At 38.9% G+C, this 122011-nt stretch overlaps 1 protein-coding gene across 2 annotated transcripts; it reads left to right on the top strand.

Annotated features, from left to right (window-relative positions):
* Nucleotides 1-18489: 18489 nt before the first annotated feature.
* REEP3 (receptor accessory protein 3) lies at nucleotides 18490-103163 on the top strand. 2 transcript variants are annotated; one of them, XM_049855069.1, is made up of 8 exons: nucleotides 18490-18608; nucleotides 56572-56644; nucleotides 79943-80019; nucleotides 82975-83095; nucleotides 83266-83379; nucleotides 92031-92178; nucleotides 98167-98312; nucleotides 99992-103163. In XM_049855069.1, exons 1-8 carry the CDS (start codon nucleotides 18577-18579, stop codon nucleotides 100064-100066), a joined length of 786 nt encoding a protein of 261 aa, XP_049711026.1. In that variant the 5' UTR covers nucleotides 18490-18576; the 3' UTR covers nucleotides 100067-103163. The 2 variants fall into 2 exon arrangements, with proteins under 2 accessions (XP_049711026.1, XP_049711027.1); XM_049855070.1 differs by having other exon boundaries at nucleotides 99426-100084.
* The last annotated feature ends 18848 nt before the right edge of the window (nucleotides 103164-122011 follow it).

Raw genomic sequence — 122011 nt, 5'->3', positions numbered from 1 at the left:
CTATTGTGGGCATAAAGAAATAGGCACTAGCCCGTTGTTATGAAAGCTGTAAATTGATACAATTTTTTCCGATGGCGACTTGGAGGCAACTAACAACAACATAAAATTTCCACCACCAGTGTGATGTACTGACTTGCATGTTTCTGTGATGTTGGAAGATATGCCACAGATATTACAAATTATCACTAAGGTCAAGCACGGTGGGAAGGTTTCAGTGGAGAATCCAGACTAGGACAGATTAGGAAGAAAGGTCTAGTGATCTACTTCCAAAAATCACCCAACACAAACATTATGGATCACAACAGAACACTTGCTTTGGACGTATCATCAGAAGAGATCAATACTGGAGAAGAACATCATGTTTGGTCAAGTAGAGGGCCAGGGATGGAGACCCTCAGTGAGATGGACTGGCGTGACAGCCACAGGCCACGATGGATCTGAACATGCTAGCAATCACGAGGATGTCACAGGACCAGGCAATGTTTCATTCTGTTGTACCTAAGATTGTCATGACTTGGAGTTGATTCAACTACCTATCTATTTATCTACTGCAAAATTTAAAAGGCACATACCCTTTAACTCAGCAGTTGCCCTTCTATGAATCTGTTGTTGTTAGATGCTGTCGAGTTGATTCCGACTCATCAAAACCCTATGCACAACAGAACAAAACACTGTGCAGTCCTGTGCCACCCTCACAATTGTTGCTATGTTTGACCTATGAATCTAGTCCTATCGAAATACATGGGTAAATACACAAGGATATATATACAGCGATATTTCTTACAATATTATTATCAATAGAAAACCTGAAGGCAAGTAAAATGTATGCTGATAAACGTCATAAATTTATAGACAAAGAAACAGAGGCTCATACTGGCCAGGTCAGCAGTGCAAAGACAAAGACATGGCCTAAATACCCTCCTCTCAAAAGTACTTTCACTTTATTCCTCAAAATTAAGCTCAGTTGCCATCACCTTCAGGAAGCCTTCCCTGATGTCCCTTTTTCCTCTCTATTTGAGGAGACCCTCCTATGAGTGCCCATATCAAAAGCCAAAAGTTTTCATTTACAAATTAGTTCAGGAAACCAGGTAATCAAGTAATGGTATAAAATTATCACTGAGTTTGGCAGTAATTAAAAACAATAACCATTTTTGTGCCAGGTCCTATAGCGAGCACATTACGAACACTGGCTAATTTAATTCTGATAACAAGCCCATAAGAGAGGTCTTATAACCCCTAGATTATACAGTACCTGCCCAAAGGCCACAGAGTCAAAAAGTCATGGGCAGAATTCAAACTGTATCTCTCACTTCAAAACCCTCACTCTTAATCATTAAGTTGCACTGTTTAATGACCTTTAATAAAATGCATTACCAATATTGGGATTAGAAGGCAGACTATAAGAAAATAATGAAATTGATAAGAAAGGATGAGATCGTCTCTAAGGTAACAATATCACAAGCATGTACTATAAGAAGCTGTGTAATTCAGAAAAGTCAGAAACTGACAGTTATTCCTCAAGTAAGTAAATAAAATTACTCTGAAAATATTGCAAGGCACCTATCTAATAAAAACAGAGAACAGAGACCAAGGACAGCAGGTTTGAGGATGGGAACGAACCATGTCGTCTATGAAAAAGATGGCTCATCAATGTCTTGTACCATCACAATATTGACCCTTGCTCTGTCTTTAATACCTCATCCTCAAAAAACAAAAGGCTTCAGATGAGCTTCAAATATTTGGAAAAATTCTTTTATCTGATCAGCATTGAAACTAGTTTTATTTTAAATTTTTCAAAATATGTAGCTTTTTTTTAACTTTTCTAAAGAATGTAAATTACATTTAATTTTGCCTTTCCTTAATTAACCACAGTCATCACCATAAACATCAATGAGTATACAGCAATACAGGGTTTTTTGGGGTTTTTTTATGAGTCGGAACTGACTCGAGGGCAACGGGTTTGGTTTGGTTTTCTTAACGCTCTCTCTTACCTACTATCATGGATTGAATTGTGTTGCCCAAAAATATGTGTATCAATTTGGCTAGGCCATGATTTCCAGTACTGTGTGATTGTCCGCCATTTTGTCACCCGATGTGATTTTTCTATGTATTCTAAATCTTATTTCTATGATGTTAATGAAATGGGACTAGTGGCAGTTACGGCAAAGAGGCAGGACTACCCTGTCTATAGGGTCACTCTGAGTCAGAATCAACTCAACTGCAATGGGTTTGGTTTGTTTTTTTGTTTTTGGTTTGCCTACTCCTTACAATTTCTACTATCCTTCCTGGGTACCTGCCTGCCTGCCTGCCTGTCTGCTGCCGTCAACTCAATTCCGACTCATGGCAACCCTACAGGATAGGGTAGAACTGCCCCATAAGGTTTCCAAGGAGCGACAGGTAGATTCGAACTGCTGACCTTTTGGTTAGCAGCCATGGTTCTTAATCACTACACCACCAGGGTTTCCATCCTTCCTTGCTAAAAACTGTAAATTAATATAAACAAGTAAGCTTCTATTCTGTTTGATTAATTAATAATGCCTTATAAACAAAATATGTATTCTCCTATTTTGAAAAAACAGTGAGACATTGGCCCTTATTGAAATAAACACTAAAGAGTATCAAAAGGCATCCTTAGTTAACAATTTAGAACTAAGGTGGCTTTAAATCATTTGTTAGAGACTTTAATGAACTAGGAATTTATCATATATGGACATTAATTCAAAACCCATCATTTTTTGCTATCAGCTGAATAGTCAAGAGATTTCTAGTCTAATAATAAATTAGCACAGTATGCTTTATTACTCTGATTCATATTATTTTAAAGTGTTAAGCCCAGATAAATACAAAAGTGATATATACAAAAAAAACTGGAAAAACTAGTGCTGATACCCGAATAAAGATATCTGTTTAAATACCTACTTAAAACAGATAAAAACAGAGATGTAGTATTATTCAAATTCTCTAAGTTTTAAGCTATTAATTTTTAATTTAGGTCTGGCCCTGTCTTTGTATCAAAAAATAAAGACAGTAGAACTTCTAAACTTGCATAAATTTATAGGCAAGACTGATTAAAGACAGAGGTACTAATGTAGTTCAAGGATCTTAATTGAAAAGAACTTACATTCAGAATATTCTCAAAGGCAAAGATAAAACGGAAAAAGCGTAGTTGAGAAAATACTGAAAGGTGTCCTTTTAGGCATGGCCCAAAGACTAAAAAAAAAAACCCTGAAACATCAAATCAATTAACAACAAATTCAGAGCAGAATCTCAGTACCTCAAGCCACATTTATAGGGATATGTAAACTTAAACTTCTGAACTCCATTTTACAATAAGAAAATTTATAGATGTACACAAGATTGAAGCGGGTATATTAAAATACTTCAGAAAACAAGCTATTATTAAAGACTCCCATTTTAGAAGAAGCTATGTAATTAAAAATGCTTCACATATTTACAATTTTTTTTTACCTTTTATAATAGGGTTGCTACGAGTCAGAATCGACTCAACAGCAACCAGTTTGGTTTTCATCTATTTTAATACTACGATCCCAATGAACTCTACTACCTAATATTTAGTAGTCTAGTTTGTACCTAGATACATTAAATGCATTCCTATTAAGTAGATCAGCCTTTAATGTGTCATATTTCAAGGTTTTACTAGGGGGTAAATATAAATAACCCACTCAGAGTTAACTACAGGCCGTGTGTTTATATAATTAATATATAATTCACGTGTTATTCAGAACCGTCCATAACAAATGAATATTTAGTTGCCACAAAGGTAGTTGGTAAAGAATCACCAAACCTAGCTAAGATCATGTATTTTTAAATTTTATTTGCAGAATTATTTATTGTAAAATAAATAATACCGTTTCCCTCTGTATGGCACATTAGAATTACAGCACATATGAACTAGTGCGTTGTATGGATGAGGATGCAAAGACTCAGAAACTGAGAAACATGCCCAAGATTCCCAGTCAGTAAGAGCAAGAGTCAGAACATGAAGGCAGATCTTCCGGCTTCTTTTCCTGCTGGACACTGTCACTTAATCAGGACACGTGAATGCCCACATTCTCAGTTCACTGCAATGCCAACTGATTGGATGCTATGAATAGAGTTTGACAATATTTTAGTTACAAAAATTAGAGAGGCATGAAATTTAATTGCAATTATATAAGTTTTAGAAACCCTGGTGGCGCAGTGGTTAAGTGCTACGGCTGCTAACCAAAGGGTCGGCAGTTCAAATCCGCCAGGCACTCCTTGGAAACTCTATGGGGCAGTTCTACTCTGTCCTATAGGGTCGCTATGAGTCGGAATCGACTCGATGGCACTGGCTTTGGTTTTGTTGGTTTTATATAAGTTTTATACTAGCTACAAAAGTATTGCGGGAGACAAAGACTGACTCAAAGGTATTGATGTAAATTGTACTTTTATTTTACAGTTAAAAAAACGGTATTACTCTGTCACATTTTTCAGCCCTTTCTGCCTATATTTGTCTCTAAAAGCTACTAAATCTAAGGTCCTGTCCAATTAGAAAAAATCATTTAATAAGTATAGTACCATTATATTTCTGCCAGGTGATTGCTTTTTATTAATTCTCCAGCAAAATCATTACCTGAGAATAAACTGGTGGTGATGTGAGCGGAAGTGAGACAGGGAGAGAGGAAGAGGAAGGAGAAAGACTTCATTTTAGTATTTGAAATCTAGCTAAATTCACCATTTAATAATCGCTTTTTCCAAAATTGGTATGACTGAACTACTACTTTTTCTAAGAGAAATATTTTTCCCATGTTGAAATAACATGCCAATGGCTAACCAAGGAAATTTACTTTATTCATTCACATACAGTCATTTTTATATTGATTCCCATTGTGAAATTTGTACAGTAAAGGAGAATGCATGAAAAACACCTCCAATCAGAATCATTTTTTACAGATTTTGCTAATTTGCAAATTTTATCCCTTTCATCTCTTTACATGCCTTCTATTTCACACAAGGTGACCCCTAGAACATCCCCAGCAGCTCATTACTGCACATCAGTAGCCCACTTTCTATTGAAATTGAAGCCTGTTTCCTCTCACCCTGTACTCAGTGGATGGAGAACAGCTGTTTTTTGTATAGGAAGGAGGCTTTTAAAAACCTGCCAGCTCTTCAAGTCCCCCTCCACCCACAACTGTCAATATAATGTATTCTTCGCTCAACTGCATCTTCCTTGGAGCTGAAAAAGAGAGCATCAATTCTTGGAGAATAAAAAGATAAAACTCTGAATCCAAAACCTACAATATAATCCTAGGCACAAGAGCTGAACAGCAATATAATCAAAACAAAATAATGGCTAACAATTACTGAGCTCTTACTACATATCAAGCAACATGCCAAGTGCTTGAAGGCATTAACTCTGTGAGCCTTAAATTAACTCCCTAAAGTAGATACTATTAGACCCATTTTGCAGATGGGGAGAATGATGCTTAGAGCTAAGCAACCTTGGCAAAACTACACAGCTCCTAAGGGACAGAGAAGGAAAGATGTGAAGCCTAGGGGGCTGAGAATTGATAAGCCTTGAATGGACGAGCTCCAAAGCTCTCAGCCAGAAGATGACAAGCCATTTTTATATTTCAAAAATCTAAAAGAAACAACCATTTAATTGCAAAATGCCAACTGAAATTATAGGGGTTTTGTTTTGCCTTTTGGTTGAACTTATGTCAGTTCAGTATGGACTGCATATGCTACTCTAATTACAGTCTTTGGTTAGTTAAAAATGAAGACGCAAGTTACTTACACATAAAGGTTTTGAGGAAAAACATTTTCGTAATGTGGGATTCATACTGGAAAACCAATTTAAGAGATCCTTTGTGTGAACAGTTTGGGAGATTGGGCTAAAAGACCTCAATGATCTGTTGTGGATCTAACATCTGAGTCCATGCCAAACATTTCCACCCCAGAAATATTTCGGCTCCACCCTCCAGCTTGTCCCTCCCTCCAAATCCCACACTTATAACCAATCCACCAGCTGCTTTTTATTATTATTGCCAGGACTGGGAAACACTGAGATTAGCTCTCATAAAATAAACTGAATAAAGGCAGCTGAAGTTGACTCAATATTTACTCTTTGCTGTGAATACTGGGTAACTCCTTCTCACCTTTACCTGGTTTTTACTGGGTTGTTTTGTTGTTTTCTGATGGTTCTGACTTCTTTGCTGACTGATCTGCTGTCTGACACTTGCTTAGTTCTGCTCCTTCCATTCCTCAACACCCTGAGTCTCCACTCTAGCCCTCCCGTCTGGGATCAAGATTATTCTGATTTATTAAGAAACATCCACATGTTCTCATAAGCCCTCTGTCTTCCCGATTCTACTTCCTTGCTAGTTCCACTTGATCTGCTACAAGCCATACTCTGCTGTGACACTCTAAAACGATAATTTTAAGTGTGGCCGATTTTCGTTGGGCATGTTCCATAAAATTATATGTGCATCCCGCAGATAAAAATATCACACCCAGTGTATGAACTCAGTACTTGCTTTTTGTGCAGAAAGAATCACTCAAAATCCTGTTGTTACTTGACGTGGAATCATTTCCAACTCACGGCAACCCCACATGTGCAGAGAAGAACTGCTCCATAGGGTTTTCAAGGCTGTGACCTTTTGGAAGAAGGCTGCCAGGCCTGTCTTCTGAGGTGCCACTGGGTGGATTAGAACTGCCAACCTTTTGGCTAGTAGTCGAGCGCTTAACCGTTTGTGCCACCCAGGAAATCCTCAAAATCCTAAAGAACGCTATCCCCAACTCCCTGAATGAACCAATTTATGATTCGATTCCTTCAAATCTTCAGAGCTATTTTTATTCACAGATATGATGACATTATAAAGCCATCAACAACTCTTAACTGTTTCTCAGTTCCCATTTTACTTGTTTTGGGGGCCTTTTTCTCCCTCTTCAAGGTGTAACTGGCCCTCTGAGTTTTGAAATCCTGACTAGTCTGAATGTACTTAGTGCAGTCCTAAATACTCATTCATTAAGACTTAATGTAGTCCTAAATATTTCAATAAATATTTATTCTAGATACTGGGAATATAACAGTGAAACAGGACAGACAACGTTCCTGCTCTTATAGATCTTACATTCTAATGGGAGGAGGCAGAAAACAAATAAGAGCAGCAGCCAGTGTTAAGTACCACACAGAGAGAAGAAACAGGATGATCCAAGACTGATAAGGCGGCTAGGATAAACTGAGTAACAAACAGCCAAGGAGGCATCTGGAATCTAAATGGCATTAAGAAGCCAACCCAGGGAAGATAACTGCTTATTCTGAAGCAGGGAACAGTAAACGCAAAGACTCTAAAGAAGACAGTAGGATGACATGTTTACACAGAAAGAAAAAAGGTCAGTGTTGCTAAAGTTCAGTGGGCCAGGAAGAGAGTGATATAAAATGAAGTGACAAAGGCAAGCAGGGGCCAGCTCACACAGGGCTTTGAGGGCCAGGCCAGAGTTTAAGCCAAGTGCAAAGTCATTAGAGGAGGTTTTAAGTAGTAAACAAAGTTCTCTCATTTGTGTACGAACAGGTCACTCTGGTTGCTATGCAGATGAGAGGCTTTAACAGATCAAAAATAGTAACAGGGAGATCCATCAGAAGACTTGCAACAATCCAGCTGAGAGATGACTGTCACCTGGACTAGGGAGGTGGCAGTGATGGAGAGGTGCAGATTCAGGTCAGGAGGCAGATCTGACAGGACTTGATGATATACTGCATGATATATTGCATGACGGGGAAAAAAAGAGGAGTCAAGGACAACTAGATTTTTGACTCAAGGAGCTGGGTGGAGAGCGACGTCATTTGGTGAAATGGAGAAGGCTGGGAAAGATGTTGGTTGGAAGGAGGAAAAATCAAGAGTAGAAATTTAGAGTTGGAAGAGCTCTTATAGAACGTTTGCTTCAACAACTTTAGAGAGAGGTCAACAGTGGTTCAACTGGTTAATTTGACTTGCCGAAAACAACAAGGTCACAGTATATTCTAGAACAGCCGCTGTCTCACTTTATCAAGGGTTCTTAACCTTTTTTGTGCCATGGACCCCTTTAACAGTATGGTAAACCTGGGCTCAAAATGATGTTTTAATGAAAAAAAAAAAAAAAGCACAGGGCTACACAGAAAACAATTTCATTGAATTACAGTTTTCAAAATAGTAAAAAAAAAAAAATGTGCTTTGGTAGCATTACATGTGCTTCTTTATCAACTCATTAAATAATAAGCTCTCAGAGTAGATCTAAAAACCACCATAATTTCAAAGTAGGGATAAGTGGAAACAATACATTTCAAAATACGTACAACAACTAATGTGATACAAAGATATCTGTGATTTCTATTGGTCAAAAAGTTAAAAGTACTACTAGTATTACTGCGGTTTGTTGCCTACATTCATTATTGAAGGACATGCAAAATTTCCCGTTAAGGCGGAGGTGGTGGTTGCTAGTGGCCCTAGGGCCAATTCCAACTCTTCTCTTAGTAAAAAAAAAAAAATTAATTTTTCACTCTCTAAGTTCATAGACCCTCTTGAATTCTATCCAGGGACCCCTAATTGGGGACCCCAGGTTAAGAGCTCCTGGTTAAAGCCCTGATTGTTTCCCACCCAGGTTAATACAATAATAGCCTTTGGAATGGCGACCCTACCTCTGACATTTCCTCAAATCCATCATCCAGTCCGTCCTATGATAAATGATCACAAAGTTCAACCTAACAGCTACGCTCCCCTGTTTTAAGTCCTCCCCTGCTTAAAGTCCTCATAAGGGTTCCCTGTAACCTAGGGAATAAAGTCCAAAAGCCTTAGTATGGCACTGAATGACACACTTTCCAGACGGGATGAATAGAAAGCATGAGAGGTAGCCCTTCCTTCAAGCTTTTCAACATATTACCAATATGCCTCTATCATCAACAGGCTTTTTATTATGACAGCACAAGTCCTATAATAAAACTGCATCATAAAGCTAAATATTCTTTAATGCTTAAAAACATAACTGACCTTCTCTATTTCTGCTGGAATTTTTAATTACATTATTCCCATTACTCTAAACCACTGAAAGTTTCTTGTAACCACTAGACAAATATTACACAGCTTACTACAGAGGTTATTATTTCCACCTGCAGAAAGACACAAAAGTCATGCTTAATATTTAAAAAGACTTCTCAAGGATATACCAACTTAAAATTGTCAAATAAGAACTGAATTTTTGATATTTGTTGTGTTGCTAATTCAGTTATATTGATCAAGATGTTGAGACGATTTTTATGCACTTTTCATGTGTTACATTCTAGCTATGTACTTACCTTATCAAGTGTTATCTTTTGTAAGATAAAAGGTTTGTAGAAAACTAAGTTTTCAGGGGATGTTGCATAAACTTACAGTAAAGAACAAAATTCAGTTCAATGAAACAAATACCTACTATATGTAAGGTTGGGCAATGCAGGATAGGGTGTTTAAGATACCACCCCTGCTTTCAGGAAGCTTAAAACCTAGTGGGATAGATGGCAATCATAAAAAGATCCACAATTTTTAAAATATGATACTTTAAACATCACATAGCCTAGATTAACCTTCATACATCAGTTGGAACAAAAAAAAAAAGCTTCAAACATCCAAAATATCTTTAAGTGAAATTTAAAAATATATTATTGTATACACATGTAAAGACATATTTCACAGCAGTGGACATCAATGAATCACAGTCACGAATAATAGGATAAATCTCAAAAACACAGTATTAAGTAAAAGTAGGAGAACAACGGGAGGAAGAGCCCTTGGAAGAGCAAGAGAAGGTCTGAAAGCCATGTGAGAGAGATCAAGATAGTCCTTGACAGACTGAGTGATCTTTAGCAAGGGATACGTGTTCTTCCTAGCAGATGTGGTATCAAAAAGGGGAAGGTGATAAATGATAATAAAGGAACTTTATTCAAGATAAGGAGAATGGAAATTCAAGGAATTAGGTAGAGTTGGACAGGTTAAATATTCTGGTCAAATCCTTTCAAGGTTTCCTCAGAATTTCAGCTTTGTGAGACTGCGAGCTTCATCAGAGGAGAAGTTCCCCAACTTTAGTCTGTAATGATGGTTCTGACTATTTAACCATACAGCCAATTACACATCTAATTATGACTCTGAGTCATTATACCAAAAAGAATTAGTAGATGTTCAACCATTTCAAGAGGCAGCACATGCTCATGAACCGATGGTACTGAAGGAAGAAGTCCAAACTGCTCTGAAGGCACTGGCGAAAAACAAGGCTCCAGGAATTGACCGAATATCAACTGAGATGTTTCAGCAAACGAATGCAGCACTGGAGGTGCTCACTCGTCTATGCCAAGAAATATGGAAGACAGCTTCCTGGCCAACTGACTGGAAGAGATCCATATTTAGGCCTATTCCCATGAACGGTGATCCAAACGAATGTGGAAATTATAGGACGATACCATTAGTATAACACACGCAAAATTTTGGTGAAGATCATTCAAAAACGGCTGCAGCAGTATATTGACAGGGAACTGCCAGAAATTCAGGCCAGTTTCACAAGAGGATGTGGAACCAGGGATATCATTGCTGATGTCAGATGGATCCTGGCTGAAAGCAGAGAATACCCGAAGGATGTTTACCTGTGTTTTACTGACTATGCAAAGGCATTCAACTGTGTGGATCATAACAAATTATGGATAACATTGAGAAGAATGGGAATTCCGGAACACTTAATTGTGCTCATGAGGAACCTTTACTTAGATCAAAGAGGCGGTTATTCGGACAGAACAAGGGGATACTGATTGGTTTAAGGTCAGGAAAGGTGTGTGTCAGGGTTGTATTCTTTCACCATACCTATTCAATCTGTATGCTGAGCAAATAATATGAGAAGCTGGACTATATGAAGAAGAACAGGGCATCAGGATTGGAGGAAGACTCATTAACAACCTGCATTATACAGTTGACACAACCTTGCTTGCTGAAACTGAAGAGGACTTGAAGCACTTACTAATGAAGATCAAAGACCACAGCCTTCAGTATGGATTGCACTTCAACATAAAGAAAACAAAAATCCTCACAACTGGACCAATGAGCAACATCATGATAAACGGAGAAAAGACTGAAGTTGTCAAGGATTTCATTTTATTTGGATCCACAATCGACACTCATGGAAGCAGCAGTCAAGAAATCAAAAGAGGCATTGCACTCGGCAAATCTGCTGCAAAAGACCTCTTCAAAGCGTTGAAGAGCAAAGATGTCACCTTGAATACTAAGGTGCACCTGATCCAAGCCATGGTATTTTCAATCACATCATATGCATGTGAAAGCTGGACAATGAATAAGACCGAAGAAGAACTGACACCTTTGAATTGTGCTGGCGAAGAGTATTGAATATACCATGGACTGCCAAAAGAATGAACAAATCTGTCTTAGAAGAAGTACAACCAGAATGCTCCTTAGAAGCAAGGATGGTGAGACTGTGTCTTACATACTTTGGACATGTTGTCATGAGGGATCAGTCTTTGGACAAGAACATCATGCTTGACAAAGTACGGGGTCAGCGGAAAAGAGGAAGACCGTCAACGAAGTGGATTGACACGGTGGCTGCAACAATGAGCTCGAGCATAACAACGACTGTGAGAATGGTGCAGGACCGGGCGGTGTTTTGTTCTGTTATGCATAGGGTCACTATGAGTCAGAACCGACTCGATGGCACCTAACAACAACGACACATCTAATTATGGTGAACCTGTTAAAAAAGATCCCTGGGCCCTACATCCAGAGATTCTGATTTAGTTGGTCTAAGGTAGGAAGAGCGAATCTGTTTAGCAACCCAGATGATTCCAATACAGGTGGTACATTTTGCAATATCCAGAGCGGAATCACTTTTGAATGAAACAGAAACAAAGATGAACACGGAGCTTTTAAAACACATACATGGTGGGCCCACGTTAACAGTCTGAGTCAGCAGGTTAAATTCTTAGAAGTGGGATGCAGAATCAAAGGCCTGGCATCTATGAAAAAGTAACAATGGGTACAATGGAGTACCTACACACCCTCACCATTGAGTAATATCACTCTATTTAATACTTGAAAAAAAAAATTTTTTTTTTATTTTTTTTAATTTGGCAGGCAAGAAGGAACTTTTTATCTGGACTTCCTTAATTTTTAGTGAAACTGAAAATATTTTCTTAATGGGGCATGGCAAAATTTACAAACGTGTGAGCGTACGCAGCCTCCCTCCCTCCTCCTCCACCAAAATAAAATTTTTGAAAATCCTGTATTTGTCCACTCATTTTTTCCCTTCTGAAAGTAGAAGAACTTGCTGTGACTAAATTGATCAACATATTAAAAGGAATAAAGTAAGAAATGGGGGCGAGGAGCAACTTTGTGGGCTGGGATTGGGGGAGTTTGACCTGTAAGAAGCCTGGGGACAGCAAGAGAAATGGGAGAAGAAAAGGTACCTGTAAGAAATATTAATATGGTTATGAATTAAATTCACTTTAATACTCCTTCAGGACAAATGGAATTCCTTTTTAATAACTTTTGGTGTTGCACTATGCTTCTTGAGCAAGCCCCAGCTCTGAACTTGGACCATGTGTGTTTCTGGATTAGTTCAGATTATAGTATGTTCTGAACATTTATACTTCTTTTTAAGTGTCCTACTGATATTCTTTGCACATTTTCCAACCGAGCTTTATTTTTAATTAATTATTTTTTAAATATGCATTGTAGAGTAAGATCATTAACCCTTTGTCAGGTTTTGCAAATATTTTTTTTCCCCAGTTTGTCATTTGGCTTTTGATCTTGTTTAAATTGTTCTGGGAGACACAGAAGTTTTAAATTCTTAAGTAATCAAATCTGTGACATCTGCTTCATGGTTTTTAATTTTATGGCATGCTTAGAACAACTTTTCTGCTATCAAGATTATAATACCTTCACATATGTTTTCTTTTAGTACTTTTTTAGTACTTCTACATTTCCTCAGTTTTTATCAAATTGCTGGCTGGTTGTCACAAAATCATTTACTGAATAAATCCATCAGGTTTCAACTGATGTGAAATTTCATCTTTATCTTAGCTTAAGTACATATATATAAATTGCACCTTTGTGGACTTTTTGTTGTTGTTAGCCACCTTCAAGTCAGTCCAGGTTCATGGTGACCCCGACCCCATGCACAACAAAACTAAATGCTGCCTGATCCTGCAGCATCCCTATGAGAGATTGTGGATCGGGCTGTTGTAATCCACAGGGTTTTCTTTGACTGATTTTCAAAAGCAGATCACTAGATCTTTCTCCTAGTCCACCTTAGTGCAGAAGCGCCACTGACACCCGTTCAGTATCATACCAACACCCATGCCTCCACTGACAGATGGGTGGTAGCTGTACACGTGGTGCACTGGCTAGAAATCGAACCTGGTTATCTCACATGAAAGGTGAGAATTCTACCACTGGGCCACCAATGCCCCCTTCTGGAATTTACTCTGGGGGGCTGGCGGGGGGAGGCTGGAAAAGAGGTTGCCTCTCAAAACAACCAGGCAGCTGGGGGGTAGGGGTGCAAAAGACTAACTTTCATTGTTAACCCTTTTGAACTTCGTTCCATATGCATGAATTATTATTTTTTTTAAGTTGCACTTACTAGACATGATAAAACCAAACCAAACCCAGTGCCGCTGAGTCGATCCTGATTCATAGCAACCCTATAGGACAGAGTAGAACTTCCCCATAAAGTTTCCAAGGAGCGCCTGGCGGATTCCAACTGCCGACCCTTTGGTTAGCACCCGCAGTACTTAACCACTACGCCACCAGGGTTTCCACCAGACGTGATAGAACTATCAAATATTTCAGCTTTCTGCAAATTATACAATATACCTCATACCTACCTGAACATACTTGAAATCATAGATCTTTCCTGAGTTTAAAACCGGCAACTATAATATATTCTATTTTAAATGAATAGTGACAATGGCTCAAATATGTTGTGAACTAATGTTTCTCTGCCATTTAACATTTAACTTAATCAAGCAAAAAAACATTTTTTCCCTTGAAGGAAAAATAAAACTCTTATCTACATCCTTAATTGTTACAGGTGAAGCTACTATCTCAAATGTGTAAGAACCTCAGAATGGTCAAGTCCTTTCTTACTGAGTGTGTTTCCCATATCCAGCCATCACAGCCTTATTTCATCTTCATTCACTGCTAACTAATAACCATCTTTTTCTAAGGACACCTAGAGTCAAATACGCAAGTCAGGTCTAATCTTTCTAAACCACTACAATCTGATCATTGTTATCTTCAGTATCATTTCTTTATAATTCCATTTCAGTGTCGGATGCCAAACCCGACCTCTGCTGTAACCATAATACCATAAGTGGGCAGGATGAGAGAACAGAGGTATTCACCTAGTAGCAGACGAAAAAGAACAGGATTCTTTTTTAAGCTAGTCCTTTTAAGATCCTCTCCCTCTCACTACTTTCTTAACAATTCTTAAAGGTACACTAATTTAGTAAATTTTGGCCTTTCTCCAAATGAAAAGGTTTTCAAGCACTAGAAAATGCTAGAAATGGGGGTGTGACCTAGTACTCAGTCTCATCAGCATCCTCATTAATAATTACATAGATTAGATCCTATCTCTGCACTCTGTAATTCTCCTCTCATTACCTGCTCTCCTAGGTACTTTCCTCCTTTATTCATCTTTTTTTTTTTTTTTAATAAATGAACTCCCTTAAACATGTAGAAGATGGACATTCTACACGTCTCCTAAGAAAACTAAGTGAAGATGCAAAAGAGAAAGCAATTCTTTTAAGAGAATCTAATTACCCTTATGTTTGATCTTATACTTGATCTTCATAACGTTATCAACCCCATTTAACAGGAACATACGGAGTTACTTGCCAAACATCCCATTACTGGTAGTAGAAATAGGTCTCCTGATAGAATGTCCTTTCCCCTCAACATGCTGCCTCTCACAATGATTAAAAATCCAACACCCAGAGAAGAGAAAAGTGTTCTTTACAGAACCCAGTGAAGAGTAGCGGGGCTAACACATGAATACTAGTAATACATGTAAGAAAACAAAGCAAGTAAGTGCAACATTTAAAGAGATAATTTTCTATCTTCTACACAAGAAACGATCTCTACCATGCCAAATGAGATCACACTTTCAAAGATCCTGGGCAGTAGGAATTGCCTTTTCTCCCCTTACCCCTAGAGCTTTGCCTTACACTATGAAGCGTTATCTAACGGCGACCTATCGGGAGATTTCAATTACCCAGGCACAGCTCAATACACAGAAATCTACCTACTACTAATATCTGGCACTTTTCATGAGAGGTTGCTCCGCAGATGAAGTTACTCTTACTTTAGACCAATAGTTCTCAACCGTATCAGACTCAATGTCCCCCTTCCCATAAAAAATTTTTCAACTCATGCTTCACCATCCTGAAATGAAATAGCAATCTTCCTTCAATTTCAAACAAATTCATATACCCGAAATAAAATGTAAATGGAAAATAAAAATAATTTATAATAAGATAATAAGCATTTCAGAGTGTGAATTCTGGGGCAAAACTCTACTAGCAGACCTACAGCAAAGCCATCTGTGATAACAACTCTTAGTCAAGTTGTGAACAAAACAAATCTTCCTTCAATTTACCCAACAGGTGAATGTTGAAATAGAAACTGGAGTCTCTGTTAAAATGGAAGTTCTAGGCTAAGGTAACTAGAAATATTACGAGAATGTCAGGCAGGATCTTCCTAAATTATACAGAACATTCTTTGTTCAACATCGTCCCACACACTGCAAAAAGTCTAGCAGCATTGGCCCCCACCCATCAAATGTTAGTGGTTAGCCGCAACCATTGTGACAACCAAAAAATCCCCCCCAAATTCCCTCTAGCGGGCGATCCCCATCTGGACCCACTGCTTTAGACACTAGTCTTCTGAGTACAACAATCTAATGTAAAGAACACTTGAGAAGCATGAATCAGACTTCCAGTTCTGTCACCTATGAGCTACGTGACCACTGACCAATGAGTTAACCTCCCTGAACTCCAGTTTCCAATGTATCAAAAAGCAATAAATACTAAAGGGTTTTCTGAGTTGTCAGGATGAGTCAACAATGTGTATGCAGCACAGGGTAAGCTACATTTCCAACCCAAGGCTCACTGAGATGTGAAGAACAGGGGCTGTTCCAGTTAAGCAGAGTGACAGACAGCAGCAAAAAGTAACATGAAAATGTGGAGAAGGTGGAAAATATAATAAGCATCTGAAATGAAATTTAACACATAGCAGTCTAGGGACAGACTAGAAGGGCAGCAAGAAGTTCTACATATCTCAGCCACCCCTGAAGGAAGGAACACATTACAACATAGTGAGATAATTAATATTCTGAATAATGACTCCCAAATTAAGAAAAACATGTATCTTTAAAACACTTCCACTATACATGGATAAAATTTTAAAATGTTTTGATACTTAAAGGGGTGACCATACCTAGCAAACATCATTCAAACTTTGATTAAGAAATTACTCTATCGCTAGGCACTGGAAAAACACAAAGATATCTAATACACCATATCCATCTTCAAATATTTTACTATCCAGTAGAATACACATGGGTAAAACATAACATAGAGCAGAATGACCTAGGCACTAAATAGAAATACAAGTAATAACTTATGAGGGCCCTGAGAAAATTATGAATAATTTCCACTGAGGAAAAGTAAGGACATCTTCATGGTAAAGGATGCTAAAAAACGAAGGCTCTGATAGGTAGAAAATGGGAGCAGTGCATTAAAGGAAAAATGAAGTCTAAGCAAAGGCACCGAAGCAGGAAAACACAGGTTGGTTCAGAGAAGAGAGATACGGGAAGAATACTTAGGATGGAAGCAGTAATAATTAAGGCTGTGAATATCATCTCAGGGCCTGATCACGGAGGCACATAAATGCCACTCAAATGAGTTTGAGTTTTATTGAGCAAAAGAAGTTTCCAGAAAACTGGTACATATGTGGCACACGTGATCCCCAAATAATGCTGAATAATGCCCAAAAGTAAGATTCTGGACAAATGCATTTTATTATTGAGCTTCCTGAAATAAAAACATACATATAAGCAAGCCAAAAGAACCTAACCCAAGAGTAGAAAGTAGCTTCTGAGCTCATTTCTTAAATAATCAAAACAATACGGAATTTATGTACCCCTGGAACTGAAAATAAATCAGAATAATCTAGACAGTACAAAGACCCCTTGATCTTCTTCCAAACAAGTCAGGGCACTTCCTAAACATGTTATTTAGCAGAGTTTCATGTCACCCCTGGAAGGCAAAGAGTGTTGGCTAAGGTATCATTAGCCTCTTTTTACTACAGGGAAACTGAGGAACCAAAAGAATTACAGCATGGACACAAAATAAGCCATCATATTTTCTAGGACTTTAATTAAAGGCTCCAAGCCTACATTTCATCCTCTATTTCTTGCACCATCTCAATACTAGAATTACTTTTTACTATCATCTTAACTGAAGAAAAAAATTTTTTAAAGCCCTAGACTAAACTTATAGATGATTTTCTCAATGTGGTACTGTCACCAAAAAATTAAGCGTTTTAAAATTCTACCTTACATTTGCAAGAACTGTAAGCAATAATCCAATCTCCAAAAAAAACAGACAGTTGTAAATAGCAGGAAAGGTCATGAACCGTAGGCCCAGCTTTTACTTGGACTATCTGGCAGGCTCTGGGAAACACAGAATTGTCAGTAAAACAGGCTTTGCAGATGCTCGGATGGAAAGGTGCCCTAAAAGGCCCGGAACAGTGGTGTCAGTACACCCACTGCTGCAAACATGAAATCCAACGCTCTCCTGCTGCCCCTCCCTGCATTGCACCACGCACCACACGACTCAAGGCGCATACTGAGGCCTGTGTAAGGAACCTTTAAAGTGCAGAATTTCGAAAATGCCCTTGGCGCTGGGCCTCGGTAAACAATGAGGGGACAGGGTGCACACAAAAATCTTGGCTTTCCAAAATCTAGGGCCTGGTCCAGAGGATTCCATCGGACACTGAGTTCCTGCTAATACTTTATTTTTCACACACGCACTAACACTCCCCACTCCTAAATTCCCTTTCTCAGACTTCCCCCCACCCCAGGTCGCCCCACCCTAGACTCCCCCCCCCCCACCCAAAGACGTAGGGAGAAGGGGAAGGGAGAAATAGGGTTTGGAGCAGAGGGGCAGGCTGCCGCAGGCCGAGGTCCCGCCGGCCCCCACGCACGCCCGCGCAGCCCCCGGAGCTCGGCCACCCCGGCCTTCGCCCCGGCCAACGCGCCGCGCCACCGCCGCCGCCTATCAGCTGAGCGCAGGGGCGGGGCCGGCCGGCTCGGCGGTGGCTCGGCCCGCGAGCGGGGTAGGGCGGGGGGACCGACCGCAGCTCAGCTCCGGCCGCCGCGCGCAGACACCGGGCCCGGCTCCCGAGGGCGCCAGCGCGGCCCCGGGGAGCGCGAGGAGCCGGCGAGCGCGCGGCCTGCCGTTGGCGGCCTGGTTCGCCGCGCTTGGCGTCCACCCGCCCCACAGGTGGGGCCCAAGCCCCCGGGAAGATGGTGTCCTGGATCATCTCCAGAGCCGTGGTGTAAGTGCTGCTCACGGCGCCCAGCAGCCTGCGCGAGGCCCGGGGGAGGTGTGGGGAGAGGCAGGGGCCAGGAGAAGGGAAGGCCCAGGCCTGGGCGGCGGTGGGGTGGCCCGGCCTCGGGCCTGCCCAGGGGCTGGGGGCCCTCGGCCTCCTCACCCTGGTCCTCGTCGCTGCGGGGCTCCCAGCGGCGGGCGAGAGCCCGGCGGCTCTGGCGGCTGTGGCTGCGGCTGTGGCTGCGGCTGCGGCACGGCCCGGCTGCGTGCGGCTCGGCGCCCCTGCTCCCGCGGCGCTGGGTGGGCAGGCGCACAGAGCAGGCGGCGCGCGCTCCCCGCTCTCGCTCCCCGCGCTGCGCGGCACCGCCCTGCAGGCCCGGGAGCGGCGCGCCTCGCGGCGGCGCCCTACGCAGGCTCCGCAGACGCCGAGCACAGGAGGCTCCGCCGTCCTTCCGAGGATGCGGCGGCGGCGCCCAGTCTTTGTATCCCGCGGCAGATGTGTTGCTGTGTCTCTCTTGGCGGCTGATTGCCATTCGGTCACGTGTGGTAGGAGGAGAGATTTGTCTGAAAACCTGAGGCCGCTCCCAACTCAGGATCCCAGGGAAGGGTCCCAGTTACCCCAAGATTTACAGCTTACTGAGAAAGGAGCCCGATATTGAAAGGCGACACCCGCCTACTCGCCCAGATCCCCAAGTTTGGCCGTGTCTTGGTGGAAATATTTGCTAAGTGATTGAGAGGCTGCAGGTGTCTGTTGCCTTTGTTTATATTATCTGTTCATGTCATTGTGTTCTCATCAACAAGTGTTACAAGTCTTTCAGAAAAAGAAAAAAAAAATTAGTTGAGTTGTGGTGTTTACTCCAAAAAAGTATTTGTTCGAATAGTTCATACCGGTTTTCTACCATCCTGCCTACGTGGCCCCTCTCCCCATAAAAAGGAAAAAAACAAAAGTCGACAAGTAACAACAATGACGGTAGGCCTATAACTGTAATTAGGAGCCCGTGGATTTATTATTCATGATCTCTGTAGTAGGGATATTATTTCAGCATCCTTATAAAATGTTTAGGCTTCTCTGATGAGCTTTAGAATTTGGAAAAAATAACATTATCAGATTTTTTTATTTCATTTTTTACTTAAGACAAGGAACTGAATTTTCTCAGATTGGGTTTTATTTTGTTTAGGGCTGAATCTCTTGTAGCTCTATTCCACATGATTTGCAAAGGCATTTACAATGTCATTTGATTGTCTTAATGCAGTTGTTCTTCCTCAGAACTGCCTGTATTCACCTATACAAAACTAAAAATCAAGAAATAAATACATACCACAGTTGCCTTCTGGTGTTTTTAAGCCTTTTCAAGCATCTCTTTGAGTGTATCATTTACATAATAGAGGCATTCCTTCTTTGACCTAGGAGATGTCTATCAAGAGTTAAGTCTGCACCAAGAAAATCAAGTGCCCCATTGGGATCACTACCCATAATGATTACAGCCTAGGAAACCCTGTGGGGGCAGTCCTACTCTGTCCTATAGTTGGAATAAACTCCAGGGCACAGAACAATTTGGAAAAAAAAATTTTAAACCATCTGGGTTCCCTTGACCAGTTCTTCAACCGATAGAAAATTATGAAACACCTTGATTTAGTTCGAGTTACTCAAATCAGTAGATTTTTTGTTTTGATCATTGCCGATGAATATGAATGTCTGTTCTAGGCATTACCTGTAACACAAAGGTCAGTAACATAGTTGATCTTAGTGGAACTGACAGTTCAGGTACACAAACAATACGAGTTAGAATGTCAAGTCTTATAAAAGTTACACCCAGTGCTATGAGAGTTAGACAAGGAGAGGATCCTATCTGGTTGGAAGTTCAGAAAAGAAAAAGGAAATTACATTTGAGATGAACAGTAAGGAATGGACTGAAGTTAGGCAGACGAAGTAGAAAAAGCAAAGGATTTCAGGCACGGGAGGAAAAGCCCAGATTAGTTACAGTGCCAATGAGGGAGTGGGGAGAGGAAGAGCAGAAAGGGTAGCCTGAGGCTTGTTTTTGAGGAATTTCAGGAGGAAGTGATAGATTTTAAGCAGTGACAGATTTGCTTTGGACACTTCTCTGCCATTGTGTGAAATGGGGGGCAGTGGAGAAAGACAGGAGACAGGGACACCATTTAGGAGGATCCCTAACTGGAGACAAAAAAGCAAAAGCAAACCTGTTGCCATAGAGTCATTTCTAACTCATGGCAACCTCATATGTTATAGAGTAGTACAGCTCCATAGGATTTTCTTGGCTGTAATCATTACGGAAGCAGATCGCCGGCCTTTCTGCCATGGTGCCACTGAGCGGGTTCAAACTGCTAACCTTTCTATTAGTAGCTGGGCGCAAACCTTTTGCACCACCCAGGGACCTCCCTAACTGGGGAGAGGGGACTAATAATAATGTCTGTGATACTAGAACCTCCAGGTTTAAGTCCTGGAGATGTGAGGCAAAAGGAAAGGAGCAAACATGAGGGGGGTGGGGGAAGGTCATAGAAAGATGTGTACTTATCAAGTGTCAAGAAATGTATTTCATCAGCCATTAAGCCAGAGCATATTAGAAGCACGCTTGTCAGGACATCATTGTATTTCGGCCCCACGCTCCTCAGTTTCTCTATCTCTGAAGAGAAGATCTTGTCTGCTCCCTTGATTCTGGGATTGATCATGGAAGATCAATCCCAGAATCTACACAAATTTGGAACCCTTTTTTTACACTGGAAGGTAGCGTTTTAACCTACTTGAGCAGCCAGCTCATCCTAAGCCTGAAGAAAGATCAAGTAGCTCTCACCACATGAACCTCTGGTGGGATGAGAAAGGAATCTCCATAGCCAAAGCTCCCTTGTATGCCTGATAATACTGGGGGAAGAGCAGTGGCTATAGAATCAGACATGGATGCCGGTTGATAGCTGTGTGGTCTTGGGCAACATCCTAAACCATTCTGAGCATCGGACTCATCTTAAAATGTTTATAATATTTTACTTCCTAAGGCTGTTGTGAAAAATTAGCTTAACTAAAACATGCCGAGGGTGATGGCTGGCAGTTTGTATGCATTTAAAATACAATAGATTTTTTTATAGGAAAGGGATACAAGATATTGTAGGGATAGAGAGGTCATTGGATTCTCTTTAGGAAACCTGGGATTTAGAACTGACTTGGAATACACAGGGTAGCCATGAATTGGAATCTTCTCTACGGCAAGTGGTTTGGGTTTTTTGGTTTCAGGTTATATTAACTGAGTAATGACCTTGAGTCAGCACCTTACTGATTACAACCCTCAGTTTCCTTCTGTGTAAAAGTAAAGGGGTCTCTAAGCTCTTTTGTCCAGCTCTAGCGTTCTGTGACATATGAAAGTATTTTTCATAATTTCCAGTCCATTTAAAATCAACTTACTTTAACCTTTTTTATAGGCAAGATTGAACGGTTAGTTCGCAATTATTAAAGGATAGTAACCGAGATTACCAACTGATATTATTGTCATGTGTGATACCCATACCTCACCTTTTGAAACATGACCCTCACAAGTCTGTGGGAAGTCCCATTTTTTCTAACTTTTCTTTGTTTTTATTATATAATACTGTGGGTAAGATCAAGACTAAAGCTAGATTCCCTGTATTCAAGGAACAGCTCTGGCATTTACTGGCTGTAACCTACCCCATAGGGTTAAATGGGTTCATATACATGAAGTGCTTAGTCTATAGCATCTGACACATAGTAAGTGTTCAGGTAAGTGGCCATAGTTATTATCAGAATGAGGAATAACGTATAAACCTACAATCCTACCACACTGAACATTTAAACTGTTTTCAATTTACATTTTCTCTGTGTGTGTATGTGTATGACATGCTTGTAATTAGAATATAGTAAAAACTTTACACTATTCTTTATTATAGCGTAAGCATTTTCTACTTTGCCCTGAAGTCTTGCTTAATATCTAATATTTGATCAGGCCAATACTCATAATTGTTATAGCCATTAATCTATTTTTTATATTGCATTTAGATCATTTCTGATATTATTATAAGTAATGCTACAGTGGATATGAGTTACATATACTTTTCAAGTATTTCCTTAGGAATAATGGGAAACCCTGGTGGCGTAGTGGCTAAGTGCTACAGCTACTAACCAACAGGTCGGCAGCTTGAATCCACTAGATGCGCCTTGGAAACTCTCTGGGGGCGGTTCTGCTCTGTCCTGTAGGGTCACTATGAGTCAGAATCAACTGCATGGCAACAAGTTTGGTTTTTTTTTTTTTTAGGAATAATGGAGTCCTAGTAGAGCAGTGGAAACCCTTGTGGCATAGTGGTTAAATGCTACGGCTGCTAACCAAAGGGTCGGCAGTTCAAATCCACCAGGCGCTCTTTGGAAACTCTGCGGGCAGTTCTACTCTGTCCTATGGGGTTGCTATGAGTCAGAATAGACTCGACGGCCCTAGGTTTGGGGGTTTTTTTGTTTGTTTTTTTAGTAGAGCAGTGGTCAAGAGCTTGACTGCTAACCAAAAATATCAGCAATTTGAATCCTCTAGCTGCTCCTTGGAAACCCTATGAGGCAGTTCTACTCTGTTCTGTAGGGTTGTTATGAGTTGGAATCAACTTAACAGCAATGGGTTTTGGTTAGATAAATATCCAGAAGGAATATTTCTGAATCAAAGGCTATGTATATTTTTATCACTGTTGAAATGAATTGCCAAATTGCTTTCCAAAAGGATTTGAGTATTTTACCTTGCCACCAGCAATGTATGAATACTATATTACAACGTAGTCAGCATCATTGTTGTTTGTTGCTGTCAAGTCAATTCCGACTCATAGGGACCCTATAGGACAGAGGAGAACTGCCCCATTGGCTTTCCAAGGAGCTGCTGGTAGATTCAAACTGCAGACCTTTTGGTTAGCCAAGCTCTTAACCACTGCACCACCAAGGCTCTGGTCAGCATTGAGGTTTTAATTTTTTAATTTTTTTGTACTTTTCTAATAGGTATAACAGATCTCATTGTTTACTTTTTCATTTTATTTCCTATTAGCAAGGTTGAATATTTGTCCTAATAAAAAAAAAATAATACTTGTTTGTTAATTATATCTCCTGTTGCACAAATAATCTGTACATACTTTGTCCGTTATCTCCTACGGACTTGATAGTTTTACTAGTTTTGTCTGAGCTCTTTGCATAATAAAGAAATTAACCATTTGTCATATTTGATGCAAATATATTTCTCAATGTAATTCTTTTTTAAGGTATTTTATTTTTTGTTGTATAGAGAGTGTATACTTTTAATGCAGTTCAACTTGTTCATCTTTTACTTCACGATTTATCAGTTTGAAATATAAAATATTCAAATACCTGATAAGTAGCGTTTCTCATGGAAACCCTGGTGGCATAGTGGTTAAGAGCTATGGCTGCTAACCAAAAGTTCAGCAGTTCGAATCTACCAGGTGCTCCTTGGAAACTCTATAGGGCAGTTCTTCTCTGACCTGTAGGGTCAAGATGAGTCAGAATCGACTGGACAGCAAGGGGTTTTTTTTAATGGGTATTTTCTCGTGTAGAATTGCATTAATTTGGGGACTTCCTCTTTAGTTCCATATTTGCATTAGTAATACATTTTAATTTTTGTTTTACCACAATTTTATTGTCTGGCAGTACTAGTAAAAACCTCAGTCTTCTTTAATAACTCCTCTTTAGTTATAGTTAATGGGCATCTTTAAAATCTAAATAAAAAAACCAAACTCGTTGCCATCAAGTCAATTCTGGTTCATAGCAACCCTATAGGACAAAGTAGAACTGCCCCATTGGGTTTCCAAGGAGTGACTGGTGGATTCAAACTGCCGACCTTTGGTTAACAGCCAAACGTGTACCCGCTGTGCCACGAGGGACATGCCTTAAAAATGTACAGCAATTTCTTCCCCTTCTTCCCAGCATCATCTCTTTCTCTCTCTGGCAGATCTTACTCACCAGCATAGAAACATGCTATTATTTCTTCCATCTTTAAAGAAAACTCTTTCAATGTATTATTATTCTTATCACCCCATTTCTCTCTTTCTCTTTAAAGCAGAAACTCAAAAGGGTATTGTCTGCATTCGCCTACTGCACTTTTCTCCCAGTCACTCTCAAACCAATACCATTTAAGTTTTGCCACCATCGACTCCACTGAAATCGCCCTCATTGAGGTCAGTAGTGACTTCCACTTAGCCAAGTTGTTTGGTCCTCATCTAACTTATTAGTAGCTTTTGATACAGTTGCTCACCCTCTCCTTGAAATACTTTCTTTACTGGTTTTTTGAGGAAACCTTGCTTCTTTTGTGTCTCTAGTAATTTACCTACTCTGTTCTCAGTTTCCCCTGCAGATTCCTCCACATTCCCTGACCTCTTAAGGCTGACATGTCCAGAGGCTCAGTCTCTAAGACCTTTCCCTTTTCCATCTACACTCCTTTGCAGACTCTCATTAATTTACATCCTCAACTTGGACCTTTATCCTGGACTCCATCTTCATATTTTCAACTGTCTACTTAACAACTACATTTGGAAATATCTGAAACTTAAATGATATCCAAAACTGAGCTTCTGAATTTCTTTCCTGATCCAGCTCTTCGGCAGCCTTCCCCAGCTCAATTAATGGCAGCTGCATCCTTCTAGCCACCCATGCCAAGAACATTGAGGTCACCCTGATTCCTCTCTTTCTCTCATTCCCTGTATTGAATCCTACAGCATTGACTCTCCATTCAAAATATATCCAGAATCCACGCACTTCTCACCACTTATGTTTACATTACCACTCCTATCCAAGCCCTGGTGGTGCAGTGGTTAAGCATTTGGCTGCTAACCAAAAGGTTGGCAGTTCGAGTCCACCAGCTTCTCCTTGGAAACCTTATTGGACAGTTCTACCCTGTTCTGTAGGCCCGCTATGAGTTGGAATCGACTCAGCGGCAATGGGTTTGGTTTGGGGTTTTAGTCCAATCCAGGAAAGGAGCCCTGGTGGTGCAGCAGCTAAGTGCTCGGCTATTAACGAAAAGGTCGACCATTCGAATCCACTAGCCACAGATGGGAGAAAGATGTGACAGTCTGCTTCCATAAAAATTTACAACCTTGAACGTTTAGTTATCTAGTGCTACTGTAGCGGGAATACCACAAATGGGTGGCTTTAACAAACAGAAATTTATTTTCTCACAGTTTAGGAGTCCAGAAGTCCGAATTCAGGGTGCCAGCTCTAGGGGAAGGCTTTCTTTCTCTGTTGGCTTTGGAGGAAGGTCCTTGTCTCTTGAGCTTCTGTTCCTGAGCAGTCTTGATGTGGCTTGGCATCTCTCTTCCCCCATCTCTACTCTTCCCTTGCTTCTTTAATCTTTTATATTGCAAAAGAAATTGATTCGACACACCCTTCACTAATCCTGTCTTATTAACATAACAAAGACAACCCATTCCCAAATGGAATTACAACCACAGGCATAGAGGTTAGGATTTACAACACATATTTTGGTGGGGGGGGGGCATAATTCAATCCATTACATTCTCTTTGGCCCCCTGAAATTCATGGCCTTTGGTTTTTCGTTTTTGTTTTTATTAGCAGAAATACCACAAATGGATGGCTTTAACAAACAGAAATTTATTTTCTTTTAGTTTAGGAGGCTAGAAGTCCAAATTCTGTGTGCCATATCTAGGGGGAAGCTTCCTCTCTGTCAGCACTGGAGGAGCATCCTTGTCTCTTGAACTTCTGCTTCTGAGCGATCTTCATGTGGCGGAGCATCCTTGTCCCTTGAACTTCTGCTTCTGAGCGATCTTCATGTGGCTTGGCATCTCTCTTCCCCATCTCTACTCTTTCCTTACTTGTTTAATCTCTTTTATATCTTAAAAAGAATTGACTCAAGATATACCCTCCACTAATTCTGTTTTATTAACATAACAAAGACAACACATTCCCAAATGAGATTATAAACACAGGCCGGTATTAAAAAAAAAAAAAAACTATCCTTTGCTGTCAAGTTGATTCTGACTCAGAGTGACCCTATAGGACAGAATGGAACTGTCCCATAGAATTTCCAAGGAGCAGCTGGTGGATTCAAACTGCCGACCTTTTGGTTAGCAGCCATAGCTGGCTGTAGCTCTTGACAACTGTGCCACCAGGGCTCCTATAGGCAGGCATAGACGTTATGATTTAAAACAAACATATTTTGTGGGGGACATAATTCAGCCCATAACAGAAACCCATAGGGCAGTTCTACTCTGTCCTGTAGGGTCGCTATGATTCGGAATTGACTCAAAGGTAGTAAGTTTGGTTATTTTGTTTTGGGTAGTCCAGGCTAGGTGCCCTGGAGGCACAGTGGTTAAGTGCTCAGCTGCTAACTGAACCCACCAGCCAGTCTATGGGAGAAAGATGTGGCAGTCTACTTCCGTAAAGATTACAGCCTTGGAAATTCTATGCGGCAGTTCTACTCTGTCCTATACGGTTGCTATGAGTCGGAATCGACTCGACAGCAATGGGTATGTGGTATAGTTAAGGCCAAAGGAATCCCTGGGTGGTGCAGACAGTTCAGTGCTTGACTACAAGTTGACAGGTTGGTGGCTTGAACCCAAATAAGAGGCGTCTTGGAAGACTGGCCTGGTGATCTGCTTCTGAAAGGTCTCAGCCTTGAAAATCCTATGGAGCAGTTCTACTCTGCACACATGGCATCACCATAAGTCAGAACCATTCCGCAGCAACTAACAAAAACAACAGCAGTCTAAGCCAATAAAAAAAAAAAAAAAAGCCAATATCATCCCTTAAATGTGTCATTTAATAGCATCCTCCTCCTACCCTTGTCACCCTTACAGTTTATTCTTAACAGAGCAGCTTAAACTATCCTGTTGAAACCCAAGTCAAATCATGTTGCTGATCTGCTCAGAACCCTTGGATGACTAATTTGCATCCTCAGTTCTGCTTACCTCGCTCAGAGGAAAGCCAAGTCCTTCACTTAGCCTACAAGGATCTGGACTCCATCTCTCAGATTTCATCTCCCACTGTCATCTGCCTTTCTGTCTTCACTCTAACCATGCTGTCCTCCCTGCTGTTCCTCCAACATGCCATGCACATTCCTGCTTGAGAGCCTGGGCACTGTTGATCCCCTGCCTCAGTGCCTTTCCAAAAGATATTCGCATGGCTCATTCCCTTCCTCCCTTCAGGTGCCAATTTCTCAGTGATGTCTTCCTTGACCACCCCAACACTCCTGCTTCCCTTCCCTGTCTGTTCTCCATACTATTTGGTATTTTTAAGCATACTGTATACTTCTTCATTCTATTTATTGTCTGTCACCTCCAACTAGATAATAATCTCCATGAGGGCAGGACCTTTTCTCTGATTTGTTTGTTGCACACAGAAGTAGCTCAGTGAATATTTGTTGATTCTATTAAAAAAAAAATGCGAACTATAAATTACAGAACTATTAGCAGTAAATGTTACGCTCCATGAATTGAGGAATTGCCTTATTTTTTCCTTCCTCCAAAACTGATTTTGACAGTTTTTTTTTTCCTTATGAAAACTACAGTGAGTCAATTATTCACAAAGAGAGACTAGAAGAATCAGCCTTGAAGAATGTTGTTCCCTAAAAGTTCTTTTCACTCATGAGCCTTTTTCCAGACATACTTAGTCCAGATAACAGTAGAAAAAAGGCTCTACAGTTGTGCTATTAAACTTGGTAACTTAGCTAAACTTGTTTTGGGGGAATAAAGGGGAGTAGGATTGTATTCTTACTTAACAAATATAGGAAAGAAACTAAAATAATAGCTGAAAATAAATTTCATTCTTATTTTCATCTTTGGTATATAGCAAGAGAAGGTGGCATTTGTGTGTGTCGGTTAAAACTATAACAGGATTAATGAAAAGCATCATGAATAATTTTTAAGTCCTTGGAAAGATAAAATAAATTATGGAAGTTCGAAGGAAGTCATATTTTACAAATATCTTTCTTCCTTTATATGTACTTTAAATATTTTTAAATACTTGTAAAACTCAATGATGGCTAGAATATTTTCTTTCAATTATGTAAAGCTAGATTTTATCTTTATTTACCAGTTTTAATGAGATCCATCATGTGAATAACTTAAATGTTCATGAATTGTGTCTAAGTATGACCCACTTACTGGAATGACTGTTAGATAATGAGAAATAATAGGATCAATGGTATTTTCAAGGAAGTTGAAAAGTTAAAATCTTAAAAGTATAATGCCTGGAATGTCCTACTAGAAGTCATATTTTCTGTCTTCCTTCCCTGAGACAGAAAGCGCATCCTAGATTATTAGTTCTTGTTTTTACTGCATAGGCCAAGAACTTCCACAGATTTCATTCATTAGCCTTCACTTCAGAAACTATTTGCTTTTATCCACTGTTGCTGCTATGTATTTGCTATTTCTTTTTCTGCTGAATTTGTATACCCTTTTAGGACAAAATCGTTTCTTTCCTATGTTTATTATTATTTTTGTTGTGCCTTAGGTGAAAGTTTACAGCTCAAGTTAATTTGTCATACAGAAATGGATACATATTGTTATGTGACACTAGCTGCACATATTGCAACATGACAGCACACTCCCCCTTTTCCACCTCGGATTTCCCATGTCCATCCAACCAGCTCCTGTCCCTTCCTGCCTTCTCATTCTGCCTCTGGACAGGAGCCACCCACTTGGTCTCATGTATCTGCTTGAACTAAGAAGCAAACTCTTCATAAGTATTATTGTATGGTTTATAATCCAGTGTAATCTTTGTCAGAAGAGTGAGCTTCAGGAGTAGTTTTAGTTCCAGGTTAACAGAGCATCTGGGGGGCCTTTGTGGCTTCAGGGCTCCTCAAGTCTCAGTCATACCATTAAGTCTGGTCTTTTTATGTGAAATTTGAGTTCTGCTTCACACTTTTCTCCTGCTCTGTCAGGAATTCTCTGTTGTGTTCCCTGTCAGAGCGATCATTGGTGGTAACTGGGCACCATCTAGTTCTTCTGGTCTCAGGCTGATGGAGTCCCTGGTTTATGTGGCCCTTTCTGTCTCTTGTGCTAATATTTTCCTTGTATCTTTGTTGTTCTTCTTTCTCCTTTGCTCCAGGTGGGTTGGGACCAAATGATGCATCTTAGATGGCTGCTCACAAGCTTTTAAGACCCCAAACACCACTCACCAAAGTGGGATGCAGAACATTTTCTTAATATACTTTGTTATGCCAGTTGACTTAGCTGTCCCCTGAAACCATGGTCCCCAGACCCCTGCCCTAGCTACTCAAGGACAGAGATTTTTATATTCTCTACTTTCAGCATAGAATTAAAATGTTATATTAAGTTTCATCCCATGTACAAAATCCCTCCCCACCCCCCCGCCCCTTACAAATAGTTTTTTGTGTTGGGAGGTGTAAAGGAGAGCAGAATGTTTTATCATGATTTTTGCTTCAGCAACTTTGGGACAAATGAAAAAGTCCTAAATTCTAAAAAATAAATAAATAAAATGTTCAAATAAATAGTATATTTTAATGATAACGGCAAAATGGGTAGTTTAAATATCTTAAAATGTATTATTATCACTTTAATTGCCGCATGGAAAAAGATTACTGCAAATTCTGTTAGTATAACTTACACTTATTTTTACACCATTGATTATGCATTTGCACTAAGCTACCCCTCTCATAAGTTTTTTTTTAGATTATAGGTAATAATTGTTGAGTTATAAATGTTTTTGTGTTTACAGAACTAACTGGCTGCTAAGAGTTTATTCATGCTTATCCCTGGAGTAAGTTGACCAGATTCAGTCATGTTGCTGTAATATTTACAAAGACCACTATGACTGAAAATCTGGAGAGATGCCATACTCATTAACATACATACAGTGGACAGAGAAAATAGTAGCAGCTGGGTTAGACTTATAGAAAAAAAAAAAAGATTTATAGAAGAGTGGTTAAAGATTATTTTAAGTAATGAACAGACTACTAAAGTTAAAATATTATACAACTGTTCACAATATTTTTAATTTCATTTTAAGATCCTTTGAATATGTTTGGGTTTCTCAACCTCAACATCATTGGCACTTTGGGCTGGATACTTCTTTGTTTGGGGGGACGGTCCTATACATTGTGGGATATTTAGCAGCATGCAAAAGACTCCACCAATGTGACATTTTTTCATCATCAAACTTTAATTACCATTCTTTAGGGCACCCAAAATTTGGAATGCACTTTCACCGAAAATGAAAAGTGGATAAATTGACATCTCTTCTTGTTTAACCTTGGGGAGAGGCCCACAGAAGCAACTAAAAAACAAATTTGGAGATATCTACCTAATGTGCCTCATTATTGCCGTATCATTTCTTCACTGCTTTGTGCCTGTGGTCTTTGTGTTTTCTGCTGGGGCACTGACCAACTTCAGTGTTGTTGAACAAACTTCCCAGCTGTTCTTTCGATGTTTGTTTATTTGCATTGTATGTTTTTAATCATTAATTTTCATCAACCTTAGATTTTATTGCTGTTTTCTGAAATGTGAGTCCTTTAAATTTTCACTTTGCAAACCCTGGTGGCGTAGTGGTTAAGTGCTACAGCTGCTAACCAAGCGGTCAGCAGTTCGAATCCGCCAGGTGCTCCTTGGAAACTCTATCAGGCAGTTCTACCCTGTCCTATAGGGTCACTATGAGTCGGAATCGACTTGACGGCAGTGGGTTTGTTTTTTTTTTTTAATACCTACATCAGTTTTACAAAGAGAAGTGATAATGGTTTTAAGTATTCTTCCCAAATAAATCTGTAAATTCAGTGGAATACCAACAGGATTTTTGTTGTTTTTGTTTTCATGGAATTTGATACACTGGTTATCTAAAGTTCATAAGAAAGAGTAAAATCCCAGGAATCAGTCAGACAGCTGTGAGAACAAGGAGCAAGGATTTGCCCTATTACGTATCAGGACCAACTATAATGTTATAGTAATAAAAACTATGTAATATTGGTACAGTGACCAACATAGGCTAACTAGACACAATAAAGAACCCAGATACTAACCCAGGTGTGTGTGGAAACCTGATATGGCAGAGGTAGCATTCAGAATCAGTGGGAAAGGATGAGTAATTTAATAATTAGCATTTCGACAGTTTGGTTATCTCTATGGACAAAGGGAGCCCTGCGGGTTAAGAGCTTGGCTTCTAATCAAAAAGTAAGTAGTTCGAATCTACCAGCTGCTCCTTGGAAACCATATGAGGCAGCTCTGCTCTGTGCCACAGGGTCACTCTAAGTCAGAATTGACTCAGTGGCAACAGGTTTGATTTTTGGTTTTATGGACAAAGAATTAAATTAGATGCTAATTAAATCTCAAAAGTAAATTTTAAGTGGATTATCTGCCTAAATATGAAAACAAAAATACTTACATATTTAGGAAAAAATACGAGAATATCATTATGATCCAATAGGGAAGAAATTCTTCAGACCTTACAACAAATCACAGAGGAAACAATTGATAAATTGGAGTATATTTTTTATAAAAAAAAAAAGCCTAACATATATCTGATGCTGATTCCGTGTCAAGCATTGTTCTAAGCGCTTTCAAACTAATTTGTTTGTATCTCACAATAGCCCTAATGGTATAAGTGCTGCTGTTATCCCTATTTTACCATGAAGAAACCTGAGATGCAAAATAACTTGCCCAAGGTGGTCACACAGCTACTAAGTGGCAGAGCTAAGTGGCAGTCTAGCTCCAGAGCCAGATCTTAACCAATTTGCTATACTGCCTTTCTGTGTTAGTCAGCTTTATTGAAGTATAATTTATATACAGTAATTTCATTGAGTTTTGACAAATGTTCAAGGTTTGAAGCATATCTCATGGCAGTAGTCTTGGGGAGTCCTCCAGTCTCAACCAGTCTTTTTTTTTTAAGCAATTTGAGGTTCTGTTCTACATTTTTCTCCTGTTTTATCAGGGTCCCTCTATTGTGACCTTGATTAGAACAGCCTTGGTAATGGTAGATGGGCACCATCTAGTTCTTCTGGTTTAAGGGTAGATGTGGCCATGATTCATGTAAGGATAAGGAATTTTCAAGACTCCTTCTAGAAACTCGTATTGTTATTTTCTCAATTCCTATCTCGCCTGATGGTAGAGGGAGAGAGTGTGACAAAGAAAGCCAGCACCAGTGTTGTAGGCCAATTCAAGTTAAAAATGCAGATAGTTTTGCAGCATATTTAACAAAGTGTCATAGGCAGAATATATAAATAATTCTTTAAAATCAACAAAAAAAAAGAAAAGAAAACTGGGCAAATGAATAAGCATCTCCTAGAAGGGAAAACCAATGGCAACTAGACATATAAAAAGATGATAAAAACTCATTAGCTTTCAGAAAAATGTAAATTAAGACTGCATTGAAATTCTATTTCACACCTCCTAGATGGCAAAAATTGGGAAGTCTGAAAATACCAGATGATGGCAAGGATGTATGGAGCAAGAGGATCCTTTTTATGATGCCAATAGGAGTATAAGTTGATGCCTGTGGGAGTAGGCTTAGGAAGACAATTTGGCTCCAGTATATGTGTTATTCATTCATATAACCTATAACCCAGCGATTCTACAACTAGGTACGTGTACCAGGAGACATTTGCAAGGATATTTAAAGGAAAATTCTTAAAGCAGAATCTACAAAGAACACTGATGATTTACCTGGTCAGGAGAACAAATAAATATTGGTATATTTATGTAGCAGAATATCATATAGCAGTAAAAGTGGACAAAATACCCTTGTAAGTACCAACATGGATGAATGAGTGTGTTTTCAAAAAGCAAGCCAGGTATGATTGCATATAGTATGATAACATTTTAAAAGCTCTAGCTTAGGCAAGACTGAACAACATATAGTTTAGGCGTATTTGGCAAATGTATTTTTAAAGAGGAAAGAAAACGAAAAACAAAATTTGGGATAGAGATTAGCTCTGAGGGGTGGCAGGAGAAAGGGTCTGGAACAATAATAGTATTGGTGGCATTCTACTTCTTAAATTGAGTAATGGTTCACGGGGTTCATTTTATTTGCTTCATAACTTAGAAGCATGTGTCATATATTCTTTATATCAACTTACATAAAAAAATTTTTTAACACTTGGCAGCGAGTCAGGACCAAGATATGTATAATTACTAAAGGGACAAGCCAAGACAAGCAGGGAGCAAATACCAACAGAAAGGAGATGCTGATCTTGTCCCAGCCCATATGCTTCTTGCTGGTGTAGGGGCCAGTTTTAGGGCTTAGCCAGGCTACAGATGGAGGCCGGGAAGGGGTTGCACCTGTCATGATGAGTATGTGAACATAAGGCCGCAACCTCTGTGAAATCACCAGGCAGGGTGTCACTTATCCCCTCTTTTTCCCAAAGCTGATATGAGCCCACTGAAAAGTATCCAATTTCTTATTTATCCAAATACCCAATGGATTTTTTAAGTTCTGTAAGTAGGTATATAGATAGCTACTTAAAGGCTTTCTTTTTCTTCTACTTATTTTCAGATGATTATTTTCTTGTCTGACTGCCTGATATATGGGATATTACTATAAAAAGTATTTAAGTGTCTGAAAGATGTATAAATTAAAATGCCTTCACTCTAGCTAATTCCAGATTAAGACAGACCTAAGAGATAACACAGTATACAGGAGCCCTGGTGGTTCAGTGGTTAAACCATGGACTGCTAACCAAAACATCAAAGGTCAGCAGCTTCAAACCACCAGCCGCTCCTGGGAGAAAGGTACAGCAGTCTGCTCCCATAAAGATTACAGCTTTAGAAACCCTTTGGGGTTATTACTCTATCCCGTAGAGTCACTATGAGTTGGAATCGACTCCAATGCGACAGATAAGACATTGTATTGATACTGAAATGTAGAATAATTCTGTCCTGTAGGGTCGCTGTGAGTCGGAATGGAGTCAATGGCAACAGGTTTACTTAACAGTTTCTGCTTTGCATTCTTTAATAGTGTTGCTTGTCCATTTTGATAGTTTGGCTGGTCAAAATGGTACATCGCTTGAACTGTGTAATACCTCCATAAAAATGATCTAAATTGTTAAAGTTTCTGTGGTAAAATATATATAACAAAATTCACCCATGTAAAAATTTTTATTGTGATGAAATATACATATACATACCAAGTTAATTCCGGCTCATAGCCACCATGTAGGACAGACGTGTAGGACAGACGTGTAGGACAGAGTAGAACTGCCGTCTATGGTTTCCAAGGAGCAGCTGGTGGATTCAAGCTGCCAACCTTTTGGTTAACAGTCAAGCTCTTAACCATGACATCACCAGGGCTTCACACACACACACATGCACACACACACGAACACACGATTTGCCATTTTAACCATTTTAAATATACAATTCAGTGATATTATATTCACCATGTTGGGCTATCATCACCCCGTCCATTTCCAGAAGTTTTATATCACTCCAAACAGAAATTTACTAGATTTAACTTTAAAAACTGCTCAAACCCCTGTCCCCAGTAGTTGTCCAGAAATACAAACAGGATTGCAAATTTTAGTTTAACACTTTTTTTTTTAACGTGAGCAGTGTTCGTCTACAAAGGATAATGGGCTCAGAAATCAGTGATTCTTGTTCTACCATACCTTTATCAGTCGGAGTCGTATGTTTTGTTAACATTTTATCACACCAGCCTATCCTAATACATCCCAATAAACAAACAAGATTTTTAAAACTCATTTCTCTAATAAAGAATTTTGTATGAATGGTAAACTTAAAATTACAGCTTTGGAGATAAGGAATTTTGTAACTTTACTAATGTTGAAAATTGATGCTGCCATTTTAATTCAAGAAATATGGTTGATAGAGTGATAACTTTCACCTCTTAAAAATTTTCATAAGATTATTTTTGCTGTTACTTAAAGACACATGATAAATTAAGAGTATCCATTTTCATAGAAAAGGAGCCCTGGTGGTACAGTGGTTAATCCTCGACTGCTAACCTAATGGTTGGTGGTTTGAACCCACCAGCCATTCCAAGGGAAAAAGATGTGGCAATCTGCTTCCGTAAAGATTTACAGCCTTGGAAACCCTGTGGGGCAGTTCTGTTTTGTCCTATAGGGTCGCTATGAGTCGGAATAGACTCAACAGCAACGGGTTTGTTTTCATAGACATGCTTGGGACTCTTCATCTAGAATTAGAGCTAACAAAGCGCCATACTATATTTCAAAGCTTTTAAAAACCACCTTTTCTGGGCCTCGTTTCCAAACATTCTGATTTAACTGATCTGGGATGGACCTAAACATCCTTATTTTTAAGAGCCCCAGGTGATTGGAATGTGCAACCAGGGTTGAAAACCATTACATTAGAAGATATAAGGCGGAAAACCTAGTAATGATATTTGTGGGGGCACAGAATAAGTAGGGGATTGTAGCATTGCGAAGCTATCACAGATTGAGCTGCCGAGTACTGTTCCTGTTTTAAAACAAGGAAACAGAAATTGTGAATTATCCTCATTTTGGTTTTCAGTGATTTGGTGATATTAAAACCAAGAAATCTGAGTACCTAGAAAATATCTGAAGCTTAGCAACAAGCAGGATAAGTGGTCTATAAAGAAATAAACTTTCCAGGGAAACTTGATGGGTCTTTTTGGATTGAATTATAGAAGTATTGGAGGAAAGGAATGTAGTGGATGGAACGTCTGGATTTTATTACAACATTCTCTACAGTACCTCATGAAATTCAGCTTGGAAATGCATTTCATATCCTCAGCTAGCATGTGAAAAACCAAAAAATACCAAACCCATTGCCGTCAATTCTGACTCATAGAGACCCTGTGTGAACAAAGTCTAAAAACAACAAAATATCGCATTTGTGAAATGGCTGAATAGTGCATTCGCAGCAGCACACATTTTTGCTGCCTTTAAAAGGATCATTTGTAAAATTTGTCTGTGTGGGGTTTTCTGTGTATTTATTTTTGTTAAATTCATCAAAATCATTCCATGCCTTTAAAAGCAGCCACTGTGTTAAGGTTGTAGACTAGCATGTGTTATAAGTCTCAGTTAAAAAATAATATGTAATAAAAATCTGGAGAGGAGGTGGGAGAAGAGATGAGAGGAAGCTTAGGGGCAAATTTCCTCATTTTTCATAGCAGAAAGACAGATGCTGGTTAGAGTTAAAACACCAGCCTTTTTTCTTACCTTCCTAAAATCAAAGGATTACTTTCAACACTGATCTTTTCTACTGTTTATGTAAACTTTTGTTTATTCCTTCAGTTTTACTTATCATCTATTAAATTTAAACAAAATGCAATTTAAGGGTTTTTAAAATTTTAAATGCATGTATTTTAAGATGTCAGTTTTACACAATCTTTTCTATCCATCTTTCTGTCTCTAATAATAGTACACAGAGAGATGTCTGAATCATCAAATGTTAACATTGATTATTTCAAGTGATGGATCCGGGTGTGAGTTTCAGATTTCTCCTTTATTCTTCTTGGTAGTGTTTCTATAATATGAATTATTCCTACTAAAGTTCAGCCAGTAGCATTTTACATGAGGGTTAAGGTCTTAAAGATCTCATAATATAGATCTCAGCAAAGGATAAAAGATGTTTTTCTCAACTAAAGTGGCATTACCCTGTGACAGTAGCATAAAAACTGTATTCCATTCCTTCTTCTAGCCAGCTTTGAAATTATGCAATTCCTGACAAATTTTTATAAGTTTCAGGATTCATATCATTTCAGTTTATGTGCATAAGGTAAAAACTTAATTTTTTGTATCATTTCTAATTATCAAAATTTAGAGTTTCATAAAATGCAACCACACATCATCATTGTTCTTTGATTCCAGTCAGTACAAGTGACATCACTGCTTCTCAATAGCTTTGTGACCTTTCTGCATTGTGTGAAATGAGGACAGTTCTGTTCTTGATTAATTCATGGAGGTTGCTGAAAGGCAGATGTGATATTCTGTGTGAATGTCATTCACATTACAGCAAAGCTCTAATGAGTATTTCAGACTCGCAGCCCTTTTATCAAAACTTTATTAGAATTGTAAGAAATGGAAAATGGGAAAAATAGACTTCTGGAAGTCTATTTATATTAGTTCTGGTTTTGTTATATATCTTAATATCCTCTAGACACCAACTTGTGGGCCTTAAGTAAGGTCACTTTAACAATTTGTCCAAGTCTAATAATAGATTAATAACTCTAACCTGTCTCACTTAGGTAAGGCCTGAGCCCTTTACTTCTGTCTCTCTGGGTGCATCTCTGGTATAGATGTCACACATATAATCAAAGTTGCCACCTGCAGCACTGGGTTTTCTGGCTATAGCTGTTCCCTTGTGCTCCTAGCTGTCATTGATGCCACCTTCCTCTGCACTTTATTACAACTACCTGTGCTCCTCCCCAGCCATCCGTCAGGCCCCTGGCTTCCAGTGCTCTCAGCAGTCTGTACTCATTGCCACCGTGGCCACCTGGAGCTCCTTGCTGCTTCCAGTTATCTATTACTATGTTAAAAAAAAAAAAAAAAAAAACCTTGAGACAACCGTTAATTATTAAGTCTCACAATTCTGTTCTATGTAGAAAAGGAAAATGGCTTCCTTTAATCTTCCTAATACCATCATCGCATATCAGACTCCTGTTAGGAATTATTTTTTAAAGCTGTTTCATGCGGTAGAAGAATTCTGGTGCATTAAACTTTTTTCAGCACTGTTGTTAGGTGCCATCAAGTCAGTTCTGACTCATAACAATCCCTGTGACAGAGTAAAGCTGCCCCATAGGGCTTTTCTTTCTTGGCTGTAATCTTTGCAGCCAGCAGCAGATCACCAATCTTTCTCCCGTGGAACTGCTAGGTGGGTTTGAACTGCCGGTGTTTCAGTTAGCAGTAGAGAGCATAACCATTTACACCACCAGGGCTCTTTGTACATCTGAAGTCTTAAATTTAATGGTATAATAACAGCGTTGGTAGGCGTCATCTTGAAGTATTTAAGTAAAAACTTTTCCCCCCGTATATAAACCCTGCTTTTTTCCCCCCTCTGACTCAAATTCTAGGATGATTTGAAAAGTTGTCTGTATTTTGTCAATAAGAAAGTACAACTGACTCTAAGCGAAAAAGCAAATAGGTAATTCGTTGGTCCTTAGATGATCATGACTCATACTGCTAAAGGTAGGTGACTTTTAGCTTACTAAAAATGTTGCTTTGATTGTTAAAGAATAAATCTTTTAGGGAACAATAGGTTTAAACATTTGGGTGGAGGAGAGAGTATATTTTTAAGACATGAGTTTTTCTGAATGACCAGTATGAGCATGCATGATTTATTATGTTACTGTTTCTAGCAAACAGTAGTTGGGGGAAGGTGTTCATTTTGTGAACCCCGTTTCTATGTAGCTGATATGTACGTGCAGGAATTTGTTGGAATTTGTCCACCTTCTTTTCTATGTCCCTTCTGTAATCTCTGAGAAGAAGCTGTATGGTATTTAAAGTATGATTCAGTATTTTGCTCTGGAAACAAAAAAAAATAAGGGAAATAAATAAAAGGTAAATCTTTGGTCATCAAACAATAACAAAAACATTCTTCAAAAAGAAATTTTATTAATGAAGCAAATATGTTTTAGACAAGGACAGATGCTCTTTATAAAATAACCGTGCATCAGAGATGAGGAAAATTGACTGTCAATCCAAGTGAATCTAACATCAGGAAATATGAACATTTTTGTGTGTATGTTGACATTGAGTGTTCTATTACAGAAGGAAGTTAAACTTGTTACCACTTTTTTGACCTTGTAGTTTAATAAATTATGATAAAAGATATCATTGTGTGTCATATTGAGAATTAAAATTGCTGGTATATAGACTTAACTGATAATTCTACTTAACCCCCCACAAGTAAATGCTACTGGTGTGATAATTTTCTAATCCTAAATGGCCATTGCATTTTTTAAACTCTAAAAGAAAGAGAACCGTCAGTTTAGGAATTTAGCACTCTTGTCAATTTCTTTTGTCACTTTTTCATTTTCTGGCCTCGGTTTAGGCTATAATTGTATATTAGGATTATGTATACAGAAGATTCCACTCTCTTTCTAGTCATACAGAGTAGAGGAAATATTTTTGTTTTGTTTTATTCTGTTTATTGTTTATTGAGTATCTACTATATATCAGAGAGTCTTCTAGGCCTTGGGGACACAGAGCTAAACATGGCACAGTTCTGTCCAGAAGGAACACCCAACACACAGGCAACAGATGGGAAAGTCAGTTAACATATATTTGTGTGATGATGATAATAACAAAAACCAAACCAAACCCGTTGCCATCGAGTCAGTTCCGACTCATAGCAACCCTGTAGGACAGAGTAGAACTGCTTCATAGGGTTTCTAATGAGCAGCTGGTAGATTTGAACTGCCTATGTTTTGGTTTGCAGCCAAGCACTTAAGCCCTGCACCAACAGAGCTCTGATGATGATAATACTAGGTAACAGTTACAGAGTGTGTACCATGTACCTGGCACTGTTACACGGTTTAACTCATTTAATGCTCACAGTAAGGTTGTCACTATTATTACTGCATTTAAGGGAAGGAAATAGAGAAAGGTTAATGACTCGCCCAGAGTCACTTTTCTTGCTGGTAGTATGGTGTCAAGTATGTACAAGATGCTACAAGAATTCAAAGAAGGGGTTCCTCACTTAGGGAGCCAAGGAAATCCCCTAAAAGAAAAATTACCTTTCAACTGTCTTTGAAGTTATCCCCCTTGAGAAGAGGCTTCAGGCAGAGGGAACAAAATATGCAAAGTCATAGAAACATAAAATAGCATGTCTCTCTTGGGAAAGAGCAAGTAGTTCAATGTCATTGAAGCACAGTACTGCAAAAAATGAGATTATAGAAGCCAGAAGAGTTAGCTAAATTAGGTCTAACCTTGCATAGCCTGCTGAGGAGTTTTTTTCTTTATGGAGAAAGCAGTTCAAAGATTTTAAGTAATGATATTAACAGGGTGAGTGGGGGAAATGAATGAGGGCAGATAGTCCCCATGAAAAATAAGGGTCAGAATTAAGGTTCTGGTGTTTGGGACTTGAGGACAGATTTGAGATTTAGGGGATAAATTTGACAAAACTTGGTGATTGGATGTGAGGTGATGGTGGTGGTAGTGGTTGTTATTTGCTGTTGAATTGACTCCAACTCATGGTGACCCCGTGTACAACAGAATGAAATGTTGCAGAGACTTGCAACCGTGGTCTGCTTGAGTCCATTGTTGTAGTTTGAGTACCTTTCAATCTAGGGCACTTGTCTTCCAACACTCCATCATCCAGTATTCTGTTACAATCCATAGGGTTTTCATCGGCTAATTTTCAGAAGTAGATATGTAGTCCTTTCTTCAAAGGCTGTCTTAGTCTGGAAGATGTGCTGAAACCTGTCCACCATGAGTGACCCTGATGATATTTGAAATACCGGTGGCATAGCGTCCAACATCACAGCAACACACAAGCCACCACAGTAAGACAAACTGACAGATGGGTGGTAGGGAGGAGGAAGGAATTTTAGATTTCTGGCTTGGGTTATTTGAGTGGGAGGTGTCACCATTTCATGAGACAGAATACATGAGAGGAAGAACAGGTTAAAAGAGGTAAAGGAAGTTTAAACCACAATAACAGCAACTTTAAGGTGTTGAATTAATAGAGAAGGGCAATTGGAGCACTTTGGTAGATAGGGAAGAAGCACACAGTAGATGGAATGTTATTGGTAATGTTCTCATCTTAATTTGGGTATTGGGTTCGCAGTGTTCATTTTGTTGTTAGATTTCATAACTTGCGTATATACTACATACATTCTCTAATATAGATAAAATATTACATATTAATTTTCTAGAATAACTGCTATAGTACAAAATACCCATATCCTCATAGTCTTAGGATTTTGAGAAAATTTCCCCATTGGAAATTTCCCAGTTCTCCATGTATATATATATGTATACATACACGTACGTACGTTAAAACAAAACCATAGCCGTTGTCGTCAAGTCGATTCTGACTCAGTGCTACGGCTAGTAACCAAAATGTCGGTTCAGATCCACCAGGCACTCCTTGGAAACTCTATGGGGCAGTTCCACTGTGTCCTGTAGGATTGCTGGGAGTTGGAGTATGAGTATACATACATTAGAGTTTAGTTAAGCATTTGATTTACATGGTCTTTCTCCACACATTAAAAAAATAAAAACCAAAAAACTGGGATCAACGGCCAGCAGAAGGGGATATCAGCTGCTGCTTTGTGGTATTTATCTTGGGTTTGGTTACTCTCTGTGGCTGTCTTAATATTTTTAACAAATACAAGAAAGACAGAATTGTTTATTTGAAAAAAAATGAAATATCTTTTAAAATTGATTATCTTGGGCAATACTTTGTCATGTTATGCTTCTGTTAAAAGATAGAATATTTTCTTCGGAATAGAGCTTTCATTTAGTTTCAAGGAGTAAATTGCAATTTTAAATAGGGTAGTTAAAGAAGGCATCTGTGAGAAGTGACATTTGAGCAAAGACTTGAAGGAGGTAAGGGAATTACCCATGCAGATATCTGGGGGAAGAGTGTTGTAGGACAGGAGGGGACCAAGTTCAAGCCCTAAGGGGGGCTGTGCTCAGAACGAGGAAGTCATTGTGACTGGAGTACACTAGCAGTGAGACCAGGAATGTAGGCCATTGTTGGCAACATTAGGGTTTGCTCTGAGTGAAGTGGAAAGCCGGTGGAGGGTTTTGAACAGAGGAGTGACACTGTAAGATCTGTGTTTTTAAAGAATCTCTCTACAGTGGAGAATAGACTGTAAAGGGACAAGGACAGAGCTCCGAGACAAGTTGGAAAGGAGGCTTTCTGTGTGTGTGTGTGTGTGTGTGTGTGCGTGTGTGTGTGCTTTAAGTAAAAGTCTACAAATCAAGTCAGCCTCTCATGCAAAAACTTATATACGCCTTACTGTGTAACCCTAGCTGCTCTCCCCTAACGAAACAGCACGTTCCTCCTCTCCACCCTGTATTCCCCATGACCATTCAACCAGCACCTGTCTCCCTCTTCTGGAAGGAGGCTATTTTTAAAAACCAGTGAGAGGCGGCTGGTGATTTGGACCAGGTTGGCACCATGGTCAGATTCTAAACTGGCTTTAAAGATAGAACGAAGAGGATTGTTTGACAGATTGACTATGGATATTCAAAGCAATGACACTAGATAAGCTCACTTTGGAAATGAGTATACCTAGAGAAGAGAAGAAAATTGACAAGTTATTTCTAAAATGTGTATGGAAAGGCAAAGGGCAAAGAACAGCCGAGTGTAAAAGGCTAAGACAGTCATTAAGTAGAAGAACAAAGAAGAAAAATAGTGGAATGACTTGATCAGATATCAATAGTAGGATGAGTTACTTAATCAGATATTCAGATATATTGTAAAACTACATTAATTAAGACAATGTGGTATTGGGGCAAGATGGACAAATAGGCCAATAGGATAGCATAGAGGCTAGAAGGAGACCTACACATACATAAATACTTGTTTCATGACAAAGATGGCACTACAAAGCAGTGGAGAACGGTTCTTCACAAGAATGGTCCTGTGTCAGTTGGCTATCCGTATACAGTATTTGTGGTCACTACACCAGACCATACACAAAAAATCAGTTCCAGACTGATTGTAGATGAAAATAAAACAATGTCTAGAAGATAATGTAGAAAAATACCTTTATGACTTTTAATTAAAGGAAAAAAATATTAAACAGGACACAAAAAGCATTAGTCATAAAGGCAAAGACTGATCCACTGAACTAGACTAGAATTAAGCTCTTTTCATTACTTAAAGGACACTAGTAAGAGAGTGAAAAGAGATGTGAGGAAATATTTGTAACCTATAAACCTGACAAAGGGCTCATATTTAGAATGCATAAAGAAAAGTGGACCAAAACTTGGACAAGATACTCAACACCCCCAAGAAGGAGGAGGCAAACATCCAGTAAACATATGAAAGAAAAAAAAAAAAAAAGTGGCTTTCACTTGTTTCTGGTGTGGTTAGGATGGGGGATAGAGTCAGGAAAGTACCACCAAGAAAACTGGCATTTCATACTCTAAAAGAAATAGATGGTCGCTGGGGAACAAGAATGTGTAGAGATTGTTCTGTACACACAGAATGCATGTTTTCTTCCAATGCTTCAAAATTTATTTTGCCTTTTTTTCAAGAATGTAACCTAAAAATAGAGGCTGCCCTGAGTGTCCGTTATTGATTGTCATAGAAGGAAGGTTTTCATGAGATGGCACTGGGATCCAAGGTAACCAGCGTGTGTGTAGAAGGGGGACTGGAAGTGATAAGGATAGAAAAGCATCTGCGTTTCCAATGCTCCAATGAGCAATCCGCACTCTCCTGAGATGACCTTTTACTGTTGCTAGGCGCTCGTTTCTGTTTCTGGAGTGGGTTGCAGCATTATGTAACACTGAACCACATTTCCACCCTCTTTATATATCTTTGGGGAAAGAATTAGGGCTTCCTGGGATTTTATTTTGTACTACTAAATCTTTAGGATTGAATAAGAATTGATATTGTACAAATTTGGCCTAAAAAATGAATGGCTGTGTATTTAAAGCAGAAAGAAATCTGTTTTGAGCAGGAGATTACTGTCTTAAGAAAAGCACTTTGACCAGAAGCATCGAATAGTGTGAAGCACTGCCACACATAAGCAATAGTTTAGGTGATGAATTTGTGTAATTCACATCAGGTAGAGGGAACTCCCACACTATTTCCTCCAGCCCCAGAGGTTCCTCATGAGAAACTGATTCCATTTCTCCTTCAGGGTTTTTCTGATTATCTTTTTTAAAACAAAGCCTCTGAAAATTTAAATATAAAGAGCAGCTTGGAGTTTCATTTTCAGCAATCTGGTGGACAAAAATATAACGCCCATTGAAAACAAGAAAAAAAAGTTAGATAAAGTCTGTTTTTAAAAATGCACAGTGATCTGACTAGAAGGTGCAGATTGCTCAGAGGCTAAAAACCCAGCAAGGTAAAAAACCAGTTTCCACAGAGTCCATTCCTACTCATGGTGACCTTATGTGTGTCAGAGTAGAACTGCTCCATGGGGTTTTCACTGGCCAAGTTTTTGGAAGTAGATCCTTTGGCCTTTGTTTTGAGATACCTCTGGGTAGACTTGAACCTCCAACCTTTCGTTTAGCAGCCAAACATTTTAACTGTTTGTGCCACCCAAGGATTCCTGAATAAAGTATGGGTTTGAGGGACTTTAGTTAACAATGATGTGTCAATATTGGTTTGTTAATTGTAGTAAGTGTACTGTACTAATTTAAGATTTTGGTAATAGGGGAAGTTGGGTGTGGATTATGTGAGAACTATCACCTCTATCTTTGCAATTTTTCTGTGTATCTAAAGCTATTCTCAAATAAAAGGTTTATTTTAAAAAGTAAGTTGCAAGCATCATAACATTTTAGTCCTAGTTCCTTGAGTAATTATTACCCAAGGACAAGGGCATTCTCTTATATATCCACAAGGTTAGTATCATCTAAGAAATATAACTGATAAAATATTAATATCTAAAGTACAGTCCATATTCAAATTGACAGGTTACCCCAATAATGCCCTGTTGTTTTATTAAGAATCATAATGCCAAAAACAGCTATTATTGTTTTTAATACAGAATCCAGTTAAGGATCACACGTTGCATTTAGTTGTCATTTTTCTTTAGTCTTTCACATAGAACAGTCTTTGCATGGTGAGAAATTTTAACACACCTCTCTTTTCAATTGATAGATCAGTGCCCTTCGTTTAATCATTTTTATATGTTTTTCTAGGGGGAATAAAAAGTAGAAAAAGTCAGGATTGGTGGAGATTATACCATTTCTCAAGAGTGGGAGTAGAGTCATCCAAAACTGCCTTTCGTGAAACAATGAGCAACGTTTCATAAAAAGTCAGAGGGCTTGATGGTGCCAGCCAGCCAGCCAGCTTGCTGGTTTTGTGCTATAATTACTGATGTCTGATTAAATTAGGCAGTATTATAGTAGGATCTCTAGTGGTGCAAAGGTCACGCAATCGGCTGCTAGTCGAAAGGTTGGCGGTTCAAACCTATCAGCTTCTCCACAGGAGAAAGATACGGCAGTCAGCTTCCATAAAGATTACAGCCTTGGAAAACCCATGGGACAGTTCTACTCTGTGCTGTAGGGTCGCTGTGAGTCTGATTGGCTCCACGGCAGTGGGTTATAGTTCTTGGGGCACATTTTTGCTTTCTTTTTCTGTTAAGTTGACCACGCTAGAAATAAATGATCCACCTCTCTGATTTTCTTGACAAAGAAAGTACTTAGACATTCTCTCCCTCAGTTGTCCATCTCAAGAGAACACAGAGTGTTTTAAAATGCTTTTACAATGTTTAATTTTTATGTTCTGGTTGTTAATTTTGTAGTTTAATTTCTGTTATTGTTCGTTTGCTCTACAGAATAAAGAGACCAAACCTTTCAACCTCATTAATATAAAATAGTAACATGTAGAGTGTCATTGAGAGGAGGGACAGTTCCCTCCATAAAGGGGAAGATTGTTCTGGCTATAGGGAGTGGCGTGGGAAGAAAATTACTGAGTTGGAGATACTGGCGGTACTAGAAAGATATGAGTAAACGAAACGAAGGAAGTGGTGTAAGAAATATGGCATTAGTATGTTTTGATTCTGAAATCAACATCACAAATTTAGATGTAATTAAGAAGCATTGGTGAATTCACTATTGTATCCATAGTGCTAGAAGAAACAGCACCTGGCATGTAGAATGCCATAAGTGCTATTTGCGTTTGTTTAGTGGAGAGGAATTAAAAAGATTATTTGAAAGCAAAATATTAAATTCACTTCAGATTGTGTGGAGCCTCATAAAGAGTTGTAGTGCTCATTTGTGAGTTGGCTGTAGCTTGGATTGCACAGTAGGGATGAATGTCCTATGGCAGGACTTGGCAGCAATTTTAGATCTGAGTTCAATTCAGGGATGTTCACTTTGTAGTCATGTAATGAGTCGGAATCGACTCGACAGCGCTGGGTTTTAATACCAACTGAATTGCATAGAACAGAGTAGAATCCATGTTGATGGCTTTTCTTACTCATCCTCCTTTTAATTGTATAAAGAAATGTATTTTAGGAGAGAAAATTTTCTTCACCAAATTTGGTGATTTTTCTTCAGCAAAAGCTTTATTTTTTTTTTTAACCGTTAGATTACAAGTGAACTCTCAAGTTATCTTTAATGTTGATAGGCCTAATAGGTAAATTCGGGTTTTAACAGATTCTGTTCTTACTGGGCTAAATAAAGCAAACAGTTCTGCTGGATTTAGAGTTACTAAGGAGTCAGGGGTTGGTTGGATGATGTGAGTAATTCTTAACCTCCTTCAGGTTTTTTGTTTTTTGTTTTTTCAGGTATAGCCACCTAACCTGTTTGATAGGAATTAAAGAGAGTGAGACGAATATTAATTGAAGATTTTTTTTTTTATGTATGGCAGAAGTATATTGGAGGGTCACAATTATAATTACTTAGCGAACTTCTGACTATTGACTTCATTCAACTGCTAATATTTATTGGAGGTCCGCTATAAGCTATGTATTGTAGGAAGTACATAGTTTTTTGGTATGAAAGAAAGAGCACAAGTTTTGAAATTAGAAGTTCATCGTATTATGTTTTTGCTTTCTTGCTGGATGCTTGATTCATAAGATCCTTAACCTTTCTGAGCCTTAGGTTTATCATCTATAGAAATAGAACACTACCGCCCAGCCCATCTATGAATTTCTTGTTGACAGTGCTTTTGGCAATTGGAATGGAAAAATTGCACCTGATAAACTGGAATGCTGTAGATATGGGGCCATCACCTTCTTTCAGCTCTGTGAACTGTTCTGCGGAACCCTGCTCACAGGACACTGGGTTACTGCTTGAGTGCGTCAGGGGTTTGTAATCCTTGGTTCTATAGTGTATTCTGTACTGAGTTCAGCATTCTTTTCAAACATTATTTGTTTTATTTTTGGGCTTGCCACAGAGTAGGCCCTTGTGGTTGTAGTGGGGGGGGGGGGGAGGGGCAGTGGCCAGCAGGAGTGAGAGAATGATAAAGTGTGAGTCTGATTGGCCATAGATTGATTTTTTTTTTTCCCCCTTTGATTGATCTTTAGATTTACTTTTAGAGTAGAAATCAGAAGCTCTGGAGTAAAATTAGACGTTGAACATGAGCAACATGAAAATTCCAAGCTTCAGAGCTCTTGATACTGTAATTCAAAAATGTATGAAGTCTTTCAAGGGAATTATTATTGTATTCTTTCCTTGCCAGTTCTAAACTTGCACTTTTGGTTATAGAATTCAAGATCTGGGTTTATTTCCTATGAGTTTGACTTTTTCATTCTGTGTGTAGTTTTCATCTTTGGAAAATGTGTTTTTCTTTAGGGTTATAGCTACCTGATGGCCAGTTTACTGTTATTTTACTATGTGGGAATTTTCTTCTAAGAGGCATTTTTGGCAGCTTATCTCTTTTTCTTGAAATTTGTACAAGACAGAATTTCATATTTTTTTGGCCATGATTATTGCAGAAACTTTTGCTACGTGATGGTTGCTTAATGAGCGGCAGAACGACTTATACAGGAAGTGTAACATAGGAAGAATGCACACCGGTACAGTGGTTGTCACTGGAACTTGCACCATGTCACCAGATTCCCTGGGTAATCTTACACATTTGGTCTTAAGCAAACACAAATTCTTTATTTGCAAAGATTTGCTAAATTGTTGTTACTTTAGCTTACTCTGTGTAACTTTTTCTCTTTTTCCTCATCATGATTGCTTAGTTCTTTGTTTTTTGTTCTTTTTAGCGTTCAGCAAAAGTCAAGATCACCTATAGTCACTTTCGTATTACTTTAAAAAACCCTGTTAGACTGAAACCGGTTTACCATACTGACAGCATATTGCTCAATCCTAATCAGTTTCAACCTAGAACCAAAGTAAGCATAATACTCTCACACCTTAGTTTGGTGCCAATACAGAATTTAGAAATTCAGATTCTTGGGCCCCGCTTCTAAAAGTTCTCATTACTATGTTATTCTTATACACAGACAGGTTTGTGAACCAGGTGACCAGTTACAGGAGATAATTTTAAAATAGTTCTCAAGGGTCTAGGACCCCCTTGGAGGATTCTACAATTGATGAAATTAAATTATCTCAGAAACCTGCTGATCCCATTTATTTATTTAATGAGGTTCCTAAGAAAGATTCCCTCTAGAGGAAAAACACTGATGTCAAAAATCATCCTAATATACTAGTACCTGTGTTTTCATTCTGGTATTTGGTCTATAGTTTATTTTGCTTATTTACTAGTAGATATTTTTTATTCCATTTTAGTTCATCTCTAGTCTCACTGAGTTGTTTTTGTGCTTTAGTCTAATAGAACGCCATAATCATAAATTTTTTAAAAATCTAATCATGGTTCTGAAAGCAGTAGAATAAGAAGAATTTGCCAAGTAATTCATATGTGAGCATGCAGTATTGTTATACTCAGGAAGTGTGCTGATTTAAATTATTTTTTTAATTTAAAAATAGTTATCTGATTGTATTGTTTATGTGCCAACATCAGTTCTGATTGGTTGGCACATGTGTCTGTGTTTTCAGTATTAGTAACATGTAAATTATTATCAGCAATAAACTATTTATTATATTTACTTTTTAAAAAGTATTATTCAAACACCTTTACAAAACTAGAGAAAAAATTTATAATGTAAAGATAATTTTAGGGAAAATTAAAAGTAGTTCAGAATTTTGATCAAAGACTCTATAGAAGAATCCTGATCAAAAGGGGGAAAATGCAGAATAGAATTTCAGATTCTCATGGATGCCAGACCTTCTGGAGCCATGGAGACTGAATGAAACCCTGAAATTAGTGCCCTAAAATAATCTTTAAACCTTAAACCAAAAATATCCCCTCAAGTCTTCTTGAAACCAAACAGTAGTTTAGTTTAAGGAGTAAAAACTGTCTGCCTTGAGCATTATACTCTTTTGAGAACTATCTACTGAGTTCAGACTAACAACAGCAACTCAAAAGATTAGATAGGAACCTTAGGAGGCAATGAATTTACGTCAATGGGGAAGGAACAAATCAGAAAAGAAGGGTGCGAATGGTTATACAGCTTGAGGAATGTAATTAATATCAGTGGATTGTACATGTAGAAACTGTTGAATTGGTGTGTGCTTTGCTGCATATATTAACAGCAACAACAAAATAATTTTTTAAAAACTGAAAGAAAAAGTATTTCAGAAATTAAAGGTTAGCATCACTAACTGTATTATTTGGATTTTTTTTTTTTTTTGTCCTTTTAGGAACAATTTATACACTGTGTGGTATCTTATTGTCTTAGAAAAACAGTTCAACTGTTGGAAAAAAATGCTTTTTCAATGGATTTTTGATGCTTAGGATGCTTTCTCCCTAGGGGAAATCTTTCTCAGGAACCTCAGTACATACAACAGATAAGTGTGATTAGCTGGTTCCTGACAGGGCTCTTGACCCTCCTGCCTTATGTAATTGATCTGTTAAAGAGCAATATGACACTGTATAGCAAAGGCCTTCAAAAGTTCAGACCTCTTGACTCAGTTATCCCACTTCTAGGAAAATGTCATCAGGAAATAAGCAGCAATTTTAAGTGTGGATTCTGAAGTGAGGGTGCCTGGCTTTGAACCCAGCCTCCCAACTTCTGTGTAATTTGTTGTATACAAACTTGCAAATGTTTCTTAACTTCTTTAAATTTCAGCCTTCGCATCCATAAAATAGGAGTAAAAATTGCACCCATCTCGTGGTATTATTCTGAGAATGAAATGAATGATATACATAAAGTGTTTAACATTGCCCCTAATGTAAAGTGGCCTGTAAATAATTGCGGTTATTCTAGTCATGGCATGATGGTCTGTCATAGCATAAACTAAACACACAGGAAAGAATTTGAATGATTATCATTTACATAAAATCAAAAAAACCAAACCCACTGCCGTCAAGTCGATTCCGACTCATAGCGACCCCGTAGGACAGAGTAGAACTGCCCCCTAGGGTTTCCAAGGAGCGCCTGGTGGATTTGCACTGCTGACCTTTGGGTTAGCAGCCAAGGTCTTAACCACTATGCCACCAGGGTTTCCATCATTTCTATGAAAGAATAGTATACCATGTAGTTGTTAAATGATGCTCTTAAAAAAGTATTTCCAGATACAAGAAAATGCTCATAGTGTATCGCTGAGTAAAAAGGGCAAGGTAGAAATCTCTATATGCTCTAAGCTGTTTACTGTTTTTTTAAAAACTGGGAAAGATTATACCAAAATGTTAAGAGTACATGACTCTTAATAATTTTTAAAATTAGGTGATAGGTATGTTTCTGTTAGTTGCTGTCGAGTTGGCCCCAGCTCGTGGGAGCCCCATGTACAACGAACGTTGCCCAGTTCTGTGCCATTTTCACCATCGTTGGTATGCTCCAGCCCTTCGTTGCAGCCACTGTGTATTTTGAGTACCTTCTAACCTATGGGGCTCATCTTCCAGCACTATATCAAACAATATCATGTTGTAATCCATAGGATTTCATTGGCTAATTTTCAGAACTAGATCACCAGGTCTTTCTTCATAGTCTGTCTTAGCCTGGAAGCTTTACTGAAACCTGTCCACCGTGAATGACCCTGCTGATATTTGAAATACCGGTGGCATAGCTTCCAGCATCATAGCAACATGCAAGCCACCACAGTACAACAAACTGACAGGTGGTGGGGTGATAGGTATATGGGGATTAATTATATTAATACCGTTCTATTTTTATATATTTCCATTTTTGTAATAAGTCTTTTAAAAGTCTGACAGTAAGAATAACATTTAAAAAGTTTAAATCCTTGGTAGTAGAGCTTTGTAACCTGTTTAAATGTGAATTAACTTTTTTTTTTTAAAGGATTTGAGGGAATATGCTATATCAGACTTTAGAAAAGGTTGATTAAAATTAAAATAAAAGCATTGAAATGTTTGAAAAAAGCATTAACAGAAAGAGAGTTCACTCAGTAATGAAATACTGGTGACTTAGTTTCTTTCTTATTCTTTTCTGCGTTTTGCAAAAATTCTACAGTTAGCTGTTGTTAGGATCTTAATCAGAAATAGCACTTTTAATCTGTTTTTTATGAAATTATATGAATAAATTTTATGTTTTAATGACATTACTACTCCCAACATGCTACTTCAAAAATGCTATAATGCTTTGAAGAAATGTTGAGGAAGGATGGATTATATCTGAACATTTGTCCAGGAAATAGCTAAAGATACAAGGACCATCTCCACTGTTGCATCCTCATAAGTGATTTTTTTTTTCTGTTTTCAAATAGCATAAATTATTCAAAATAGCCAACATTTGTACATTTCAATAGGCAACTTCACCTTATTTTGAGAAAGGGGTGTCATGAATATTTTGGCAGTTTTCCCTCTTTAGGCAGAAATAAGACTAAGAGGAAATGAATAAGGGTTTCTTTCTGCCTCTGTAACTGAAACAATATTCAAATTTATAGGTGAGTTTTATTTGTAGCAAGTAGTCCCTTTATAAACCATGAGTTTATCTTGTAGATGGCCTTCTAAAATAAACTTTATTTGGTTTTGTACACTATGCTCATGATTTGGCCTTACGCCTAGCCTCCCAAGTTGGAAACATCTACAGTAGACCCCAGTGTTAAAATAAAATAAACCAAGAAATCTAAAAAAATATTACAGATGTGAGTAATAAATTACTAAATAATGTTCACATTGGAGCAGTAATAAAGTATATTATAGTGGCCATCCTTAAAAATTGTCCCACTATTCATTAAAACATTTAATCTTTCCCATGTTCCAAGTGAAATATGTTATTGTTTTCTCCTCTTGCAAGAAAGTTGGTTAGGTGTTAGGGATATTGCATTTATTTGCTCGACTTATTCTGTTCAATACAAAGGTTAAAAAATAAAGGCAGAGCATCTGGGCATTGTATCAACTAGCACTGAGCTTTTACTGAAAGTCAGTTATATACATTAAAAATACATCAAACAATTTGAGATAGAATATGCAAAATTCAAAATGACTAATCCTGACAAATTCTTCTAAAAGTCAAAATGAAATTAATTTAAGTCTATGGAGGAGGGCTGGATCTTGAAGAAAAGATGTGATTTAATTAAACACGGGGCGAGGGGAAAAGTAGAAAAGTAAGGATGGGAAGAGAGGGAGGCATTCCGAGCAAGAAGTGTACATTTCAGAAGTGAAACAGAAATACAAGAGGCATATTGAGGAAGCCATGTTGGAACAGATGGTTTGTATAAGGCAGTGGTTTTCAAATTATGTTCTGATGAGCCCCTGCAGGGGCTGGTTGGCATGGAGGTGAGGAGGCCAGCTATTGGAGTCTTTAAGCAAGGGGTGTTGCAGGTATATTAAAAAGATTAGTCTGACAGTGGAGCCAGAGGAATGTGTTGGGAAACTATTCAATAAGTCAGATGAGATGGCATGAGCCCAAATGTATCATTGGCCACAGGTTTGAAAACAAAAGAGGGAGATGAATGCCTGTCCTCTCACCAAGGAAGAACCAGCAGGAGTGGATTACAAATTGGATGGATGTAGTATCAGAAGAGGCAGAGTCAAAGATCCATCTAGAGATAGAAATAAAGACTCTCATGTTGAATTTAAATCTGTGGTACCAGATTGTGTGTGAATATGGAAGATAATACATCAATTGTGTCCAAAGCCTAAAGAAAAATGCAAAGTAGATTAAAACTGTTAACTTGCATATATAAAATATAATTGTATTGGCAAACTAGGGGATCATACATACCTAGTGTCTACAGGGAGGATGAACATATAGCAGACATGGGAATTGGGCTCTTGTCTCTACCTCACTTCTTAAGGATAGATGCTTATTTGAGTAGAGAGATCGCTTCCCTAGCAGTCTGTAAGCTGGACTGCCTACGCACTTTGTAGAAAGCCCCTGTTAACGTGAAAAGCTCTGTGGCACAGCTATCTAAAATCTGGGGCTGGCTCTGGATGAAGCACCATTCACAGAGTAGTATTGTTAGGTAAAGCAGAGATTGCTAATGTTGTGGCTTCCAGCTGGTAAGGGATAATATAATGGCTACTAACCAAAAGGTTGGTAGTTCAAATCCACCAGGCGCTCCTTAGAAACCCTGTCAGGTAGTTCTACTCTGTCCTGTAGGGTTGCTGTGAGTCAGGATTGACCTGACGGCAATGGGTTTGGGTTTTTTATTTTTTTTATTTATTTTTTTTTTTTTAGAGAAGACTTGGTATTCCTATGACCAGTGACCGAAGTCCCAAACCCAGTTCTCAACTTTGTGAGGGATAAGAAAGGCACCAGGTGTTTACTGCCCCTCCCCCAAATTAAAACTGTAAATGAACTAGATAGATATATAGATAGAGATAGATAGCTAGAGATGTGTATTTACTTGCTCTCAGGATTAGAAAAGCTTAGTTAACAATTGCAAATACAAAATAAAGATTTACAAATACACAATATATGCATTTCAGCAAAATTCACAAATAAAATCAAACAGTAAAAATTACGTAAAAAATATTAGTTAAACTTAGCAGATAGAAAAGCAGGGCCTAGAATCAATAATACTCCAGTAGCAAAAAGTACATGTAGCACCCAGAGTTTGGTTTCTGATACTATTCTCCAATAGAAAGACTAGGGTTCCTTAGAGAAATGGCCAGTTCTAGGACTGGGTCTGGAAATAGCAAGATGAGCCTAGAGCATCTTCTTGTGCATAAAAGTAAGGAAGTGTTCCCAAAGCTTACAATGATAGTATAGTCTAAAGGGGGATACAGGAGCTAACTGGAAGCTCTCTAATGGCCAAAGCTTTGAGCAACAAATAAAGTAGAACTGGACTGTAACCCAAAGTGTAAAATAAAAATATGCATGAGTCCATACTGATATAAATGGTTGAATAAATAAACAGCTGGGAAAGAATAGACAAATCTCCTATGCACAAGAATCCCAAGTAATTTGTGTAGATATTATCCGCTCTGGTCGACAGTTCAGATCCACCAACTGCTCCTTCGAAACTCTATGGTGCAGTTCGTCTCTGTCCTATAGGGTCGCTATGAGTCAGAATCAACTGGAAGGCAATGGGTTTGTTTTCTGTTTTGCTTTTGGTTTTGGTATTCCTCCCTCAAAGAGGTAGAGCATAACTCCCCACTCCTTAAGAGTTGGCTGCACATAGTGACCCGCTTCCAAAGCACTACCGCAGCCTGGTGATCAAGGTTAACGTAAGAATAAGTCATGTTGATAAGTATGTGCCCCTGATATATCATGTGATGAGCATGGTACTTTACCTCCATGATCTTCCTTCCAAAACCTAAAACCCCAGTCTAATCGTGAGGAAAACATCAGACAGATTTCAGTAGAGGGGCATCCTACAATATACTTGAATAAAGTATGGACTTTAGTTAATAAATAATGTATCAATATTGGTTCATCAAGTCTAAAAGCAAACCCATTGCTGTGGAGTCAATTCCATTTCATAGGGACCCTATAGGACAGAGTAGAACTGCTCCATAGGTTTCCAGGGCTATAAATCTTTATGGAAGCAGACTGCCACATCTTTCTTCCGAGGAGAGGCTGGTGGATTGTAAACACCAGCCTTTCGGTTAGTAGACGAGTGCTTAACCACTGCACCACCACGGCTCCTTATTGGTTCATTAATTGTGACAAATGTATCGTACTAATGTAAGATATTAATAATAGGGTAAACTGGGTGTGGGGTATATGGGAACTATCTGTACTATCTTTGTAACTTTTCTATTGGCAGTGTATAGGAAGGTAAATTGAAACAACTTCACTGGAGGGCATTTTTATAATAGATAAAAATAACCTGTATCCTTTGAAGCAGCAACTTCACAGGCAGGACGTGACCATCAATGTACACAAAAAATGTTTTTTACGGTGTTATGTACAATAGCAAAACCTCAGAAATTAACCAGAAGCCTATAAATTCAGGATCATTTAAATAAACTGTTGGAAGCCCTGGTGGTGTAGTGGTTAAGTGCTACAGCTGCTAACCAAAAGGCTGGCAGTTCGAATCCACCAGGCCCTTCTTGGAAACTCTGTAGGGCAGTTCTACGCTTGTCCTGTAGGGTCGCTATAAGTCGGAGTCGACTCAACCAGCAACAGATTTGGTTTGGTTTTTATAGAAATCTCAGTGTGGAATGCAATGCAGACATTAAGACTAATACTGTAGAACAATATTTAGGATGCATGAAAATGCCAATCGTAAAACCTATATACTGTGTCATGCATTTCCACGATCATCATTTCATTATATGTGCATATCTCCTGGATCTGGTAAAATTATCTTTAGAGATGATATTAAGTTCTTTTAGTGATTTAAAGTCACTTTATAAATGACTTGAAGAGTTATTTTAGTACATATTTTTTTATTATAATAAGTATATCAAACATTGTTCCACAGCCCTGTCATTATGTTTAGAAGCCAGTGCTTTTTCAACTAATGGCAGTGAAGGAGCACTTTTTCATTACCACAAATTTATGCATGTGTGTTTTAGGTATATTACACAATAGATTAAAAAAAAAAAGTGGAATACACAGTCAATAAAATGTTCCCTGTGGTTGTCTCTGACTGGTAGGATAAAGATAATTTTTATTTTACTTTTGGTGACTTTCTACATTTACCAAACGTTCTTGGAGAAATCACAGAATATTTTTTGTGATCAGGAAAAAAAAAGGCTTTAAATGTTAATATTTTTTCAAAAATACATATTTCATTCATATGAAGCCATCTAAAGCATTGAAATTGACATCATCTTTTTGTAAAAAAAAGATTGATTTTTACCTTGCTTTTCTGAGTGAAAAAATAATAAAACCAAAAAATTTTTTATTTTTTTTTTCTGAGTGGGTCTAGTTTATACACAAAGTATCAGTCACAGAAATTGATACTATCGTGGGTGTACTTTCTACTTTTCTATTAGGTAAATTTTCATGAGCTGTTACAATCACTGCTGTGTTTGATTTGTCTTCTCATACTTTTTCCTTTTAGGTTGGTGTTTGGAATGCTTTATCCTGCGTATTATTCCTACAAAGCTGTGAAAACAAAAAACGTGAAAGAATATGTAAGTATAGTTTCCTGAGTGCTTAATCCAGGCTGACTGTGTAATGATGTACAAGGTTAGAGAAACCCATTATTCTTTTAGAAACAGCTGTAATATTTTGGGTTAAAATAACGGTTTAAATGCGAAGTAATGAAATCAGTCTTTTTTTAAGAAACTAATTTTGAAGACAATTCTAAAGTGGACTTCGAAAAATCATTCACTGTCATTGGCATTTAAGTAAATGTATGGTTCCCAGGATAGTCATCAGAGATAGCTCTTAATTTAGTCTGTAAATTCCAGTATATTAAGGGGTTGGTTTGGGGGAGCGTTTGTTGTTTGTTTGTTTTTAGCCTTACAAATTCATTGGTACATTGAGAATATATCTCTCTGGGCCCAAAGCCTTTTTCTTGTGTCATCGGGGTTTTATTGCTTTCTGATCGATTCAGATATGCAGATACTTTATCACTACTGACAGATGTAATCTTTTTTCCTTCATGAAACAAGCTGGATTTGTAGTGATTTCCTTTTGACTACTCAACATTTTTTCTTCTCTCTTTCAGTTTCTTCTTCCCTGTTCTCTAGTATTGTGGCTCCTCCTCCCCCCGCGCCGCTTCTCCTTATTGTGTTTATTTTTTCTCATTTCTATAAGTTCTCTTCTTTCCCAATTTTATCCATACTGTTTCATGTAACGAGCCTTTTCCACCTATAAATCTTGGCATAGTTTACCATCTATGATGGAATGAATTTTCAGAGAATAGCAGAGGAGATCTTATTGGTGGATAGTCAGCAGGGGTCAGGAGTCGGTAGGGAGGTAAGTAGTCGGTACATCAGTAGCCGTGGCTTCCCTCCCCAGCCCGCACCCCGCCACGCCTACTGAAATTCACACAGCATAAAATGAGTCCTTTTAAAGGGAGTAATTCCGTGGCATTTAGTTTCGCAATATTGTGCAACTACCATCTCTATCTTATTCCAAAACATTTTATCACTACAGTATAAAGCCCTGTGCCCATTAAGCAGTCACTTCTTATTCACTCTCTCTAGACCCTAGCAACCACCAGTCTGCTTCCTGTTCATGGATTTACCTATCCTGAATACTTCATAGAAATGGAATCATACAATATGTGACCTTTGCTTCCGGCTTCTTTTACGTAACGGAATATTTTTGAGATTCATCTACATTGTAGTTTGTATCAGTACTTCATTCCTGTTTCTGACTCACATTTCATCGGAGCCTTGGTGGCGCAGTGTTTAAGAGCTCAGCTGCTAACCACAAAAGTCGGCAGTTTGAATCCACCAGCCGCTCCTAGAAACCGTATGGGGCGGTTCTACTCAGTTCTATACGGTGGCCGTGAGTTGGAATTTACTCGAAGGCAGTGGGTTTGGTATTGTATGTATATACCACATTTTGTTTATCCATTCATCCACTGATGGACATTTGGGTTATTTCCACCTCTGAACATTCATGTGCAAGGATTTGTTTGAGTACCTGTTTTCAGTGCTTTGGGCTATATAGCCATGGTTCATTTTAAGGAAGCTTGGATGGTAGTCTTCGCATCCAGCTCATCAAATGATCAGAGATCCAATCATAGTTCTTAATTCTCTTTGTTTATTGTTTTATCCTGGGAAAACTGAAACCTTTTTAACTAACCTATTCTGTTGGAACTTTTTTGGTCACTTTTTCTCTTTTATATAAAACTATTTTGAAGTGAAGTATATACAAGTCAATGAGAACGGTGGAATATATCTATCTAGCAGAGTTAAAGAAGTTACTTGGTGAAGCTCTGAAAGTTTTCTATCCTGTTGTCCTAGTTTCCTAGTGCTGCTGTAATAAAAATAACACACATGGGTGGTCTGAATGAATGGGAATTTATTGTCCCACAGTTTGGGAGAGTAAAAGTCCAAATTCAGGTCATCAGTAGGGCCGTGCTATCTCTGTGTTGGCTCTAGGGGAAGGTCTTTCATTGTCCCATTCAGCTTCTGTAACCCTGAGCATTCCACCCTACTCCAGTGTGACCTCATTAACATAACAAAAGAACGCCTATTTCCAAACATTCTTACAAGCACTGGTACAGGGGTTAGGACTTCATTATATCTTTTGGGGGGACACAGTTGAATCCATAACACCTTTTATCTAGAAGCGGTGAAATAGTCTCAAGCCATAGAGACAAGTTTAAGTCCTATTAGTAATTTAAAGTAATTTTATGGATGCTTTTAAGAGGCCTATTTTAATATATGTTGTAATAAATACCTAAGTAGTGTTTCGCAGTACTATCATACGTTACGTAAGTAGCTTTTAGAAGCCAGTGCTTATCTTCTAAAAAAGTGATTTTTAAGAAACCTGTGGAAAGAAATTAAAGACCAGTTTCTTTAATTTCCAGTAAGTCATACACTAATACTTCTATAAAATAAAATAAAAAATTATTTACTAGAAGAATGGAATGGAAAAAAAAATACAGAAAATACGGTCCAACTTTTTTTATTACTATATTCAATAGACATGAAATTACTCTGTGCATTTTTGTGATTATAACAACACAATAACACTTCAGAACTTTGCACTTGTCCATAGACAACACCTGACTGTAATAATGTAATCAGAATTATCTTGTGAAAGATAAAAAGTTGGTTTTCATTTTCAGACACCATGAAAATTTGAACTGGGGAATATACTACTGGCCAGTGTTTAATAAATGTGACCCTTCTCCCTGTTTGGGATGTTTGTGGTACTGTTGTTAAATGAGATCTTTTTCTGAATCTAATAACTGTACAGTTGAAGTACAGGGTGATTTGTCTCACTTATAAAGCATTATAGATAGCCAGAATACCAAATAACTGGTGTGTCTGTGTGTCTTTGTGTATGTATTTGTGCTTAAAATATTTTCCCATCTCCCTTCCTAAACCTGCTTGCATTTGGGGGGGTGGGGGCAGGGGGGAAGTAAAGTACGAATTGAAAACGTTTAGCTGAGAAGCCCTAATATTATGAGGATATTATCAGCAGGCATAGAAATACCATCCCCTAAAAAAAAAAAAAAAAAATATGTAAGAGGATAGTAATAAATATAAAGCCAAAACCAAACCAAACCCATTGCTGTCAAGTCAATTCCGACCCATAGCGACCCTATAGGACAGAGTAGAACTGCCACATAGAGTTTCCAGGGAGCACCTGGTGGATTCGAACTGCTGACCTTTTGGTTAGCGGCTGTAGCACTTAACCACTATGCCACCAGGGTTTCCAATAAATATAAAGTTATTAAATAAATAATAATAAAAAGAAATATATTTGCCATGTGTAAATGAATGCTAAAAGAAGAGAAAAAGGTGGTGTTGTTTAGGGATTAGCCTAAGAACCATTGTAGAAAGATTTGTCCATTTATCACTGTGTATCAATTTAGCTTTGTTAATTTTTAAAGACTTATTACATGGATTTGTGTGTTTTATACAATAACTCGAATTTTTATCACTGGACTATTTTTTAAATTTGGAATTAATGAGGATGATCCTACCCTGGAACCAAGGACCCCTTAGTGGCACAGTGGTTAAGCGTTTGGCTGCTAACTGGAAGGCCAGTGGTTGGAACCCACCAGCAGCCCCTTGGGGGAAAGATTTGGCAGTCATCCTTCTGTAAAGATTTCATTCTTGAAAACCTAATGGAGCAGTTCTAATCAGTCCTATAGGGTCGCTATGAATAGGAATCAACTCAATGGCATACAACAGCAGCAGCCCTGGAACCTTAATTCAGCTTTGTAAGTTCATTTAACCTACATAAGAGAATCCATTAGCACTCCTACTTGAACCGATGAGAAAACTATACAACTTGGTATGTGTTTATATGTATGGATAGGTAGATACTTAGCATATTACCTTGCACAGTTCTTTTTATACAGTGACTCATTATTAACAAAGAAAGTAAGAGTTATCCATACATAATGTTGCCGTAAGGAGCCATGGTGGTACAACGGGTTAAGCACTTGGCTCCTAACCGAAAGGTCAAGTCAGAGGTTCAAACCCACCATCGGCTCCTTGGGAGAAAAAACCTGATGATCTACTTCTATACAGATTACAGCCTAGGAAACCCCATGGGGCAGTTCTATGGTGTCGTATAGGGTCAATATGAGTTGGAATTGGCTCAGTGGCATACAACACCAATATTGCTGTAGTATTGTGAGTCTGAAACAAATTTTTTAATCATCCCTCTTTGAAGACCAGAATAATTAATGAGTAATTGAAGCAAAACTGGGGAAGTACGGAATTTTTATGCAAATAACCCAGCCTACTGTGTTTCTGTGCTGGCCAACGCCCCCTCTGAGGCACCTTCACAACCACTGCCGTGCCAATCCTCTTCCACATGTTGCTGTAAAAAAAAAAAAAAATTTAGTATGCCACACTTATGAAAATACCTCACAGGGGAGGGCAAGCCTGGCAAACAAACGCGGAAGGCACACGTTATTTGCGTAAAAATATGATAGACAAGCAGGTAGCCAGAGCCAGTTTGATAATTACATGGTTATCAACTCTACTTCACAAATAAAAAAAGAGCTAAAAGCAAAAATGGCCACATATTTGAACAGGAAGGGCAAAGCATCTGCTTTTGACAAGGAAATGTGATACAGCTCTGAAGACCTCCCAGTAACCAAGTTGCCTGCCATCAAGGCTGCTAAACTAAATTGAGATGTCGTCTTGGAGTAATAACAACCCTTGTGTTTGTGTAATTTCCTACCAACTTCAAAATATGTCTGTATATTATTGTTAGTTTCCTATTGTTTCTTTAACAAATTACCACATCCTTAGTGGCTTAAAAACAACACAGATTTATCCTCTTACAGCTCTAGAGGTCAGAAGTGTGAAATGGGCCTACAAGGCTGTGTTCCCTCTGGAGGCTCTAGGGGAGAATCTGTTTCCTTGTCTTTTCCAGCTTCTAGGGGCCGCCTGCATTCCTTGGCTCACGGCTCCATTCCTTGATCTTCAGAGCCAGCAATGTCAGGCTGAGTCTTTCTCACACTGCCATTTCAGGTTCTCTCTCTTCTGCCTTTCTTGTGACCCACCTGAATAACCCAGGATAATCTCCCCATCTCAAGGTTAGCTAATTAAAAATGCATTGCCACCGAGTCTGTTCCAACTCATAGCAACCCTATAGGACAGAGCAGAACTGCCCCATATGGTCTCCAAGGAGCGCCTGGTGGATTTGAACTGCTGACCTCTTGGTTAGCAGCTGTAGCTCTTAATCACAACCACACCAGGGTTTCCAAAGCAACTTTAATTCCATCCACAACCTGATTTTTCCTTTATTGTGTAACCTAACATATTTATAAGTTCTGGAGGTTAGGAGGTAGAATTGTGATGGAGGGGCAGCAGGGGGGTATTGTTTTGCCTACACAATAATACCTCACTGGTCCTTATTACAACCCGATAAAGTATACATGGAAGGCATTCCAGTATTACAAGCTCAGAGAAGTTAATTTATCTAGGGTCTCATGGATTGTAAAGACAGGATTGGTACCAGATCAGAGTTCTTCTGTTTCTAATATTTCATTCATTCTTCTCTACCATGCTGCCTTTAAAAAGGTAGGTTAGGATCCAAGCTTCACAAAAGGAGTTAAAACAGCTCTCACAACCAGCCAGTGAATATGCTTCAGATTAGTTCCAAAGGCAGACCTTCACGCATCACAACCATATGGACACTTCCAGGAGGGGCAACGAGGCAGCTTAACCAGAACTAGGACCAGACTCATAAGCATCTCAGTCACCTGTGAACAAAGAGTTTGAAGAAGAAATGAGACATTTTTGAAAGTCCTGTAAAGTCTTGGCAATCCTTTAAGTGCTTCCAACCTAAATTTACCTCTGTCAGAAAATTTGAGTATCACTTCCTGGCACCCACCTCTCAAAGGAGGCTGTCTTACCTCAACTTAGCCATCAAGTTTAACCTCTGACTGTAATTAACAGTTTTATCAGGACTCTGACCTCATAAAGTTTTCCTGTATGGTCATTACGTCCAAATTTGCTTTATTTTTTCATACGGTAGTTTTTTAGTAAAAATAATCTTAAAACTGCTGCTATATTTTTAATAGCCCTATAACTACCTGCTATTATATTGTTATTTGAACATGTGTTTGTTGTTCTCCACCAGAATGTAAACTCCATAAGGGAGGAGTTTGGTTGCTTTGTTAATTGTTACATTCTCATAGCTAGAACAGTATATGGTATATAGTAGGTACTCAGTATTTTTTGAGTGAATGAATGAGAAAAGGAAGAAGAGTTGACTTTTAAGTCTATATCAGATATTACATTATGTTTACAAGAGCTTGTATATTTCTTAATTGGATTGGACTAGTTTCTCATCTGGAAACCCTGATGGCATAGTGGTTAAGAGTTCGGCTGCTAACCAAAAGGTCAGCAGTTCGAATCCACCAGCCGCTCCTTGGAAACCCTATGGGACAGTTCTATTCTGTCCTGTAGGGTTGCTATGAATCGGAATCGACTCAATGGCAACGAGTATACAGGTAGTTTCTCATCTTTGATTCTATAGGTCGGTGAGTATACAGTTCAGTCTGAACATTTATCCCAAAGCTCCCCGCCCCCCCGCTTTTTCTTTTTTTTTTGGTATTTGGTTCTGACCTAAATTTCACCGTTACCTACTTCAAAATTATTTTCAGGAAGCAAACATTTTCAGTTTATTTACTTCTTCCCACCCTAACTACTACCATTCCCCTTAAGCCTGCAAATAGTAGATTGCACCTGATAAAACAGATGCTGTGTTCAAATCAAAACAAATGGGAAGTGCTGTATATTTTGGCAGCCCTCCTTTCTTCCTTCACCTATTTTTAAAACAGAGCTTTCCTAGGGTATAATTTCCTGTATCGTGCGGCTGACATGGCCTCCTTAAAGTCTTTCAGTCTTGCAGTAATTGAAATGTAAACTTACTGAAGAGTTAGTACGGTTTTGCAAATTTTTTCAGGCTCTTAACCGTCTCAGGACTTGAAAATAGAGTGTTTACTTCCAAGTCCATGTGTAATTGCTCTAGCTTTTCTAGGAAGCCAGTGTTCTAAGAATGCTGAGGAAAGTGGCAGTGAGAAGATTAACAAACAGCCCCTAAAAATCAAAATCAGACATTTGGTCCTGAGATTTACTGTGAGCAGGAACAAAGAGCAGAGAAAACTCTAGGAGAGTGCTCTTTAAAAGGCATAGAAATGGCACTCTAAAACCCCAGTGACTTTGTTTTTGAAAGTGACCTAATATTTGGCTGAATATTTGGGGGAATTGAAAGTGAAAAAATTTATACCACATGCCAGTTCTACAGTTTTTGCTGATTAGTCAACTCTGAAGTTGTTTTAGGGTACAGAAAAGGGGAAAATGTATCAAATAATCTTTCTTTACTGTTAAGAAGTGTTCCCCAGGCATCTTTTGAAATTTTGGGTTAAAAGTATTAATTTGATACAAGGATTTGAATAATTAGGAAAGTATAAAGATTAACCCACTGATAAAGGTGGGATTTTTACTGAATTAGTTTTGTCAGGCCAAGTGCTTGTCTGGGTCTTCCCCCCCCCCCCGCCCCACCCCCGTTCTGTCTGCTTTTGATTTAGGCTTTCTTTTTTATCAAAGCTGTATTAATAAAACAGTTTCCCACCCTACCCGTTCCCTATTTTTCATTCTCTAAAAGTAATCACTTTCATCTCTTTTATCTTAATCTTTTAGTATTATGGATTGAATTGTATTCCCCCAAAATTTATGTTGATATCCTAATCCCTGGTACCTGCGAACATAACTTCGTCTGGAAATAGGGTCTTTGAAGATGTTATCAGTTAACATGAGGTCATCCTGGAGCAGCCTGGGTCCTAATACAACCTTAGTGATGCCCTATGAAAAAGGAGAAGAGACACAGCGAGACAAAGGGAAGAGGACCATGTCACGAATGAGTTAGGCTGTGGCTGCCAGCCAGTGAACACCTGAGGCTACCTGATGCTGGAAGGGACCAGAAAGGATCTTTTCCTGGAGCCTTATTAGAAAACGTGGCCCTTTGGACACCCTGAATTCCAACCATAGCCTCTAGAACTGTGAGGCAATATCTATTCATATAAACCACTATGTGGTATTTTGTGATACAAATACAGAATTCACTTCTCTATTTCTAAAATAACATGCTTATATTGTTATTTCTTAATCTTTCAGGTGTGCATCATCAATTGACTTCCTCCTGTGAAAGATGATTTATGTAGTTACCCAAGGCTATGTACACATGAGTATTTCCCTATAGCCTCCCAGCATCATTATACTGTAATTTGGGTTCGATCAGTGTTCAGTATTTGCATCCTTCAGATCAAGTTAGAAAGAACCAGTAGCATATAAAGATTAAGAACACAGCATTGGGAACAAGCCTGCCTGGGTTATCCTCCCAGCCATACTCGTTACTAGCTATACTTTTGAGCAAACTGTTTGACCTTTTTGTGCCTCAATTTCCTGATCTGTAAAATGAGTACAGTAGTAGGACTTATAAAGATTATATGAGTTAACATACATAAAGCATTTAAACCAGTACCTGACTTGTAGCTGATCTCTACTGTATCTTACCATTACTGTTCCTTTCCTGTATAATAGTTTGTTTTCCCTGGTGTTATTTGTTGTCTTTTTTTCTTTTTCATTTGTTTGGTATTCTATGCTTCTTGCAAGTGCAAACCCAAACTCTGCCCGATAATGTAAATTTCTTCTCGGTGCATTCACATCTGCTAGGTACTCTGGACTGGGTCTTCTCTGGGCCAGCAGCACAGCTCTCATCAGTCATACAACTTCCTCCACCAGCATGCTGGGGAGTCCCTTTACCTCACACTTGTTTTGGACTCTGTTTTCTTTCTTTTTTTTTTTTTTTTTTTGGGTCCAATGAGGCATTTTGTTTGTATGTATGTATTACACCCTTAGAAAAAGAATCACAGGATTTTCCCTCCTATGTGTTTTTGTCTTGCTTCCTCATGGTCTCTGATACCAGCTGAGGTCGTCAGTACAATGAAACCACACTGATGGGCTGGGAGCAGATTAAAACAAGCGAAAACAAACCCGTTGCCAATGAATTGATTCTGACTCATAGCAACCCCATAGGAGGAAGTAGAACTGCCCCGTAGGGTTTCCAAGGAGGGCTGTTGGATTCGAACTGGCAGCCTTTTGGTTAGCAGCCAAATGTTTAACCATTACACCACCAGGGTACTTTTCTAGATCTTTGAGTTGCACATCAAATCTGAGGCTGATCACTGCACACTTGTTTAACCTGCCTGTGTGGTTCAGAACAATTTTCCCAGCTCTGTGATCATCAGTAATTTCAAATTCACCGCTGTAACCATGCTTCCTCATCACAGTTAGAAACCAAACGATGACTTTGGAGCATGGCTTGATAAGAACCTGGCATTTGCCTCTCTTCTGGTGTTACTGATGCTCTTAAGAGCATTGGCCAGGACATTCTTGCTCACCATTATGGTGGCATGGAAAGATGGTGGAAAGACGGATTCTCTGATTTTCCTTTTTCTTTCTTATTTTGATTATTGAAGGAAACCCATTTACTTCAAGTAAATTAGATGTATCAGTACATAACTTCATTGCTGAAGTATCTGATACTGTTACAGTCCTCAAGTGACTTACAATTCTTCCTTATGAATTCTAAATACAATTACCTCATGATCGTCTTAGAATCATTATAACCCACCCACTTTAGGAAGACCAAAAAACCAAACCCAGTGCTGTCGAGTCAATTCCGACTCATAGCGACCCTATAGGACAGAGTAGAACTGCCCCATAGGGTTTCCAAGGAGCCCCTGGTGGATTCGAACTGCCAACCCTTTGGTTAGCAGCTGTAGGATTTAACCACTACGCCACCAGGGTTTCCCACTTTAGGAAAAAGGAAGCAAGAGTTAAATTTGAATGGGATTATGTAATTGGAGAGTTTAAAAGGAACGCTTAACGTAGTTGTTCCTACAGCTTTAGGATGTGAGTTAGAATTACCCTTGACCTCTATGAAGTAAATTGAAAACATTGCCACAATTGTCACACTAAGATGTAGCTAGCCATCCTCAGCTGACTTGTCCTTTTATAGCTTTCAATGCCCATGCTTTGAAAAACATACACAAATAAAAAATTTTTTAAATCTCACAACAGCACTTAAACCTACAAGGCTAAATCAGGCTTTTGTTAATATCTGGGAAGAATTTTACTAACTGTAGTGCCAGTGGATATAGATTTTGAAAGCAGTGACAGAAATAGTTGTTACCATTAAAGGAAAATGTTGCTAAGAAGTAATTTGGAGGGAGGCCTAGCCACCTCCACCCTAGTCCCTAGTGACAGAATAGCTTCAAATCTTAAAAGCTGCCAATAACCGAAAAACTTAACAGCCACCACCCTCACGATGGGGACAACTGCGTTCAGAGGCAGTTCCGCCTTCCCCTTAGTGCTATGCCTCTTTCTTATCTGTTTAGAAACCATAACCTGACTACTTGAGAAAACCCCCAGTAAGTTCTGAAAGGGAGAGATAATAATTGACTATTGGAGAAAATCGAAAGTGTAGTAACAGATGGATTCAAAAATAAAAATGAAGTAATGCATACCACAGTTTATATTCTTGGGTATAACAGCTTTCAAAGCTTTTATTTTGAAAAGGACGGGGGAAAAGAAAAAAAATAACGTTCAACTCACAAAGCAAGAAAAATGTCAAAACCAAAAGAAAAGTAAGGTTGTAAACTAAATAAGGAAGGAAAGGAGAATGAATAAAGCAACATAAAGGCAGAAATGAATTACCAAAAAAAATCAAGGGAATTAATGTACCTCAGAGTTTTTCCCCGAGTAAGCCTAATAAAATAAATAGCTCAGGTGAGGGGAAGGATAGAAAAAGCATGGACAAAATGGGAAACAAGAAAAGAGCTTAGACAAGCAATACTAAATTTAAGTCACAAGGAAAATATTAAACTACCTGATTTTTTCTTTTTTTTAATATCAGCTAAAGATTACCTTACTTACGCAATGAAATTTCCCACTCTTACAGAATACCAGACTCTGCTTTGGAATGCCCGGCTCTGGACATCATTTTCCCATTATGTAATTTCGGAAATGCTCTGCTTTACCACCTACAGCTGTAATAATCTGATCGTCAGCCAGATTGCCATCACACTTTGAAAGGTCCTCCTAAAAATATCAAAACTAGAGCTGTTTCTGAAAATTTTAGCTAAGTAAGAGAAATAAAATCTTTCCCCAAAACCTCAAAAGTGCATGAGAAAGATATTACTTAAGAAATGGAAATGTGAAGAGATACTCTTTTGAAAACCTATAAAAAAATATATTAAGATATATTGTATAGACAAATATATATCTTAAATTTTATCTGTCTCTTGGCTGTCAAAATAAATGTAGACCAATTCCATTTTTTTTAATCACAGATCCAAACCCTGAAAGTATAATGGAAAAATGCTTCAAAGTGTCTTGAAAAGTCACAGAAATAGATTGAATAATTTACATTTTAAAAAAATTATGGTAACTTCCAGAGGGTCCCAACAAGTAGCTTTTAAATGAAGATCTAACACTTTGGTTTTCTGTGTTCCACAGATCCTGGTTAATAGGAGTGTCAGAATAAATTGCTGGAGCACATTGGTGAAGTTTTTGCCATTGGCGTTATATTTGAATATAATTTCAGCCTAGTAATCAAGGTTCTTAAGGAGCTCTGGTGGTGCAAAGTTACGTGCTAACAGAAAGGACAGGTTGGCAGTTCAAACCCACCAGTGGCTCCATGGGAGAAAAGACAAGGTGATCTGTTTCCTTAAAGATTATAGCAGAGGAAACCCTATGGGGCAGTTCTTTTTCATATAGGGTCACTATGAGTTGGAATCAACTGGGTGGCACATAACAACAATCCTCGTTCTTGCCTTTTCTCTATGGGAATAGGTTTACTCTTAGGAGAATCTAAGGGTGCTTTTTTCTTGGGAAGGGAGAAAGCCTCCAGGGAATGGTAATTGCCAGATAGTTCTGGGCTCTTGGATGAATAGATAACAGGCACATTTCCTCATGGGTAAAAAAGCCTGTTGGACTGCCCTTCCCTGCGTAGTTTGCTCAAGTATCTTCCATCGATAGCCAGGAACAGTGCCTCTGGGAGGTGGACTCACACCCCAGCTTCTTCCACTTTGTGAGGTTTTTCGTATTTTTAAAAAAAATGACGATATGCCTAAGCAGTGTTACGAAAATAAGGGCACACTTTAAATGTTTAAATTGGACAAGTTATCACAGAAAACTGAACTCATCTCTTCTCTAAGCCCTCAGCTCTCACATTCTCTGTCTTAGGGAAGCATTCACAGAGCAGCCTCCCACTGCAGTGCTTCTCCCACTTTAAGAACTGTATGAATCCCCTGGGGATCTTGTTAAAGTGCAAATTCTGACTTGGTGGGCCTGGGATGGACCCGATGCTGTCTTGTTTCAAACCGACTTCCAAGCGATACCAGTACTGCTCAGCTATAGACCGCATTTCAAGTAGAAAAGGATTTTGTGCATATCAAAATACTAGTTATGTATCAAAACTACTCATGGGACATGCTTTTTAAACACCTGGCTGCCCTCCCTCTGCAGATTGTGATGATGGGGGCCTAGGAATCTATGTTTTTTGGGTTTTTTTCTTCTTAATTCTCCAAGTGATTCTTATCCACAGCCAAGTTAAAAAAAAAAAAAAAAAAAACACTGATTACAAGGCATCTTATTTTATTTTAAAAGTGGATAATCATTACCCTGTGCTTTTTTTTTTTAATAATTTTTATTGAGCTTTAAGTGAATGCTTACAGATCAAGTCAGTCTGTCACATATAAGCTTATATACACCTTACTCCATACTCCCACTTACTCTCCCCCAATGAGTCAGCCCTTCCAGTCTCTCCTTTCGTGACAATTTTGCCAGTTTCTAACCCTCTCTACCCTTCCATCTCCCCTCCAGACAGGAGGTGCCAACACAGTCTCAAGTGTCCACCTGCTATAAGTAGCTCACTCTTCATCTGCATCTCTCTCCTACCCATTGTCCACTCCCTTCCATGTCTGATGAGTTGTCTTTGGGAATGGTTCCTGTCCTGGGCCAACAGAAGGTTTGGGGACCGTGACCACCGGGATTCCTCTAGTCTCAGTCAGACCATTAAGTCTGGTCTTTTTATGTGAATTTGGGGTCTGCATCCCACTGATCTCCTGCTCCCTCAGGGGTTCTCCATTGTGCTCCCTGTCAGGGCAGTCATCGGTTGTAGCCGGGCACCACCTAGTTCTTCTGGTCTCAGGATGATGTAAGTCTCTGGTTCCTGTGGCCCTTTCTGTCACTTGGGCTCATAGTTATCGTGTGACCTTGGTGTTCTTCATTCTCCTTTGATCCAGGTGGGTTGAGACCAATTGATGCATCTTAGATGGCCGCTTGTTAGCATTTAAGACCCCAAATGCCACATTTCAAAGTGGGATGCAGAACGTTTTCATAATAGAATTATTTTGCCAATTGACTTAGAAGTCCCCTTAAGCCATAGTCCCCAAACCCCCACCCTTGCTCCGCTGACCTTTGAAGCATTCAGTTTATCCCAGAAACTTCTTTGCTTTTTGGTCCAGTCCAATTGAGCTGACCTTCTGTGTATTGAGTATTATCCTTCCCTTCACCTAAAGTAGTTCTTACCTACTAACTAATCAGTAAATAACCCTCTCCCACCCTTCTTCCCTCCCCCTCTCATAATCACAAAAGTATGTGTTCTTCTCAGTTTATACTATTTCTCAAGATCTTATAATAGTGGTCTTGTACAATATTTGTCCTTTTGCCTCTGACTAATTTCGCTCAGCATAATGCCTTCCAGGTTCCTCCATGTTATGAAATGTTTCACAGATTCGTCACTGTTCTTTATCGATGCGTAGTATTCCATTGTGTGAATATACCACAATTTATTTACCCATTCATCCGTTGATGGACACCTTGGTTGCTTCCAGCTTTTTGCTATTGTAAACAGAGCTGCAATAAACATGGGTGTGCATGTATCTGTTTGTGTGAAGGCTCTTATTTCTCTAGGGTATATTCCGAGGAGTGGGATTTCTGGGTTGTATGGTAGTTCTATTTCTAACTTTTTAAGAAAACACCAGATAGATTTCCAAAGTGGTTGTACCATTTTACATTCCCACCAGCAGTGTATAAGAGTTCCCATCTCTCCGCAGCCTCTCCAACATTTATTATTTTGTGTTTTTTGGATTAATGCCAGCCTTGTTGGAGTGAGATGGAATCTCATCGTAGTTTTAATTTGCATTTCTCTAATGGCTAATGATCGAGAGCATTTTCTCACGTATCTGTTAGCTGCCTGAATATCTTCTTTAGTGAAGTGCGTGTTCTTATCCTTTGCCCACTTCTTGATTGGGTTTGTCTTTTTGTCATTGAGTTTTGACAGAGTCATATAGGTTTTAGAGATCAGGCGCTGGTCGGAGATGTCATAGCTGAAAATTCTTTCCCAGTCTGTAGGTGGTCTTTTTACTCTTTTGGTGAAGTCTTTAGATGAGCGTAGGTGTTTGATTTTTAGGAGCGCCCAGTTATCTGGTTTCTCTTCATCATTTTTGGTAATGTTTTGTATTCTATTTATGCCTTGTATTAGGGCTCCTAATGTTGTCCCTATTTTTTCTTCCATGATCTTTATCGTTTTAGTCTTTATGTTTAGGTCTTTGATCCACTTGGAGTTAGTTTTTGTGCATGGTGTGAGGTATGGGTCCTGTTTCATTTTTTTGCAAATGGATATCCAGTTATGCCAGCACCATTTGTTAAAAAGACTATCTTTTCCCCAATTAACTGACACTGGGCCTTTGTCAAATATCTACGTTGTACTTTTTTAAGTAAATTTATTTATGCAGACAGGCACAAAATAACAAATTATTTGTTTTACAGACATTTGTATGTAAATTGATTGGTTAACAACCAGAGATATGTTACAGAAAAATAATATGTTGAGAAAATTGAGTATATGATTAGGGGAATAAGGATAATAAGTTAAACTTTCTCCTAGTGTCCATGTTTTGGTGAAGTTTCCCTTTAGAATCATCCACCTCTGTCTCTGTACCTGTCTCCAGCCTCTTTGCTCCTTTCCCTCTGTTTACCCGCTGCCCTCTTGGTGGCCTGTACAGTGGTGTTCAGCCAACCCTGCCTTACCCCGAGAGTCTTGAGCTCTGTTACTTGCCTCTTTCTCCACTCATCCGAACCTGAACTTCACTTCTCCTGGTGAGACTGATTGCACATGCTTTTGAAGTAAAGTAGTTACTATAGTAACACAGGGTCATTCGCAGTAATGACAGAGGCTTATTCTTCCCAGAGTGTTTTCTGTGGCTCTTTGCTTTCTTGGAAAGACCACGTGGTCCTAGTATTATAAAAGCTGGCTCTTGTTATTTGAATGCTTATTGTATGTCTGAAGCATGCTGGTCAAGCCTATGGAATAAAGCTGTAAGTCTTACATAAAGAATGAAATTTTTTAATCACTTTCAGCCCTAGTCACCTGGAAAAAGAAGATATGTCTTTGAAACTACACAGAGGTGGTAGGATATTTTTTTTGCTTTTAGTGGCTAGGTTAGTTCCCTTGTGGAATTGACTGTGAACATAGATGAGGAACTGAGGAACCCAGGGGCCTAAGAAGTGATGCCAACCCTTTGGAGTACCTCACGTAGGAAACGTAACGGGCCAAGACTTGGAGAACACTAAGGGAAAGAAAAAAGTAAGGTGAAAATTCAGGATGGAAATTAGGATGGTCAAGAAGAGGACCTGGCTGCTCCTCCTACCTGGTATCCTCTTTCCCATGCTAAAACTCTCGAAAATTCTGTATGGTGCTATGAAAAGAGAACTGTGTCTCTTACGTGTGTTTATTACCCCAAATAAACCAATAGGACATTAAATGATATAAAAAGTGAAGTGTGAATTCTCATCCTGTGTGGATGGAGAGAATTATTTTGGGCCTGAGAAGCCATTGCTTCCTAAATTCTGCTCCATGGAATAATTCCCGTAAGTAGTTCCTGCTCTTTACAACTTCTTTTCAGTTTTCCTTTTTAATTAATTATGGTCTAGTTTTTAAACATTTTTGCACAGTTTCTTCTCTCCAGTTCCTCAAATTCTACTGAGGTCAGGGATGAAATACTTGAGGGTTCCATGACTCAAAAGCCCTGGGGAAGGCCAAGGCAGGATTGTGGCAGAGTTACCTGAATCTAGTTAGAGGCTCTTTGTTAATTACGATCTGCCTGGTTTTAATTTACTTAACATGAGATGTTGTTGATTCAGCCCCCAAATCATGGCAACCCTGCGCACAACAGAACAAACCACTGCCTGGCCTGGTGCTGTTCCTATGATTGGTTGGTTGCAGATCAAACCATCGTCATCCATGGAATTTTCATTGGCTGATTTTTGGAAATAAGACTTCCAGCCCTTTCCTCCTAGTCTGTCTTCATCTGGAAGATCTGCTGAAACCTGCTCAACATCATAGCAACATACAAGCCTCCACTGACAAATGGGTGGTGGCTGCACATGAGTTGTATTGTCTGGGAATCGAATCTGGCTCTCCCCTCATGCACGGCGAGAATTCTGCCACTAAGCCACCAATGCCTTTTTAACATGAGATACATCTATATAATAGTAGACTTTCTCCTTCAAAGCTACAGGATATTCTGTGAAGACTTTGGCAGTGATAACTAGAAACTGCAGGTAAAGGATTTTGCAAGGTCAGCATCTGAAAGTCTAACTCCCAAACATCTGAGGACTGGGTGCTGCAGAAAGTTAAAACGAAGGCAGACAGAGGCAGTGGGAGGAAAGTACCTCAAAGTTGAGGAAGCCGAAATCATTCCTAGCTTAGTATATTCACCCCCCACATATACCCAGTCTTATTTAAAAAATTATATTTGAGTCATGGTCTGTATTACTCGGTTTGGATTCAACTTAAACTAGTTTATTTTCAAGCATGCTTCTAACTTGGCAGGGCTCTGGGAAAAATCCCATAACTGAGCCATCTGGGTTGGATAAAAGAGGGAGTTTTTCTATTTGATTTCTCACATTTTGTTCTCCTTTGCTTTTAATGGGGAAAAAATCATTCTGAAGTAACCAAATTATTGCATAAAGTTAATGAAACGGAGAAATGTTCTCAACTCCATACTGTTTCTAAAGAACTCTATATTAGGTCTTTCTGTTGTCTCTGAAATGTGGCGTAGAATGAATGCTTGGGCAAATTGACTTGAGTGAATAATGAATAATGGTCAGAAAATAAAGTTCTCTTTGGGTGGTCTGAAATTCAGCAGTGTTTATTTCTCTTCAGACTCAGCAAAGATTTTTTTTTTTTTTTTTCAGTGAAGCATGTTTTAGTATTTTATGCTCAGGCTTTACTTAGTGTGGTTACAATTTAAATCATTAGACACATGTAATTTTTCACTTTAACTGAAAGACCAATTTTGTGATTCTAAGAATCTAAAATTAAGATAAATTGAAAAGTTGTTTAATCTCTGATAATTTTGAAAACAACTTTGACAAAATAGGCTATTTTGTATGTCATAAGCTGCTGTTTGCAATTCAGAGTTAATTGTTTGAATCTTATATCAATTCAGACATTATAACTTAAGAAATAGTTCATAGACGCCTTCCCCTGAGCTTGCTTTACCAAACATAGTGTGTGCTCAGTGCTGGGAATATGATGATGAATAAGACAGTTTTGGTCTGTACTGGTTGTAACAGAAAAACAGGGGAGGCAGGTTTTGAAGAAACAATTACACAGATATGCTACAAAGGAAGACTCTGTAATACTTAGATATTATATATTACCTTCAAGGGGGTGAGCATAGTTGAGTAGGCTTTCCTTAGGAAGCAAAGAGATTTCACTCATACAAGGCAGTGATAATATATAATATGTGATAAAATAGTAGTAGAATCAAACATTGTGCTGGCAATCACCCATTCTTATCCTTTTATATATCTTCTTTTATAAGTCCTTTCCATAAAAGCTTCTTGGGGATAGGAACTGCTTGACATCAGTGTTTATGTATTTCATGTCAAAGGCTTTGTTCATAATAGGCCTTAAGTAATACTTATTGAACTGATACAACACATTCATTTCTCTTCTTATCGTGTAAGTATAAGTTAGTACAGTTCTATTATTTAACATATATTACTGTTGATTTCATTGCTGTTATCATATCACACTGGCCATAGCGAGAATAGTTATATAAAGATATGATTTCAGACAAGTACTTTTTCATTAATAGGCGGTTGTAACTGCAATTCCAGACTTAGGCCTCGACAGCAACATGCCCGCCACCAGAACACGACAATATTCTGTACACTTGGAGACTTTGCAGTGCTCTCAGTTTCTGTGGTAGAAATCATAAGGATCATTTTACAGTTGTTACTCACTTTTTGTTCATTTGTCCTGGGATCTAAATCAATTTTATAAAAGTTTTATCTAAGAATGTAAATTGTAAAAACTTCTTTTGTTGAAAATTGTTAAAAGATCGTGAAATGAGTTTTACTTTTCCTTCTGCATCAGGGGTTGGTGAACGTATCTGTATTAAATGGAGCGTGGTCTTTGGATAGTAAATCTAGTCTGTGGGCAGGTCCATTTTAAAATATCCTCTAATTCCGTTGGGAGAGTAAAACTAAAAACACCATCACATGACAGTCTGGGTTTCTGAAATGCTAAGGCTTTATAAAAGCCTTATGGATTTTGAGCAATAATAAAGCAAGCGCTGGCTTGATAATTTGATCTGTGCACTCTACAAACCAGAATGTAATTTTAGGTACCATGATTTTGTGTCACAGATGACTCCATGATCTTCGGGGGAACTTACCTAATTATAAGAGTATATCCTCTTAGAAAATAAATTCATTTTGATATTTAACTGATTTTAAGATGCCATTTGAAAAATCTTTCATTTATAAATATTTTATCTTAAACTATTTCTCATATTTCTATAGTCCCAAAAAATGTCATGGGTAAAGTACTTCATAATTGAAAAATGATTGCTGTTTCGTTGTGACCACTTTCAAGAGACGTTCATTGCAAAATAGGGAAAATGATAATATCTTGCACATACATTAGCCCAGTTTATTAGTTTATTCAATAAATCTTTCTGAGTACCTACCTATTTCGTGTCAGGCATGAGATATATTTTTGGGAAAGAAAATATTCAAGGCCAAGTAAGCAAAACAGGCCACTGGGCCACTAAAATATTTTTCATGTAGTCTTCCCATTGACTTCTATGTACTTTATTATTTGTCTATCTCCTTGGCCTTTCACTCAGAATCTATTTGCTTTAAAATTGGTATATATTTCTAATGAGATTATTTATCTAATATCTTGGATTATTGAAAAGAAGATGGGATTGCTGCTGAAGTCATATACACGGACAATGCAGATGATAACAAGGCCACACAACTAGAAGCTGCACTTGCTGTGAGATCACAATAATATTTAAAATAGTATTTCTCTAAGGGTGCATGGAAAAATTAAGAAACACATAGTGGTGCTGGACACACAGCATGATGAATGTAATTAATTTCACTGAGCTCTACATGTAAAAAATATTAAAATGGCAAATGTTTGTTATATGTACATACATAAATATATATATTTACTTACCATAATTAAAAAAAAAAAAAGTAATTCTCTGGCTCTGCCCCAGTCTGCTATATGAGAACTTCAACACTTCTTACCTACCAACTTCTTCCCAAATACTTCTGAAAGTTCCCTGAGAATATCTCAAACAGACTTTCTTAAAATGATTAGAGCTCTCTCCTCCATTTCCTGATTATCGTAGTAATAGTACCCATCACTGCCAACCAGGGCCATAGCTGTACCACAGATAGCAACACCTGCCCAAGCCTAGAACCAGTGCCGTTGTGGCCTTGCACTCTTGATCTCCCACAGAAATTTTAGTGTATGAGAGCAGGAAAGACGAATCACTAGAAAAGGACATTATGCTTGTTAAAGTAGAGGGTCAGCAAAAATAAGGGAACCCTCAATGATGACTGACATAATAGCTTCAACAATGGACTCAGACATACCAACAATCATGATGATCGTTGGCACAGGACCAAGCAATGTTTCTTTTTGTTTTACAAAAGGTCATCATGAGTTGAAACCAATTCGACAGCAACTAACAACAAAATAACAAGCTGCTGTAATAAGAATATACAGCAATGATGCAATGGCTGAAGGAATACAGAAATTTATTTCTCTCTCATCTAACAGTCCAGGCTAGGTGTCCATTTTGGCAAGGAGTTCTCATGCAGCCATTTAAGGACTGAGGCTCTTCTCATGTTCAACATGTAGCGTGCAAGGTTGCCCTTTCCCTGCCATGCCAGCTCTAGCAGGAAGGAGGGAAGAGTGTGTGGAGGAGACACACCTACTTCTCAAAGGCTTTCTCAGTTCATCTTCTATTGGCGAGAACTAGACACGTGGCCCCACCTACCTCCAAAGTGGGGCTGAGAAGTACTGGCCCTGCCTGGGCAACCACTTCCCAGCCACAACTCTGTATTATGGCTTCTGATGGACAGGAAGTTGTCACCTCCACACCTCTCTTGTTTCATTGTCCCAAACCTTTCATCGAAACCACCTGCTCTAACACCCAGATCAGCTGAGTGCATCATTGGTCATATATTCTGTTCCATCTCTTTCCTAGGCAGCTCCCTTTCCCATTCTTAAAAACAGCTTTTCTAAGTCTTTACTGATTTTCTCAAATCCACTCGCCTTCCTACCTATCCTCAGCTTTAACGATGACCAGCCCCCCACTGCAGAATAAAAATAGAGGTTCTCAACTGTAAACCGCCTCAACTCTCTTCCCAACACAGCCACTGTTCCTTTCTTTCTATCTCAGAGGAAGATGCACCTGCTTCTTTCGCGAGCCCATGCTTCTTTCCATCAATGTTCCTCACCTTATTCTTGTCTGTGACATCCAGGATCTTGTTCGTTAAATATCCCTGCTTTCTCATAACTCGAATCTCATTATCTGCCTGCTAAAATTCACCAGCAATTCACCAACATATATTTATTGAGCACTTCTGTGCCAGGCACGGGGCATTCAACAGTGAATAAAAGAAAAGCCTTTGTCCTCTTAGAGTTTACGTTTGAATAAGGGAAGGCAGAAAATTAAATATTTGTTAGATGTGTGCTATGACATGTGCTGAAGAGAAAAGTAAAGCAGGATAAAGGAGTGAGGACGATATTGAAAGGCCTCTCTGATGGGTAACATCAGAGCAGAGACCTAAAGCAAACGAGAAAGCTGTCCACATGGATAACTGGGAGACGAGCATTTCAGGCAGTGAAACAGCATGTGCAGAAGCCCTGAGGTGGGAACATACTAGCACATACAAGGAACAGTCAAAGGGCTGGTGTAGCTGAGGCAGAACGAGGGAAGGAGGCGTACTAGCAGGTAAGAATTTTGATGGGAAGCCATCAGAGGAGTTTTGAGCGGAGGCATGACATGATTTGACTTATGTTTTAGAGAGGTCATTCTGACTGCTGTATGGGAAATAGGCTAAAAAAAACAGAATGATCAGTTAGGATACTATTGGCATAATCCAGGCAAGAGATGATGGTCATCTGGACTAGAGAGGTATCTGTGGAAGTGGTGAGAAATGGCTCCCATACTGGGTATGTTTCAAAGAGACAGGATGGGTGGATGTCAGCCAAGCAGACGAGGGGAGTATGCTAGTATTTTCCATTTGCCCCTCCAGTGCCCATCTCCACACCTCTCCACCTTGTTCCGTGGCCCAGGAAGCTGATTCTTATAGACACAGTCATCTCTGACTTGCCTTTGAGTTTGGCCAGTGAGAGGGTCCTGCAGAAGATCAGAAGGCAGGAGGAGCATACCAGTCAGAGTATTTGTTCACTCTTATCCCTCCCTGCCCTTCCCCCTTCTCACCTAAGGGTAATATCAGTTCCTGCTTTTGCTAGCTCGGGGTGCACCACTATATCCCTTATTAATTTCCCTGAACCTCACCCACAACTTTATAAATAGTTCCTTCATTAAGCTTTCCTGAAATTGTTGGGATCTTGGCTCATATTGGGAGGTAAGGCATCCGGTGCTGTAAAGGCAGCAGAACTTTTTCTCCTTGGTAAAATCTTTGAAGACAGAAGCTGTCACCTTCATGTTTCTGTTCCTGTGGCCATGAAGTAGGTAGGAATTTGCTACCGTTGTATTGATGAGCGTTATTTGTAATGTTGACACCTGAGTCGTCAAGATTTGACTAAATTATGTTTGTTATGAAAGATTGATCAAAAGCAGAGGTGTGTGTGTATATCCTTTTTAGTGCTTGTAGATAGAAACTTCACTTTGTTGGATAATTCAATTGCCTTAAAGTCAAAAAGACAGCAGTTTATTGATCTTACTAATTGTTTTTCAATTGGAAAGAAATACGTATTTGTTCCCACTTTCCCGAGAACATAAATTTGTACCAATAAAGATGGTGCTAGTAACCCTTTTTCTAGTAAATTAAAAGGTGATTGTGATGTATCAAAGTCATCTGTTAAATTACTGAGTCATTTGCATAACACATTTTAATAGAAATTATTTCTATTATATTTGGTTATGTACATCCGTAAGGTTAGTAATTTGATTATTTTCCACCAGTTTTTTGGTATTAATAATGCATTTTGTTTTTGGTGTTTTCTGTTGATCTCAAGATTTTTTTTTTTTCCTCTTCACGTATGCTTACTTATAGGTTTAATCTTTTGTGACTTGCTTTTTTTTTTTTTTTTGGACGTTTACTTCTTTCTGTTATTTCCTTTGGGCAAAACCTTAAACAGTAGACTGAGTGGACTTGAGGTGTAGTTTTAATAAAGCTTCACTGAGTAATCATTTGGTAGAAAATCCTAACCAAATCCATTAATGGGAAAAAAGAAAGCAATGTGTTATCAAGGTTAACTTTCTTTGTGGTTGTTCCCATGAATAACACATACACATTGAATTTATTTAATTATTGCTTCCATTCAACTATATTCGAAGGTCCATGTTTCTGATAAATAGATGGAAAAATCCATAAGTTTCAGAGAGCAGATTGTTAGAGAGTTTATTCATCAAAGAAAGATTTAGACCATGAGGTTTTGCTTATATAAAATTGTAGTCAATACCCCAGGAGAATATTGAGGAATACCTTATTGATTTGACAGTTTGTTGTTGTCATTGTTTTAACTAAAAAGGCATAGGGCCTTCTTCTTTTCCTTTTTTTTTTTAATTTTTGACATCATTAAATATGTATCTAGTATATGAAAAAATGCAAATATATAGTATGTATGTATGTAAATATAATTATTCGGACTGGCAAATAATGTTAGTTCATGAATATTTTTATTATTTCCAGGTTCGATGGATGATGTATTGGATTGTTTTTGCTCTCTATACTGTGATTGAAACAGTGGCAGATCAAACAGTTGCTTGGTAAGTTCGAATACCAAGCAAGAGGCAGTCTACAGACTACTTATCAGGTCCTCCTCTTGCTGTTAACTAAGTGAACTTGATCAAGTTACCTATTTGTCCAGTGTCTCCTTTTCTTCACCTGGTTTCCCTATAAGAACATTACTTTTCTTACACCCCACCTCAAACAGAGGTAGCCCATTCCTCTGCCCATGTGGCAATCTCTCTTCTCACCTCCCACATACCTTCCCTGGTATTTTAGGGTTGAGAAACTTGGTTGTTGTTTTCCTTTTTCCATACTGATGATTTCAGACTATTTATCTTTCCCTAAACAATTCCTCTTTTGAAGCCCATACCATCTGGCTTTACCACTGCCTCCCCTTCCTTAAAGCTCTCATCTGCAAACACTGAAACTGGACAACATCACCATCCATGTGGACAGCCCCCTCAACACCAGTTCATGGCTGTTGTATTCCAACAAAACCTGTGCTGTCTGTCAGTGGTGCAGTTCCATGTAATCCTAGCCATCACGTGGAGGGAGAAGTCCTACCTTCAAAATCTTCAGACTTCTGACTGGTCATAACCTGGTATTCTAACAATGCCCTTAGCTCCTTTTTCCCCATAGTATACCTCACTGAGACCTTTCATCCCTTGATTATGGCATTATCCCCTAGTCTGTTGCCTCCACTTAGTTTTACCTTTTTTCCTACCCAGCCTGGTCCTGTATATTCATCTACTTCATTTACCGCCTTGCCAGTATCTTTAACCGCTCTTGTTGCACAAACCTAAATTAGTCCAGCAATCACTTGTCTTTACTTCTTTAACTGAGCTGCTAACTGTAGCCAAAAAAAACCCAGCTTCTCACATAGGTGTCAGTTCAAACCTCAGCATTCCCTTTACTTGCTTTGGTCAGCTACTACTTCCATTCCTTCCTCTGTCTGTTTCAAACCTTTACTGTTCTCCTTAAGCTGTCTTTCCCACTTGGCTATTCTCATTCATAGCACATTAGGTCACATTGGATTTACTAGAAAAAAATTATCAGACCTGAATGTTCTTAACAGCCTGCCCTTATTTATGAGCTGCTCTGTGTCTGCATCCATCCTTCTGATTTGAAATAGGTTTTCCTTCTCCTATTTCACAGATCATTCTTTCACCTGTTATGTTTTGGGTGTGGGGGTTTTGGTGAGGTTCCCCCCCCCCATTTGTTCACTTGTTTTATGTTTTGTTTATTTTTTATTGTAGTAAATACATATGTGATAAGTTACTCAAATTATTTCCCATATCTAAATTATTCACATGTACAATGTAGTGACATTAGTTATGTTTATCATGTTATTCAATCATTACCGTTATCTATTTCCAAATTTTCCTGTCACCCTTAATAGAAGTTTAATATCCCCTAAGCAATGAGTCCCCCCTTTTCTCTCCCTCCAGCTTGCCCCTGATAACCAGTAATAAATTTTGGTCTATACACACCTGCCTGTCCTAGATATTTTATATAAGTGAGATCATACAGTATTTGCCCCTTTTATGACTAACTTATTTCGTTCAGCATAATGTCTTCAGGTTTCATCCATGTTACAGCATGTGTCAGGATTTCATTTATCTTTATGGCTGGTTAATATTTCATTATATGTATATACCACATTTTATTTATTTGCTTGTATTTTAGAGGCAGAGCAGAGATTCTAAACCATGTTAGGTCTCTTAAGCTTCAAAGCTCATTTTTTAAAAACTTGGTTTTTTTCTGAGTGCAGATGTAGCGTATCTACATTATTTTAAATGTGAACGATGGTGAAAAGATTTAACATGAAGAACGAAAGTTCAGAAACCCTTTTGTAATTGCACTGTGGCAGAGGCTCTTTGTTGACTGCACAATAGTCATTTCTCACCCCCCTTACCCGACTGCGTTGCCAGAAGCGCCCAGATTTGTTCAGTTATCATAGGTCTTAGTGCATCATGGACCAGAAGATAGTGGTCCCCTCATTAGATTTTACTTTGGCAACAAACAACCCCAAAAGCACAGTTGAGTTGGAAAAACAAACATTTATTTCTTGCCCAAGTTACATGGGGACAAATGGTTGACTGCAGCTTTGCTGGGCTCAGCTCAGTTTTAAGTGTCTTCTTGCTTTGTGACCAAGGCTGAAGAAGCAGCTACTCTCATGACAGAAGGCAAAAGCCGTAGGCAAGAAATCGGTGTGGGGGTGGAGGCAAGTAGAAGGAGGTGAGGGAGCCAAACCACACGAGGGCATTTAAAGCTTCTGCTTACATGTGATACATGTCAGACTCACATTCTCTTCACCAAAGCACGTCACACTGCTAAACCCACAGCCACTGGATGGAGGAGCATACTCAGCCTCTGGGGAAGGCACTGCACAGTCTTACGGAAAAGTGTGGGTATATAATCCTAATTCCCAATCTACCACAGTAGTGATTCCTTCCCCTTCCAAGTGATTGATTTCAGCTACAAAGTGCTGCAATTCTGGCCAAATAAGATTAGAGGGGAAGTTTCCTGGGGTTTCTGAGAAAGGTAAGAAGGAGATATGTCTATGGGTTAAATTCTGTGTGCTTGGAACATATAAAGTTGTGTCGTGACTCTTTGAGGGATATCATGTATATCACGTCACATATGTCAACGGGATAGATATGTACCTTACTGCCCTGCTTAAATGGTCTTCATGCCCTCTCTTACTGCTGCAGTCAGTTTGGCATCTTGCTTGTGCTCACTTAAAAGGAAGAATCACATACTAGACTGTGTGACTCTCTGAGGGGATCAGATCACTGATCTATAGTTTGAGACATTTCTGAGATTAATTCATCAGTTCAAAAGTGGTTATTTCCCTAATCACTAATATTTACACATGAAAACTTAACACAGTTACTGAACTTTTGAAAAAGTTTTGCCTGTGTGTGTGTGATTTTTTTACTCTTTGTAGTTTATATTCACTGGCAGTTGTTTTCAACCTTTTTTCTTGTTAGGTTCCCCCTGTACTATGAGCTTAAGATTGCTTTTGTCATATGGCTGCTCTCTCCTTATACCAAAGGAGCAAGTTTAATATACAGAAAATTTCTTCATCCACTTCTTTCTTCAAAGGAAAGGGTAAGATACATAAATGATTTTCACAAATCTTTTGTTAAAAATGTATGTTGTCATGTGCTTTACACTATAAAATCAGTGAAATTATAATATTATGGAGGGAAAGTCCTCATTTTTGCTTCTCAGCATTATTTTTAAAGAAAATTAACATTTACGGGGCTTTTTTCTCCCAGGAGATTGATGATTACATTGTACAAGCAAAGGAACGAGGCTATGAGACTATGGTAAACTTTGGACGACAAGGTTTAAACTTAGCAGCTACTGCTGCTGTTACCGCAGCAGTGAAGGTAATTTTTCATTTATATTTTTTTAATCCAGTGTCCTGTTAAGTCAACAGATAAAGGGGGGTAGCTTTTTATTTCAAATTATTGTCAAATTTTGACACGATTTTGCTTTGTGCTTATTTTTGTAATACTGGAAAGAACAAGTAGATAATTTGAAAGACATTTTAACATTGTGTTTTCTATAACTACTCAGTATTTTACAACTATCTTTTAATTGATCACAAAATGAGACCTAGCTAATAAATCGAACATACCTGAAAATGTCGTTCTGTCATGATTTTCCCACTTTATAGCCTTAAAGTAGTTTGAATACGTTACCTTTAGTAAAGATGATCATTCTTTCTTTCTGTCTTTGATGTTCCCTCTCTCTGTATCTCTCTCGATGGCAATATCTTGGTAGGATTTCTGGCTTACTTCTGCACCTCTACTTCAATCAATTTGAGGTAACTGATTATTCAAAATAAGGCATGAAAAAATTCTGTTCTTAAAAACTTGAGATCTTACTCAGCCAATTACTAATGTCATTTGTTGTGTTTTGCTAGCCAAGTTATCAAATGAATGCTTTCTGTGAAAACTTGCATTATGGCTTTTGGATTACTTTTGCATGTAGTAATTAGTGTGATTTAAATACCATAGCATAGTGGATTTTGGTGTGTAGTATATGGAAAGAAAACAGACATCAGATCCAGAATGTACCGAGTGTGACTTTCTGAGTAACTACAGGCAATTACTTACATTCTGTTCATTAGTTACTTCATTTTTGTGGCTAATATACCTATCTGTGATAGCATATATATAAGCACAGTACTTGCTCGCTTTTAGTAGGAGCCCAATTCAAACGCTGGTGGTGTAGTGGTTAATTGCTACCACTGTTAACAAAACAGTCGGCAGTTCGAATCCACCAGGCGCTCCTCGGAAACCCTATGGGGCAGCTCTACTCTGTCCTGTAGGGTCACTATGAGTCGGAATCGACTCGATGGCAGTGGGTGGCTCTTGAGTTACATTGAGACTAATAATATTCCAGCTTTCAAGTTAGGCTTTTTTAACTTAGTTATCTTAAAACTAAACCAATAGTATGGAAATAATTATTCTAGTTAAGTGATGATTTTACATGACAGCAATAGTGAAGGGATGTAAAATTATGGAACTTTCACTTAGAGTATTTGGCTCAGTTATCACAATTAATAATGATCAAAAAGGTGAAATTCTCACATTATATACCTAGCAGTGTTACATTGAGGATTAAATGAGAATTTATTAACTATTCACACAAGATGAGTATATTATTGATTATTAATAGCATTTTAATTGTGGTAGAGTTTGCGTGTTGATTGGTTTTTATAAACTTTTTCTTTTATTTGATTAGATTTATAAACAGATACTAAAATGGCAAAATTTTCAGCTTCTTTAAAGACTGTTTTCCACTTTAGAAGCAGATCATTTGCTTGTTACTCCTTGCTTAATGAAAATGCATTCCTAACTTGCACATCTACTAAAAAGGACCATCTGGGAGATCCAACTTTCATAAACTAAGAATTCTAAAAAGAGAGAATAGATAGAATTACTGAAAAAATAATATGACGGTATTTCCCGCAACTGAAAGACATTCGCCTCCTGATTGAAAGGGCTCCTCAGAGTACACAGAACAATAAATGGAGTGGGAGTAGGGAGAGGAGACTGACTCTAAGCAAAGTTACTGCGATATTCCATAACAGCAGACATAAAGAGAGAATTCTTAAAACTTCCAGGGAGAAAAATATGTCACATGCAAACAAGCAAAATTCAAAATGGCATTAAAATTCTGAGTAGTGACAATGGAAGCCTGAAGACAGCAAAATAATCCCATCAAAATTCTGAGTGAAAATGATTTTTACCCAGAAGTTCTGTAACTCATCAAGCTCTCAGTCAGTCACAGAGTGTACCTCTTGTCCATCCTTTGTCAGGAGAGATGCCCTGCCAAAGCTAAAGAATAATCCCAGAAAAGAGAAACCCATGATATCTGGGAAACAGGGCAGGGAGGTAAAGGGAATTCCCAGAATGAGCTCTGTGCAGCAAATCCTGAGTACATCCAGCCAAAATTGGATGAGATGGATGAAGAGTGCCAAGAGAGATGTCTCTAGAAAGGATAGGGAGCTGAGAGTACCTGATGGGTTTAATCCTGTGCAAAGATGATGTTTAAACCAATCAGAGCCCATGCTGGGACCAATCAGAAGACCTCTGGCTGTAAACAGCTGGTACTGATGCAGCCGCCATCAGCCCTGAGCCTCATGAAAAATGTATTGGAGACAGTGGAAGAGGGCGAGGGTAAGACAACTAAGCAAATGAAAAATGTCAAAAGGCATAATCACTAACTCAAGAGAAAAACCAAAAGTTAGATAAGAAAGGAAATAAAGCGAACATGACTCAGCTCAGCAGTGAGTGGCATTGACATCATCATAATCAGAACATCACAGAACGCTGACTGTCGATTTAGCAACAACTCTGATTTCACTGTGTTGGGAGGATAGGGGAAGGAAAAAGGGAGAGGGGAGAGAGCTGAAATCCTCCTCCGCCCTAATAGGAAATAAGAAGGTTTAGAGTGGTTGCATCTTCAAGGGAATGGAGAGGAGAAGGGGCCCAAGAAAAATTAGCTTTATTGCAAGCTTTGAGCATTATTTAACTGCATGTATTTATTTACATCCCAAAGAAGATGCTTTCTGGATTTTTCACGTCCGAAAGCATCATCCATCATGATTCCATGGACAAAAACTGAAGATTCAATTTCAACTTGAAAAGCTGTTTAGAAAATGCAGTCATTTTGGAATATCATTTTAGAAAACATAGTATCTAATTTCTAATTTTAACATAGTTTTTAATCCTATTGTTCTGTGACTCGCGTTTCCATATAATATGACGTCTTATGGGATACTTATTTTATTTTGACGTGTTTACATCCAAACCCCCTATATGGAGAATTAGCAATCCTCACTATTTTATCTTATCCTCATTCTCTCCTTTGTTTTTATTTTATACTTGGCTGCCTTAAGTATTCAGCATCCTACATATCATTTATTCAACTTCTGTTTATCTAATGCCTAATACATGCTAGCTGTTGGGAATGCAGCCGTAAACAAGGTAAACATGGCCCCTACTATGTGGCTACAGCTAATGCCCATATTCACTAAACAAAAATTTTATCATCCCTTTAGTTGCTAAGAGCCAGCCCCTCACCTTCCATTATTAAAATAAATACTTTTGCATTAAAAAAAAAAAACTATAAAAGCAATTCTGTATGTATATTTCTCTGGCTTTCTTCGTTTCACCATGATTCGTTGTTTATTTTCATTTACATATTTAACACCATTAAAGTTACCTCCCCACCCTAAAGGCAGGAATCATAATTGAGTATAAAAGCCATCCAAGTTATCATTATAAAATAAACACATTTTCCATCATTGGAATTCATTTTGAAACTGCCCCCCACATTTGTCCTGTGGTAATACTTTCATTAACAAGATCACTGTAATTTTGCCGTTCTCATCATGAGGACAGGAATGTTGTGTTTAACCATCCTGGAGTCTGTCTTATTCATTAGAAATAGTCATTAAGTATGCTGAAAATAGCATCATGTTAACACTATTTGCCACAAGTTATACTGTACCTCTTTTAAAGTAGTTGAAATTAGTTTCATCTCTGGGGATGTCGAAGAAAGACATTGCTATGGAAGAATCACTGAACCAGACACTTCATACTGAAGAGTTAATTGAAACTGAAATAGGAAATAGGTCAAGTTTAAGGAGAAACTGCAAGAAAACCAATACTAAGACTTGACAATTATTTAAAATTTTTACAACATGTAGTTTGTTAAAAATAGCTTTCAGATTAAAAATTAATGGACTCATAGTGTGACCTTTAAAGAACAGTAATCCCTCGACGAGGTTTCCCCGATTGAACTACCTGAGCGTGTTCAAGATGAAAATAGGAATCTAATCAGAACATTTATTACACTGTAAAGCAGTTTTCTGAAAATGTTACTCAGTTCTGTGACCTCATTACCAGGCATCTGTTCACAAGGTCGGTGTACAAGTTTATTTTGGCTGAGCAAAGCATAAACATGTGAAGGACCTTCAAGGATTTTGCTGCGGATGTTCAACATTCCATAGCTTTTCCCATGAGAAGTGGAGGTGGCCTTCATACAGATGAGCAAAACTACTGCCGGGTAAAGGGCGGATGAAGAAAAGCACTACTGGTCTTATTAATCATCTCTTTGCATTTTCTCTGCCTGCCTTTTCTTAGCAGATATTGTTTTTAAAAAATCATTTATCACAGAAATTAGAGCCTTACAGGTAAAATTGCTGAAACCTAATTGACTTTAAATTATCACAGGATTAAGTCAAAAATTCTGATATCTTACTGTCAGTTTTAATGGCTCTCTGTGAAAGGGTAAGGGAATGTCCACCTGCTAAGGAACATTCCCTAAAATAGCATTTGTCCAAGGCAGTGGAGAAGAAAAGCCATACTATCTCCCCTGCGATCCAAGGAGGTGGAGTGGCATAATGAACGTTTGATTCTATAGCAGTCGGATTATCTGGATTTTTTAGCCCTGATTCAGCCATTAATTAACTGTGAGACTTTGGGCAAGTTATCTACCCTGAGCACTCTAAATATTAATTTTCTCACCTGTAAAATAAAGGCGTGAACTTGACCTTTGAAGCCCCTTGTATCGGTCAAAGAGTGATTCTCAACTGGGGGTAATTTTGTCACCCAAGGGACATTTGACAATGTCTGGAGACATTTTTGGTTATCACAACAGGGGTGGGGAGTGCTACCGGCATCTATTGGGTAGAGACCAGGGGTGCTACTTAACGTCCTGCAAATGAACAAGACAGCTTCCTCACAACAAAAAATTATCCAGCCCCCAATAGCAATAACGCTTAGGTTGAGAAACCCTGATTTCAAAGTATGATGAGTCAGAAAAAGACTAGAAGGATCTATGAATATATATAGGTAGTTTTGGTGGTGGGTTACAAATAATTTTTATTTTCCTATTAATACTTTGGAAACCCTGGTGGCATAGTGGTTAAGTGCTACGGCTGCTAACCAAAGGGTCGGCAGTTCGAATCCACCAGGCGTTCCTTGGAAACTCTATGGGGCAGTTCTACCCTGTCCTCTAGGGTCGCTATGAGTTGGAATCGACTGGACGGCACTGGGTTTTGTTATTAATACTTTATTACAAATGTTCCTCAATAAATATATGTTGCTCTAATAATCTTAAAAACACTAAAATATTCAACAAATGCAAGTAGAGATAGTTCCATTATGGGTTTGATCAGACTAATTGTTCAATGTCCACAGGGAAAAGAGATTTCCCTTAAAAACTAGTAACTAAACCTTATCCCAATTATAATGTAACATGTCAAGAATCAACAGGAAATATAAAGTAATGACTACTTGTTATTGAACACAATAAAAATTATTCTGTAAAGGAATATTTGCATACTTAAATGGTTCTAAAGCATTACTGGTTATATATTTTTAAATTCTTAATAAAAATGTGAAGAGAAAAGACTGAAGTCTTTATATGAAGATGCTGATGAGCACAATAAACTCCCCTTATTTCACATAAAATATGGTCATGTTAATGCAATATTTAACCAGGAAATGAAATATTTAAACAAAAGCAGAATTTGTAAAGTGTAAGGAAGTTAGAGTTGGTCATGCACACAAAGTCAGAGACTTCCTCCTCTTTACAGATGTCAGCCATTTAAGATACTTGAGTAGACACCCCGATGTCCTAGTGCCCTTAGAAATAAATGAGCTCTGTATGGGGCCAGCACCCGGAGCTGTTGTCAGCTGAAAAATCCTTCCCAGAGCTTGAGTGTGTTAGATCTGGACCCGGCCTCCTGCACGAAAGCCCACCTGGCCCTGTGCGCTTGTCGGTCCTGCCCAGTCAGCCCCCGCAGTGTTGTCGGTTTCTGGAACGGACCTTCCGGGCCCACCTAAATCCAAACCCTGTGTCCTTTAAGCCACCCAAAGTTCAGAAAGATTAAGAACACCTCTGCTAATAATGATCAGGTTTAATGTAAAATATCCTATGGAATACTTTAATTACTTATTGCCTTTTGCATTCTTATCACAATCTTTCTGTTACTTCTTTGATTTTCTTCTTCGTAGGATCTAGTTTAACATACACAGTGTACGTACAGTTTTGCAGAGAATAGGATCTAAAATGCTGGGCTGTGGGATTACCTTGTGAATGGTAACCACCTTCCTCCTTATTGACTAAGACTGCCACTTCTATGCAGATTTCCCCCTGAGACTAAAGCACCTTTCCTCATTTTTCTTATTCTTTTGATTATTATCTGTTTAATATTGCTCTGGAGGCAAAATATACATAGCACAGCAATAGAAGTAGCAATAATGTGTGAGTTCCTGTGTGGTATGTCCTAACTAATTTGTTGATTATCATCATTAAAAGTACCCAAGTTTGCGTAAGACATGATTATAAAGCTGGACTGCTTGCGATTCGATGGCACTTTGACTCCTTTGCGATCTGAGGTGTATCTTCTTGAGTGTGAGCAGGTTTGGGAGTTAGACCTAGCCTTGGGCATTGCACCTGATGGGTAGAGGGTATCGGGGCTTGCATGCCATTCTCCTGATGTGTGGCAGTAGGACAAAAGTCAAGAATTGCTGAGAGCGGGCACAGGAATACAAAGGTAGGACAAAGAAAATGGCATTTCTGAGAAAACCAGGCATCTGCTTGAGATAACCATTGATCCTTTTAGTGTGACTCTGAAGTCTTTTTTCAGCCACCTGTTTAATAAGGAAATGGTATCTGATGAAGAGGAACAAAATCTAATGAATTAAATCATGCCAAGAATGTTTTAAAATATGTGGAATCCAGTAGAGGAATGATTTTTATTGAGAAAAAAAAAAACCAAACCCATTGCCGTCAAGTCGATTCTGACTCATAGCGACCCTATAGGACAGAGTAGAACTACCCCATAGAGTTTCCAAGGAGCGTCTGGTGGATTTGAACTGCCATCCTTTTGGGTAGCAGTCGTAGCTCCTGACCACTACGCCACCAGCGTTTCCTTATTGAGAATATAGACCCTTTAATAATTAAGGTACCGAACAGTTTGTGCTGGGCTACTAACCAAAAGTTTGGTGATTCAGATCGACCCAGAGGCATTGCGGAAGAAAGGCCTGCTTCCCTAGTTTTGAAAAAATACAGCTAATAGAAACCCTGTGGAACACAGTTCTATTCTGACACACATGGGGTGGCCATGAGTCAGAATTGGCTCCACGGCAACAGGAATTTAATAATTCCTTTTCACAATTCAAATAATATGGTAGAAATACAAAGTTCAGTTGAGGCGTGGTATTTGGTTCTGACATGATATTCCTAACTCTCTAACCCTCTGGGGCAGTTCTACGCTGTCCTGTAGGGTCACTATGAGTCGAAATCGACTTGACGGCAGTGGGTTTTGGTTTGGAGCAGTTGAATCAAGACTCGTGAATCAAGACCTTTTTCTTCCATATAAAATACATATTAACAGTAATACCCCATCTTAGGCTTTGAAATTTAGAGATGAACCATTACAGATGAGTTTCTACGGTAACATTATAACTAGAGGCAATCATAAATTCACATATTTGAAAAGAAGAAATAATAAGTATAAAAACCTTTAGAATATTTTTAATCTAGTTAGAAATAAGAAATGAGTCATCTATGTGCTACGTAAATTTTCAAAGTGGTTAAATTTAGAAGTGGTCTTTTTTTTTTTTTTTTTCCTTTTTACAAAGCTTTATAACTTGGAGAAGAACATAGCTATGTCTGAAAAAGTTGAGAAATGTGCTTTCAGAGCCAGCTAACGATGACGGTCATTGAACTTCCTGCAGTGATGGAAATGCTCTATATCTGCACTGCCCAATACAGTAGCCACTGGCCACATGTGGGTAATAAGCATTTGAAATGTGGCTAGTGCAACTAAGGAACTGAATTTTTAATTTTATTTACTGTTAATTAATTTTAATAGCCACATGTGGCTAGTAGCTACAACATTGTTAATGCAAAATGGCTTGAAGTCAAATTGTACAGCAGCAAATCCGCCTTGCCCGATGAATGAGTTCATTTACGGAATATCATGTTATAGCCAAGATTCTTTGGCTCTCAAGTTTTTTCCCTCTTTCTAAGTAGAGCCAGTATCACTCCGGACTTACATTAGTTTTAAAACAGTGTCTGTTTAACTTTAAAAAGTTCTTCTAAAGCATACATTCAAGTCCTGAAGTACAAGTTCAAGGAGAAAGCAGAATTGTGGATGCTATTTATACTCTGAAGATAATAAGCTCATCCTCAGTGTTTTACATTTTAAAATTAAATGGAATTCTGAAATGTTGAGGGATGAAAGGTACTGATGTCTACAACTTACTTTGGAAATACATAAAAAAAACAAAATGGACAGATGGATAGACGGTCAATATATGCTAAAGCCAATACAGGAAAATGTAAATAATACCCAGGTGTTCACTGTACACTTCTATTTTTCTGCAAATTTCACAATAAGCTGGAAAAAAGTTCATAATAAAATGTTGGGCAAAAGTTAAATGTAAGCATTGTTAAATATTTTAAAGTGTCTTTTTTTTCTTGAATCTATCACTTCTCTGTTAAACAGAGCCAAGGAGCAATAACTGAACGTTTAAGAAGTTTCAGTATGCATGATTTAACAACTATTCAAGGTGACGAGCCTGTGGGACAAAGACCATACCAGCCTCTACCGGATGCAAAAAAGAAAAGTAAACCAGCATCCAGTGAATCAGCAGGTGTGCTTGTTTGTTTTAATGTATGTTATTGTTATTAGCTGCCTTCAAGTTGGCCCCCATCTCATGGTGACCCCATGCACAATAGGATCAGTCCATTGTGATCCGTGGGGTTTTCATCAGCTGATTTTTAGAAATGAATTGCCAGGCCTTTCTTCCTAGTCTCTTAGTCCGGAAACTCTGCTGAAACCACAACATGCAAGCTTCCATTGGCATACCAGTGGTGGCTGCGCTTGAGGTGCATTGGCTGGGCATCAAGCCCAGGACTCCTGTATGGAATGTGAGAATTCTGCCACTGAACCACCAATAAGTAGTTATTTGATAATTGTGCTGGCTGGTCAAGATGGGCAATAAAATAACACATTAGGTAACTATCTCAATTTGGGTAGCCAAATTTACTTCTGAGCTTACGTCTTCGAGTTTTACACTTAACCGTAGTTCTCTTTCCTCTAAATTTTCTCTAAATTAGGTGAGTATTTGCCTTTTGCTGACCCTGGAAGATGATCCAGCTAAGAAAGTAGCCATAACCTCTGTGCTGCCATGAATTTTTCGAAGCCATGAGGGTGGTTACCACCACCTCCCACCCCACACTAGTCCTGACCTGTAATCAATACTTTTGCCACTCACATTATGTTGTGACATCCAAGAGTTGTATAGTTAAACCCTCTTTACCGTAAATGTCACGGACAAATAAAGGTACTGACTCACAAGACAAAGAATTTTAAGATGACAACAGATGACTCATTTTGAAAATAGGATTACTTGAGTGGGAAATGTGTTGAAATTACATACTCTAGTTCAAGAGCTAACTTGTAGGTGTGTTCTAATATAAATTATGAATGTGGCATAATTGATATGCCTTAAAATTTTAGTCAGTTATTGTGGCCTTAGAAACATACACATAAACAAAAAGGTAGTTCCTTGGTCGTTTTAACATATAAGAGAACATTTGAGTTCAAGGCTTAGCTAAGAACTAAGATATTGAGGATATTTGTTATTAATAAATTAAGGCCATAAGGTACAGGTCTGCTTGACCTTTTTTTTTTTTTAAGCAGAGGTTTTTTTTACAGAGAGATTGAAAATCATCCTTTATAATTAAAACCAATTTGAAATATAAATAATAGTCCTTTCGTAAAAAGAAAAAAATAATACTTTAATGTTTTTCCATATTCTCCCTAAAGTGAGTAACTTGGCAAAGTTGGTGGCTATTATCTAAGAAGTAGTAATTAAGCGCTGGCCACTGATTAAGGTAGTTAATGCCTTTAATAGGGAGGAACCACTGAACTTTGAATCATCAGCCTTAATGCATTGATAATGTAGAAAAAAGTTCCTAATATAGGCATTTTCTTAATAAGCGTTTAATAATTAGGGTATATTGATTTCTATTTAAGGGAAGGGGAGTGTCAGAGAACTTGTGGACATGTGTAAGACCACCACAGCAAACATGTTGGGAAGCAAACACGCTCATATACGTTTTATGAGAGTTTTAAATGAAGTAATCCTTTTGGTTGGCGATCTGGCAATAATTATAAAAATTTGCTCCCTTTAACTTAGCAAGAACACTTCTAGGAATATATCCTAAGGACGTAATCAGACAAGTGTTTAGAAGTGTGTGTATAAGAATGTTCACCTCCTCGTGTATGATGGCAAATTATCGGAACAAACTAAATGCCCGAGATAAATTGTTAAGCAAAGTTGTGGTTTATTAGCCATGAAAAATGATAACATTGATCTATACTTACTGATATGGAAACATATCCAGATTGTGGGGGGGGAAAATGACAAAACGTTTTTCGTGACATGATTACAGTGCACAGGTACAGAAAGTAGATGATGAAATAGATTTATTATGTATGTTTATTTTTGAAATGCGTATACACAGAAGAGAGTCTGGAAGGATGTTAATAAAATGGCAACAGTGGTTACCTCTAAGTAGTGGGACTTCCAGTGTTTTTTTCTTTTATTATTAACATAGTTCTCAAAATCAGAAGTGGAACCACAATGCTCTTCATTTTGAAAAATTACAGTACTCATTTTCAGATTTTTAAGTTGAATAGAAAATGCCTATTTTAATGAAGAATTTGACTTGACTCTAGTATCTTCTCTCTTTTTGATGCAGGATTTGGTTAATAAGTTGCTAAGTTAAATTTATTAACTTCGCCTCGTTAATAGATCCCAGATTTGGCTACTTTTCTGTCCAACATCTCTTTCCTGCCGTACAGCAGTAGTCTCTACCCTTGGCTTCCCTGCTTTCAGTTTCATCCACTTCTGATACGTTCTCCAAAGTGCGCCTTTGGAGAAGAATCTTTTTTAAAAACCCAAATGTGATGGTGTCACCCTTCTGTTTAAAACGCTTTGAACGAGCAATGCTTCATAGCTCCCTCCTGAAATCCAACTCAATAGCATGGTATGTTAGCTCTCCAGCCTCGTTCCCGCGCCCCATCTTGTACTAGCTGTATAGGATTATAGGCCATTCAGGATTTAACTTAGCCTTCCCTTGTACAAGGAGTCTTCCCTGACAGCCTACATACACACACACGCATGCACACACACACCTCCAGGCTAAGGTAATTCTCTCACTGTGTACTACAGAGTCTTGACCTTACCTTCTGTTCATAACACTTATCACAGCACTGTAATGCCCATTTGGGCCTGTTTTCGCTATTGGATTTTAAGTTACTTGAGAGTAGAAAAAAAGACAGCTGTGTCTTATTCATCATTGCACCATATAATCTAGTACACTACCTCTCACTTATTAGCATTTTAAAAATACTCGTGGAATCAATCCACCACTTTCCTGAAACCATAATTAGAAAACTAAGATTTTTTTCTTCACAGAAATTAGGAAACAAGGAAAGAATAAAATACGGTGTAAACAGCTTTTGAATGAAATTCTGATCCCTAAGTGTACAAAACGGAGACAATTCAAATAGCAGGGACTGTGTTTGTTGAAAGGAGCCCTATTGGCACAATAGTTAAATGCTTAGCTGCTAACTGAAAGGTCGATGTTCGAACCGACCAGCTGCTCTTTGGGAGAAAAGACCTGACGATCTGCTCCCATGAAAATTACCCCCCCCCCCAAAAAAAGTTGCCATCGAGTAGATTGCGACTCATAGCGATCCTATAGAACAAAGTAGAACTGTCCCATAGGGTTTCCAAGGCTGTAAATAGTTAGAGTAACAGACGGCCACATCTTTCTCCTGTGGAGTGGCTGGTGGTTTCCAACCTCCAACCTTTCGGTTACAAGCACCAGGGCTCATCTGTGAAGATTATAGACAAGGTAACACTATGGGAGTTCTACGGTGTCCTGTGGGGTTGCTATGAGTCAGAATGGACTCCAAGGCACACAACAACATGTTTGCTGAACAGTAGCCTTATGCTTCATCTGTGGCCTTAGAGAACTTTTTGATCACTTTGGCTTCCTTTCTGATTCAGCCCTTGATTCCTCGTTCTGCGTTTTACCTCAGTTTTATTACATTGGGATCAGGAATAGTGTATAAGCAACAGCGATAGCGAAAAATCTAGAAGTAGCAACCTAAAAACGATGTGTTTTTTCTAGTTTATGTTCCTTAATTCTAGAAGTAATACAGTTTTTCAAGCAAAAAATTGGCAAGGAAAAGGAAAAAATTTAAAATCACCTAAAAGCCCACTTCCAAAAGATGTAATAGTTTTGTCTTTATGTTTTCCCTTTGTTTCTATATATACAATTTTTTTCCACATAAAATGCATAAAGAGCATTTTCCCATCACCTGTCCAGTTCCCAGCCCCTGGCCTCCGTTCACTCCCTCACAGTGTCATGCTTCCCCTTGCCCTGGGACCGCTGCTCTCTGTTCTCCCCAGAATGCACTGCTATGGACTGCTGGGGGAAAACCAAGTGATGGAACAAGGATCTTGGCCTAAAATGATGACGAACTGATTCTGCTCCCTAATCTTCCTTAATTTCTACCTTAGAAGTCTGGCACCATGAAACTATATCCGCCCAATTTACAGTCAACGATTTTTGTATTATTATGAGAGTAAGAAGCTTATTAACAACTCTTCATGGTTGGCTTCAAAAAAAAGTTGCTGTCAAGTTGATTCTCATAGCCACCCTATACAGCAGAGTAAACTGCCTCATAGGGTTTACGAGGAGCAGCTGGTGGATTCGAACTGCCAGCCTTTGAGTTAGCAACCATAACTCACCATAGCTCTTAACCACTGTGCCACCAGGACTCCATGGTTTGCTTGTTGTTTTTGTTAGATACTGTCAGGTCAGTTCAAACTCGTAGCAACCCTGTAGGACAGAGTAGAACTGCCCCATAGAGTTGCCAGGAGGCGGCTGGTGGATTTGAACTTCTGACCTTTTTGATTAGCAGCTGAGCTCTTAACCACTACGCCACCAGGGCTCCTTGGTTTGGGTGAAAAGTGGGTCTCAAATCGTTTGTGTCTTAGGAGAGCAAACTAATAAACATTTTACTGAGTGTATTTTTATTGATAAGCAAGGAGCCTATCCCTGCCTCCTCCTGAGCCTGGAAACCCTTCCGCTTTTCCTTACCTGAAAATTTACTAGTTAGGCTCCTTTATCTCTACTAAAGGAAATTTTGAAACTTAACAGAGCCTTGTAACCTCACCGCCATCTTCATAGTTTACCTAGTATTCTGCTTGCCTTAGACTTGGGCACCTGTCTTGCTCTCTCCAGGAACCTCAGGCAGTGGTTCTCAAAGTGTAGGCCCCAGACCAGTAGTATAAGCATCACCTGGGAACCTGTTAGAAATGCAGATTCTCAGCCCAGCCCCAGGCCTACTGACTTAAAAACTTTGGGGGTGGGGCCCAGCAATCCGTGTATTAACTAGTTCCCCAGGTGACTCTGGTATGTGCTAAAATTTGAGAACAAGTGTTTCAGGGACGAGAGAGTTCTTTTCCCTGGATCCCAGCCCCTTGCTCTCCTACTTCCTGACAGTAACCTACCAGACAGCCTGGATGTTTGCATGCTGGCTAATATGAAGTCTTTGTTAGCACGCCCACATGTTCTCTTACTGGCCTTCCTGATGCTGGGTCCTCTCTTTGACTAACATCTGTCGTCACAGTCTGCAGTGTTTCCAGTTATGGTAACCCGTCTGTCTGGGTTTTGGTTCAGCAGCTGCAACATCTCCATCACCTTCCCCCAGTAAACATTTTTTTTCCTTGGCCTTCTAGTCGATTCCAACTCATGGCGACCCGGTATGTTACAGGGTAGAACTGCGCCATAGGGTTTACTTGGCTGTAATCTTAACAGAAACAGATTGCCAGGACTTCTTCCATGGTGCCACTGGATGGTTTTGAACCGCCAACCTTTAAGTTAGTAGTCCAGTGCAAACCCTTCACACCACACAGGGACTTTCCAGTGACTACAACTTGCCCAAATTTCTAGTTAGTCTCTCTGAGTCTTATTTAGGAGGCCCTGGGTGGTGCAAATAGTTAAGCACTGGGCTACTGAATCCACCCAGGCATGCCTCAGAAGGATGTCCTGGTGATATACTTCTAAAAGTTCACAGCCATTGAAAACCTGTGGAGCTCTAACACACATAGTGTTGCCATGAGTCAGAATTGACATAATGGCAATTGATTTGGTTTCGTTTGGTCTTCGTGTGTCCTTACTGAACTCCTACCAGCGCCAGTTTTGACCAAAGGAGACAGAGTGGGAAGAGACTTTACTATGTGTCTATGTTCTTTGATTTTTGAACAAGGTGAATGTGTTACCTACTCAAAAAAATTTTTTTAATTATTCTGAAATACACACAATAGAAATAAGAATGGTCAGGGACAACTCTGTGGAGGAAATCTAGAATAGTGCAAGGGGTAAAAGTTAATCATGAAGAGCAAGGAGCACATCCCAGATAGGCAAGGGAGAGGAGTAACCTGGCCAAGGCGAACCACGCAGAGAACTGCAAACAGAAAGACTGCGGTAGAGCGAAGAGGCCATCCTGCCTAGTATCCTTTCACCAAAACATCCTGTTTTGACAACTCATTTAGGGTATGGAATTCCACTGAAAGATGGAGAGGAGAAAACAGATGAAGAAGAGAACGGGCCATACTCAGACGATGAGATGTTAACACACAAAGGACTTCGAAGATCGCAAAGCATGAAGTCTGTGAAAACCACCAAAGGTCGCAAAGAGGTTAGTTGAGCATAGAGTTGTTTTCCTAATGATGAGTATTAAGGGATCTCCCTGCTGCATTATCGTGGATGTTAATGACCCAGAAATGACAGATTGGAATGGCAGAGGAGCAGTTATGTTTAAACCTCTTTATTCAGATCAGATGTATTAGGATCACTCGAAATTTTGAAAATGGTAAATTCCTAGTCTCCCTTCATGGGTAGAAAATAGTGCTCCCATATAGCAAATAGTATAGTTATCGTGAATACCCAGCGCCAGCCCTGTTGGTAAAGCAAGGAAAGCAACAAAAAAATTAACCACATAGTTTTGCTTTGTATCAGCCCTACATGATGATTAAATAGTAAAAGTTTATCCAAAACAACATATTGTCTTCCTGCCCAGAAGGCAGTGGAGGTTTTGAATGGCCTTAGGTCATTATGTCCAGTGCCCATTGCCATTGTGCTAAGCAAAGAATAAACAGTAACAGTTCATGTTTTTACCATTAGTAATAATAATAATCTGAAACATGCACCCCATATGGAACCAACTATACTTTTATGAGTACATGAACAGTACTGTCTTTTGAATTCACAATTAAAGGATAACTGATTATTTATTTTGTTGTTGAGAATATACACTGCAGAACACACCAATTTAATAGTTTCTACATGTACTATTCAGTGACATTGATTACATTCTTTGAGTTGTGCAACCATTCTCACCCTCCCTTTCTGAGTTGTTCCCCCCTATTAACAGAAACTCACTAAGGTTCTTATCTAACCTTTTGAGTTGCTCTTGTCACTTTGATCCCATATAGATAGTTCTTAAAAGAGCATAATGGGATAACTGATTCTTTATAATACCAACCAAACACAGAACCCAGTGCTGTCGAGTCGATTCCGACTCATAGCAACCCTATAGGACAGAGTAGAACTACCCGATAGAGTTTCCAAGGAGCACCTGGCAGATTCGAACTGCCGACCCTTTGGTTAGCAGCTGTAGCACTTAACCACTATGCCACCAGGGTTTGCTCTTTATAATAGAAAGTTAAAAAAATATTACTATGATTATGAACTACTCTATCCTATGTAATTAATCATGTAATTCATAATAACAACACATTTTTCTCTTCAGGTGCGGTATGGGTCACTAAAATATAAAGTGAAGAAGAGACCACAGGTGTACTTTTAGCCATCTGTGCTTCAAGTGTCCCAAGACAAATTATACTAATACATCAACTTCATTTTCTAACATTATATATTCAGGATTTATACATTAGTTCTTTAAATTGTGGCGGTGATAGGGTTTACTTTCATCACTTTAAGTAGTTTTTATTTCTTTAACAATCACTTCCAAATCTTGACTACTAAAGGTAGTTATGTAAAGTTTATTAATATGTATATCGAAAATTATCAAAACTCATGTTGTCTGTTTTAAATTCACCAATAACGTTGAGTGTCTGGAATATAAGATGAAAAGCAAACCCAGAGTATACTTGGGAAGAGTATTTTTGTGGTTCAGGATACATCAGCCTTTATGGTATTGTCGTATAGTTTACCCATATTTATGTTATATACATCACATGAAGGTAGTAACTAAATAGACCTCCAACCCATCAGCAATGTAACAAGGGCATAATGCAAGATGATAAAGTATGTTTTATATATTCTCTAAAGTTTTACCTTTATAACCCTTTCTAGATTTTCCACCATCAACAGAAAGTTTTTAAGCAAGTATTTCAAAACCAGGTATCCACATTGCACTTTTATTCCTAAATAGTTTTGCACACTTGAAGACTGTTTACTTATAGTATGGCTGTACATTTATTTTAAATATTACTGACACTATCTTATTGTTGTTTATCACGGTTTGAAATGTCACATTAATGCCTTGAATTACATCATCTCTTTTCACGTGGGTTTCATTTGTTAAATTTGTTTGATTTTAGTAATACGAAAATACAGCTAATTGTTCGATTTTAACAATTTTTAATTACCTCCTTTACAAATAAGAAATGATTTTAAACATTAACCAATTTTACATACTTAGCTGTACATTGTAGTTGAATTTAAGATGTTTTTGTTAACATTGGTTACATTTTCAGCTTTTAAATGGCAGCTTGTGAAATAGAGTCAGACGTAGGTATAGCACTTAGGTTTCTTCTAGCTCACGGCTTTGCCCAACAGCCAACCCACTTCACAAGCCCGGCATCAGATGTGCCGCAGGCTTACAAACCTGGCATTAACCAGAATCGTTTGAATCACTTCTCTCCTGGCTGAAATAATTTCCTGAAGTTGAGTGCCAACGCAAAATACATATGAGAAACAATTAGAAAAATATAATTTTTTTTTTAATCTAAGGGATTTTGAGTTATTGAACTTTGAGACTCTTAGATTAATTACATTGGTAACTATGCATTATGAACCCTAAGTGAGTATATTTTGGGTGATGGTTTTAGTGATCGGTAATCAAATTTGTGCAATTATGCTTACTCAGATAATTTACTTATCTGTTCTACTTGTTTGTCCAAAAGAAAAAAAAAGTGAGAAAGATTTGTGGGATCTTGATCTTTCTACCTTTTAAGAAATGAAGCCAGCTGGTAATGTATATTCAGGACCTCTTCAGAGTATTAACTGAGAAGAAAATGTTTCCTCAGGAGTACCTTAGTATAGAATCGACTCAATAGCAACTGTTTATTTTATTTTATTTAGGATAATTCATACATTGCCTTTTGATACTAGCTTTAAAATATTTTCTAGCTTATCTCATTCTTGATACATAACACCAAGTAAAAATTCATTCAATTTCTTTTCCCCTCAAGTTTAACTCTGTGAATAACTTTATCAGCTTTACCTTGACTAATTTTTCGCCTCTTAGTTTCTGGAAAAACTCCTTAATTTCTGTTCAAAATTCCTGTAGTAATTTTTCGTTATAAACTCTTGGAAGAGAGTTTTATCTATATTGCCTAGATCTAGCCTTTTCAGTAGGAGTCCCTGGGTAGTGCAAACAGCCAATGCACTCGGCTGCTAACCAAAAAGGTTGGACGTTCAAGTCCACCCAGAGACACCCCAGAAGAAAGGCCTGGGGATCTACTTCCAAAAAACAGCCACTGAAAAACCCTATGGAGTGCAGTTCCACTCTGACCCACATGGGGCCACCGCGAGTCACAGACTACTCGATGGCAGCTGGCTTTAGACGTCTCAATATAAATGCTCGCTAGCGTGCTATCTTTTCTGCAAAAAGGCAGTGTCATCTCAAATTGTGTGATGAGATAATGAGAGTGACTTTGTATCAAGAACAGTATCTGTGGGGGCTGATTTACACCATTGTATCTTTTTCAAGTCTACTCTCCGTATCAAATCTTTAATCATAGTAAACTCATAAATACTATTTTTAATTGGAGCAATTATCGCTCTACATTTCTAGAATCAAAATATTTCATCAAACGTAACACCAGTCAGGAAGAGGTAGTGCAAGTCTTGTTTAACTCTGTGCCCTTCACACTTCACAATGCTTCCTGATATATTTTTGTGGCATCCTTCTGCACATTTGATGTCATTTTGGTGTTCTGTCATTTCCTCTTTCTCCTCTTCTCCCATGGCTTAAATTTTAGTTCTTCTCCCTCATGTGTGTTTTAGCATGTCATTTCCTTTGTACTTTGTATACAGGCTTATATATTTTATTTTCTTCTAAGGCAGGGTAGCTCTTTTGCCTTTCTCTCTTTTTAAGTCTCCCGGTTTTAAGAGAAGTTAAGTTATCCCTAGAGCCACAGTGCCTTGCTTCCCCCCCACCATTTCTTGCATGGGCATCACATCCACAAGCGTATTTATGATCCTGTTTGGTAGCCAGTTAATGTATCTAGAAACTGTAGCTGGTGTTTTGTTTTATTTTATTATATAGTCTTTCAACTTGTTCATTAATATTAGCTATTTCCAGAGTTTGTTTAGAAGTAAAAATTGATCCATTCTTTACCATACTTATTCTGGTATGAAAATGAGCCAGAAGCAAGCTTCAATGCTAAGTAATTAATTATAGTAACCCACCTAAGTCCTGTGTAAGGTCCCCTCCATACACTTCACTGTATATATGGATTTTGGCAAGAAAGTGATACTGCCAGCATTTTTTCATAATAAATACTTGACTACACTGATGGGTAGAACAAAATTATTATTAAAGTGTTTTCAGGGAACATAATCCATATGTCACCACCAAAGATTTCTGCAGTATTATAATGTAAATATTCCAAATTTCTGTAAAATCTTGATTGGATAAAATGTGTTTTTCTACCTTTATTTTATTTTGTCCTGAAATAACACAGTTTGTGCTTTTGGAAAATGCTTGAAATTTTGTGTTGTTAAAAAAACACTACTATCTTATATTGCATATCAGTAATTTATATTTTTAATTGGAATGGACTAAATTTTCGTCTCAATTATCTTTTATCAGGAAAATTAAGGAAGTATTATGTAATTGAAAGCAATTTTCTCTGTTTTCTCTGGTGTTGGTAGGTTCATTTGCAAAGCAGTTAGGTAAATTTTGAGATCATTGTTATTGTGGGATACTGTGTATCCCACAGTAGATTAAAATTTTCTGAAAAGAAAGTACAGCTTTTTTCCCTTAAGCGTTTTTTAACATTTAATCTTGTACTAGTATCTTGCAAATTTAATGTATTATTAACTGTTTATTTTTTAAACACTGACCATAACGTTTTCTCTTCTAACACCTTTTAAATCTGTTAACTTTAACAATTAAGAAAAAAGTTTTATAAACTGTTAATCCCTTTGTAAAGGCTGTATCTTTAAGCCCAGAATGTGGATGATTTTACAAGTGTGTTTTTTGAAAACTTTAATATGAAAATAAACTCATTTTATTAGTGGCAACTTGTTTTTTTGTTTTTGTTTTTTTTTCTTGTGTCAGAGTACATATGTTGGATTCCATGAATTGGTATTATTTATTACTGAGTATGTCTTGATTAGTTAATGGACAACATATGTACAAATTACAGAGCAAATTATAAAAATCACATACTTTCTGGAATGCTCATCCATAGGATTACAAAAGAAACACTGAATTGTTAAATTTCAATGTTGGAAAGACAGGAACAGCAATAGCATAGACACCCTAGCCATCAATTTGGATTGGTTAACTGTCTCAGGCATAAAATAGAACACAAAATTCACATTTACCTATCCCAGGAATGTTCTGGGCTTCCATCTGTTTTAAAGTCAGACATTTGTCAGTCTCACATTTAAGCTTTAGAAAGAAATCCTATTTCTACAAAAATTTCTTTGTATTCCTTCATTATGATATAACCCAGTAAAATATTTCCAGGCAGCATTTAAAATGGCTTTATATTTTCATTTTTATTATGGGGCGTATCTTTGCGATGGTTCAGACAGGTTAGAAATGTAAATAAAAACTCAAAAGAACACAATGAATACATGAACCGCAGCATTTTATTCAGTGTTTTATTCGCCCTTTAAGTGGTTGACTGTTCCTGAGAAAGACTGATGGAATGAAAATCCTGTCAGAGACTGATTCAGTGTTCCCTGGAAAACATTCTGCCCTCTCTTACCTACCCGTCAATAATCTAGCCTTGAGACACCCTCCTCATAATCTGGCTGTGGTAATGTTTTTAAAATTGATTTTGTGTAAGATAATGCTTTTAATTGAATTTTTAAAGCACAAGATTGGTAATTGTAAGTGTAGGTTACTAGATAGACAGTACTCAACAAAAGCAGGATAATCACCACGCTCACTTTTTGTTTTACCTGGCAATCCCAGATAAAGGGCAAGGGGAAGGAGGAAGGAAGGTATAGTATTTTGGCATTGTGTATAAATCAAATTAACATGAATATTTTTTCATTCAAAAATATTCATTGAGTGCCTACTTTGTACAATACACCATATGTTTCTGCACAATACCTACACCCAAGTAGGAGAGCATAGCAATTAATTTAAGATAAATCATTCTTGCTTTTAAAAAGTGGGCTCACTGTTACCAAATCAATTTTTGGATTATTTGAGTATTATTTATACTTGGATTTATTCTAGGTTATTAAATAGTTTACTTGGTTTCTATCAGATTTTTTTTCTTTTCTTTTTTTCCCCCTTAAATCCTGATTCTCTTCTTTCCCTTACATTCTATGTCCAATACATTAGTTACTCCTTTGGGGTCTTTCCAAACTACATGCCGAATCTGACCATGTAACTCACTCCACTGCAACTTTCCCTAGTTCAGGTCACATCATCTCGCGCCTGGAGTAGTCAGAGCATAACTTTTATTTAAGGCAGAATTTCTTGAAACATTAATAGTCTTGCAAATTTGTCAAGATGACTCTTAAACTTGGGTCCCCTAGGATCCTCACAGGGTCTCATCTTTAAAACTGGTGTCTTTAGGGAATACTTATTTCAAAAAAGGATTGTGGGAGAGAAGGGAGGTGAAGAGAGGTAGATGCTTTTGAATATCAGCCTTGGAAGAGAAAAGCAATGCTGAGAATAGGACCAGGTCGATGAATAGAGGAGTTGAGGAAGCCAGGGTAGAGTGGCTGGCTGAATTCTGACATGTTCTGACGTGGTGGCATCTCAAAATATTGGGAAATAGGTTGGGATCTATGTGGAGATTTCTCCCTCATCATTGCTAGGCCTAATTTAAGTTACTCAAAATTTGAGGGCTACAATAATAGATTATGGTAGTGCCAGAAGTCAGTAGTAGTTATCCTTAACATTAAATTCCAAAAGAAACTGTTTACCTTGAAATACAAAGTCTTGTGACTAATTCAGTATGTAGAAATGTACCAATCCTGGGTTTTATTAGTTTATCTTAGAAAGCAAGGGAATATTGGAGCACGTGGTTTATTTAGAAGAAGAAGAATTGTACATTACAAGGCTCCCGATGCCCCTTGTATTCAGTTGTGATAACTAATGTGTATCTCAGTTTGTCTTCACATTTTGGGAAGAGTTATCATCCATATTTTACAAATGGAAGACTCTAGGCTCCGTAGTGACCAACCTAGGGTGCAACCATAATCTTTGTGACTTCAGGCTCTGGGTTGCTAATTCCACTAACACTAGGTTATTTCTGAGATCACAGGATGCTTTAAAAGCTAACTGAGAAATGATTCGTACCAGGCTACCTATGCATTACACAAAAATGTCACATTTTTATCAGAAGATTAAATGTAGGAAAATTTTTGAGTCATTTGAAGTTCATAGTAGATTTGGCTCTTAAAGTAGTAAGGGGAGAAAGGGTGCTTTCGAAAAGGATAAAGAGAATAAAGGCAAATAATTTACTATTGGCTGAGACAAGCAGGAAGAAGAGATATGAATAGAGGATGTAGCTTAAAAGGGAGGTGTATCCTCTCAGGAAGAGCTTTCCTTCCTCGCCTTTCCACCAGCATTTGTTCCATGGCTTCCTCCCTTCAAACCACACCTTGTAAACCCTTTTATGTCCTCTGTTCACAAAAAGAATTTTCATGTGTTGCTGCATACTGGGTTTTAACTAATAAAACACATACACACAAAGGACCAAGTGCTTGTTTACCCAGGAGGTGAACTTTTATTCAGCCTTTAAGCTAGAAGTGAGTACAGTTAGGATATATAGCAGGAGACAGTCACCATATGTTAGGTTGTAGGAAAGTGGAGCTGTATTGTTTATAGTTTACAACATGTATAAAATTAAATCTAGCAGGGGGCTCCCAGGGAGGTAAATTAGAGAAAGGGAAGACAGAACTCTTTTTGCTATATTCTGAAATGTTAATGAGAAAACAAAAAAAAAAAATGTTTTTTAATAGTTATTTAATATTAACCCATTTGTAGAAGTTGTGGCCTTTACAATCCATTTAAAATCTAAAATTAGAAAAGACATTGATGATGGGGGGAACTAAATTTTGCAAACTTACTGAAGGAAAAAAAAAAAAAACCTTTCAGAAAAGCAGCGATAAATAAACTGCCAAAGCGCAGAGCGAGGTTATGTGAGATCAAGCTGATATTTGACCCGACAGTCTCAAGGCACATTAAGCTGCAGCAAGTAATAATTGCTTCCTCATTTAGATTAGACAGTGCCTCCTCTCTGCAAGCTGCTCTCCTCTAAATAGATTGTAGAGTGTAATTGAAACGAGTTACACGAGGGAAGTGGAGTGACCGATTCCTCAATGTGTGAGCGCAGAGCTATGGTAACCTCTTAAGCCTGGCCATCATCCTGTTCCTATTTAGGGAATCCGCAGGGCAGTGGGTGTTGAGTGCAGTCTGCAGTTCGCCAGCTTTATTGTTTAGACTTGAAGGGAGGTCACATGCCCTCTTTGAGGGAGAGGTTTATGGGCTCTCTCTAATTAGCAGCACCCTCCACCAGACAGACTGTTGGCTCTCGCCCAAGAATGGGGTTTGGTAGCAGCCACTGATGAAGGAGAAAACAAGGTTATTTACCCAGCCTGTGACTGTAGTTCTTGGCACAAGTTCTCTCTTTACACTCAGACACGTTTTCCTTTTGTTCCAACTTGCCTTTGGAATTCTGAGTAGGGCTTTAAGGGAGGGAATTTACTGGTGTAAGCAACCCGTATGTTGGCCTCGGATACTTTTTACTATTCTGGGGCCGCATGGTTGAACGCCGTCGATTACCAAAAAAATAAAAAATAAAAAGCAACGTAGTCCAAGCGTTGCTTGCAAATGTGGATGTTTGAGTACATGCCCACACACAACCTCAGAAAAGGAAGTTTAATTTGCAACGTCTATAAAATAGTGACAGTTGTACGTTAGGACACGTAGAAATCCCAGCGGTAAAATGTGATTGGGTTCAGCTATTACCCGAGTGTTAAAAGAGAACCGGGAATATATTTGGCTTGTGCTCTTCTGTCGGTTCTGTAGGATGGTGGATTAAGCTGATACAAATGCTTTTTGGTTGATTTAAACCAGATGCTCCGACTATTTTTGTCCCGTTGCTGGCGCAGCTGCGCTCGCTGTAAGAGGCAATACTGCCTCCCCCGGCCGTCCGCCAACTGCAGGGGAAGGAGCCTCGTCTCCACCACCTACCTCGGCCATAAAAAGCTTTCAAGTCCCCTTTATTATTCCAGGCACATTCCAAGGGAGTTAAGTCACAAGGTTCACTTGGTTTTTTTCCCCCGCCCTGAGCTGCCCGTACCAGGTGGAATATGACCTCCAACTTCAAATATGAAATCTATAACCGGTCAAAGAGCGCTTCAGTGCAGGCCCCCACATGCAACCCTACTGTAACTTCTCCCCCCACACCTGGGTTTTGCTGGCTTCGCAGCTGGACTTCCACGAACATGACTAGGGTCTCGCCCGGACAAAACATGAGGATTTTCTTTTGGGAATTCTGTAGAGCTGCTTTTTTACCCCTGCTGGTTTGAGAGGCTCCAAAGGCCCCTCGGGCTGAGGCAAGATTGGAAACTTTCAGGCAGTGCGTCCCAGAGGACTAGGGGGCAAAGGCGGAGAGCCCAAGGGGATGAAGTTCCGCCGGCTTTGAAGTCAGCTGGGAGGGAAAACTCCCGGTCCTCCCACGCGCCCGCCCAGACTCGCCGGCCGCAGGGCTCCGGGCGGGGGAGCGCACACATCTGGCCGCCCAGGAGGCACATCTGGAGCGCTAAACCCTGCACCCAGATGTTCAGAGGGCCGGGGAGTCCAAGAACTCTAGAGGCGGGGATACTGCGGCTGCGGCTCCTCCCTCCAGCCCAGGCAGCCCAAGTTCAGAGCCGGTAGGCGCCCCCGGGGAGCGAGCTGAGCCAGTCCGCGGGTTAGGGTGTTGAGGAGGGGGCGGGGCTCCAGCCGGGGTTGTTGGGGTGCTGGGGCTGCGCTGGGGTGACTGGGAAGCTGGAGAAGCGGAATGCTAGACGGATACTGGGTCTTGCCTGTAAACGGCAGTGCCTCGTCCCGCCACGTCACCGAGCCCGCCCTATGGCGTGGGATATTACAACCCAGGTCTCCAGGAAGGGGTGGCAGGCGGAGGGGCCGACAGGGATGCTTCCTGGGGGGAAGGGGCGCGCTCCTAGTGGGTCCCCGCCCTCTGCTGCTGCGCAGAGAAGCAGGCTTTTCCTCAGGCGGAGTCACTCTCCCTTTGCCTCCCCTACACTTTCCCGGGATGGGGAGAACCGTCATCTCAGATGAACCGGGCCCTCGACCCATGCTCCTCTTCATCGCCCTCCCCCCAGCCCGCTACCCGGAGAGGGAGAAGCTACAAGTGCCCTCTGGACTTTCTGGAAAACCTGAGGTTGTCGGAAGAAATCTGCGCGCCCCTGGAGGTTTGCGAGCAGTTTTCACGTCTCGCTAAGCAACAGTGTTTGCCTTAGGAGACAGGGCTGTTTCCAACAGCCTGTGTCTGTTGGATGCTTCATTTTGAACAAACCGTTACCATTCTATTTGTTTAACCAAGGCTAGGGCAGACCATGTTTTTACTTAAAAGCTGTCCTTCATCCAAGTTGTCCTTAGATTTTCATCTCAGGGTATCATAATGCCCCAGGTTGTTGCTCAAATGTTTTGGGATAATTTAGAAAACCAGAGGGGGGAAATATCCTAAAAGAAAAAGCACAACCGACAGGAAATTATGTTAAAATGTGTTCGTTCCTTTTTTTATCTGGTAGCCCCAGTATTGCATATTCTCCCTCCAGCAAAATAAAATAATTCCATTCACTACTCTGTCTAATTTATGGCAAATCTGCCCCATTAGAGGCAAGGTGTTTGCACGGGCCTTCTAGTCTACCTTGTTTATCAGCTGAAACTCTGAACAAGCTTTAGCTTCCTCTCCCAAAGACTATCAGGCTTTGCTGAGAATAATCAAAAGAGAGGGCATTAGATGCTCCCAGTACAGTGTTCGAACGTCTTGCATTGCATACCTCTGTGACCTGTGGCAAATTACTCAACCTCTTGATGCTTGGTGCCTCAGTTTCACCATTTCTAAAATGTAACTGCACCTATAACGTTGTTATTGTCATTAACTGTTGGTCAAGTTGCAAGGTCTCATGGCAACACCATGTACAACTGCTGCCCAGTCCTGAGCCATCCCCACGATGGGTTGGGGATCTGATTGTTGTGATCCATAGGATTTTCACTGGCTGATTTCCAGAAGATCACCAGGCCTTTTTCTTGTTTAGCCTGGAAGCACCACTGAGACCTGTTCAACATCATGGCAAAACCCAAGCCATGGGGGCTGCCCATGAGATGCACTGACTGGAATCGTACCCAGTTCTCCTGCATGGAAGGAAAGAATTCTACCACTGAACCACCAATACATAGAGATGGTGTAAGGATTATGGATTAAATGAGGTCATTCAAATCAAGTGCTTAATACAAAGCCAGGCACATAGGAAGAATTTGATAATTGTTAATATTACTATTAACGTAAGCAGGCTCTGTTTAGCACCAAAATAAAAGTTGTGCGCTACAGCAGTACAGGTGGAAAAGATAGCCTCCTGAGGTCACTCCTTTAAGAATACGAGTTTTAACACATCTGTTAAGCAATCAAAACTCGTAACTCTCTAGTCACATCAACCTTTGCCCTGTCAGAGCTTTCAGTCTATTGAGGGGATATTGAATGAAATAATAATGATGCATAGGCTTTTGTCAGAATGTGGCTTTTTTAAAACAGGAATTTGATTTCTGGGTTTCCCCTTACAACCACTTCCCAGAGAAGACCACTCTTTGAGAAAATTTCACTCGGTATTAACAGATGTGTGTCAAAAACATCCCTTTCTTTTCTTCTTCCTTATTCTGCCCATCTTCTCCCTTTGCTAATTATAGAGGAATCTGATTAGAGCAGCCCCTGTATCAAATGAAAATGTGGGACCATATAAGGATTTTAGATAGAGATAGATAGCTGCCATTGAATCAATTCGAACTCATGGCGACCTTGTACAACAGAACAAAATGTTTGCCTGGTCCTGCAGCATTCTCAGATCACCATGTGTTTCAGTCTATCACTGCAGCTGTTATGCCAGTTCATCTCACCAAGGAGCTCCCTTGCCCTTACTGGCCCTCTGCTTCACCAAACGTACTGTCTTCCTCCAGCAGTTGATCCCTCCTGGTGACATCCAAGCAAGGGAGTCAGACAGTGTTCTGCTGTCACCTGTAAGGTTTCCATTGGCTAACTTTTAGAAGTTGATTGCCAGGCTTTTCTTCCTAGTGAGTCTTTCTAATCTGGAAGCTCCACTGAAACTTGTCCACCATGGGTGACCCTGCTCATATCTGAAGTGCCAGTGGCATAACTTCCAGCGTCACAGCAACATACAAGCCACCACAGTACAACAAACTGACAGATAGGTGGTGGGAAAACTTTTTGATGAGCATAAAGCATAATTCTGAAAAGGTCGGGGCAACTGTTGGATCTTATGTGAGTCTTTTAAATTCTCTGAGAGCAGTACTAAACTAAAAAGCCAGGTAAAGTGCCTCTAACCAGGTAAATACTAACATATTTCTATACATATAATGGAGACATTCATATTATATGCATTTAAAATTTATAAGATGCATATGTGTTTATAGTATATCAATAGTATAGTTCCTATACAACACTGATCCCCCCTTTAGTAACTTTTTCCACCACCTGCAAAAGGATAGAATTCCACCCCCACCCCGCAGCCATTACTGTGGTTTGAGGGGTGACTTTTTAGCAGAGGAAAGGACTTGGAACTGAAGGTGACCATGGTTCTGGCTAGAAGAAAGCAGTGCGCCCTCTTGTGGACCTCCTGTCATGTTACCAAGAAAATCCTCCAGAAATGAAAGACTGTGACCCCTCTGTCATGGCCCCAGTCCCAGTTTACCTCAGGATATCTCCCATGTGTTTTTCTCTCATCACTCTCCCCCAAAAAATATTTTCCAAATAATAACATAGTTCCCTCTCCATCTCCCTAGATTCTTCTCCCTCACACTCCATGTCCAATCTACCAGCCACTCCTCTCAGGTCTAATTTTTAGATATCAATGTGGATGTAGATATGGGTATATCCCAAACTCCATCCCTTCTTATTACATCCTGTACTAGCGATCTAGTTCAAGTCATCATCATTTCTTCCCCAATCTACTTCAATAACCTCCTATTTTCCTTCCACTCCCCTACCCTAAATTTCATTCTCCACACAGTAGCAAAAGCCATCCTTTTAAAATGTAAATGAAATCTGCTCACTTTCCTTTTCAAAATCCACTTGTAGTCTCTTGTCAGATTTGGAATAAAATCTGCACACTGAACCACGGCCCACATGATCTGACTCTTGTCTAATTCTCTTACCTCATGTTCCGCCACAGTCTTCCTTGCGCATTCTTCTCCAGTCACACTGGCCTTCTCCATGTTCCTCAAGAATGTGAAACACACTCTTGCTTCAGGTCTTTTCACTTGCAGCTTCCTCTGCCTGAGCTATTGTTTCCCCTCAACCCCCAGATCTTGCATGACTTCCTTCCTCATTCAGATCTCTGCTCAAATGTCACCTCAGAGAAGACTGATCATCATCCCATCTAATATGGATACAACATAGCCATAGCCACTCTCTAATCAATTACCCTCGTTTAGTTTCCTTCATATCTCTTACCAAATCTTTTAAGTTTTTTTTTAACCTGTTTAGTTGATAATCGCTTGTCTCACCTCTGAAATGTATGTTCTATGGAGGTAAGTACTGGGTCAATCTTCTTCTGCAAAGCGACTCCAGTCTAAAACAGTGCCTGGCATGTCAAAAAAAAAGCACCCAGTAAATATATCTTGAATATGAAGACCTGAATGAATGAAGAGAGACTCATACTTAGAGCAGCAGTGGGGAAGCAAGGTCTCTCTCAGCCAACCTGAGCTCAAGAAAATTCCGTTCTTCCCCAGTGTGATTGGCTACTGCTCCAAGATGGACACCAGCTATGAGAATGTGGCCATAACTTGCATGTATATAAGTATGTGAATCAATCTGTATTCATTCAATTTGAGAGAGAGAGAGACAAAGTAAACAGTTATGAGTAATTCTGTTTACTGTTTTACTTAGTAAGTGTATACACTGGAACAGGGGCAGATTAACCGGTAAGCAAGGTATACACTGGCTTGCATTGAGCAAGGTACTCACAGGCTTAATTGTATTTACTTGCTAGTCGTGGTGATCAATTTCACATGGGTTTCACCACATCCTTGATGTAGTGGGAGACAGGTGAAATTGTGCACTGTAAATTGGTGGGAAGGCACAATTGGGCCCATGCTTATTGGGTAATCTGGCCCTGCACTGGAATAGCATGAGATGGGAAACATGAATCTGTTCTTCTCTGTCACTCTCAGTTCCCCCTTCCTTTTCATAGCGTAAACAGTTTGTCAAGCTGGGTGTTTAAAAGATGCACCATGACCCTCAAATGCAAGGCAGTTGGGTAATGAGTTCTAATCCAAGGTCCACCACAGTAGTCTATGACCTTGGGCAAGTTACTTGACTTCTTCTCAGTTTCCTCATCTGTAAAATGGTGATAAGAATAGTGGCTCCTTTATAAGATTGTTATGAGGATTAAATGAATAATATTTGTAAAGTTCTTAGTGCCTGGAACATAGTAAGTTATGTATATTTTTTAATAAACTATATATTTAAAACACTTGACTGTACTGATTTTCTCCTTTCTTGAAGATTTTATATCATAACATACTGTTCCTCTGTAATTGGCACTGGAGTTTTCATTATGATTTTAGATCAGTAATTTTAGTTTTAGTGCCAAGCACAATGATGATTTTACGGCCATTTCTGCTCTAGTATTTATGCTTAGCCATCAGTTCCATTTAGGCCAAAACATCCATAATTTTGCAAAAAGAAAAAAAGAACCTGCATATTTCGGGGTCATCCACCATATTATGGTTGAATAAAAGATGCTCCTTACTTTTTAGTTCTGTAAACCTTTTTTTTTTTTTTTTTTAAATAACTCTGGTGGTGCAGTGGTTAAGTGCTTGGCTGCTAACCGAAAGGTCGGCAGCTGGAACCCATGAACCACTCCATGGGAGAAACATGTGGCAGTCTGCTTCCATAAAGATTTACAGCCTCGGAGACACTATGGGGCAATTCTACTGTGTCCTACAGGGTCACTGTGAGTTGGAATCGCCTCGATGGCAGTGGGTTTTTTTGAAAGCTTGTTTTGGACAGCTTTTCTATAACATAATATTGTTATTTGGTAGTTCAGTGTCAGTCAGCCCTGTAGGAAAACAAACATCAGTGCTTTTCCTAAACCTGTGTGCCAAATTGTCTCTCAACCAGGGGAGTTGGGCAGATCGTCTTTGGAAGACTCCTTAGCTCTATTTTTCTGTGGGTTTTTTTTTTTATGAAAATAGCTTAGAAATGAGAGGTTCAGGATTTAACACTGTGTTAACTGTGCCTGGCTGCTCTGTGAATCATGGACAATTGAGATGTTTTAAACTCTGCTGTGTTACCTGGAACAAATCAGGTACACATTCAGGTTCATCAAGAATAAAATCTGTTTGAACTGTGAATAGGCTGCCAGCTCCTATCTAGGCTCAACATTGCGTCAGGGCCTCTCGTGAAAGGGTTAGAAACACTCTTCCCCCTAATGTTTGTTAAAATCTCCTTCAGGTTACTCTACACATGATACATTAATAAGCACATCTCATGCAGTCTTTACCTTAGTTATAATACCATTATTCATGCATTCATTCATTCAATAAATATTGAATGAGGGCTTAATGTATGCTAGGAATCATGCTAGTGCTGGCCACTTGGTTGCCCAAGCTAGAAACCTCTGAGTCATCTTAAATACCCTCCTTCCTTCACTCCCCACATATCTGAGCAATCAACAAATTGGTGGCAGTACTGCCTTCTAAATATCTCTTGAATTTTTGCCCTCATCTCTACACTCTCCCAATGCCACTTTGTTAGTAAAGGTGGTCTTATCCCAGCTACCCTCAAATGCAGGGCCTGAGGCATTCTATTAGCAAGGTGCAAGCCTAGGATGGTGAGATGGAGGGGAAAGGAAAGTGAAGCAAAAGAAGATGTGATGCAGTGAGAGGCACTGTATTACCACACTGGTGACTGTCATGCAGTGATACAAGAAATCATTCAGCAGGCACGGGACTTCTCTGGAAGAGTTACAAGGAGGAACTGCATCTTGGACTAGTCCACAGAAAGAGAAAGGAGGAGAAATATATCTGCTTGCCTCTCCCCAGTCTCCAGTTGTCATTGGTTAAGGTTTACCCCATGGAGAACTAACAACCCCAAATTTCTGGGTTGTATTTTATCATTTGGTACCTTAGTGGCTGCTCAGGAAGGCAGATTCCAAGCCCAAGGTGTGGTATCTCATCCAACTCCAAAAGCAGAGCAACAACTGGGCACAGCTGGAGCGCTGACCCAGACAGAGAGAAGGAGGCAGTCACGGGATCTCAAGAGGTCCACAAAGTTTGGTATTCCGTCAGGCTCTTGTAACTGCCTGGTAAATGGACTTTGTGCCTCTTTCTTACTCCCCTCTAATCCATTCTTCACAATCTGCCTAAAGTGATCTTGGCCAGACTCAAATCCTTCACCAGCTCTCCTTAAACTCTGGCATATGATCCCAACCTTTTGCCATGACATAGGAGACTCCATGATCTCCCCTGCCTGCTATTCAATTCTGTTAAAGAGAATTTTCACCAGAAGAATCAGATGGTGTTTTCTCTAAGGAACTTTGTAAGCATTTATTGGTTTATTTTATGACTCAGAAAGTAATGTACTCATTATAGAAAATTTGGGATATACAAGAAATAAAAAACAACTATAGTTCTACCTTCAGGAGAAAACTCCTATTAACATTTTGAAGTACATCCTGGCCAGATTTTTTTCTATGCACATGTGATTTTTTTTTTTTTAATTCTCAGAGGCACGTATTAAATAAAAAATATACTTCAAGAATTATTAAAGTTTACGTTCAAGCAAAAGGACATGTGAAGACCACCCAAATGGTTCAATAACGTGCTCTTTACTGCAGCTTTTCATTTCTTTGTTTCATTTCCTTAGTTACCTAAGTATGCATTGAAAATGTATGTTCACCTTTCAGAAATATAGTACACTTAAAAAGATCTCTATAGAAACGCATATTGAAACCACAATGAGATACCATCTCAGCCCTGGCATCACTGGCACGCATCATAAAAACAGAAAATAACAAATGTTGGGGAGACTGCGGGGAGATCGGAACTCTTATGCATTGCTGGTGGGAATGCAAAATGGTACAACCATTTTGGAAAACAATATGGCGCTTTCTTAAAAAGCTAGAAATAGAAATACCATATGATCCAGCAATTCCACTCCTAGGAATATATCCTATAGAAACAAGAGCCATCACATGAATAGACATGTGCATGTACATTGTAGCATTATTCAAATAGCAAAAAGATGGAAACAACCTAGATGCCCATCAAGAGATGAATGGATAAACACACTGTGGTACATACACACAACGGAATACTATGCAATGATAAAGAACAATAATGAATATGTGAAGAATCTCAAAACATAGATAAACCTGTAGGGCATTATGCTGAGTGAAATAAGCCAATCACAAAAGGACAAATATTATATGAGACCACTACTATAAAAATTCATGAAAAGACTTACACACAAAAAGAAACAGTCTTTGATGGTTACAAGGGAGGAGAGGGGTGGGGAGAGAAAAACACCAAATAGACAATAGATAAGTGGTAACTTTGGTGAAGGGAAAGACAGTACACTATACTAGGGGAACTAGCACAACGACAAAGGCAAGGTCATGTTGCTCCACAGACACAGCCAAACTCCCTGAGGGACCAAATTACTGGGTTGAGAGCTGTGGCGACCAGGGTCTCGGGGAACATCTAGTTCAATTGGCGTAACATAGTTTATAAAGAAAATGTTCTACATTCTACTTTGATGAGTAGTGTCTGTGGTCTTAAAATCCTGCGAGCGGCCATCTAATATACTGTACTGGTGTCACCCCGTCTGGAGCAAGGAAGAATGAAGAAAACCAACGGCACAAGGGAAAGATTAGTCCAAAGGACTAAGGGACCACAACTACCACAGCATCCACCAGGCTGAGTCCAGCACAACTAGATGGTGTCAGGCTACTACCAACAACTGCTCTGACAGGGATCACAGAAGATAGTCCTGGACAGAGCTGGAGAAAAATGTAGAACAAAATTCTAACTTACAAAAAAAGAGCAGACTTACTGGCCTGACAGAGACAAGAGAAACCACCAAGAATATGGGTTTTCTCAGTAATGAAGTCACTCCTGAGGTTCACCCTTCAGCCAAAGATTGGACAGGCCCATAAAACAAGACTAAATGGGCACACCAGCCCAGGGGCAAAGATGAGAAGGCAGGAGGGGACAGGAAGGCTGATAATGGGGAAACTAAGGTCAAGAAGTGGTGAGTGTTGACATGTTGTGGGGTTGGCAACCAATGTCACAAAACAATATGTGTGTTAATTAATGAGAAGCTAGTTCTGTAAACCTTCATCTAAAGTACAGCAAATATAATAAAATAAAAATAAAAAGATCTCTATAAAAGTAAGCCCCTTCCAATATATTTTTATTATTTTTGATTAAGTTACAGATAGACAACTTAATTTAAAAATAATAAATGCAACCATTAACTTTTGTTCCGTTGTGTTGGAGGAGATAATTTAAGGTAATTATAATAAGCTGCTTTCCACATCATGCCCTAAAACTAGATCCGAAACTTGACCTATTTTAAGAGCTTGACAAAACTCTTTCTTTTATGATACTATAAATACCAACATAATATTTTATGGATTTATTATCAATAAATTGACATACTACTATTACACATTATTTTCTCCCAATCACTTCTGTTAAGTTGATAAAAATATTGTAAGGAATCACGTGATGAAGGCTAGATTTTTTTTTTTTTTTAAAAACAACAGTGGAAAAAGTTGATATTTAAAAATCATCAAGCACTTTTTGAAAAAACACATCAACCTAGCTAAACTAAAAAACGCTACTAGACAGCGAATGTTTCTGTGATCATTTAAGATTAAAAAGTCTAAAATTCAAGATACAAGGAAATCAGATTAAGCCCCTATTAGTATTATTAAAACCCTTGCATCAAGGTTCTGTTAGAGGAACAGAATCAATACTGTCCTAACTTTTCTCAAAATTATTTTGAACCACAACTTCAGTTAGATAAGGCTTTTAAGGTACAAGTAATCTCAGACAAAAATGATCGTAGAAAGGCATAATTATAATTCTGGATATTGGAATATTTAACTATTTAGTCTTTGCAAGGGCATTTGACTGTGCGGATCATAACAAACTATGGATAACATTGCAAAGAATGAGAACCCCAAAACACTTAATTATGCTCAATGCAGAACCTGTACATAGACCAAGAGGCAGTCATTTGAACAGAGCAAGGGGTTGCTGCATGGTTTAAAGTTAGGAAAGCTTTAAAGCCTCAGGGTTGTATCCTTTCACCATACTTATTCAATCCGTATGCTGACCAAAGAATTTGAGAAGCTAAATTATGTGAAGAAGAATGTGGCATCAGCATTGGAGGCAGACTCATTAACAACCTATGATATGCAGATGATACCACCTTGCTTGCTGAAAGAGGACCTGAAGCACTTAATGATGAAGTTCGAAGACCATGCCTTCAGTGTGGATTGTGCCTCAACATAAAGAAAACAAAAATCCTCACAACTGGACCAATAAACAACGTCATGATAAATGGAAAAAATAGTGAAGTTGTCAAGGACTTCATTTTGCTTGGATACACAATCAACACCCACGGATGCAGCAGTCAAGAAATCAAAAGATACATTGTATTGGGCAAAACTGCTGCAAAAGGCCTCTTTAAAGCATTAAAAAGGAAAGATATCAGTTTGAGGGCTAAGGGACATCTGACCCAAGCCACCGTATTTTCAATTGCCTCATATGAATGTGAAAGCTGGACAGTGAATAAGAAAGATTGAAGAAGAATTGATGCTTTTGAATTATGGTGTTGGAGAAGAATATTGATTATACCATGGACTGCCAGAAGAATGAACAAATCTGTCAGTACAGCCGGAATGCTCCCTGGAAGCAAGGGTGGTAAGACTGTCTTACATGCATTGAACATGAGGGACCAGTCTCTGGAGAAAGATATCATGCTTGATAAAGTAGATGGTCATCAAAAAAAGAGGAAGACCCTCAAAGAGATGATGGATTGACACAGTGGCTGTAACGATGGGCTCAAGCATAATAACGGTTATGAAGGACCAGGCAGTGTTTCATTCTGTTGTACATAGGAATAGACCTGATGGCACCTAACAACAGCAACAACTATTTAGTCTTTCTTTAGTTACTGGAAATCCTAGTTCCTTGAGAAAATATTAACATATTTATAAATGAAAGACATCTCTTGCCTGGTGGCTTGTTAGAGAACCACTATAAGGCTTATTAGATAAGCACTCAAATTATTTTATTTAGTACAATTAGAAAAATATTTTCATGTTGGCCATGTGTCACTTCACACATTATATTATCCTTTTAGGACTTCAATTAAAGAGTATAAACTGTAGACAGCAAAGTAACATTCTCAACTAATACTCTCATTGTATTTGAATTATTCAAACTACAAGTACTGTATGCTGTTATTTTTTAAACCCAAGCCTTCAAAAGTTTAATTTTTTAAAATGAAAATAATCTGATTCACATTATTAATGATCAGCTAAACTTTATACGTAAAAGACAAAGTGTTTTCAGTTTAAGAGCACATTAAAGAATTTTTTCCCATGCTCTCGTAAGAAACAAGGTTCTGATGTACATAATAAATCTAAGTCAACATTCACAGAGACTATTTGAAATTCTGTCAACTTTCAGCCCAGTGCAAACTAAAGCCACAGTTATGCATAAAAAAAACAAAACAAAGCAAAAACTCAAACCTGCTGGCATCGAGTCAATTCCGACTCATAGCGGCCCTATAGGACAGAGTAGAGCTGCCCTATAGGGTTTTCAAGGAGCAACTGATGCATTGGAACTGTTGACCTTTTGGTTAACAGCCAAGTTCTTAACCGCTGTGCCACCAGGGCTCCCAGTCATACATAAACAATTCAAAATTAGAGCCTACAATGGAAATATCAACAAGTCATAACTACTACATCACTAATGATGGGTTCCACTAAACTTCCCACAAGGCACAACAGATGACAAAATTTGATAGACACAGTTCCCAGGAAATTAAAGCTATCAGAGGTATAAATAAGGGAGACCATATATATAAAAGAACATAGCTAGGCCAAAGCACTGAGATTTTTAAAAAGTCAATAGGATATGAAACAAATAGAGCTGAAATACATAACATACACAGATGACAAAAAAAATGTAAGTTACTTTCCAGTTATTTATATATCTGTGTTTAATTATTCTCTTAAAAAGGAAAACATTTCTACCCTGTGGCATGCAGTAATTTTTCTTCTACCTCCCTGACTACTTTGCAGTCTTCAACCCCCCTTCCAGAGCTTGCCTTTATCTCATCAAGATTTCTCACTGAAGTCAGCTTGTCATATTTTCATTTTTTAGTGCTTTGATGGCCTTGCAGAGTTCCTTCCTCCTCTTCCCAAGCCCAGGCTTCTGCCGGTCAGCCCCTGTCCTCAGCATCCTGTCCGCCCCCTGCTTGGAGGGGAGGGAGAGCATGCTTGAGTTTCTGGATTGCCTGCAAGCCACCAGCCACACACAACCCATGGGAAACTGGGCTCCAGTCTCTGGAGTCTTTCTGCCAGTGCTGAGCTAATGCTTCTAAGCCAGGCTTCGAGTTCCAGGTATACTGAATCAGAATCTACATTTTAACAAGATCCTCAGGTGATTCTTATGTATAACTTCCTACGAACTGGTTAGAAATGTGAATTCTCAGCAGGGGTTTGAACCCGGAAAGAAAAAGTTCAAAGCCCTGGTTCTAAGCCATACTAAGCTCATGGAGTTTCTCCTGTCATGCAGCTCCCCTCAGCCTCTTCCCAGAGAAACCAGCCACTAGCCCCAAAGTTTCTGTCACCTCTGCACACAGACTACACCCCAAAAGGAGTAAAGTGTGGACACCAGCATCTGACTGCCTTTCCCTAAGTCCTCCATCTCTCCTCTTCCCTCCCTAAACTGAAAATTTCTCTAAACCTTCCCTTCTTGCCCCCAAGGAGCTGCTTCTACATAATATCCTACTGCTGTGCAAGGTGTCACTTGCCCTTTGTCTTCACTAGGGCCACACTGGTAAAATGGCTGCAGAGGAACACAATTTATGGGAATAATAATTTTAAAAAAGAAACACATCAGTTCAATATTTTCTAGATAATCCACATTATGCTTTGGTAAATGATATCCAACTGTTGCAGAGAACTTTACAGTTTTCAGAGCACTTTCAATATCTGTTATCTCAACATGATGGTCGAGTTCCCAGAAAACAGTCCCTAAGATGGAAATTTGCATGCAAGGAGTTTATACTAAGAAAGGGTGCTTGCGGGGAACTACATCTGTGAAGGAAACCAGACTGGGGGGGAGGGGGGAGAGGATGAACTGAGCTGTGGTTCTAACAAAGGTCTCAGCCCATCTCACAATTTGCTCTGGAGCTGAGATGGTCCTTCAGAGTTTTTCCAAATCGAAACAAAGAGGCCTGTCATTTATAGCTCTGCATCAGCAGTAATTGGATATAGGCTACCTTTTGGGAAAGAGGATATGGGCTTGGGGAAGGTGGCTGTCTTCAACTGAAGGCAATTCTTAATAGGGACTAAGCTGAGAACTGATGGCTGCCAACCATCGAGGCAGGCGGACTGAGTACTGTAGTTCTAAAGGAGGGACTTGTGCACACCACAGCACCCACTATACTTTACCAAAAGTTAAGACATGGATTGGACTGGACAATGGGTTGGAGAGGGATGCTGGTGAGGAGTGAGCTTCTTGGATCAGGTGGACACTTGAAACTGTGTTGGCATCTCCTGCCTGGAGGGGAGATGAGAGGGTGGAGGGAGTTAGAAGTTAGCTAAATGGACACAAAAAGAGAGAGCAGGGGGAGACAGTGGGCTGTCTCATTAGGGGGAGAGTAATTGGGAGTATGTAGCAAGGTGTATATAAGTTTTTGTGTGAGAGACTGACTTGATTTGTAAACTTCACTTAAAACACAATAAAAAGTATTAAAAAAAAAAAAGTAAAGGTGCTTCCTGTCTGTTATCTGCATTTTACACATGGGAACCTGGACTCAGGGAAATTAACTAACTAGGGTAAGACCAGTTAAGATTAGAATAAGTGACTCATATATTTCATCTAGCCATCAAAATAACTCTATGAGGTGTATGTTATTAAACCCCTTTTATAGACAAAGCCAGTTGTCATCAAGTTGACTCTGACTCATGGCGACCCCACGTGTGACAGAGTAGAATGTGTTCCGTAGGGTTTTCAATGGCTGATTTGGGGGAAGTAGATCGCCAGACCTTTCTTCTGAGGCATGTCTGGGTGGACTTGAACCTCTAACCTTGTAATCCAGTACATTATCCGTTTGTGCCACCCGGGGATTCCTGAGATTCAGGAAGTTTAAATGATTCCTCTAAGTATTTAAGTTCAGCAAATGATGGAGCCAAGATACAGATCTAACTAGAAGTCTAGGCTTTCTGATCTTACAAAGTGACTTGATCTTGCTGAAGCTGCTTAGAATAAAGGGATTTTTATTACTGGAAGAGACCTCAGAAAACAGTCCAGCCCACTCATTTCTCAGAGAGGTAATTTCGTAAATTGTTCAAGGAAATGAGGCTGGTTAATAATCTCTCTGGGCCCCAGTT

The sequence above is a fragment of the Elephas maximus genome, chromosome 16 (assembly GCF_024166365.1).
Source record: "Elephas maximus indicus isolate mEleMax1 chromosome 16, mEleMax1 primary haplotype, whole genome shotgun sequence".
NCBI lineage: Eukaryota > Metazoa > Chordata > Mammalia > Proboscidea > Elephantidae > Elephas > Elephas maximus.
The sequence above is the reverse complement of the archived record's forward strand: the minus strand, read 5'-3'. Positions and strand labels throughout refer to the sequence as shown.

Excerpts from the sequence above, each read along its gene's own strand:
- REEP3 (XM_049855069.1), top strand. The coding sequence starts at position 18,577 with ATGGTGTCCTGGATCATCTCCAGAGCCGTGGT. Across the intron at positions 83,096-83,265 it reads TTCTTTCTTCAAAGGAAAGG|GAGATTGATGATTACATTGT; the intron begins GTAAGATACATA and ends TTTTTCTCCCAG. Across the intron at positions 92,179-98,166 it reads AGCATCCAGTGAATCAGCAG|GGTATGGAATTCCACTGAAA; the intron begins GTGTGCTTGTTT and ends CAACTCATTTAG.